Below are 143,000 nucleotides of genomic sequence, written 5' to 3' on the forward strand. Positions count from 1 at the left end.
CGCCCCCTGGTGGCTGGCTCCAGTATAGGTAATAAACCCCGAACACAACATCCATGTTAGAAGACGGGACACGGACCCGGTGTCACATATCAAGTAATTTTTCCTCCCTAAAAATGGTTTCTGCACTTTTGTCACACGTGTTTGAGTGTTTTGTGTTTCTGACTGCCTGTACAATGTCACTGTACAGCGCTCCTTGAAAAATTACCATATCTTGATGACTTATTCAATTCAACAGCGATTGGCTGGTGAATACAGTGGAACAATAAGCATTAAGAATGTAATTGCTCTCAGGTCCTTATCACACTGATATTTGAATGCATTAGGAGGGCAATGAGAACGCCGCATGACATTTAAAGGAAAACCTTCCAAGAGGTGGAAGAAAGCAGCGACTCCGTCTGGTTTGTAATTGTTTTTTTATTAGCAAAATAAGGGAGATGAGTCTACAAAGATTCTCCTTCGGTGGAGAACGTACACATACAATGACAGTTGTGGCAGTTTCTTTATGTGAACAAATCCAGGAGCGCATCTACCGTCACTCTTCTTGGCAAAGTAGCACCGATCTTAAAAAAAAAATAATAATCACAGACCAGTTTCCTCCTTGACCTTCTTTGTCTTGTTTTTCTCTCTCCCCCCGTCACCTTTCATCATCACCTTCTTCACGGTTCCTCGAACAGCAGCTCCACTCGCAAAAATCGACGCCGGATTAAATCCGAGGAACGGCGTCTCGAACCTCGAAAACGCCCTCAACTTGACAACAATCTTTTCTGTGGTTCAGTTCCCCCCCCCCTCCTCCTCCTCCTCTCCTTTACCGCCAAAAACTCCATAAAACTCCTCCGAATACTTTAAAATATACAGTAAAATGTGCCAACTCTGGTCTCTGTACTTTTTGAACACTAGAAGCTTAGGCGCCTTGACTAACCATTTTTTTCCTGAATGGTCGGGAAGAATGGATATTTTATACACAATGTTTAAAAACCCAAGAAACCCCAAGATTTGCGGGGTGAATGTAACAATATACATCTCAGTATTGTACTGTGTGATCGGCCGGCGAAGGCCTTCCATTGTCAGAGCGGGTGGTGGGGGAAGCAAGGCTACATGTTGGTCACCATGGAGACCCATGTACCTTTTTTCGACCAGAGGGAAATCCTCCTCCTCTTGACAGCTCAGTGGTGTGCACATAGAAGATAGCAGGGACACTAACATATGAAAAACAGTTTTTACCTCTTAATGTTCAGAACAATTCAGCAGGCAACAGAACAAGCATTAGGACTACGGCCGCGGTAAAAAGGCATGCGAAGGCACAAGTACCAACAAACTGGACTCAAAGTTGTACCTCTTCTCTTCCCTTTTTGGTTGTGGGCAAGGAAGAAAAGAAGAAAAATTTTCCACCAATAGCAAAAGTTTCCTTTTTCCAGAAGACGGCGGCCACAAAAAATTCAAAACCCAAAAAAAAAACGAGCTGGAAATTTAAAAAAGAGGGAAAAAAAGTGTCAACATGTGATGTGACCCTTTTACAATGACACGAACGTCCTACACACAAATTTCGCGACGCTAGTTCAAAAAATGTTCCGAGACAAGAGAGACATAAATAAAGCTGTTAAAAGTGGCGTATAGTACAGCACTGGTCCGTGACTGGCTCCTCCCGACTCCTCTCATCTTCCCCGCCGAGGATGCACAACAAGCTGGCTCCACCGCCTGAGGACGAGAGGGGAAAACATGAAGGAGGAGGGACGAGTTCTTAAAGAGAAATGACTTTAAAATGAGACATTCTGGCGGAGCTCGACCTTGTCGCTAACATTTCGCAAACATCTCAAACGCTCCCGACTGGGAACTATTCGCAGGCAGTTTGTCAAAAGTTAGATCGGATGCATACGTGTGAGCCGGGCTCCCTCGGTTTCCTTGGCAACTCCCACGCTGCATCCTGATTCTACGGGGGAACGCGCATTTCAGTCATAACCCTGACAATGTGTTCTCTGCCGTGACGCACAGCCACACATGACCACGGCATGAGAGCCGGATCAAAGGGTGAGGGTTGCTGTAGAAAAAAAAAAAAAATGAAGGACAGATGACGATGAGAGTTGCTTACCTAGAAAAAAAAAAGGGGCCGTCGTCTTCATCGCCGCCGTCCCCCTCAGAAGAGACCACAGTCTTTCAGGTTGTTCTTGATGATGACGTCGGTGACGGCGTCGAAGACAAACTGCACATTCTTGGTGTCCGTGGCGCAGGTGAAGTGGGTGTAGATCTCCTTGGTGTCCTTCCGCTTGTTCAGGTCCTCGAACTGACACTGGATGTAGGCCGCCGCCTCCTCGTACGTGTTGGAGCCTGGGAAACGACGATGTCGTCACAAAATCATTTTTAGAATATATGCCTTTTTGTCATTAGCTTATCTTAAATTTCCACCCCCCCGAAGTTGGCCGCTCATCTCACCGGCGTATTCCGGGTAGCAGATGGTGAGCGGACTCTTCTTGATCTTCTCCTCGAACAGGTCCTTCTTGTTGAGGAAGAGGATGATGGAGGTGTCCGTGAACCACTTGTTGTTGCAGATGCTGTCGAACAGCTTCATGCTCTCGTGCATTCGGTTCTGAGGGAAAGAGGGGAAGACGGCGTCGGTCACTGCGCCTCACACTGGAGAGGCGAGTCTTTTGGGGCCGCCCAGCTCGAGCGGGACTCACCATCTCCTCGTCCTCGGCGAGCACCAGGTCGTAGTCGCTGAGGGCCACGCAGAAGATGATGGCCGTCACGCCCTCGAAGCAATGGATCCACTTCTTCCTCTCGGATCGCTGACCGCCAACGTCAAACATTCTGGGGGGAAAGAAGGGAGGAAAGAAAGACAGAACATGTTAGCATGTTGCCCATCATACAAAGTGGCCAAGACAATGCGAGCAGTGTGTGTGGAACCCAAAGGCAAAAACAAATGTCTGGGAGAGTCGCTGTGGCTGCTCTCGTCTCGCTGATAACGACAAGAGATAAATGGGGGGAAAAGACAACGACAATTCTTTGTCTTTGTAATGCAGCAAAATATGAATCAATCCAGTTATTGTCTAAGCAGAGCTGCGCACACAATGACTGTGTAAGGAGAAGGAAAAAGAGATTCGGAAGAGGCCCAGACCTCTCCGCTCTGCCGAGGGGCGCGGATGTGACTTAGCTTTAATCGCCCGTTTCTAAAACGTTCAGCGTTCATTCTGATCTTCTCACACACGTCTCTCACATTCAAGAAGCCTCATTTACAGCGGCATGCAAATGTTTTGGAGACACCTGATCATCGCAAATTCCTGACATGAGGGTATATGTATAAAAGGTATATGTAATATTCATTTTAACATTTGAAGCAAGATTTCAAAGCTCTATAAATAATCTGACGCCTCAGGACCGTGTCCCAACAACCAGCAGACATGTGTGCTCCTGAAAATTTTAATATTTGATGCCAACAAAGTAGGAGAAGGCTGTGAGAAGCTATCAGAGCCTTTTTCATGAAGCCACTTCCCGCAGTTTGTCATGTATTTAAGAAATGGCAGTTCACAGGAAGTGGTGCAGGTCAAGTTGAGTTTCAGGAAGAAAGCCAAGAAAAGGCAAAAAAAAATCAAAAACCACGTCAATTTGGCTGCAGGAGGAGGTTTTAGGTTTGAGCAGACTCTGGAGTGTCGGTGCACTGTTCAGGAAAACCTGCCCGATTACGACCGTCACTGAAGAGTCGTGAGAAGAAACCACAGAATCCAAACGTTTGCAGAGGGACGTCCGAACAAGCCTGAAGATGTTGAGACACAAGTCCTGCGAGCTGGAGACGGAACTTAAATTTCATTCACCCCAAAACAAGAACTTGAAGACTCGTACGGACTTGTCCTCCTTCAAATTGACTCAAAGCAAGCGGATGCTCGCCGGAGTGTTTTTCTTTAGGACTGACCGCGCAGGTCATTTGGAAAAATCAGGTCATCGTCGATCAGCAGAGTGCTTTTTACTTTACAACGACGACTAATACAGGAAGTGGAGTCAGGACGCGACGGCCCGGCCAAGATGCCTGCTGACCACGGGAAATGAAATGAATCACTTAATTAAAAAATGAAATAAAATAAGGAGAAGACCAATATGTAGGTCATTAAGCAGCTCTGAAGAGGAACCGAAATACTGTGATGGATATTAATATTAGAGCCCGGTACGAGCCGTTCATGGTTATTTTACAGAATAAACGATGCAGGAAAGATTTGTTAATTCAATATGAAAAACAACCACAACAAAATTTCAGTGGAATTATCTCTTCTGTTTTTATGAATTTCAATGGAACACAGACTCATCTGCTTAACTTGACGACTACGACGTCATCACTGAGCCGACTGCGCCCACTTTGAGGACCGGGACTGAGTCACGACACCCTCACACGCCGTGTCACCACTTACAGCTGCTGAATGAGTCAGTGGCAGGAAGGAAACATAATTAAAACCATCATGTCAAAACAAAAATCGAGCCGATTGTTAGAGCGGAGGAGTTCTCACTTGAAGTGCAGGTCCTTGAACGTGAAGTGTGTCTCCACAATGCCCGTGGTCTTGACTCGGGTCCTCAGGACATCCTGCTGGGTCGGGATGTAGGTGGCCTGGGATATCCTGTCCAAATCGTTCAAGTAGCTGAGAGGAGAAAGAGGACGCAGAGGAGGGGAAACAAAAAAGAATGGTGCTATTACAACTGCCAAGATAAAACCTTTTGACAAATGGTTCGTTTGTACTATGCAGCTCTGCAACTTTCACCAAAGAACTAGGATCACCAGATGGTCCATCAATCATAAGAAATATTTAAATAACCGAGGCGAATCTTTTTGGCAGTTTCTTTGGGTTACACACACATGCACTTCTTATGCATAACACCAGTGAATTTATGAGAAATTTCAATCAAATACCAGAATAATTTACTGGTTCTGGCTCCTGAAAATAAAATGTTATTTTCGTCTATGATATAAAACTTCAAATCTTAGTGATAGGAACTGATGGTCAAAAGTGTGACAAGACAACAATATGTGGAATTGGGCTTTTTAAATTGTAATGAATATTGGACATTAGTTGGGACCAAATAATCAACAGGTTTGTCAGTAATGAAAATAATTGTGAGTTGAGCTTTTTCAATAGCAGGAAACTTAGAAAACATAAATCACTATCTTAACGGGAGCTGCGAGACGAGTGGAGTCAAATGAATGAAAATTAATTTTGCAGAATGATGGTGGACTTGACATTGTTCCTCACTGAGGTGGGACTAAAGCAAACACTGGACTTTCCGACTCTCAAACGGGGAAAACCCCCCGAAAGTGAAAATGTCAGACTGAACTTAAATCAACAACAGCTCAATCACGTGTTTTTCCTTTCATGATTATTTTTTGCATCTCTGGTATAAGATTCATCTAACACTTGTTTGTTTGTAATTGTATGACGTGGCCATACAGAAAAACCACACACTCTTGATGTATCGCGGCCCCCGAGTTTCACGCCTCAAGGTCACTGCTGATAAAACGGAGAGACGGATTAGAGACCTCTGGTTCCGAACCAGACAAACACGAGTAATCTCTCCTCCGAGCAAAACAAGCCCTCTGTTTGTTTTCGGAGGTATCAAGTGAAGAAAAGTGGGGAATAGTGTTTCCTATTCATGAAAAGCCTCTGGACAGCCGGATTAGAGGGAACCACTTAGAAATTGGCCAACAAGTGCAGTTCCCCTCGGCCCCGGAACGTCAGTCGAGTCGAGTTTTTCTCTCGCTGTATTCTGATTTCCCCTTTCCACTTTTTAAAGCAAATGTTCCGGAGCCGAGGTGGAAGGTCAAAGACTCAGTATTCTTTCCCAGCCACCGCTCTTCGGGGGTTGGCGGAGGTGTGCAAATATTGACAGTCTGAAAGTCCAGACAGCTCCCGGGCCCTTCGCGCAAAGGGGCCGGAAGCTTTCTGCGTATCGTGTGATGTGAAAGACTTTTTCTTTTTGCCCCTTTGAAAGTTCTGGAGGTAAATAAGCAAGTGTGTGTGTGTGTGTGTGTGTGTCAGATTCCTGGTGAACTGTGCGTGTTTTGCGCGTGTACTCACTATGCCGCCGAGTCGTTGAGCTGATATTCGCGCGAGCGGCAGAAGCAGGCCTGGACGCCTCCGTCCTTCCAGAGCCGCTTGATGACGCCGGCGAGCTCCGACGTCATGAAGCCTTCCTCGGCCGAGCCCGCCAGCACAAACAGCTGCCGCGCGTCGTCCTGGCGACGCAACAAGCGAGGGCGGCGTCAGTGTCATAGAATCAACAACTCTGAAGTAAATTACAGCACCGTTGTTGTTGTTGGCATTCAATCTGCTAGCGAGCTGAAATACCAGTCACGGGGCCACGGGGTCATTTTAGAGACGGAACGCTGCTCAAAAGTTTCTTGAAGCATAACAATACATTTCAAATGCCCCCAGAGTTTATGACGACCCCACCCCCCCTCTCTCTGTCACTCACAGCTCTCGCCGCGTCGCCAAAGTCGATCTTGAGGCGGCCCATGGCTCTGATGATGGCGATGATGGACTGGATGGTGTTGCTGTAGACGACGGCCTTATATTGCTTACACTCCTCTTCTGAGTAGCCCGCCTCGTGGATGATCCTGCAGGGAGAGAGGAGGGGGACGACGGGGAAACGGGGTCAGCAGCCGACCCAAATTGTTCCAAATGTCGCCGCCATACACAGAAAAACTAATTTCTCCCCACTGAAAGACGTCTCCTCCTTCTTTTTAACCCTTCTTAGACATTTCACTTACTTTTCTCCTCAGCTCTTACTTAACATCTCTTCTCTTCCAATACTCTATTTTTATCTTTTTACAGTTGGGGGGGGATTGTTGCTCCATGTTTATGCCGGCAGCGGAGGAATTTTCGCAGACCCATATCACCATCCGTGTAACAGGGATAAGTCAGCATGGCGGGGACAGGATGCAGGCGTGTTATCTAATAATTACGGGGGGGCCGTGGGGGTCAGATTTGTTCTGTTCGGTGTATACAAGCAAAAAAGGTCGCCATGGCGAGGAGACTTCTTAGCGGTAATCAACAAGATCTCTGTGTAAAAAGGCTCCAGTGTTCGTCGCTCGAGATACAATCATCAGCTCAATGTACAGGATCTAACATTATTACGTAGGACATTTATTTTGACCTTTTAAAAAAAAAAAAGCGGGTGGATCAATTTTCTAGTGATTAACTGCACGACTGAATTGCTTCCGCATCATCACGGGCCTTTTCTTTCTTTCGGAATTTGGAAACAAAAAGCTGGGGCGCCAGCTTACGACACGTATAAATCCGTTTGCTGCATTATGCCTCAATAAGTATAAACTCCAAAGTAAATGATTCCCAGACTTCTCAGTGCTTCACTTGATTCACGACGGGGAAGAAAATCACATTTGTGCTGCAGGAGCGGCGTTCGTCTCGTTCCTCCGCAGGTGGAGAGAACCACGAGAAAAAGTCATATCGCAGTGGAGCAGCTGCTTATGCATAAAAAATTTTTTTTCAAGTTAATAAATTCCGTGCCTGTGGTGTGTGTGTGTGTGTATCAGCTGATGATCGACGAGCGTCCTCACTCCGTGTAGACGGAGACTGTGCTGGTGTTTTTCTGCGAGGTTGTCGTCATGATCCGCTACGGATGGCACCTGTTATTTCTTCTTCTTCTGTGATTCACACAGCGGATTATTACCCAGAGAGAGACGCTACGATGCGCATGATTGTTGTTTGACATCTTGTTTGTGTTGTGGAACTCTAACGCTCTTTGAAAATAATATCCCATCTGACGAGAGAAGTGGTTAGTGACACGCTGGAAGAAGAAGAAGAAGATGAAATAAGGAAAGCGACTCACTTCATCTGCTTGACGATTGTGCTTTTCCCGGATTCACCAGCACCTGGAAAAGACGGGAGGAGACAAAAAAGATGTTGATGAATATTTAAAGTTAATGCAGTTACCCCTGCAGCAAGCAAAATGTTTTAACCCTCGTGTCGATGACGTGGTGTGGCCAAAATGACACGACGGGGAACCATGACGATGAAGCCATCTAGTGTGTGTGTGTGTGTGTGTGTGTGTGTGTGTGTGTTTAAAGTTTAGTTTGGCCTCTGCTCCAGGGAATTCCTATCCAATATACAGATTAATCAGAGCTCGGTCAGATGACTGTTCTGTGTACATGCTCGCTCTGGTCAAAGTGTGTGCGGATCTATAATTGTGTATGCAAACTGTGAGTGGAATTCTATCAGCTGTCTCAACTTAAAACAGTAAAACAGATTACTATTGACGAGAGCTGTTGAAGTGCCGCAAACAAAACACACAGACATGATGTTGTCACTCCAGGGATGGAGGAGGAGGAGGAGGGTGAGGGGGGTAATCGACTGTGTCATCTGATTAGATTCGACTGCCGTGCTGTCGGCCAATGAGATGACGGACGGAGGAGATGGTGGAGATAGCGGGAGAGACCGTCGACGCGGCTTTTTTTCTTGTTTTCGCGGAAACGTCACACAGTGCCATGGCAACGGCTCTCTGTATATCCATGACATCTCCAGTGTGCGTGGCCACAGTCACCTGAGGAGGCTCTGCGGTTGCGAGCGTGTGCGTGTGTGTGTGTGACGTTCTGACTTCCATCGGGACCACTATACATTATGCATCTGCTGCTCTTTTCCCCTGTACTGTATTTGATGCCCCCCCCCCCATCAAAACCATCTGTTACAAAACACATCCATCTGACTCTGTACTCGTAACGCGCATGGCGACAAACGACCACGACATCTTGGACGCGTGCACTCGACGCCCCTCGCGGCAGCACACAGACTTGAGAGAGAGAGAGAGCGTCGCCTCTGATCCACCGCCGACACTCGGGAAGATTTTTCTAAAGCCACTTGAGAGTTGGTTATTCCCAGAGTAAACACCCCCCCGAGCTCCAGGAACAGAATGAGGGAGGGGATAGGGGGACATTGGAATCACACCATGAAAGCCAACCACTATCTTTTGACCTCGTGATGCCGTCATCAGAGACAGGAAGGTTTGCTCTTGCATAAGGATTCCTCCCACCTTAATCCACTTCCACTTTTTTTTTGCCATGCCACTTGTCGTCGAGCCGACTTCACGCTGGAAGTTACAGCTTCTATTATAAATTTTAACCAAACATTAACGAACGAACAAACAAACAAACAAACAAACAAACAAATAAATAAATATATATATAAATAAATATATATATATATATACATATATACATATATACATATATACACATGCACTTTATCCGTCTGAATTCCTACAAACTCTCCCTCAGCCGTACCCGAATGCCGACGGTGAAGTCCTGGCACTTCACCTTCAGTCTAATTGGATGAGCTTCACCTGAGGACACATTATTTTAATTACGTGTCACCACCCGGGTGCTGGAGCGCCCTGGGAGGAGGAGGAGGGGGGGAGTGTGTGAGAGATTGTACAGTGGCAGCTCCCCCGTGCTCCGAGGCCAAACACTCAGCTGTGTGAATCCCCCCCTCCCCGTGGGACTCGATATGCGCAGACGGCAGCCTCGCTGCTCGACTGGGCACGGCCCGGGCGGCGAGCTGGCACAGACGCTCGGCCCCCCTCGGCCAATTCTCCATGGCCATTTTCACGATGCCGCACTCAGGGGTCGAGTGTGAGCTGACCCGCTGAAATCCAGAGCAACCTCCTCCAAAAGGGATAAAGGAAACTTTCATCTCTCTGCGAGTAATGTGACTTGTTCTGTGGTTTCTGGGGGGTTTCTACTGCGACATTTTTAGATTTTAGCTCATCAAATGTGATCCTGTGCGGCTTTTCTCCATTTCATCTGGTAAACTCAAACGATATCTTTGTTCTTTTGGACGAAACATCTGAATTTGAACCCAAAAAAATGCTTTGAGATCAGCAGGTCACTTATTTTCATCAATCAGACAATAGTTGTTCTACTTCATTAAAGTTATCTCTTAGTTTTTTCTTAGTAAATTTAAGTTAATTCCAGGGACGTTTGCACTGAATCTTAAAAGGAAGTTCCTCATGTGATGATTCACACTTGTGAGAGCTGTTGAGAAACACTTGTGGACACTTTGTGTGGTAAAGGCCAAAGTAAACAGCGATGTGCGATGAATCATGACATTCGGCTTATGATTGCGAAAACAAACTGTGTTGTGGAGAGAGAGAAAGCACCAGTTTATGTAAACTGGACAGATATTAGAGCGTCAATGCCCAATTGCTCATAATGATAATAATAATAATCAATGAGACGTGAGCTACGTGTTTATGTAAGCGGCCTCTCGGCGCCCGGGACATGGTCAGGGTGTGGCTCCTGTCAGAGCCCTCTGGGCCTGAGGAATACAAAACAGGGTCCAATGTAACCCACGGCCCCGACGGCCCCGACGGCCCGGGGCCAGGAAAAGTTTCTGCAGGGCCGAGTCGAGCGGCCACTTGAGAACAAGGGTGGACGACGAGCGATTGTGAGACATCGCTGACGAGCTAATCCCGAAAGGTGAACTGAGGTTTAGGACTTTTGCTCAGACCCAAACTGAGGGCGCCGTCTCGTGCAGCGAGCGAACGCTTATTGTGAGACACTGCGCTGAGGCGCTGGTGGCTAGTGCGAGCAAGAAACGGGCCGTGACGTCACCTCATTGCTTTGTTAGCTGCCGCTTTCGAAGCCTCGGGTTCAGCATTTTGTCCGGAGCCATCTTGGTTTTTTTGAAAACCAGAGGTGAACGTATTTGGAGGAGCGGGGGGGGGCTGCTCACTGCTCAGGTTCAGCTAACGCTAACGTCAAATTTGACTTAAAGCTACAGTGTGTAATATTTAGAAGAACGTGTTCACAGAAATTTAATATATTGTCCATAACTGTGTGTTCATATATGTACGATAACAATGTTTTTTCGTCAACTTTGAATGAGTTAAATGTTGTAACACGAGGAGGACAAAAAATTGAAATTAGCGGCGCGCCACCATAAAGTGTCCCGTCGGGCGCTCAGTTGGTTGCGGGTTTGCAAAGTTACCACCAGGTGGCGGCAGAAAATTACAAAAAATTACACACTGGGGCTTTAAGATGACTGTCTAGCGTCGAGTGCGGTCTGTTTACGGGCTCTTGTTTACCGCACAAATCTCCCGAGCTGGATCTAAATAACTTCATGCTGTTTAGTCCTCTCCAGTTTTGTCCAAAGGACACGTACATCGGTCAAACCGAGCGATGGGGGGGGGGGGACCTCCGTGGACTGTGGCTGGCAACGGATGATGGTGCCGTTGGCCGATTCCTAACACACACACAGAACATATTGTTCCAATACTTGCCAAATCTGCGGTCTGCCTCACTGTGCAGGATATTGTCTGTATCAGGCGAGGACGGTAATGGACTCACTGACAATGTAAATATATTCTTAATATCTTACAGTGTAAGGATAACACAAGAGTTGCAGTATGTGGCCCCCTATGATTATGAAATTATGGGGGGGAAAAGGTAATTTTCTTTTTTTGGGGCTGATGTAACAGTGAAAATAGACAGAGGGCCAGTAAAACTCTGATCTACTGTCCAAGTGGTCCAGTGGGGGGGGGGGGGGGGGGGGATAAAATAACTTTTCCGTTGGACACTGCGGAACACAGCGTCGTCCTGATTCTGACTGGCGCACACACGTAGACCTTTGGGGGTTACATGGAAACACCGGGCCGAACCTATCGCTCTTCATGCAGAGTCATGTTACACGCCCTCCTGCTTTGATACGCCCTGACCCGGACAGCCACACGGTCCAAAACCACTGGAGCAGCTGGTTTCTGTTTCGGGCGGTTCAAACTATTTTAGGAAAAGAATCCCAGCGAAGCGTTGCAGCGAAAATGGAGGTTCATTCTTCTCCCTCTTCCTCCGCTGACTACAGAGCCGTTCCCATTAGGACCCGACCACAAAACGCATCTTCCCTCTGGTTCATCTTTCCTCTCTCGGGGGTTGCGAAGCCGGCGAGGACGAGGAAAAGGTTTTTATAACAACGGCAAAATGAGGTTCTCCCTTTTTCTCTTATTGATTGTACCTCATGTTGGCTTTGGGGTCCAATCATTGGCACCAAGAGGATACATTCGTTTGCCACATTAGCAGCATGACGCCAACACCGCTCAACCCCCCCCATGTCTTTTTTCACTCTCGGTCACATACATACCATCTTCCTCTTTCACATTCACTGCTTTTATGATTTAGTGTTCCTCTTCGCTGGCTATTCCAATTCCACCCCCCCCCCCCCCCCCCCCCCTTTCCTTCCCCATCGTCCTCTAGGGGGATTTAAGTGTGAGTCACTAGAGTCGAGTAGGACTCCAGGATCCACCCGGGCGGTCCCGGTCACACCGGGAGGAAATGACCACGCTAAATCACACGGGTCAATCTGTCAACAAGCAGATCGATAGAAGATTGTTTCACACACACACACACACACACACACACACACACACACACACACAATTACGGCGCTAAAGGAACGCGAGCAATCAAACTGCTTTGATTGTCCCGTGTTTATTGTGAGCAGTAAACAGCGAGGCGGTCACCATGTGGAAAACATTAAAGGGAGAACGACGAACAAAGTCGGAGGGAACGCTAAACTGTTATTATTATTAATAGGATCTTTCCCACTGTTACGCGACAGCTATAGAAAGAGTAATTAGGCTGAAGGAGATTGTAATCTATTTTCGCGTGTAGATATGAATAGTAAGATAATTGGGTCCGGGAGATGGAATGAAAAGGAGAGCCAAATAAAGACGGTGAGCTACATGAGAGATATGTTTCGGGAAAAAAACCCAAAAGACACCCGAGCCAGTCGGCAGGTTGGGACTTGACCTGTGTGCACGAAAACTCGAGGACTCAGAGAGATTCAAAATCATTTTTCGTGCGATTCTAACATTTCTTTGCAAATCGGTAAGACACGCAGGAGACTTTTGTTCGGTCGCTTGCGACATTTTTCTGTGGCCCTCGCCAGCCGTTTGCCATCATGACACGTCTTGTTGACTCTGCGTCTCTGTTGACACGATTGTGTCACAGAGGAAAAGTGGGAACCCAGAATTTCCTGCGAATCCCCGACGACTCTACAAAACAGGATCTGGATTGAACAGCTCAAAGCTGAGGCCTCTCACTTCTCTGCGGTGGAGGGTTCCTTTAAATTTTTAATGCTCCACTCATTTGGGTAGTGTTCTCATCTTACGGGGCCCCTCTTCTCCTTTCTCCTTGCGGCGTCTCGGGCCTGCCCCCGTGCGTGTGTTACTTCAGGCGGTAACCTGAAGAGCGACCACACCGAATGGCATCGCGCGCACAACTGGCAGGATGTCGTGCCAGGGCGGCCACGCGTGGGGTGGTAGGCGGGGGGGGGGGGGGGGGGGGGGGGGGGGGGGGCAACACTGCCTGGCGCAGAGCTTTAACAACAACAATGAAAAACAGCTTTTCAACCAGAAACAGACGGGTGAACTAACTGCTGCGTGGTCCGTGCCAGAGCCACGGCTGATGAAAAACTCATATCCCGCCCTGGAGCAGCATAGCAGGAACTTGACCCAACTTGCCTCGCTTTCAAATCAGCAAGCCCCATCCGGCCTCCGAAGGCACCTGAGGAATGCGGCCTACCTTTGACAAGGGGAAATATGTACATTCGTGTTCAGACAAAAATAATAGCAGCAAAATCTCAGGCCTTTTTTTTTTGTTCTTCCCTCGAACGTCTCTCGAGAGCCTTCTCGTCGGGGCATTTTTTTTTGTTGCCTGCTATTGATACTGGCCTTGGCGTTTACGTGTCCTGAGTGGTAACCCACACACCGCGTTGTGTGTGTGTGCATGTCAACAATTCCCAAAGCCAGGCCAACCCCGAAGGGGGGGCCGGTGGAAAAGTTTCTCACCTATGGTCTCTATTGACAAGGACAACAGTGTGTTTCTCCACATGCAAAGGAGTCGAGAAGTGATGCCGGGAAATTTTACGCGTGGCGCGGAACCGTGCGTCCGTGCGTGCGTGCGAAGGGGTTTCGTCAGAAGTGTTGTGATTACGATGAAGTAACACTTCCTGGACGTGGTTTTTTTTTCTGTGGGATTCCACTCGGACGTGAAGAGGATCTGAAAATAGCACACAAGGCTCTGGCGGAAAGTGGCCAATTTTTTTGCCAAGAGGGGTCACGAGGCAACCGAGCTCCACGGCGGCTGCTCCTGTGGCAGTTTAAGTAGCCTTAGTCTTTTTTTTAACCACTTAATAATTCTTTTTTGTTGTTGTTGTTGTTGCCATATCCATACATGAATCATTTGTTGAATCAAGGAGAGGGGCAGAAAAAAAAAATGCCTTCAGAAAAAAATCTGGGACTGCACCTTTAAATATCCTAAAATGAGTGGACTCCAAAGTTTCTTTTGTTTTTTTTGGCGAGGGCCCCTGAATGAGCCAATGGGAACCGCTTCCACAGGGGCCAGAGCAGACGGGAGGAAGCGCGCCATTGTCCGGAAGACTTAGCCCAAACAAAACGGTCCGCAGAGAGGCTGAATGGTGTCGCGTTTGTCAAAGAATCTCCCCGCAACAAAAAAAGACACACACACACACACACACACACAAAAAAAAAACAGCCAGTTCGGCAAAAACACCTGCGGTTGTGCTGCTCATATTTTTGGAATGCTAACGTCGGGCTAACGGTGTTTAGCTACATTGGGAGTTGCGTGCGGAGTTTTGACAGTTGGCGGTTAGCGAAGGAGCTAGGAAAGGAAGGAAGGAAGGAAGGAAGGAGGCGAGCGATGCGGAATTGAAACTCGTCCACGGACGCCGCCTTGACGTTGGACAGAAATTAAAACACACGAAGAAAAAAGAAAAGAAAAGAGAGAGAGAGAGGACGAAGGCGAAGTTCGTCCCCCTCCCGCCCCTCCTCACCGAGCAGCAGCAGCTTGACCTCCCGCGCCGCCTTCTCGCCGTCGTCCCGCAGGTTCCTGTCGATCATCTTGCTGCGCTCCACCGCCGCCTTGTCCTCCGTGCTCAGCGTGCAGCCCATCGTCGAGCGGCGTCCTCCGCACACACCGGCCGGTGGTGGCGAGTGTTGTTGGAAAAACAAAAACGAGCGCAAGAATCCCCCTTAGAACACCATGTGTGTGTACACACACACACACACACACACACACACACACGCCCTTTTTTTTTAAAGGCAGCCGGTCGATCTCGTCGGGAGGAGACGGAGAGAGAGAGAGAGAGAGAGAGAGAGAAAAGGGGAAGCGATGCGACTTTTGCTCTCAAATGAAATTCAGAAAAGAAAAAGGAAAAAGTCCGACGGCTCCTTCGGGGGACGTCTTCGGGTTTTAAAAACACAAATACAAACGAGAAGGAAATCCTCGTTGGGTCCCGACGCGGAGAGTGAGCTGCTGGCTGCGGCCGATCGCCTCCATTCGCTGCGGCGGCGACTGACTGACTGTGATCGCGCTGCGGCGGCCGCCGCGGTCCACACGCCGCACCGGCGACCGCACTTCCGGGCGCGTCCTTCCAAAATAAAAGAGGTATGTCTTGAAGGGCTTTAGAAAAATGTGTCTGTAAAAGACAAGCTAAGATATACAGTTCCTTTTATTGAGCAGCACGTTTCACCCAGCACACTTTAAAAAAAAAAAAAAAAAATCTACACAAATAAATGTAAAATATTTTCGAATTGCAAAAAGAATAAAGAGAATAAGAATACAAAATTGAAGGGGTTTATGTGAAATATGAACAGGAGCTCGTCGCCAGGGGGATTGTTCCGTTTTAATTTATAAGCGATCGATCAAGGGGCTGCAACTGACGATTATTGTCACCACTGATTAATCTGTCGATTATTTTCTAGAATAATCAATTAGTTGGTTTAGTTTCACTTGGTTTAGTGAAAAATGTCGATCGTGTTTGTTTCCCAAACCCCCAAGATGATGTTTTGTTTTGTTCCACGAAACTCAAGATATTTAGTTTACTGTCACCAAGGAACAAAGAAACCAGAAAATATTCATATTTAAGAAGCTGAAATCATAGAATTTTCATTCATTCATTCATTCATCGTCTACCGCTTTATCCATTTAAGGGTCGCGGGGGGGCGCTGGAGCCAATCCCAGCTAACATTGGGCGAGAGGGGCGGGGTTCACCCTGGACAGGTCGCCAGCCTATCACAGGGCCACATACAGAGACGGACAACCATTCACTCTCACATTCACACCTACGGTCAATTTAGAGTCTTCAATGAACCTAACCCCATTCTGCATGTGTTTGGACTGTGGGAGGAAGCCGGAGAACCCGGAGAGAACCCACGCATACACGGGGAGAACATGCAAACTCCACACAGAAAGGCCCTGGTTGAACCGGGATTCGAACCCAGAACCTTCTTGCTGTGAGGCGAAGGTGCTAACCACTACACCACCATGCAGCCTAAATCATAGGATTTGTACATTTTAATAAAAAAATCTACTTGAACCGATTAATCAATTATCCAAAATAGTTGGCAATTAATTTAGTAGTCGACTACTAATCTATTAATCGATAAACTGTTGCAGCTCTAAATCAATCAATCAATAATTATTTTGTATATAACACAATATATGCGTTTATTTTGAGTTATAAATCGTGAAAGTCTAAGCACGTGCAGCTCTCACAGGTTTTTTTAAAAAAAAGAAAGATGCCACATATTTGTGTAGTTTTGTCACTTTGGTAGACTTTGGTAGACTTTTTTGTCTGACGCCTTTATTTTGAAGGTAGACGCTCAAACCGGAAACGTCTTGTCAGCCGAACTCATTTCAAAACCTGCACACCCACAGCTTGACTCACTAAATAACTGGCCCATGTCATTTTTACATCATGTACGTGTATGTGTCACTTTGATGATTATATACAATAAACATAGTTTTTTTTCTGTACTGTTGGCACCAGTGAAAGGAGTTTAAATAAAAAATACTTGAACAAATATGCTAAAATACCTGATATACTGTATATTTACAGTGATACACACATTAATACTTCCCTAATTGAGTACATTACATGTGGCCTATATACTATAAATGTTCACCCTGCATTATCATGCGTCGTTCCCATGGAAACCAAACCTCTAACCAGTGTCGGTCTCGGCCCCGTCACCCGCACGTTCAGCTCTGCATGACCGTTGTTTGTGGTTTAAATAATTTAGGACAAAGTCAAGTGTGACGCCTCAAAGTCAACAGTCGCTGCTTGTTGCAGGTTGCTCGTTTTCTCTCTCCACGCAGACCCCCACTCACATTATCTCCCACCCTGCCTTGTTTTGTGCAATGTTCATTTCAAATGGGGCCTTTTTTTGGGAGCTCATGCAAATGTGTGACCTTTCCTTTTTATAATCCTGTGTAGGCTGGAGGTTTTCCCTATTCGTCATCGAGGCCCGCTCAAACAAACAAAAACAATAAGCTTATATCCGTTTATGGAACACAGAAAATAGCACAGAAAGTGAATCATTTTCTCTAATGTGCAGTGTTCTCCATTATGAAAGATTTATACATCTGCACGTATTCATTCGTTGTCAGTGTTTTCATCATACTTTAAACCACACAACTCTTCTTGTGACGGCTCGTGTGTGCAGGCGTGAACATCATGCATGAGCTACAGTTAGTCAATGCATATGTGCTGTTATTGTATAGCTTCATCTATTAAAACCAAACAAATGAAAAAAACATGGAAAGCTATACTGCTTATTTCAGATGATTTGGTTTGTAAAACACACATTTCATCAACAGGATTTTGCAAAATGTGACTCTGAAACCTGGATAAAATGGCAATGAAATATATTTTTTAACTTTGAGTTAGTCCTTGGAGAAGCAAAACCATTCATCCCGTGTCCAAAGAATATGGACATATTTGAGTTTATGGTCATTTCTCTGTCACTGGTCCACGAGTGACCTGTCATTGGGAGGCCAGAGACACCCAGTACCACACTTCTTGAGTAGTTTCTTCTTTTTTTCCCCAAATGTTTCTTGCTGAATTGTTGAACTCTTTACAGGAAGTGCAGTGTCTTCACACCATCAATCGCATGCGTATTTCAATTAATCACTTGTGTTTTCAAAACACAGATCTCCAGTGCAGCTGGTGGAGAAAGAGGAAGTCTGCAGGCCAAGCGCACGCACAAAACGAGATAAACAGTGAAGCAATGACGTCATTCAGGTGAGATTCAGACAGTGTGACGGGAATGTTTGTTTCAACTAAACAGACGGACAGGTGTTTGGCACGAAGACTCACTGGGATGAACTGAACCTGAGAGCCAGTTTTCTCTGTAGTGAATTTGAGTGGCGAGGAAGTGGCGGTGCCGCCCTCCAGTGGTAAAAACATGTAACTTCAACAGTGCTGCAGGACTAAATTATACATTATAGTCTGAAAATATTGGATGTTCAACCTCACAGCACAGCACCTCAGAGCACTGTATGGATTCCGAACGCTGATGTTTTTAAGGATCATAAAGTGGCATTTAATTTTTTAAGTTTATTATTTTAAGTTTACACATCACAGGGAGGAAAAATACAACTTTTAAAAACTGCCAGTAACAGGTTCATTTGTGGTCGGAGACAGATAAAATAGTGTGCAAGAAAAAAATAAAGACAGTGACACAATATTATATTGCCCCCCCCCCCTCCCCATTTTTACCATAATAAGGAATCAAGATAAGCAAAGATAAAGAGAAATTTATTTTACTATCCCCATGAAACTACACAACTGCAAACACAGATAAGCCCTTTTTCATTAACGCTGATCATACTGTTTTTTTACTCTTATCTAACAGTCAAAGTGTTTGGATGTCAGATCTGGTGCTGGACCCCTTTTTAAATGAAAAATTGGTTCAATCAATTGGTTGTCCTAGAACTCCAGAGAGACAAATTGGCGTGATGACAGTCCACTCGGTGAGCCGTGGGCCGTGAAAACGCTCTGTTCCGTCACTTGCCATCTGCTAATGCCACTAAGAACCCAGAGGAGTTATAGATTTGGTACCTGAGCAGGCATTTCTAAAGAAAAAAATAAATAAATAAAAAGGAAAAGGCCTGGATGTGTTCCTCGTCTTTCTCTCTCACACTCGTGCACCGAGGCAGAGGATGAGATCATGGAGAGGACACAGCTACAGGAGGATAAATAAGGAGAAAGGTTACAAAAAGACAAAACGTGCTGAACTGGTGTCTCACTCCCCGATAAATCTGGTGAGTGCAGTTGTCTTTGTGTCATACAGAATAATCAAGGCTCTGTATTGTGTGCACCTCCTCTCTGCACGCCAACTCCTCCTTCAACCTTTCTCCTCAGCCCGTTATCACTCCAGTCAGATATGGGTCACTGATAGATGCCGAACGGCGAATGGGACTCTCTCTCTGCCTGCTGAACTTCAAACCTTCCTTTTCATTACATAACCCCCCCCCCCCCGCATAAGACGTGTCCCTTGGCACCTGACACCGGTGGTCTGTACCTTTACCTGGCCTCTGCCGCTCTGTCAGCTCCTTGTGACGGTACAGCCTGCCTGTGACACACACACACACACACACACACACACACACACAGAGACAGGCGGAGAACAGGCTGCCAGGCAGGCAGACAGACGCTCACAGACGGGCGGAGGAAAATTGCACATCACCATGGGCTGCTGTAACAGAGAGCGCGGGCTCATAGCCGGAGCTGTGTTTGGGGCCGTGGTAGCCGTCCTGGGAGGCGTCCTGATCCCCCTGGGGAGGGTCGTCATCGAGGGAACAGTGGAGAAGGTAGGCAGATCAAGGTGAACCGGGTGAAATCGGGGAGGCAGAGAGGCGTGGGGTCTTCCAAAGCTGCCTCCGAACGCCAAGTCTTGTTTTTCATCCGGCGCAAAAAGATCAGCATCTGTGATTTTTCTCTTTCTTCCCCCCCCCCCTACGGAACAGTAGAGGGAGGATTTTTCAAATCAATACCAGAGCATCCTTCTCTTCATGTGTCAGTGGGGAAGCTGGCCTGTGCCGGCAGTCTTGTGGCATGTTAAAAATAGTCTGTCTTGTGCGTCTGCCGGGGGTTTAGGAAGCCGCCATCGAGCCAGGAACGACGGCGTACGACAACTGGGCGGCTACAGGGGCAAGCGTGTACAGGCAGTTCTGGCTCTTTGACGTGCAGAACGCCCAGGAGGTTTTGCAGTCCGGCGCAACTCCAGTGGTACTGGAAAGAGGACCTTACACATACAGGTGACGTTGAATATATGGATATCATCATCTGCTCTCTCCCTGCCTATATTTAACAAACGTAACCCTAACCTGCCCCCGTCCAGGACAAGATATCTCCCCAAAGAGAACATCACGTTCAACCCCAACCAAACCGTCTCCTTCCTGCTGCCTCTGGGCGCCATCTTTGAGCCGTCCATGTCTGTGGGGCCGGAGGAGGACAAAGTCACCTCCCTCAACCTGGCTGTGGCTGTAAGTGAGTGTGTCCCCCCCCCACAGTTTTATCGTTTCCCGAACACGCTCCTGTGGACAAGCTCTGACCAAATCGAGGCCGTGCTACGCCGCCGGCCGGTTGCCTCTTAGTGGCGACCGCCCAAACTGCTTGACCTTTGACCCTTTGGTTCGTGAGCCGTCCGACGTTTAACCGAGGAGGGGTTATTTAGTTTCTCCTAATCACGTCGTGGGGCTGACAGACAGAAAATCAATTGAGAAAAATGTATTTTACAAGAGTGTTATTTCCTTTCTTGGATTCTATCCGGTTAATCATCTTTGCCTCAGATTTATTTGGTGTCCTGACCTCGGATTCAGAGCATAAGAAGACCTGAGGGAACCGATTCTCAAAATTAAAACCAGTCTTCAGTCATAAATTCACAACGGCCGTCCTTGTTCGAGAGCACAGTGCTCAGCTCTTCAAACTTTGATCAGCCTCAAATGTCAATGAGCGCATTATGTTTATATTGTATCCCAGATCATTAAAGGAGGATTATTTTTCCGGCTTATCTCCTGAAGCAACAGCTGCAGTTGTGTGCACAGCAAGTCCCCCCCCCCCCCCCCCCCCCCCCCCCCCCCCCCCCCGTGTTTTGCACGTGTCTCGTTCAGGAATCATACACTGTCGTCCCTTCCATGAATAAATTATGAATTGCTGAGCCTTCACCGGATGCAAAGATAAATGTTGGATTTTTTTTCTCCTTCTCTTCAAGGCAGCTTATTCCATCGCTTCCAAAGATTTTCATCCTGCGCTGGAGTTCCTGATAAAGGCGAGCAACTCCTCCCTGTTCCAGCACCGTACAGTCAAGGAACTGCTGTGGGGTTATAGAGACCCCATGCTCAAAGCAACTCTGGGCCTTTTTGTGCCCGTAAGTAATCAGATCATTTTGCATTTACCTCCGCACGTAATAACCATAAAAGACCTGCCTGCGCAGCGGCGCCTCAAAAGTGACGCAATGTGATCGTATTTTTTTCGCCCAAAGTACAATGGCACCTATGACGGCTACTACAATGTTTACAACGGAAAGGAGGACATCTCAAAAGTGGGAATGATTGACAGGTGGCGAGGAGAGAGGTGAGTCCACTCCTGACTGACAAAGGGTCTGGATTTGAGGCCGGATATAATCGCGTTGTACAGATTTTGACAACTGAATATTGAACATTTCTTTAATGTGATATTTTAGGCTGTTGAATCAAATCAGGTTTGTCAGTTTTGGCACAATTTGACAAGTGAGGATGCTGTTTTTTGTCAAATGTAATTTGTTTGACTGATCTAACTCTGGCCAACAGGAGCCTGTCTTTCTGGAACGACACATATTGTGACATGATCAACGGGACAGGTATGGCTCATGCAGGACCTGTGTTTTGCGACGCCGACGACAAGCTCTGAGTGCAGACGAGTCACCGCATTATCGCTCCTCTCTTTTTTTCTCAGACGCTTCCTCCTTCCCTCCCTTTCTGGACAAGAAGAAGCCACTCTATTTCTTCTCGTCAGACATCTGCAGGTGATGAGGAGGAGTTTTTTCATTTTTTTAACGCGGGAACAAAATCTCCCCTGATCTTGTCTGACTCTGATTTGCTAATGTGAAGCCGGTCAGTAAGTGTCAAGGACGCAACGCTTAACGTGTCATTTGGAGACTTGCAGACGGATTCGCTCCCAGCCGCCACCAGGGGTCAGAGCTTTTCCAGTCACACAACGGCTGTTGTCTTGTCCGCAGATCGGTGTCAGCCAGCTTCGAGGAGAGCATGGACCTGAAAGGGATCGAGGTGTACCGTTACGCCCTCCAGCCCTCCACGCTGGCCTCCCCCGCCGTCAACCCAGACAACAGGTGTTTCTGCGCGGACCCGAAGACCACCAGGAACTGCACCTTGGCCGGCGTGCTGGACATCCGCTCCTGTCAAGGCGGTTCGTTTTGCCCCCGGTTCGCCGAGGGCATCAGGGTTTTGTGAGCCGGAGTGGTTCGGCCATCCCAGAATGTCCCTCCTCACCGTTCTGCTCAACAACATGTGTCACTGTTTTCCTTTTCACCCCGAACAGGAAAGCCCATCTACATCTCCCTGCCCCACTTCCTGCATGGCAGTGAGATTCTGCGCGAGGCCGTGCTGGGGCTCAGTCCCAGCGAGGAGCACCACAAAACCTTCCTGGACGTGGAACCCGTAAGAGCCTCGGACATTTATTTCAATCTGTATATTTTGTTTGACCTCAGCAGCTGAGATGTGACCTTTTCATGCCGTATGTTCTCTTTGTTAACCAGATAACTGGGTTTTCCCTGAGGTTCGCGAAGAGAATCCAGGTCAACATGATGTATGGACCATCGCAGGTCATCACGTAAGTTCTGCTTCCACGTTACAGGGAAATCACCTTTCGGGTTCGCCCTCTTGACGAGAGATAGACGAGACCGGTCTTGATGTCACTAGCTCAGCACGAAAGCACATGCGTGCCTTCCCCAAAATGAAAAGAAATGTTCCTTTAAGAAAGTACGAGACAGAGTCGTGCACTGAATACCAAGTGATGAACTGTCTCCCCGCAGGGTGCTTAAGAAAGTCAAGGATTACACCGTGTTCCCCATTGTTTGGCTGAATGAGGTGAGATGAAGAAAAACAAATGGAAGCCCTGCAGCCATGACGTGTGTTTTTCTCTCAGCTCGGGGTGCACGTTAATCAGTCACCCCCTCTCTCGCTCTCTCTCCCTCCCGCCTCCAGACGGCCGCGTTGGACGACGAAACGGCGGACATGTTCAAGAGGGAGCTCATCTCCCGCATCCAGATGTTGGAGATAGCACAGAAGACGCTGCTGGGCACAGGTTTGGCCGTCTTCTCCCTGTGTCTCGTCTCCTACTGTGTGGTGAGGCGACGTAGCCGCGGCAAAGTCGTGTAAAAAGGCGAATCACGCGCAGGCGAATCTGTGAATTGGGGAGCGCGGTGCAACTCGACGCTGCTCCGGGGGGACACCAGACTGTGCACCTTTCTTTTTTGTAATTTTAGCGTTATTTATGGTGTTGTTTCATTTGACACCAGGAGAGGGGGTAATACTGTGATTTTGTAAAGCCCGAGGGCTGAAATTCCTTTGCCGGGTATTATTTCAAGTGCAAACACTGTAACGTTCACTCAATCAGGGATTTCATCGAGGGACAAAACTGTCAGGTTGATTCTCCCCACAGAGGAGAACCATGTGTACGTTTGGCGTCACAGGACAGAAACGCACATTGATCCATGTTCACAACCTTTGCTGAACGATAGTGTCTTCAAAAATGAATAAAAGCTAAGAAGAAGTGAGTTTTTCATTGGGTGTCCTGTTCCTGTAGTATTGGATTGTTCTTTCCCTGCACCATGATATCTATACAGGTCTATACCCCCCCCCCCCCCCCCCCCACTGCCCAAAATACAATCGAAACTGTCCCGCTACAGTGACAAACCTCCGCATTGTGCACGCTCAGGCAAAAAGAATTATTCAGTTTCCTCTTTACCTCGAGTGGTCAATAAATCAAAAAGGCTCATAAAAAAGGGGTTGGCAGGGCGATTACGCTGTGGTTATGAATGGTGCTTGGTTTTGTTTAGTGAGAAAGCAGTATTCCTGCGCAGCAGGAGACCTCCTTTCAGTTTTATGGGTTTTAAATCACCCTCAGCAGCCTCCTGGGTGTCTTTGATTCCGCTGTGCGGACTCAATCTTACATTTCACACATATAACCCGAGTGTTTCATTGGAATTAGCACAGACTAGTCTCTCTCCCCCTTCGTTTGAATGGGCAGTTTGCAGCCTCGGGGGTATCCCAGGACGGCTACGGCTACTTTGAAATGTGAACTGCATATTATTAAAGCCATTCATTTTCCCGGATATTAAAAAATCCTTGCATATAATAAAAAATAGTTTGACAATATCCAAAATACACTTACTTGTTTTCTTAGTTACATGAGATGTCTGTATGACATAAGCTGCCCACGCAGCCTGTTCACTTAGCTTATAACAGAAACATTGAAATCTGCCACACGAACGCACATTTAAACCAAAACCTGACGTTTTCTCGCATAATGTTATTGAGGCAAATATTGTTCATTTAGGACAGAGCCCCCTTGTTTTCTAGTCTTTGTGCTAAGCTAAACAGCTGCAGGCTGTTGCTTCATATTTACAGTACGGACATGAGAGCCAGATGTATCAATATCTTCTGACTCGCAGTAAGAAAGCAAATGAGTGCATTTGTGCAAAATGTCAAACTGTCCCTTATAAACAATATAATAAGACCGTAATCATACACGAAGCATTAGATGCAACACAACGGTAATTAATAATATTGTAGTAACCCAAAAATATAATTCACATTTTGAGAAATACTACTGACAAAATTGTAGCCTGACAATAAAATGTATTGACTTTCTTTAAAAAGTGAGATTATTCTGAACATATTTATTCAGGCTATCATGACATTCATAAATAGAAACACACATCGCAACACTGACGTTACACTGAGCTGAAGTCGGCGTGATGACGTTGGTTCAACGCGGAGCAGAGATCCGTGCGATAGAAAGTCTTTTTCGCAGAATGAAAAATAATACTGTATTTCCTCCACAATTCGCAGATACAGTCGGAGTTAGTGGGCGAAATGTGTCGAAATTTATGTACACGGTGAAACAACTTTTTTCTCTCGCAAAACTCTGCACATTAAATTAACAGGATGAAACGAACGAAAACAAAACTCTGTACACGAGCAACACATAATCTATATCTACTGTACAGTACATTGACTACGCTTCTAAAATGTGTCATATGGTCGATATCACAGCTATAACCGACAGCAGAATTAAAAGTCCACTCTGCTGTGTAGTCTGTAGAAAAAAATGTGGCTCCGAAGGAGGAAACTGTCATCGTGGACTGTGTTTGCAGGCATTACACTTAATCACAACGCTGAAGGCGACGACTACAATGTGCAAACCCGTTCGTTCGGTTGCTTAAAAATGGAATCCAGGCAAAGATGAAAAGGGATAAAAGTGACATTTTTTCGTAAATACGCTCATGCTTAATTGGCTCCGTCAAATGGTGCACTGAGAGAGAGAATACAGATACAGTATGCAGCTGAATTACATGGAGGCACATTCCTTTGTACGTCTGAGTAATAGATGAATACAGGACGGATATTGTGAGGTGTGCGCAACAACTCACACGTACTCCAGTCGGTGTCGTAGTACTGGCATTTCTGTTTTGGATTCAGATCAGCGCAGAATGTGGAGTTTGGTCTTTGATACATTCACAGAGCCCTGTCGTTTTTTAACTGAATAGAGAATTTTGTTAGTCGAAAAAAGTACAAATTCAAACGTGAGTAGAATCTAGTGAAAAATACTACTGTAATACTTAGCGTACAGGGAGCGAGCACTCGCTGTCAAACATGCATCCGTCCCACCTTTGTCCCTTTTCAATGTCCTCCTATAATATCGAGCCGGTCCAATTTCCCCTCTGATGTTTCACATGTGATAAGGTTCTGCCTCAAGGTGTTTCGTCACAATAAACATATCAGCTCATCAGGGTTCATCAGTGGTTTTCATAGCAGGGGCCACTTCACTTTGTCGTCGTGACGGCGACAACGGTTCGAGTGGCTTGCGCGTGCACGTGTATCGGTGTGTGTCGCAGCCACCCGATCACAGTACTTTCGAGTAACAGACACCGTCGATGAAGATCTCCCCGAGCCCCGCACCTCCTCGTCCTCCTGTACATCCGCAGTGCAGCTCTGCAGTTTTGGAGATGAGAGTGGGGGGGGGGGGGGGGGGGGGGAGAATGAGGAATATTGTGAACCGCCTGGTGGGATACAGGATTAGAGGAAGGCTTCGCATGTCAGTGTGTGGCGCCGCCAGCTCCCTCCCGGAGTCAGACCCCTGGGAGGTGATTGCGCCGGTTGCGGCTCTTCCTGTGATCCAGCAGGGGCTTCAGTTTGGCCAGATCCCCCCTGAGAGGTCCGGGGGGCGGCGGCTGCTGCTGCTGCTGCTGCTGCTGCTGCTGCTGCTGCTGCTGCTGCTGCTGCCTCTGCTGGAGGTTCTGGAGCTCCTTCCTCTCCTTGCAGTATTGCTGCACAGCCAGGCTCTCCGCCGGGCTGAAGGCCGCCAGTAGGGCCTTGGGGTGCAGCGAGCTGGCCCACGCCCACGGGGACTGCTGCTTGTCGGTCAGCACGCTCACCATGGCCTCGCTCAGCACGCTCAGGCGGATCTTGGCGACGGTGCGCTTGAAGCCGTTTTCCGTGGTCAGGCAGTAGTAGAGGCCCTGGTCGGACGGCTGGATGGAGCGGACCAGGAGGCCGTGCGGCGTGGAGACGACGCGGTCGCTCAGCTTCACCTGCCGCCGGGCAGACGGAGACAAAACAACAGCAGATTACTGGACGGACCTCATGAGTGCAGAAACCAATTGAGCAAGTACGGGATCATTTGGAGCAACGCGTTCATAAGTGTTGCCGCCATCATCACATCACTTACTGGAGGAATATCCTTTGGGAGAAGGATTTTATTCATCCCTCCAGTAGATTCTGAGACTTTGAGGCACCTCACTAAAATACTATGTTGTTTTTTCTTCTTCTTGTTGAAATAGTTTTGGGTGGTGGTCAAAACAGAATGACTCAAAGAATGAATACTTGTTGTTGACAGCAATGTCTCAAAATCTGTGATTAATATGAATGAGCCTTTTTTTAATTAGGACATTTTATTTTATGTTTTAAAACACATGCCCTGTATTCTGGATTTGAGTTATAAAATAATTCCTGGTGTCTTACGAGTATCATTTTCCTTCATGACAGAATAAATAAAAAAGTGTTCAGTGTCATCATTCATTCATTGAAGAAACCGATTTTCATGGCATACATTAATCCTGTTTTCATTAACTAGCATTTCACAATAATCACAATACTGAGCCGGTGCTCTCATCCAAAATATCACACGGTTTTATTCCTTCTCCCGCTGACTGAAGTCTGCCAGGCCTTCGTTTTGGAACGGACTCTTAATGATTACACACACCGTAAAACTAAAGTGATTTATTTTTAAAGGCCAGCTTCTATTCTCACGAGGAAATGACCATATGATACGATGTCTTCATCGTGCAGGTCCTCTGTCTGGCCCCGGCTGCGTCGAAATCTCTTCGCTGTCTTTTCAGAAGTGCTCTCGGCCTTTTAAGTGGTGTCAAATATTTGGAAAATGTTTCGTCCACACCGTGTTTGATCCGTAATCACTGCGCATTCTGACGCTCGGCCGCCATTAAGCGCTCCCCCCGCGTCGAGTCCCCGATCGGGCGCGTGAGCACGTTCGATCGCTGTGTCACGTGTCTTTGATGTGATATTTATCACCGTGTGCAGCAGCTCTTATTAGATCAGAATAAAGAACATTTAATCAGTTATCAGCTCCAGCAGGGAGAGGCACCGTGTCCTTGGCTCGGCCGTACGGGCCGCGGTGATGACCTTTGACCTCTCCAAATGTCAAACTGACCTCTTTCCTCCGGTCGTTGTCTCGCTGAATGAGCCACCGAATCGAGGCCTGCGGGGACTTGGGCATGCACTCCAGGAAGGTGGTGTTGTTCTTCACGCCATACTGCGTCATCTCCACTGCGTTTCTGTAGGCTGGAGAACGCACGCACACGCACACACACACACACGCACACACACACACACACACACACACACACACACACACGTGTGTACGCAGACGTCACTTGCTGGCAGACACAAAGCTCCACAGATGGGACAAAAATCTGTCTCGAGTCCCATCAGTGAGAGTCAAATGTTGACACGGAGCTGAGTCTGACGACTGCGGCACAAACCAGACTCTGTCCTCGGCTCCTCCTCCTCCTCCTCCTCCTCCGGACTCACAAAATAACCCTCATTGCGTTGGACTAACTCGGTTTCGTCCCATTTACCGCGTGTCGTTTCTCTTGCAGCTAAATGGTTCATCACTCAGCCGGAGATATGACAGGCCGGTGAGTAATTAGTCATAATGGCCATATGGCTGGTCCCCCCCCCCTCGAGCTCGTGTTGATTTAGAGATGTAAACTGCTTCGTGGAAGCGAAGCGCTCGGGGGAGCGAAACCCCTCCTCTCATTAAGCCGCACCCTGCCAGTCGACAGTGGAATTTAGAAGGACGTTGTTCTCTACCTGGACTCAAACAATGACAAAAACCCCAGTGTAAACAACTATGATTAAATAATTCATTTACAAACCCCCCCCCCCCCCCCCCCCCCAAAAAAAAACCCTTTGCTGTCTGGTGCTGGGCAGAATACACTGGATTTATTTTCCTTTTGGGGTTTTTCTTCTTTTGGGTTGTTTGTCTCTATATAGCTGCTTTCAGACATTGTCCTGACCTCTTCCTGCTCTGGACATTTTCAAGAACTTCTCCAGCCAGAACGGCAAACTCAGGAAAACGTCCAGACCCACTTTTCCGGACATTCTCTGGAGTTAATGTCTGAAAACTTGAACATAGTGTCGGCCCTGCGATACGCTGGCGACCTGTCCAGGGTGAACCCCGCCTCTCGCCCAACGTCAGCTGGGATTGGCTTCAACCACCTGCGGCCCTCTAGGGATATCGGCATAGACCCATTGTTATTATAAAGAAATATTGATTAGCACAATTTTGATTACCTTTCAGATTGAATCCTCGGCACTGAGTGAGTGGATTTCCATGCATAATGTCCTGCCTCCTGCTTCTCCTAAAAAAAAGAAAAAGAAAAAAGCAAGAATATAACATTGAGTATAAATACATCAGGGCTAAATACAGAAAAAGACACAATCATAACAGCCTTCCTCCTCTCATTAAATCTGTGGAAGGAGCCGCCGCTGCCAAAACAATAAGAGGAAAATCTGACTGTGTTGTTCCGCTCCGTGGCGCGCACACGCACACACACACACACACACACACACACACACACACACACACACACTGTGCGACAGCTTGAGGAAAAGAAGCACGTAAACAGCTGACACATTTCAGACACATTTTCCACAGGGGGAAAAAAATAATAATAGGGGGCTGCGCTTTTTTTTTTTGTTCTGTGACCAAACTAAACTTGACCTGCGTCTGACTGGAATGTCAAAGAGACGCGCAGCCGGTCCCCAAAGACACCTGAGAGGTGTCGGCTCAGAGATGAGGTGTCGCTCACGCATCCGTCCGTGCGTCTGTGTTTTGTCTAGACGGAGGGAGGGGGGGGGCGACGAAAGCAGAAATCAGCGACATGGCTGACGCTGAGGTGCTCGCTGAAGGGATTCAAAGTGACAAGTTGTGAGCTGCTCTTCTCACATATTGTTTGCGCTTCAGCTGTTGCACATTCTGTGTGACTGCGCGTGGCACACTGATTGATTTCATATTTGTTGTATAACAGATGGATGCCACTATGGTCGGCTGAGGACAAAAACCTCACCAGATTCTCGGGGCACAATTGGATGCAAGTTGAACACAAACACTTCTGAGTTTACATTCACTCCCCTTCCATGAATAAGCATCCTAATCCCCACCTGTCAGGAATTTATTAAAGGAGACATATTGCGCTCATATACAGGTTCATAATTTTAATTTGGGTTATTACTTGAAAAGGTTTACAGGCTCTAATGTTCAGTAAACGCATCAGTTTCCTAAGACTGTCCATTCCTGCAGCTCCTCTTTTCCAGCCTCTGTCTGAAACGCTTGGGTTTCAGCTCCTGTCTCTTTAAGGCCCCTCCCTCCCGATGAAGCCCAGTCTGCTCTGATTGGCCAGATGCTTAATGCACGTCCTTAATATGGTGGTGTCACAATCTTTCAGAAAAATAATGTGCGGACCACTGACGAGGCGGGGAGAGGGGCTCCCTTTACTGCGGACTTTCTGATTTTATATATTTTAAAAACTTTTAGAACACACTAGAGGAAAAGGGAAAAACAGAGAAAGCACACGTCTCCTTGAAAAATTTTGCTTTGCGACCATAAATTCCTTGCATATTCATTTTTTTCCCCAGGAGAATAATCCTTGGAGGACACTAAATATGTCTTTACAGTGAATTTAAACCTGCTGAATTCTGGCACATCGGTGTACCTTTTGCTGGTGGGATAGAAGCGGGAGCAGCTGAGTCCGTCCCAGGCGCAGTAGGGGTCCCGGGCCAGGCAGCAGTCGGCGCAGGCCGAGCCGTACGCGTGGCAGCGGTGCAGGGAGACCTGCGAGACCCCGAACTCCGAGCTGACGTACAGCTGTTGCTGCAAGGCAAACAGTTCAAATGTCAGGCCGCCCTGTTTGTCTTAATAAGTGCACGGCTCTGACAGGAAAACGAGGCGGAGCGCCGAAACAATTACGGCTTATTATTTCCTCGCCCTCGGGAGGCTTAGGAAACATAGTAGCCTGCACAGATGCTGAATAACACATTTAAGCAATAAAACTGCACTCTGAGTATAAGTAGGTAAGGGATACTTACTTTTTTGGGGGATATTCTCAAGTTTGTAACAGGAGCCTGGTTCTGGAATAAAAAAGCACACAACACAAAGAGCAAGTTCAGATGTTTTGGATGTTTTGTTGGCAATTATTTCTATAGTGTTTCGCATTAGCTTTTTCTTTTTTTGGCAAGAGCAAACAGCCACAGCCTCGATTTTGGAGGAGCAATATCTGCCTGCCAGCGTCTCTACACTCCAACAGCACGCCATTTCTTATTCGTTTCGCCAATGTGAGAACAAAGCATTGCGATGTTTTCCAGCTATTTACTGCAAAGATGAGGGGGGGTGTTGATGTTTTCTTCTAACTCATGGCAGGAATATTTCCCAGATCCGCTTTTTAATGGCCGAGCGAAGCTTATCGGACAGATCTGGAATAAGAAATAGCCACGGCGGCGACGTTAGGTCAGCTCCTCGTCACGCGTCGTTGATCTTCTCAGATAAAAAATTGAGAGTAAATCTTTTCTGATTCAATTCTAGTGATTTCAGCGAAGATCAAAAATGTGCATAGGGTTCGCTCGGTGCAACTTCCAGACTCTTGCAGTGTATTAGTATGTTTCCCATCACCCCCACACCGCAGAACATCCCTCTCCCTGAATATCACCCGGCCCTCGTCTGGCTGCCCCCGGCCTTTGTGCTGTAGCCAAATGTGCCCTCCTTCCTCGCCTCCTTTGATTTCGGTAAAGGGGAAGGGATGAAAGTGAGAGAGAGAGAGAGAGAGAGAGAGGGGAGACAGACAGACAGCCGACCTTAAACACTTCCAGCTCCTCCAGGATCAGATCTTCATGCAGGGAATGGTTGGTTGGCAGGACGATCACCTTCTGTATTGTGCCTCTGTCTGCGGGACGGAATGGAGACATGTCACGAAACACCAAACACACAAAGAAGTCCCAGAGAACTGCGCAGGAGTACAACTGCCGGTGAAAAAAGTAAACTCGAGAGTCTGTGTTTGCTTTTCAATTAGGCCTGATAGCCACGGCTAGTTTAAAAATGGAGGCAGGAGTGGGAATAGAAGTTCTTAGGCCTGCAGGAATGAAAAAAAAAAAAGAAGCAACATGACCGTAATCGATAAGGCTGCTTTTGTCCCGGGGAGTCGGGAGGGGGAAGGAGTTACAGGAACAGCTCCTGGAAATGCCTGATAAGATAAGTAAGAGCGTCTTCCCCGTCCTTCAGACAAAGCAGCGTTTTCTGGCCCAGATATTATTATTACTGCGGCACTGGCCTCGCCTCAAGAATCCGGTCAGAGCGGAGAAGCTGCCTGATAAACACAAGCAGCTGCGCTAAGACAGAGAGAGAGAGAGAGAGAGAGAGAGAGAGAGAGTCCCAGAGCGGCTCGCTGAACGCAAAACATGTGCACACACGTGGACATGCACAGTCGCAAATGCGTGCAAACCATGTACTGTCACACGTGCATATTATTCTGTTTATCCACGGTGTTGTAAGCGCAGACATAAACAGACAGGTGCATATATATATATGTGTATATATATATATTGTGTTCACATACGGTCATGTTGCTTTTTATATATATATATATATACATATATATATATATATATTTGTGTTTCCTGTACTAGCCGAAAAGTCTCCGGAGCAACATTTATTTCCATGTCTGCAAAAGTCTTCGAGGTGAGATGGGGATTTTCCAAAAAACACGTGAGACTATCTTGTGCAGCCAGTATCAAGATTGACTTTTTATTAAAAACAGGCTGCAGATGTGTTTGAAATAATCTCAACCCACTTTGACCTGATTTTATAAAACGAGGCCATGAAGGGTCAAAGTTCTCCTTCAGAGGACCTTGTCTTGTCTCAACTGTCTACGACCTAATTGCGGCGTGATTTGCGCTACATGCTGTCACATCTGTTTTCCATCTCATCTGCTGCGCCCACTCTCTTGTTATCTGAAAAAGCAACTCGGGCGATAGGACGCAACAATCATTTGCTAATGAAACACCTCAGTGACGACACGAGAGAGATGAGATAAGGATTGTTGTTCTGCTGCGTCTTTGTTATTGTTTGCTGTTATCTATCCTGCCCGGTTACAGGATTGCAGTGACTGTGGTGGACTTTTTGCTATTTCACTGTGCTGATGTGAAAATATAATCTTGTTTTTCTTAGAAGAAGCACATTTCACTTGTTTCCCAGTTATCGGTGTATTTCGAGATTTGGATAAATGAAAAATATCTCGATGCCAATGGAAGTTTCAAAATCATATCAAACTGCATGGAGAATTTAAAAACAATGAAACAAAAAAAACAAAAAAAGAGGCCCCAATATGGATCCTTGTGGGACTCCAAATGTAGCCTAAATCCATTTATATTAATATCAGCAAGTAATTTCATTATAATAAGTAAGATGTAGATATCTAGTCTTATCTTATGTACAAACTATTCCACCAAACCTTTTCTGTGGTGAGCGGACTGAGGTTCCCTCGTTCATACCTGTGCCCAGGAAGAGAACTTGGTAATTGCCATCGGAAGCCATGACCTGGTCCACGGCCACCGACGTGTATTTGTAGTTAGCGTTGGTACGGACCACCAGGGGTCTCCTCCCCACCGGGTAGATGGGGTTGAACATAACCGGATGGTTCCGTACGAAGGTCACCACGTCGTCTGGGAACTCCTTGGTTGTCTGGATGTCGGGCGTAAAGGCTCCGCCGGGGCACTGGACCAACAGAGGGGATGTTCGTTTTAAGATTTTTATAAGTTAAAAGCTATTATTTACAAAACACAGAACATTTTTGGTGGAATAGTTTGGACATAAGATAAGATAGTTAAAAAAGTAAGTGCAGTTTGCTGATATTGATATAAAATAATTTAGGCTTAATGTGGAGTCCCACAAGGATCCATATTGGGGCCTTTATTTAAAAAAAAAAGTGTTTTAAATATACAAAGAGTAAAAATTCCTTTCCTTTTCTTTTCGATATTGTGTAACATTTACTGACAGTATTGTAAACTCCTTTACTGGCTTGAAATGTGCGAGAAAGTGAGGTTAAAATGATATCTTTTTGCACTGAGACAAGCAATCCATGAATAAATAAGTCAAAAACGAACTCACGGTTCCAGGCCGTGGGTAAGGGATGCGCCCCTGGAACGCCACCCACTGGAAGTTGGGCCCGTCTCTGTGAGCGAAGGGCCCATTGAAGACGGTGAGGATGTCCGCCATGTTGTACACGCACACCGCCGAGCCCTTAAACACCGAGCTGAGGAAATAAGATAAGACAGTTTTCAACGAAAACACAACAGTGGGAACCTCTGCTCCCAACCTTAGCTGTTTATTACTAAGACAACTGTGTCTGAGGATGTGCGAGTCAGACCGTCCGGGGGTGGAAGTGGTGTAACCAGACCCCAGTGGGGACAGCTCACCTACTTCCCCTTCCAATGATCTGATGTGATTTGACTGAGTCACTTAAAACCGCACTACTTAACACATAAAAGAGGCTTTGATGAAAAGCGGAACACAAGCATATTGTGCTTGGGGAGTAGGAGGAAGAAACGCAGTGTGGAGCGATAAAGGGAAATCAAGGCGCTCACTGTTTGGTTCAGCTTTGATCCCTGAGCAAGGAGACGCCGCCGTCACCTTTCAGCGATCCTGAGGTAACAAGTGGATCGAAGCCCTGTGGTAGTCGTGGGGACCCCGGGGTTAACCAGAAGGGATTCAATTACAACTGAAGGACGCAAACCGAGCAGGGGAATACCCAGAGGCGCACACGGGCTCAGTGAAGGAACTTGATGGACTGATGGATGGAGCAGCAGGCAGGCAGGTAAAGAAAACAGGACACGATTGCAGGAAGCAGACAATCTGCCGAGGAGCTGGTGTGTGTGCTGGGTGGGAACGACGAGGAAACTGGGAACAGGCGAGTGAGGGGGCAGGGGGTGGATGTGGCAGTCAGGTGACAGGGGGACAGGGACAGAAGTTTGGGGACATCTGCTGGGCGGACGGAGAGCAGCAGGAGGCGGAGGCCAAGACAAGCAGAGACAGGAGGAGTACGAGTTGTGACTGCGCTGTCTTAATTCGCTTAATTTCACCCTTACACTTGTCGTTTTAAGAGCATAAGTGCACCCACACACATAAGTGTGGCAACGTACAGTTCACCATGAGTGCATTCATCAGGGCTGAAAGGTTCAGCGTGAAGGGGAGGCACCACACAAGCATACTTTCACACTTTCACAAAAAGGCAGCCGAGGGAGACGGGGCCAAGAAGTCACGTAGAACAGGGGGCACTCGCAAGAAAGTGAAACGTTACCACGGAGGTTTACATGGATTATGGTAAACTTTTCCGTCATTCATTGGAAATATCAAATAAGATCATGTTTCAGTGATGTTCCTCGTCATTTTGACGGTAGAAATCTTAAGAAGTGCTCAAATTGTGATGCTCTCATCAAGTAAATTCCAGAAATGAATAAGTTTGTGACTAATGCTTCAGCTTGCAGTTCAAATTTTTTTGCTTCCCATAAACAATTATATCTCTCAAATTGTCAAATCAGTAGGTTGTTTCCACATGTGCTTCTGTAACTGTTCATCTGTCTGTGTTTTAAGATAAAATGGGAAAAGATGATTCTCTTTGTTTGCCCCCTCCTCTGCCTACTGAGGAATGAGACTCTGGGTTTCATCTTTAGGAAAAAATGAAAGTGTAAAATTCCTTCTGGACTTTGAAGTCCTGGACTGTGGAATCTGAAATCCTGTGGTTTGCTATTATCCAATTGCGTACGTACATAAGAGGTCCTATATCTTTTTTGCGTGGTAGACTGCTGCTGCGTGCGTTAACGTCCAAACCAAGACCATATGCTGCAGGCACCGGGACGCTGCTGTAAAGTGACGGTTCATCATCGCGAGGAAGCCGTTCTGCAACATGACACGTGACGTCTCCGTGTAACAAGCACATCCCCTCCCGTCAGTGGTTAACATAACCGCAGAGGTTATGTTACGGTTGGCCTCGCCGCCGTCCGTCCGTCCGTCCTACCTTGTGGACGTGAAGACTCCGAACACCAGCAGACTCTTGGGCTGATCGGTTTCCAGCAAAAACACATTTTCTGCAAAAGGGGAAAAAACACATAAGTGTACACGCAGACGAGTATGTGCGGAGTGAAGAGCGCGTAATACTTTCGACGAATTCCCTTTAACGCCTCAGCCCCGTGGGTGAGATACAGGGGAATTAATAGGCTGCACACGCTGACAGATGGAGTCTGATTGGAAAAGAAGGTTTAAAGATCTGTGAGCTGATGTTTGCAGTTTTCATAAAAAAAGGACTGGAGTATTACGAGGCAACCAAGAGCAACAGAAACTGTGGTTATTAAAATTGTTAGAGGGCAACGAGCCTAATCCAGACCAAACAGTGGGAGCGCCGGAGATTTCTTTTTTCTCACTGGAAAACGTGGAACATAAATAGTACGATTTGGGGAATTTTGGATGGCCTCTGGTCCTCGTCCACATCTTTTGTTATTTCTTTCAAAACTCCTCTAATGGAAGATGAACTGGAGCTCGGGCGGCGCGCGGCAGCGGGAGGAGAGCGCACGTGACGATCCAAAAGTGCGGCGCCTCACTCACCGAGTTCGTCAAAGTGCGTCTCGGTGCCGTCCTCCTCCAGCACCGAACACACCATCCTGGCTTTGAGGAAGGTCGTCCATTTGTTCACCAGGCTCCGCTGTCCGCCGATGTCACTCTGCGGGACGAAGAAGAAACTCCAACAACCACAAACACATACCGCGCTGATTTATTTTCCCCCCGGCTCGGGCAGCGAGCACTCACGGGACACACTCTGGCCACCATGGTGTGGATGTTCTTAGTGTTCCCGTTGTTATCCGTCAGCCGCTCGCGGAAGAAGAAGTACAATTTGGCGTCGTTGGGGTCCGTCCCGTCTGGTATCAGGTGGGCGTCGATGAAGATTGGCTCTGAATGAGAGACGAAATCATAAATTGAGACTTTTTAAAAAAATTGTTTTTACAACTGTCGTAAATTATTAAAGATGTTATTTGTGTAAAATGTGGCGATGCGCTTGTAAGAGCATATGAGCCATGCGCGCTCACCGCTGAGCCACTTGGAGTTGTGCTGGTCGGTCCGCACTGCGTTCCGCCTGGTCAGGCTCCTGAAGATGGCAGCATCTGTCCCCATGAAGTCAATGTACATGCCTGAGAACAGCTCCTGGTCTAGAGGAACACACACACACACGGACACATACGCACACGCACACGCGCACACACACACACACACACACACACACACACACACACAAAAGAAACCATGAGTATACTGATGCAGCTTCTCAGGCAGTTATGATGATATACAGAGAGAACACAGCATGACATATTATTACACAACTGATAAATAAAGATAAGATTGTACAACATGATGCATGTTTGAGTTTCAGGAGGGGGGGGGGGGTTGTGTCTGCTGCTAATAAAGCTTGAGGCTTTTTTTTTTTTATATTCCCTTTACTTTCACTCCTCACACGGTCCATCTGTTTCCAGACCATGTGTTGTGGGAGGATGTGGGTTACGTTAGGAGAGGATTAGAGGTATGTGGCCCGCGTCCAAACTGGCCTGCTAAGGACGGAGTGTCGACAGCACTCAGACGGCTGCAGAGGGCCTGAAAACACAGGGATGTGTGTGTGTGTGTGTGTGTGAGAAGTGCAGATTATATCGAGCGTTCACACACTGCCTCTGATTGTGCCCTGATCATGGCGTGGGTCACCGCTGCATCACCGCTTCCGCAGATCTAACTCCACCACCTTTAGCGGTGGAGGTCAACCCCCCCCCCTTCATGACTCCCCCCTCCTGGGCATCTCTGAAGTCGCTGGCCGGCTGGCAGGGCCGCTGCTGACGCGGCCAGTGCTCAGGTTCAGGTGTCAGAAAGCGGAGCCGAGGGTGCAGGGCGTCACCTTTAGCCGTGTCAACCCGACACTCCTCCGCCAATCACAGATCGGGGGGGGGGGGGGGGGGGGTTAGGGAAAAGGGGGCGGGAGGTTGAGTCTGACCTCATCTTATATGTTTAGTGTGTAATGAAGATGAGCGGAAATCTGAACTCTCACTCACTTTCCTGTGTGAGGGAAATATAAACACCATAATTAGTTTAAACAGACAACGCGTCACTGCAGCAGGCGTAATAAGTAACATTTCTTCTATTTTGAAGAGAAGGTTTTTAAGTATTTAGGGGGGGGGGGTTTCAAAAGGAAGAGATCATGTGTATAGGAAGCGGGAGGAGCAGGCACCTACTGAGCATGACGGACACCGTATTCACTTGCGGGTTGAAGGAGCACCTCCCTTTTCCGGATTCCGTCCTGGAGTCGATGTGAAATACTTGTTCCTGTCACAGAGAGGGGAAAAACAGAAGAAGAAGAGGAAGTCAGGGGCTGTGAGGACAGTTTCATACGATACGTTAGTCTGTCTAGAATAAAAACCGCATGTTATGAGTCTACCAAATGTCCCCGCTCACATTTCCATCCCTCTTTTTTGCGGCTTCGGGGAAGAACAAAAGCCGCCCCCGGTCCCGTGTACCTTAACTGGCCCATGTGGGACAGTAAAAAAAGAACATTCCTTGTGGGAGGAGAGGAGGAATTTCCATGCTAATGTGTCGGATAGTCATTCCTCCCTCTCAGGTGGAGCGGCTGCCAAGTTTGACCCATCCCCTCCCTCCCTCCCTCCCTCCCTCCCTCCCGGAGGCCGACTGGACGGTCCAAGTGCCTCTTAGAATAAACTGGGTAAACTAATATGAAAGCTTCCATCCCTGCTCAGGTCTGGCCCCGCGAGTGTGTCGCTGCCGCTTCCTCGAGCGACGTGAGCCCAGAGGCATTTTTTTCTCAGGAAAATGTTTGCGGTTTCGCCAAGAGCCTTTCTGGAAATGAACTAACTCCATCTGGCTGGTTCTGTCATCAACCCCCGATGCAGACAGTGTCCATTTCTATTTGGTTTTATATCGTCGCCTATGTGCAGAGTTGACCCCAGAAGGCTGAGGGAAAAACAGTATCAGACAAAGTATACAAATTAAATAATACTTTTCTTTGACTGTTATGTTACGTGAAGCTTCTCTGAAAGCAAGCGGGAATTACAGCAGCCTATATAAATTCAAAAAAGCAACATCACAACAACCAAACAAAAACCCTGACGCATGCAAGTGACGTGTCCGCTGCGGCCACGCGATCAAACTCCACTGACACGGTCGTCTGGGCCACGGACTCTGAGGGGGGGCGGGGGGCAAAGGTGCACACACCGTGAGCTCAGTGTCAACTTTCTCACCGCGGCAGCTTGTTACACTTAACAGACACACTTCTCTTCAGACGCTGACATGTTGGAGCTCAGAAATTGCAAACAGAGCAGTCCGCCTTTCAAACCCCCCCCCCCCCCGATTGACAACAGGCACCGCCGGTACGGAAAGAGTCCAGTTGGGGGGGAGCTCTCCCACTCTTGCTTATTAGCGTTTGGCAGCGGTTCGGCAGTCTGTGGCTAAATGTTGTTCACTCAGTGAGCACTTTTCTTCCCCGCGCCCGCTTTCCAGAGCGAGTGTGGCCGGAGACGAGCGCGCGGCGCCCAGAAATCCGCCCTCCATCCTTGACACGAGAGCTCCATTTTCTCTCCGCCTTTTCTCATCCGAACTGTCTCGTCTGATGTGGCATCGAACTGATGCAGTGAGGCAAACTATGCTCATAGAAAAGTTATGAAGCCTTTCATTTTTTTTCTTTTTCTCATGCAAAAACGGGGACATTTGGAACGAACTCGACGACCGGCCGGTGTGAATACTTACTTTGGTCTTCGTCATTGTTGCTTCAAGAGAATAAATCACTGCTCGTGGATTAATACGTAGTAGTATGGATGTAGCCTGCATCTCAGTCTGAATTATCTATATAATATCCATAAATGATGTATAAGTTCTTACAATTGCGCAATTGAGCTGCTAAATATTCTTATTTTTTTATCTTAGAGTTACAGTTTAGCTGTGGTCTTGACCATCAAGCCACTTATCACGGATGATGCTTCAAGAGTTTGTTTCTTTGAGACAAAGCGTCTCGTGTGCCCACCTCTGGTCTCCGGCCCCTGTTGACGTACACGCAGACGGGACTGTACGCTCCGCTGCCGCACATGAACAGGTGAGTTCTGTTGTACGGTTGCACCACCCGGATGAAGTTCCCGCAGCCGTGCTGGAGCAAAGAGAAACACAACACGGATGAGTGAAGAGACACATTTAAAAGTTCAGTAGATGTGACGTGACGGGATTGTCAGACGCGCTCCCACCGTCACAACAGCTCAGCCTAGACTTACATGATGTCGTCTTTAATGTCATCCCGATATGTGAGTAACAGATGCTCCGGTTCCATTCCTCTGCAGTTGTAAATAAGCGTCATAAAGAAAAACAAGTTTTCGCATAATTTAAATCCCTGCGCACTGAAAGAGAAGTAGCAGGGGATGAAGTCTGTTTCCTGTTATGTGGCCAAGGTGAGCGCCAAAATCCAGAACCTGTTTATGTATCTCGTGCAGTATCCCATTCCCACGTGCTGGTGTGATTCAAACTTCTCCCTTTTGTTATGACGGTCAAACAATCTGCAAGCTGCGCGTTGGAATGACCCCGGAGTTCAGTGGTGCTGCAATCAAGGCCAGCGGAAAACCAGTGTCAGCGGTTGACTGGTACATCTGGATGAGACCGATTGCGGATTCCCCGACGCACATCTCTGCTTCCACCTCCCAAACCCATGGAGCGAGAAGGAGAGCTGGGGCTCAGTGGCTCGTGGAGCCCGCCGGAAAAAAAAACTAGTGGGACAGAGCAAGGGGAAGGAGAACAAGAAGCCGGACGACGTATATCCTGGGAGACGCCAGGAACTTGGCCGCGGCTGCCGCAGCTCACGGCCGGCGCTCGGCTCCACTGAGGGAAAAAAAACAATATCAAGGGGGATCTTAACTGTCTCACACCCATCTGTATCCCCCCCCCCCCCCCCTCTTTATCGCTCTCCAACTGGCCTGTCGTCTCCTCACGTCTGGTGCCCCATTGGTCTGGTCACACCGGGAGTCGCGGGGGCCGTCGGGGTCGCCCATGTGCTGATGTTAGCCCTCGCGTGGGCCACATGCACGGTGCCGTGCTCGCATCCAGCTTTTCCTTTTCCTCTCAGCATCCAGACGCACTGGCCTCGGGCTCAAGTGGCGAACCCCGCTGAGTTTAGAGTGTGGGGCTTTTCGAGCAGGCGTCAAATTCACTCAATCCACCTTTTTTGGGCCCGTGTGTCTCCTGATCTTGACACGATGTGCGGTCACTCTCGGGAGCTCTGCTTTACCGCCGATTTCTATCAGAGGAACTTTAGATGTTCAGAAGGATGGGGGCTCCAATCGAAATGAAGGAAACTCCCGAGAAGGGAGACGGGCGTGAGAGAAAAATGACGAAGAAGAAGTGTCGGAAAGGGTGAAGACAGAAATCGGAAACGATTTTTTCCGACGGGGCTGCCATACGCAAGAGCGGGGGGGATGACAGCGGGGAAAAGGGGGCTCCACACAGAGAGGGATGGCTCGCCCAAATATTTGTGGGAGATCTGTCTGCAGCAGACGGGCCCGTGACTCATGAGCAGCACAAATCACTCACTGGCTGGAAACAGCTTCTCCTCCACCTCTGCTACAGCGCGGCTCTATTACCACAGCTGCTGCCATCGGATGGAGGGATGACGGGGAGCGCGTAGGAGGACGGACCAACGAGCAGCTCCGGTTTTTTTTATGTCAACTGTGAAAAACTCGATTTCAGACACGACCCGTTTGGGAAAAATTGGGTCGGGACATTCTCTCTCTGTGTTTGCCCGGAGGGCGATGTGTTCACAACGGCCTTCTGCAGATCAGCCATCTGCATTATCTGAAATTTTTTCTGAAAGGGGGCTGACAGGAAAGAGTTCCAGAAAAGGCCCTGAGCAACATTCGCGCTCTCACACACAGCTCCTCTGGAAAGGTTTCAGGAAAATGTCCGGACTTCAGCGCGCGTCTGAAAGCAGCTCAAGTGAAAATGTTTCTCCTATGAAAAATTAAAAAAGCCTTATTGACTGCAGTGTCTTTAGGCTGCTGCACTTGTTTACGGAACAAGCCAATTAGTGGAAAACAGAGGAAGCGGAGCTAACAAGTGCCGCTCAGAAATCCGGCTGTATGAAAAAAGGGGGTTATGAAATCTCTGCCGTCGACGAGCCGTGTCCCATTTGCAGAGCTCTGATTCTGGGTTTATTTCTTCTGCTCTCCCACGATTCCTCCCACGCTCACACTGCCGCCCGGACGAACTGCGGTGCCACGAGGACCCTGCTAGTAGACATCTGCTGCCGGCTGCACATGTGGCCGGGCCTGACACAACAACGCTCGCAGATGGGAGAGGGAAATCCCTCTCCCATCACCCGTTCCTCCGAGTGCCCCCCCCCCACTGGGGACCCACTTGGAGGAACGGATCTGGGGAACAGCCGGCGAAACCTTTAGTCCACATGAAGACCGTCGTGGCAAAAAAAACAACAACAACAAAAAAAAACCAGCGAACGGAAGTATGACAAAGTAGAAAAAAACAAAAAAAAAACACTGAGGAGGTGGTGGAAAGTGGTTTATAAAACATACTCAGTTGGACATTTTCAGATTTTAAGGTCAATTATGACTTTATAATCGTATAATTTCTGATAAGGTCCATTTCATATATATTTAGTACAATATTTGCATCTCTAGTTTCTCGTTTTCTTCCCGGTTATCTATTAGTGTTATTATCGTTTGAGTTCTAAAAATGCCCCCGGTGATCCAGTCTAAGGGCGTAATTGGGTCGGCTGTTCTTACCGTAGGGTCCTTGCCGGCCATTTGGCATTCTTCTATCTTGCTGGTCGACGCCGGCCAAGACACCTGGTGGTAAAGAGGGCAAAGCAAACAAGATTCAAACTCGCCGGTGGGGAAAAGAGTCCAGACCTCCACTAAAAGACTGGGGGAGACGTGACGCGTATACAAGCGTGTTTGAGGTTTGATCACATCCCGTATTTCACGGATCACAGGGGAAAAAAACGGGTGGAAAAAACCAAATGTTCTGTGAGTGAGTCTTTTGTTTTCGATAGAAGCTGCAGAGTCGTTTGTGATCGCGGCCGACAGCAGCCGGTGCCGTGGAACCAAAACGTGTGTGCGTTTCATTTTTCAAACCCGGGAGAGGTGCACTAAAAGGTCCAGCTCGATGAATATATCAAGCAATTTACTGCGCAAACATGGATGCGGTGGAGCACTCCCCCGGGGGGCCCTGAACGCTTTTCCCATCTGTTTATGCATTTCACGCCTGTCAATTACACTGAAGATAACTCCTCCGCTGCGTGCGGAATCAGTCCTCAGAGGGCTCGGGGGTTTTTTATCCACGGCTCTTTTGAGTAACCCCGATGGCGGCAAATGTTCGGCGATTTGCATACGACCGCCGCGGCTCAGAATAATACCTGCTGTTGCCGGTTTACGATGTGATAATGTGCCGTCGACTTGAGACGACGCGGACGGCGGCATTGCTCGACAAGGTAATAGGAAGCACGCGCTGACCTTGAGTGTGCCATGGGTGATGTTGTTGATGTCCACCGAGAGCACGTGGTCCTTGCAGCCCACGTACATCCTGTCCTGGTCCTCGTCCATCTGCAGGATCCTGTAGTCCATGGCCTTGTCTGATATGCTGTAGTGTTCAAAGGACTGGGAGGCCTGCAGGTCTGAGACAGACACACACACGGAGAACCCAGTGAGGCTATGATAAAAAAACCCCCAGTAGAAATAAGCCACTACCCACGCTGAGATGGATAGAAGAAGACGAGAGGCTTTTTTCCCTTTGTTTCCACTTAATTAAAAAAAAAGAAGTCATGCACACAAGAGCCACATTAATCTCGCTGGGATCAGAATAAGAGATGGCCAAATTGTGTCCAACGGTTGAGCCCAAGAGATCAGAAAAGAAAAGAAAGCTTTTAGGATTTGGATGTTGTCTCAGTTCTGGGGGGGGGGACTGCTGCAAAAACATATTTTGGTTGTAAAGCTGTCATAGTTTACGAGTTATATTACAGATTATCATCATCATACACAGCATATAATATAATATATAAGCACATCTCTTGGTCAGTTAAACTCAAACAACATTCTTCATCCCTCTCAAGTGTATTAGGAAGACATATTCGAGACAATTCCTGGTATTAAGATAAGGTTCAGACCAGTTATGGGATCACGCCAAGACTGTCTCCAAATGGGGGTCAAGTCCGACTCGAGGTTGATATTTTCCATACTCTTAACTCTGTTCTTAGTTGGAGTCATTGTGATATAACTTGGCGGAATCATTTTGAAACGTGGCAGGCACACGATCTACAAGTGGTGCGGTCGGTCAAGTGAAACTGATTCCTAATCACCCAGACAAACTGGAAACGGAGTCAGGGATAATGGAAGATTGAACATTTTCTCTGTGAATTCCACATTGCAGCTACAGGTGCTTCCGATTTAAGGTTCCTGAAATAATGCTTATTTCTCGCCAGATTAAAAGCAGCCTGGTCAGAACGCGGATGGACTGAGACTCAATGAATGCAGAGCAAATGGCCCAACCTGACATTGATTTCACAGGGATTCATCAGCAAAAGGCACTTGTGCGTTTCACCTCCAGTCAATTCAAAGGAACCTGCGACTAACTTGTGAGGGAAGATGCTTTTTTTATACTGTATAAAAAAAAACCTTTGTTGCAGAGGCTCCTCAACTCATTAAAGTGTTTCTCAGTAAACATTGTCAGACAGTTATTTTCAGCCCATGTGCTCCAGAGGTAGAGAAACTCTCGAGCATGCCATCAAAGGCCTTCACTGTCGAAGCCAAACTCATGCATATTTATCACTTTTTCAATCTGCTCCGAGAGCAGGGGGTGTGTTGAGGGGGGGGGGCACCGTACATCTACACCCTCCATTTCCTCCCCTTCCACTGATCCTCTCTGAGCTTCCTTTGTGTTGCCCTCCTCTAATCAACAAACAGGTTGCCCTGCGCTTTGCTTCAATGCCCCTGAGCTAAAGTCACATTTTCATTATTGTGTGACATATACGCTTTGGAGGCTGGGGCCTATTATCTCGAGGGGGGGGGGGAAGTGGCTTTTTTTTTCTCATCCCGCCGCACCCCTCGCTCCGATCACAGGCCGTTGTCTGGCTTGGAGTGTTTAACTTTTTTAAAAATAAAGGGGAAGTTAAGCGCTTCAGGCACGCGGCGAGTTTTTCCCCACGACTCCCTCGCTGGTCTGTTCACCAACTTTCCGGACGTTCGCCTTGTATGGTGAATGTTTTGAGGTGAGAGAATGAAGGGTAATTTGGAAAAAAAAGCGCATCATCATGGAGCGCCATCTGGCGCCTCACGTTTACCCCGACTCGCCAGAAACAAAATTTAAAAAAGAGTAAAGGTGTCCTTGTCAGGCAGATGTGGGCTTAATAAAAGAGACATTTCTGAAGGGGAGATTGCATCGACCGCGGTGCTTCAAAGCGGAGGAGATGGCATCGCAGAGAGCTCAACGCTGACAAATGGTAAAGACGTTACAGGCCCCGCTCTGCCTAGGGGCCACCGAGGGTGAATTACTGATTCACAGCTAATTAAGAACACGCAGGGCTCCAATTTCTGCAGGGAAAAAATCCAGGGAACCTCTAAATACCACAATAGCGTACCTCATTTTTGCACTTACAACCTACCAGCTGTCATTTAACAATTTAATTGGACGGTCGGGGGCAGACGCAAGTCTCTACCAACCGAACATTTCGGGCCCGTACAGGCAGAGGGAATCTCGAGTGGTCCAGTTGAACCGGAGGGAAGCAATTGGGAGAGACCGCAGGTTTCTAAAGTCGTGTAACGTGAGAGGTGAGCGAAGAAGTAGCCATCGAGCATTTCTTCCAAACAGACATGATTCAAAGCGACTATGCGGGATTTCCCTGGCTGTCGTCAGCTTAGCAGAGTCACAGTTACTAAGGCAAACAGTTTGTAACAAACATGGAGGAAATATTCTAGGGAAATAGTTAATAAACAATATGACTAACAGAGTTCTTAGGTCACGGTGACGTAAACAAACGGGGAAGACAAGTTAACTGTCAAGTTAAGACCACGATTTTATTTTTATAAGCAGCTTTGGCTAACAAAAAGCTAGATATATCTAATTATAAAAGATTGTTTGCTAAAAAAAAAAATGAACTCAAAGACCACTCGCTAGCTATTTAAACTACATTCCACCAACTTTATTGAGGCTTTATTCTCTTGAAGACTGTAAAGATGGCCGCTGTGCTAACGAATCTCAGCGTTTAGCTCAGCTTTGGCTATCTTAGCTAATGAGCTAAATATTAATAGCCTTTATTAATATAGGCCTAGTTATATATAATATTTGTTTGCATCTTTGGAATATCAACAACTCTCAGGATAAAGCGTTCATTGTAATGATCAGGCTTTTTACAAATTCAATTTACAATAGAAAATAAATTTGGCTATTTAGCTAATTTAGCTATGCAGTAAGATGTAATTGCATCTAAAAATGTTAAAGTGGTTTACTGCTTTGTTGTTTGTTTCTTGATCAGATAAAGTAACTTCGAGTGAATCCTCCAATGTTGTGTAGCTCTGTAGAAATTCAAATCCTTACTGATTTCAAATTTTCTGAGCTAAGAGTGCAATTTTACTGGTGCCTGCTTTTTTTTTGCAGTGTATTTCTTTAATGACCAAAGTTTCTTCTGGCCAAGTCAGCGTGTTTATTAGTTTACCACCACCACCACTGTTAACGGACGTAACTGTACACTACTGTATGTTCAGCCCGCTCTCTCTCTCTGATAGCAGTCCGTCCGGAACATTCCACGAGGGGAACAAATTGTCGAGAGGGGTGTGGCGCCGGGTGAAATAACTGTTTAATATTATGGTGAACTTTGTATTGTTTTCTCAGTGTGGGGGAAACGGGAGACTTTCATGTTCCCCCTCGTGAGGATGGAAGGCCGGCTCAGCCCGGCGCAGAGGCGGGCCGCCGCAGCAGGGGTGCGTCACATGGACCCGGGCTCATTCACCAAGAGACGAACCAAAAACACTCCGGAGCCCGCATACCATCGGATAGGGTATCTTCTCAGCGCTCTGCTTTCAATCCCATGCAAACATTTGACTCCGGCCCCGCACTCCCGCGACACTGATATTAAAGTTTACATTTCCAGCGCACCTGCTCTATCACGGAGAGACGGGTCTGCTCGGAACAATCATCGAGGTCATTCAATATATGTATGCCCTCGGACAAAGAGTTTACAGATTCAATGACTCGTTTTTTCCCCAAATTAGATGTCAGGAATGACAATTTATCAAAAATAGAAAAACAAAAGCAGGAGCACAACATTTGTTTTTGCTGTTGTCCTCGCGTCGGTGATGAAGAAATCCACATGTGCTTTGTTAGTCATGCGTTTACATGTGCATTCTTCATCGCTGAGATCGCTCCTCTCCAGAGATGGACATCGCTGCTCTGGCGAGCTCGAGGCCATTGTTGGAGGTTCTGGGATGCAGATTTACAGCATGCATGCTGTTTACGCTGAAGGATGGAATAAAGATAGTAGCGTCATAAAGCTGTCCTCCTCTGTGCAAGGATATAGGGGGGAGTGCAGTTTAAGGGACGACATTTTGTGTAGGAACACGCGTAAGGAGTGCACTCTTGACAGTACGACTGGGAGTGATGAAATGTGCTATTTTGTGTTGTTTTGTTTTCCCTTGCCATTCATTGCAGACAGAGAGGCAGCAGGGTTTTGTGGGGTTGGTGACAGTTGGGTTTTCTATTATGTATGGAGGCAGGTGGGCCCCTTCCGACCTCACAGCAGTCCCCAGTGCCCTGCCTTTGACTTTGAGCTTTGACCCATGGTGCCCTATTGGCTGGATTGCAGACCAGCGGTGATAGAATCCGCCCTGATCCACGCGGTGGACAGTGGCCAAGAAAGGGCAAGGTGGCGTCTGGAGAGCTGAGACTTTCCTCTCGCTTTGATGTAGGGTATTTGCGTGGAGCGGTCAAGCGGAAGCAGCACAAAAGCCTTTTTGTCGGGCCGTGGAATGACAGCAGTCATTCAATATTAACCAGCAGGTTGCGGCCGTTGCTGCAGACAGGCGGAACACATTACTCGCATGTTGGCAGACGGGCTGTGGAGCGAATTAATGGAACAGCGCAAGTAGATCAAAGTCGTGATCAAAACATTTGCTGATTTTATGATCACAAGACAGTGAATGAACGACTGTTCAGACAATTGATTAACTGTTTAAAAGGAGGCGCCTGCGTATTAGTGTTGCACTTGGGAGGGAAAACTGAAGAAGAAGAGGCCAAAATATCCTCCTGCAGGACAAAAGACTGTACACAACATTTTTTTACCGTCTAAATTGACCTTTTCGTGCAAAATCTGTGGAATGCCCCTCGGAGTCAAAGAAGACAAATGTTCAACACTCCTTGTTTTCAGCTCCACGAATTTGCTGCCTCTTCTTTTTTGTCTAAGATAATTATAAATTGAACATCTGTGCTCGTCATCGCCGGTTGTAGCTATTTTTTCGTACTTTCAATAATCTCACATGACCCTTCCTCAGCAGATGGAGATGTTCAAATTTGTAATCTTCATGTTGGCTTAAAAAAAAAGGAAATTTGATTAAAAACAACAAATTCAAGTGTCTTTTTTGTCTCCAATACTTCTTTGACCTTATATCACTAAGTGATTAATCAATGATAGAAAAAAAAAAATAAGCAAAAGTTGCAGGCCTATAGATCACAGTCAAATCTGCAGATGTAGCCGGGTCAATGCCGCAGTTGGCTTGATGAATGCACATTCATCTTCTAACGTGTGCAGTGTGCAATATCAAATGATCCGTGGCTGATATCATTCGGCAGTTGCAAAATTAAATACAGCCTTCGCTTTCATGACAGCAGACCGTACCTCATGTTTGTGCTTTCACGCCAGCCTTGAATGAACGGCATCTGTGGAAACTACGAGCTGTGATCAGGTAACCCAACATCCTGAAAAACCGCGGGAGAACGGATTGGTCATGGACACGGACACTGGGGTTATAATCCTGCGAGGCACCGAGCTATCAAGTCCCACAGAGTTGAATAAGAACATCCTCTTTTATGCGAGTGCGGTGAGAAGTGGAAATAGAAAAGAAATGCAGGCAACAGGAAGGGACCTGTCATTGTGGCGCTGCTTGCATGAGGGCAATTAAAGCGCAGGGGAGTCTGCGGCGCTCTGTTGTAATTATATAGCCAGGAGAGGAAAGGCAACAACCGCAGGGAAGCGTTCCTCAGGTTTTGAAACCCCACAGGACTCTCCGACAGTCTGGACCTCCGAAATTGTTTGCGTGATCAAATAGCACAAGTTTTGCCGTACATCTCCTCGCAGTAAACAACGCTTCCATGGTTCTGGTTTGGGATGTCCGTACAAGGAGAGGTTTGTCGTAGTGCCGCATCAATAAAAAATTAGAGATTCACAGTGGCTGGAAAGAATGCAGGGTCTTTATGAGAAAGGCAACTGTAGTTTTGGATCAGCCTGGCACTGACATTTAGGACGCCTGTGCCAACGGACCGAGCTGGTGTCACTTGAACGGCCTCATTGTCTCCCCTTCCTATTTCTGAAGAGATAGCCAGATGCGTCGGAGCATGAAAGGAAACGATGGATTATTTTGGAGGGAAATGTGTCGGTAGAAAAGTGGTTAACGCTGACAAACACAGCTGTAGCTTGTAAGGTTCCATCCTTCTGTTTGAGGGAGTAAACCTCATGAAAAACTCTGCAGAGGCTTTTCTGTCCACATGCAAAGGTGATAAAAAATCCGCATGCAGCAACAATGCGGGATTCTTTTGTCAGAACAGTAGCTTGGGCACTCTGAAGGGTTTTTTGATTAACACCAGTGTTTGAACACAGGCCAAAAAGGTCCCTGCACCTAATTAACACTTCAGGGTTGGACAGTGGGCCAATTACAAACCAGACCTCAGTGTCAAAACCGGCCCCTCATCAATTGGCTTTCTACCTGAAAGGCCAGCATTGAATAAATTAACTCCATGCTAATGAGTCCTGGTTTCCATTCAGCTCAAGGAGAACCTGTTCTGTGGTTGTCAGGGGCAGCTGGTGGGAGGACCCCAATCCCCCTGTCTTGATAAATATTGAAGCAGGGGCTTATACTGCCCCCCCCTGCAGTTAATCTATCCTCACAAGATGGAGTAGGTTTCGTCGAGGAGGGCCTGACTTCGAACCCGGTGCCAAATGCCAACGCTCTTTGTCCGGACAATGCTGAGAGCTCTTGGGTTCAGTTCTAGGTGGCTGCACTTCCCAAAAGCAGCGCTGGCCCACTCGTACATACTGCGCCAGGAAAAGACTTTATCCTGGCAACTGACGGGCCCCTCTTCAGAAAAAAAATGACTATTGCCCGAGATGGGACGGCCATCCATTTTCCTGGGGGACTCAGGCCAAGGGTATACAGTAACTGACTGATGGCATAAACATATAACAGAAGGGAAGTTAAGGTGTCGTCTCAGTGCGAGCAGACCACCCAGGACGACGCCATGCGCTGCCCGACAGAGTCGTCCGATTGTCTGTCCAGCAGACATACTCCACATTCCCTGGCAGGCTGCACTCAAGACGCAAACAGCATGCTCAAAGGAACTGTACTGCGGCTACTTGTCATGGACAGATACCAGCAATGCTCCAGAGAGGGACGGCTATATATCCTGAGTGTCATTCATTTCCCAATTGTTGCCTATCGCCAATTATCTGCGTGCAGACATTTACAATGGGAATCATATGGCCTTCTTTCACACTGGTCGTCCGGGGCAGTTGACATATCCAAGTATGACATGTGAGCCCGGAGTGTATTTTCCCCCCTTGGCTGCGTGCATGTGTTTGTGCAGAGTGATATCATCCAGCACCAATGTCAACTGCCGGTTTCAGTGCACGGCTGACCTGCTAAGGTGTTGGCTAATGTTCCCTGTAGGAGCTGAAACTCGAGATGACAACCTGTTCATCATGCCGTCCCGGCAGTCAGCTAGTTTGCGTTCCAACTGCCCCAATTAGCACCTGGCCTCCCCCTCACATGTCACCAGCGGCCGGTCGCTCACACGGGATCCACCCGTCCCCGTCAGCCAGTGTCTTTTGGTGTTGACCTCTCAGCCGCCCGCACCGGGAGCCTCCAGTTACTGCCCACCTCCTGCAGACAGTAAATCTGGGGTTTTACTGTCGGTGAGTCTTTCAGAGCGAGGAGAGGTTTGCAGGAGCTCTGGGTCAGAAGGGTCTCGGCAGTTGATGTGTATACTAATGATGGAGGACAGCCAAAGGGGGGGGGGAGTTCAACCAGGTGGGACTCCTCTTCTCAGCCATCTTCAAGGCGGAAATGGTGTCATTTTAAAAAAGAAAAGCAAAACTTTCTCTGTGGCGGGATGCCACCGAGGTCGCGGGGTTGTTTCGTTGGTGTTGAGTGAAAGTCAAGATGTGCTGTGATGGCAACAATGACAAAAAATGCACCTGTTGAAACGTTCAGAGTTGGATGTGGACTCTCCCTGGATATGAGCCCCTGATCCAGGTGCTCAGAGAATATCGATTAATGTCACAAAATATTTCCAATGAAAGGAAAAGGAGTCAATGTCTACTACGCTTTCGTAAGACGACTCCATTGATTTGTCACGATGCCAAACCTCAAACACAGGGATTTTCCAGTCGACCTTGGCTGTCCTCGAGGAGATTCCGTCTCTCTCCGTATTGACGGCCATTGATTCCCTCTCAACGCGTTGCGGTGGAGGAATAATGAAACATTCAACAGGGGGGCAGCAAGGTCAGACACAGGAATGGCCCTAACGCGGCGGCAGGAGGAGCTGTCAAACATCTAATACGCTGTCAGGCCCCCGGGCGGTGCAAGCTGGAGCTCATCGCATTCGCTAACCCCCCCCCCCCCCCCCCTGCAGAAAATCTCCATGCTGCTACACAGGTAATTAGACAATATATCTCTGGGGGCATGAGTCTGGGGGCAAATCATACGCACACAGTATTCAGGCTCAGAACACACACATGCACCACCAACCTATTGCTATCTGCAGCATGTCTCTGTTTGCCCTCGCCGACAGCCTCGACAGGCCCGCGCTTTCGCCCCGGCCGAGAATTCCCCGTAATCACGGGGCGTCACTGATTGTACTTCACAGGCTTTTATTACGTTTACCTCCGGAAAATGGAGACGCTAATGTGCAGGTCTAATGCGAGACAGAGGCAGGAAGCTGTCCCGCATTAGAGAAAGCATTCACCTGAAGGCGCACACAACAGACGACCTCCTCGTCGCCGTCTGCTCATCGCCACGTGTCAGCACCGATCTGCAACTCTCTGACATCTTGTTGACCCTTAAAAGACGACTGCATACCGTAACCCGTCCAAGTCCGTTGCCTGTATCACTGGATGCTTTAAACAGACCCCTTTTGAATTAATGGGAATAAAATCCTTCAAAGGGCTGCGGAAAAGCAATAAGGTTCAGTCAAGACTATAAGGCAAACATTTGAGATTTTAAAGATAGGGCGTCAGCTCACCCAGAGGTCGATGTCATTGCCAGCTGAGACTAACTTGGCTCGACACATCTCTTTAAGGAATTCAAGGTATTTTTCAGATTAATAAGCTCTCACATTCAGGTATTTGAGGTATCTGCAGCACGCGCGGGGACAAATGAGGCGGAGATTCAGTTCCAGAACTGTATATATATTGCTTGCAAAAGTTTAAAAAACCCACACGGTTTTAACAATGATCCGACGGAGACTTTTTCCAGCCGAAATTTAATCAAGTCAAGGAATGCACATTGAGGCACTTAGCACGAGCGACAATACTGACACACACACACTCACTCCTGAAAACCCCTCGCCACCGGGTAAACATCCTTCAAAAGACTGTCGTGCGACCACAAGCGTACGAAGTCCCGCATGACTAATGGCGGCGTGCGAGCGGAGGTACTGTAGAAATGAAGCATGATGAGGGCGGGTGGAGGGGGGGGGGGGCTCCGGTGTATCCGAGCTCCGAAGCCTGGCTCTGTTCAGGCCTGCGACCGAAGCCCATGTGGCTCGTAACACTCTGAGGGATCAGTGTGCTCGTTAAATCTGCAGACATCGTCCCAATCAATCTCTCCCAGGTCCTAACCAGCCCAACATGTGTGTCGCAGAAAAAAAGTCCACAACTAGGCACTTCGAAGACACGCGAAGGGCCCGCTCGCCTTCAAATAAACAACTTTGATGAGTATGACATACACACTGTATATATTTCTAACCCAACGCTGCACTGAGCACTGGAGGTCTGCCAGAACGGGGTGAGAACGCTGATGAGGTTAAATGATCCCGATCGCGAAAACACAGACCGCTGCTCCGGCGGCGGATAAATGAGGCTGAATCGTTGATCCGCAATTCCTGGAATGGAATTTTTGGCAGCGCTCGGGCCAACCTCGGATACAGTAGCAAAACTAATAAGCAGCATATTGAATATGCTGTGCAGGAAGTTATATGGCGCGGCGTTAACGCTGTAATAATAAGGGCGGCAACTTATATGGTTATTTTCAAATAGTTAACAAATCAAAAACTCTGAATGACATAATTTAATGTCTTAACAAAAACAGGATTAAGAATTTCGCCCAAATTTTCACAGTCAAGTTATGATTTTTGATGATTTGTGAGACACATATTTTGTAAAATAAGCAGGTATCAAGTAAAATTTCCAGTCGCTACGGTCCTGAACTATTAATTAATAATAAATAACTTTCAAAATGGAGAGGTAACCAAGAAACCCTATCATGTGTAACGTAATGTGTGGAAGCATTTTCTATTTGTCACTATAGATGGAAAAATCTGGGATGATGTTTTCATACAGAATAATAATGTTTGAATTCGTTAGAATTTGGAAAAAGTTAAGAGACAAATTAATCTAATCAGGTCAACTTTTTGTCCTCGTGGAATTCGGACAAAAAGTTAAAGGGGCCGTTCAATTTTCCAAAACAAGTCAGGCTTGTTTTGGAAAAGTGTTGTGATTCCATAGTAATGAAAGAAAATAACACCCATCAGTTTTAATTTCATCTGGATGGGACCACTTCCATCAGTCACCATGACGTCGGTCTGGGCTTTGACGACTGTTTTCCATAGATGTGTGGATAATTAACTATCAAGGGTTTCTTAAATCCCTGACAAAAATCCATCTTAAAGTTTGTTTCTGAAAGAACACGTGTTGCAATTGGCCCTCGTTTCTTACACAACAAATAAATTAAACATGCCGGTAAACGGGCCAGGATTAATGTGGAGGAGTTATTATCTTTTATCACTCTGCGTATCCCCAAATTGTTTTACTGCGAGGAAGGGGGGGAGGGGGCTGTGTTTATTATCCGAGGCACGGGAGAGAAAGGCTCTTTCCAGAGAGTTTATTATTTAGGGTTAGTTAGCATTTCTAACTGTTTATTATGCGGCTACGGCTGCGTTCGCCCTCGAGAACGCACGAGTAAGCAGAGCGAGGCCGGGAGGAATGTCAGACACAGCAACTTCTTCTCTGCAGGACGGGGAGGGCCGTATGAACCTGCCGTACCCCTGGCTTGGATTTCAGCAGTGACACGGGGAGGGAAAGGCCGAGGTTATCCAAGCGCCCCGATCCATGTACAACGCGGGCGTCTGACCCGCTCCGTTTGTTTTTCTCGGTCTCTCCGTGAGAACGAGCTCGGGGTTTTTTTTTCACATCTGGCAAGCGCGAGACATTCACACTCTGGGGCTCAACTCCCGGCCACCCAGCAGGTGCCAAGACACCTGCGTTCTCTTCCCTCCCATGGGGGACGGAGGACGCCGCCGCTCTTCCAGTCCTCCCTCTCCACTCGTCATTCATCCCTCTGGCGGCGCTGGACGGAGCCCAGACTCCTCTGAATTCTTCCGCTCGGCGAGGAGGCCGGTGTTTATAGGAGAAACGAGCCTCCACCGTAGGCCTCGAGATTCTCCCCACATCTGGTGCTCGCCCAGGCTGAACTGTCCCCTGCAGACAAGGGGGAGTTATGGGGGCATCTAGATCGGGGGTTTGATCCAAGCTGGAACGTTGACTCGTGTTGGCTGTTTATAGCTTTGAATAAACCGTGGACTTTACAAGCCGTTGTCCGCTGGTCTTGGTCGGCCAATTACAGCACAGTGAAGAAAAACATATTTTTCCTCTACACATTACGAATGAAGTCCAGAGTCTGTTAGGGAATTAAGTCAAAACTCTCCTTTTATGGCCCTCCCTGAGGAGATAGGTGCTTACGGCAAGTAACATAAATCATAAATCTAATCCGCACTTAGACAGGGACTTAAGCGATTTAGGATTAGAGGGATGTCAGCATTGCCACCGTCAACCTTTTAAGAAAAGGCTATTGGGAAACTCCGAGGAAACCAAAGACAGTGATGGGTGTTGGGTTTTTCCTTCTATTCAGTCATTGTTATTTCTTTCCTCTTTTTTTTTTTTTCCGCCTGAGCAGCCATTTAATGACTCACGCAGCGCGGAGCAGAAACACACTGGACCTCGAACGCGGCCTGGTCCAGACACTTTTGGAATGAAACAATAATCAAAGAAACCTGACAGAACAAAAGAGAAATAAGAAAAATGAAGAACGACTCCGTGAGGCGTGTAAAGGAAAGAATGACTCCGAACTATGGAAATAACGTGGCACGAGCGAGACGAATTTCACCGCAGCCCGAACACTGGGAAGAAAAAACAAAAGGTACAGCTGCTCCAGAGAACACATTGTCAGAGCGCTCCGACTCGTCTGAGCGCAGGAGCCGCGGTGATGGACAGCCTCAGCTGCGCCGTGTCGAATAATCCAAGGGCGATCAAACGTCTCCGTCTGACCGCTGCAAAAGAAGAGGTTACTCCACTCCCGCTCCCACACACGCAGAGAGAGAGGCTCAACCGCTAAAGTACCCTCTCTCACTTCCAGGGGGGGGGCATCAAAAATTCATAAAAACAATCTATGTCAAAGAAATTAAATAAAACAAGAGAGAATCAAAACCAGAGGCAGCAACAATACCCACAGGCATGCGGGCGCGGGAGCGGCGTGATTAAAGTTTAACCAGGAACAGATTCGGGGCAGGTCTGACGGACGGGACCACCCCCTGCCGAGCGTTGACTCTCTGCTTACATACAAGAGGACAACGGATGGACGAGGGGTTGTCCAGGAACAGAGCTTCAGGGATTGTTTTTTTAACCCAGCATCGTTGAAAAAGATCCGGAGAGTCTACGCCAACTGTATATTACTCCATAATCATGCTGCCCCCGCCCCCCCGCCGGCGAGCCCTTTAATTATGAACCATTTATTGTGCATTAACGCACTGAACGCGCGGCACCAGCGCAAGTCGGGACGACGGCCGAGATGATGGCTTGTATGAATTTTTCGGGGGGGGCGTGCTGTTTTGTTATTCCTTCCTACCTTCGAAGGAGAGGAAGACTCTCGGCAGAGGCTGCGTGAGGCGGCCGGAGACGCCGGCGGAGAGGAGCCAGAGGACCAGGAGGGGGAGCGCCATCGCTGACGCCAGAGGCGGCCTGGCGAACACCTCCGGCCGGCCCGTTGGCTGCGCCGCCGCTCGGGGCGCGAAACGGAACAGGTACGCCGCTGCCTGTTGGGAGGAGAAAAATGAGGGAATCGTGAGCGAAGGTTTGGGAACCACACCGCTGTCAGTCGACTGAAAAAACAACCTGTTGCCTTCAGCCTTCGTGGCAAATCAACGAGATACTTTAAAAGACGATATGACCTCATACCAGTTGAACACGTAGCGGCTTTGATTTTCATTCAATCAGTGCTCAGCGAGCGACAGCAGGTTCGAGTGGACTGAATAATACAGCCGTATGTCTTTGTCAATATTTACTCAAGTTTAATGCAATACCATCCGCTCATGTGAGGGGGATCAGAGGGGAGAATTAACACGCAGACAAACGAGTCGGGTATTAACAGAGCGACAGTAAAGTGAAGCGTGTCCCCTGAATGAAGACACACTCACAAGCACAAACGTGTCAGTGGAATCACATCTCTTCACTTTATCCCTGCAGAATGTGCCTCTCGTTTAAAAAATGGATGAGTCAAATCTGCACAAAAGAGCTGGCGGAGAAACGCTCCCCCCTCAAGCCCTCTCTTGTTCCTCTTCTATGACAGGACAGGAATTGCTCAATTATTGATAGAGGCAGGTATCGCTCGGCCTGCGGGGCGCAAAAAAACTCTCGCAATCCAAAAACTTGGCTGTTTTAACTACCAAAGTTGGCTGTTACTATTGTGTCTGAGTTTTACACACAAAAAAATCACACTAGATATAAAAATGACCTTTCATGCACAAGGATTTTTTTTTTTTTACTTGAGGGTGGATCCCTGCTCTCATGGCTTATAGATGTGCAATGAAAAATTGATGGGCCCGAGATAAGAAAAGCTGCACGATTGCTATGAAAATTTCAGTTTAGGCGGACAAATAGGTTGAGATACGAGCGCTCGTGTGTGTGTGTGTGTGTGGTGACGTGGAGCGTGACTGATTTACAGCAGAGGTGAAATTCTAACTGCTCAGGTGCACGGGGGGGGGGGGAAACATATGGAGGAGACGAGCAAGAGGACAGGAATCTCTTTTACTGCATCCCTGCTCCTGGCTGCATCAAACACACACACACACACACACACACACACACACACACACACACACACACACACACACACACACACACACACACACACACACACACACACACACACACACACACACACACAGACAGACAGACACACACACACACACACACACACACACACAGAGCTTGGACGTCTGCAGCTTTAGCCCCTGTCCCGTTCCGGCATCTCTCCCTCCATTCTTGTTTCACCAAAATTATAAAAGTTTGCAGAACGGGGACATTTTGAGGAACTCCTGCCAATTTTTCAGATTTCTGCCATCAGTGTTTTTCAGGAAAAAGCCTCAAGTCTTCCAAAAAGGGGACCTCATTTATTCCTATTGTATTTTATTTAGCTTAACGGAGCCAAGCCTCACAGCGGTAAGTCTTTCAAAGTTTGACAATGAGCCTCAACTACACAGCTTTTGGGAAAAAGATCGATCTCTCTGCTACGCATTAGTTCCAGTGTAAACTGCTTGTGGTCTGTGGATTATCCAGAAAAAAAGAAAATGACATCAATATTCATTAATTCCATGTGTCGTGAGTTTAACCATCCAAAGCCATAAATCAGTGCCAGTGCAGTAAATATCGTGTAAGTAGCACAAGGCAACAAGAGTCGTCTGGCCGGTCGCCCGTTTGACCATCGCGTACGTCACATTGTTTACTTAATTTAACCACAGTCTTTTTTTGGGGGGATTTTAAGCATTTTTTAACCTTAAATGAATACAATCTGGGGATTTGCAGAATTGCCCCAAATTGACATTCCTGTGCAGTGACGCGGGGGGTCGAGACACCACGAACTGCAGATAAACGGTTTGATTCAAATAATCTAAGTGACTCGACCCGTCGTAAACCACAGGGGGTCCCCCCCCCCCCTCCCCTGCGGGCTGAAGGGAGGTGGGTGATCTCCCGGGGAGAGAGGGAGAAACGTCGGTCCTCTCACTCACAGCTGCTGGACCCATCATCCGGGGGAGTTAGTTAGTTAGTCACCTTCTGAGACGTCCCGCCAGATCAGGTTCAGACACTTATCTCAGTTTCACAAAACACCATTTCTTTGATGATCATCACACCGAGGACACTCTCTCCCTCTTCTCCGTCCCTCGGAGCCCCGCAATGCTCTTCTGGATTAATGGGTTTGCCTCGTCACTGAACAAAAAAAAAAGATTCGTACTTCAATTAACTCACCGAAATCCAGAAATGACATTCACCGACTCGGCCAGGAATCTGTGCAATGGCAATCAAACGGCTCCCCGACGAGCAGGTCAACCTGAGAGTTGCGTTTCCAACGTGGTGCCGTGATAATTATGCTTATTGAGCATTCCTCGGCTGACAGCCAGATGAATTTTCCATCTCACTTTCTCTGTCAGACGCACTGCACAAAAACTAATATTGATGACAGCAGAAAAACTGCAACAAGCAGGCAAATGCTCATTTTCCAAACTGGTTCTGTGATTGCTTGGCCCCCGTCCGCTCCTGTTAATGCTTTGAACACGCAAACACAATTCAGCTGTGGTGAAAAATTGTCTAAATGAAATGTTTTTATAGATTCAATTATTCCATAAAGCTTGTCTCATTCTTCTTATAGACGTGGAAGAACAAGAATTAAAATCAAAACAGGGTGAACAAGTTGCTCCCTGTCCCGTCTCTCTTGACAGGTCGACGTGTGTTCATACCACACCCTGTCATTCAGTTGTCAGTGGTTCTGTTACAGCCACACGTTCCCCTCACCACACACACACACACACACACACACACACACGCACACGCACACACACACACACACTCACACATGCCTACCGGGCATAGCTGAGGGTGTGTGCTGCGAGTATTTAAACTTTTTTGGGACCAGCGTGTGAATCTTGTGATCGTTGGACAATCATCTTTCTCATTATTAAATAATTGCTCTTTGATTAAAAAAAAAACAAAAGGTTGACTGAAGCTTTGAGCAGTGAAAAAAAACAACCACTTTCAAGTTATGAATGCTCAGCAGACCAAAGAACCATGAACCACAAATGTTCCAGCTTTTAACCGTGCCAACTGGCGCAGAGTCATGCCAGTTTTTAGGTGTATTTAACATAAACAGCACATTGGGAAAAAAGCACATGAAAAGCTGACGTATTATTCTTATTAAACAAGATCTTAAAGGCGCAACAAATGAAATTTGTTACACTCTGAAACCCCTCAGATTGAGTTCACCCCAGTTTATCCCTCACCAATTCTCACTGGTGGGACTTTGCACCTGTTCGCCTGAAGTCGACCGCCTCCTCTCTGCATCCTGCCTCAGTTGAGTACAGTACGATACAGTGCAGCAGATAAAACCTGTTCTCATACGTGGGACGGGATTATGATCAGTACAAGGTTCTGTGGACTCACCTCTCAAGGCGGCTGCTCCAGCGTGGGTCCCCGCTACCAAACCAGACGTGGGTCTCGCGTATCCCCCTCTTTAAACACCCTCGTTTCCAGTCTCCTCCAGAGGAAATGCTGCTATTCCATCCAAGTTGCTCAGACAGCAGGCTTGACTGAGGGAGGGAGAGAGACCAGGGGAGAGGAGAGGAGGGGAGAGAGGGAGGAGAGTGAAAAAGACAGAGAGGGCTGGTGTCCTATTACACGCTCTCCACTCAAGTACCCCTCCTCCCTCCCTCCTCTCCTCCCCCCGACCCCTCCTTGACGTGGTCGTCCTCCCTCCCTCTGTCAACTACATGTAGAGGTGGACGACTCGTACCTCACAGAGAGAGAGAGAGAGAGAGAGGGAGAGAGAGAGAGAGAGAGAAAGGTTGGAGCCTGAAGGTTCCAACACTTTCAGGATTCAAGATTTCCCCTTCAAGATATGACGGGAATCAGAACATTTTCAGCCACTAATTAAAGGGGCCGACGGTCAAATTGCATGCCCCCTGGTGGTTCCAGGTGGTACTGTTGTTTGGTAAAGACGTAGCTCTGGCAAGATGGCGGCGAGGACGCAGGTGCTTTTCCTCAGAGCTCCCTGAGGAAGTTGTCAACGCCACGTTGGCGATATACGGAGGGCGAAGAAAGAAGTTTGTACACTGAAGCTGCACTCCCTCTTTTGTCTCGTAGCGTTAACTAGCGGCAGCATTAGCATCATGGCGAACTCAGCGCCAGCAGCCTGGCTACTGTGCAAAGCAATGCAAAAAAAAAAAAGCTACCGTAAAAATCCCCAATTTGAACAAATGACCTCAAGTTATGGGGTTTGCGACTGAATACTGCAAGACAACAAGTTGGAAAATGAAAAGAGGGTTTGATGGTTTGCAGGAGCCAAGGAGCAAAATTGCGTATTAGGACTAAACTCAGGACTATATAGCAGATGGGTATAGGGGATGGGATAGGCTCACAGAATAAAAAACTAAACATTTGACCTAATGATGAAATCAAACAAAGTTATTACACTTCATCCTCGGGATTTGTTGGACATTTTGCTTAAAGTCACATCGCATGGCAGATCTAAAGGGAGTTATACATGGGATGGACCAAATCTTGTGACAAACCATCCAGAGTTTGTCGGGACAACAACAAAGACCCACTGCCATTCCTGCAGCAACACAAATAGCATTGGGTAAAAAAAACAAAAAAACCTGCCGCGCTGTCCCTCATTCTCTTGCATGACATGCATTCCTGTACTTCCCTTACCACAGAGTATATTCAAATCTCCTCCTTGAGTGATCTCGCCACAATGGATATTGACACAAAGTAATAACACTTTCCATCCGGTGTGGTCAGCCATGAAGAAAACAAGAAAGAGGTGAATATCCTTTAGATGAGGGAAGCACAAACCAGGAGAACGCAAACCCATCATGCAGAGATCATGTTCTGCCTTTTTTGAAAAAAAAGAAAAAAAAATCAAAGTTAACAAATGCATTAAATGGGCTCATTGTGGAATCGCTGCTCAGCGCGGAGAGCTTAGAGAGCTATGCTGACCCGAGACAGGGCGCCTGCCAAACCTGCATCAACACAATCACTTCTTCCAGCGCAGATGTAGCCTCCGACTCCAGCCCAAACCAGAGGAGTCAGGAGTCTAGAAAAGACTTGGCTTGGGCGGAGAAATGAATGCAACAGTATGTTTTACCATGGTGGCTTTGATTTAACTGTATTTCCACGCTGAGCTCCAGAGAGGGCAATTATTGCTCCGCTTGCATTTTCATGAATGGGTGCGTTTGTGTTACCCCCTGAGCTTGAGTGTCACATGTCAGTTGGCTGCAGGTACGAGACGGGAAGGATCTTAGACTTAAGCACTTCAGGCTTTAAGGTAAAAGTAGAGCTTTGAAAAAAAAAAAAAAAATCACAGCTCAGGACTGGAAGGAGGGGAAACAGTGTGATCTGACACAGACAGAGAGGGGGTAAAAAAAGAAAGAGGGGATCACTGGTGGTTCACACAGGAGGAAATAATTACCCCTGTCCTTGACAATGGAGCGTGATTTACGCCTCTCCAATTAAAGTGTCAGGACGGCCCACCAGAGCGATGCAGGGGTTTTCACTGGGCCCGACATGCATCCCCATCATCGTTGGTTGGAGAAGAAGAATGGAAAGAGGTGGGTGAGAGCTAAATAGAAACGAGGCGCATCCTTTGCTAGCCCCACGACAGAGCAGTAAATTACCTTAATGAGTGTGTTGAGGCAAAGGGGGTCTAACAAAGAGCAGACAGGTGTAACGTCTGCCGGGACAGATGATTATGGGGGATCACGTCTTTCAGTGAGCGCTTTCATCACCGTTCTTGGGGTGTTTTCCCCCAGCTAATTTCAAAAACTCATGTCGGGCTCAGGTCAGAAACCGTCTGGTCACTTAAAGGAGACGTATCATGCTCCTATTCAGGTTCATCATTTTAATTGGGGTTATTGCTTGAAAAGGTTTACATGCGCTAATGTTCAGTTAACACATCAGTTTCCTCAGACGGTCACATTCCTGCAGCTCCTCTTTTTAGCCTCTTTCTGAAACGCTTGGTTTCAGGTTCCTGTCTCTTTAAGGCCCCTCCCTCCCGATGAAGCCCAGTCTGCTCTGATTGGCCAGCTGGCTCCACTCTGCTGTGATTGGTCAACCGCTTCAAGCGCATGTAGGAAGTGTCGGCCTCCGCTCTCGCTTTACCTGGCTTTGTTTGGGGGTGTGCCAGACTAGTCGCTAGGCCTGTCTTATGCACATTGTGACATCACGATGTTACGAAAGCATCGGCATTCAGGACTGTCAGGAGCAGTGTTTCCTGTCGGACGTAGACTTTGGTCTTTTTAACTTTGCAGACCTATTACATACAGAAAAAACTATGTAACATACAATAGGAAAAGGGAAAAACTGGAAAAGCATTATATGTCTCCTTTAAGATCTGCGCTGCAGTGTCACACACCTTTGAACAACCTGTCCGTCGTTAGCACCGCAGATGTTACGCATTTGTCACACTGATGTTAAACACACAGGCCAAGGTCGGGGGGAGGGGCCCTCCCGCGACGCTGCCAATATCACATGCACATGTATGCACTTTGTAGGACGTCGTTTAGTCACGGGGTTAACTGTAACATACTAATCTGTACACTCACCACTGGTAAAATATTTTACTATGGGTGACTGCTCACATTTCTTTCATGGTTATTGCTCGTTCCTGCGGAGTCTCACTTTGAGAAACACGATCAACCCAAAACACAGGAAATCCATTTATTTCCTACGAGGCCCAACAACCAGGAAAGCTCGGGATTTGTGTTAGCCAAGAGAAGTTGACCATGACCAATGTTTTCTCAAATTCTGTGGTTCGCTTGTTTCCTCACTTTCAAACGGCTAATTTTCTTCTGGTCAACCCCCAAGATATGTGAGGAAATGAATTCAGACATGTTTCAGACTTTGTGATTTTGTTCCTCATCTGCTAATCGGTTGACTGTTGTTCTAATCTACCGGTTCATCGTTCAGTCTTTAAATGTTAGAAAATAGCTAAAAGTATACATTGTGAAATGATATGGGAAAAAGTAAAATTTCCTCCCAGACATGTTTTATGACATAAAAATGCTCATTTTAGAATCCATAAAAAAAAAATCTATCCCATCCCAGATCTATCCCTCCCATATTGTCTGTGAACACAAATATTTCTTGATTTCAAAACTCCTGGATAAGTCCATTCTCCGTGTTGACAGGTTTATTCTGAAACTTAATGGGCTGTCCGACTCTCTCCAAAATCCCTCTGAGAGGTTTCCTTGTACAGTAATAAAGTGTTCCGTTAAATCCATAACCTATTGAACTTGCACGGTGGTACACATTAAGGACCGTGCAATATGACAACACACAACTGAATCACCGCGTTGACGCTTGCTTGATAATAATTATTGAAGTATCAAATCAGTGGTTTGTGTCATGCACAGATTTGCACCACACTAAGAGAATATATTTTCCCATCAGGGCAGCTCTGATTTGACATATGCTCATTCCATCTGTGCAGCCAGTGCATACTTGTGGCCGACACTTGTGTAAGCTTGTGAAAGTGAAGAAAAACAAAAGAGGCCCAGACGTGAATAATGGGATCGCTAATTGGCTGCCAGGCACCAAAGGGCAAATGTGATAAATGCTAAACAGGAATAGGCGGCGGCCTTCGCTTTCGACATCTCAACTCCGAGGAGATTAATCGAGAGGGTTTTTTGCAACCTCTGCAAGGAGAGGTCGAGGAATTCTGCCAAAGTCACGCTCCGTGTCAAAACAGATCGGGAGAAATTTCCCCTGCACCTCTTCCTCGGTAGTCAAGGCATCGGCTGCGGAATCCATACATTACTGTACAAGTACAGTGGCGTGCAAGTGATGGAGTCCGCGCCGCTGAGGTCGTCCCCGCTCCGTAATGTGGACTGACGGCGGCAGGAATGGTGAGACGGAGTGTGTGTGAGAGGGTCAATCCCACAAGAGAAGGCACGGCGGCTGGTGCACAGTCTCACGCCGCAGATGAAGAGGAAGGTTGCACAGGCAGATAAGGTGAGGACGCTGGCGATGAGCTAAGGAAACAGTCAGTGAACTCGTAAGTGTGACTCATTAGTCCACCAACTAACTTTTGTTCCAAAGCGAAGAACGCACCCAGATACACATGTTGTCAGTCAGTTAGGTATGCGTCCAAACCCAGTTGATGCAGCAACAACAGCAACAGTGATTCAGAAATTAAGCTTTTCCCATTTCTCTTGTCTTGCCACGTCACATTGCGCGAAGCCGCAATGAAACAGCAAACCACCACAAGTCAGTAAGCAACATGTCATTTTCCCCTTTTGTCTTTTTTTTTTTTTTTTTAAAAAGTACAACAACTGTGCAACAATGAAAAGAACACATGTGCTGCTACTGAAATCCAGTGCCACGGTTGGAAAGCGGCCCATCTGTCCCTGTTTTACCTGACACAGTATCCTCCCATCACTGCACATCGTTTCCTGTCACTTCCATGTCAGTGGGTGGGGGAAATGACAAATCAAATTAAAAGGGTTTTTTTTCTCCTTCGGGCATTCGCTTCCGCAGAGGGGAGCTCGCGGAATCTGGCTATGATTTATCCCACTTCCTGCTCCTTCGCTTCTCCGCATGGCTGATGTTGCTGCTTGTGATACCGAGCTCCGCGCAGCTTGAACTGAGTCGGTACACCATCCACATCCACATGTTGATCAGTCTGTTTGATGAACAACCTCTGTTGCAGTAGTTGAGCTTCTCAGAGGCAGCTTCGCGAGCTTCAAGTTGGACGTATGTGTTGTCGACTCATCTCTAAGCAATTTTTCCTCAATCTTTCCAAATATCAAAAGCGTTGTGTCAGGACATAGCAATGCTCTGCGCTGACCGTTTCATGATGCGTGCCTCCGATTTCCAGATACTGGGCATTTTAATTGTCTAAATCGCTCTTATCTGTCTTTAGAGATCAGGCAGATTACTTCCAAAAGATTACAAACAACCCCTTGAGTGTAGGTTTAGGGTTTTAACAAAAGCATTTCTTTCCACATCTGATTGTTCAAAGGCTCGATTGAGGCCATTTCGCTGCCCTCCGGTCTGACACATTTGGGCTTTTTGGCGGCTTTTACATCTTGTCTGGAGCTGGACATTTAGGGAAGTTTCTTCTACACCGCGGCAGATCTTCATTATGTCTGATACACTAAGCGGACAACCCTCCCAGGGGCATTGGTTTCATTGCAATTGGGACTGACATCTCTATACTTTAAACACTTTGTTAGAAAGTTGTGATACGTTTTAGAAAGTAAAGACATTTATGTAAAAGATTTATCCAGACTTCAAGACTGTGAGAAGAATTATTTTTCAATGAAGTACAATAAGATGATATTAGATCAAAACCACCGAGGCAGAATCAATTGAAGGATGGAATAACTTCTCAAAGGAGATTGGACGGCACTCACACGATTAACACAGCTGGATGGCAGGGATCTCTTCGGCGACTGAAACATGGTAAGTGCTGGGAGAGTGTTAGTAATGTGGACATTTGGCTCGTAGCGAGGATAGGCTGATAACTTTTGGGGATCTAGACACAATGAGACAATCGGCCCAAGAGACAACTTTTGGAGCGAGCGGTTTGGACTCAGGCGAGTGACAGCTGCTGGAAGGGGAGTCCTGGAAGCAGATCCTGGAATAATGGATTTGCTGGAGGCTTGTAAGAATTGCGAGATGATGATGTCTCGACGGCAGGCAGTGATGACAGTGCAAGAACAGATGCAGTGGCTGGAGAGATTGGGGTTTTGGATGCTACTTCAGGTTGTCGAGTATCTGATGTTTGAAAGCTTCCGAGGCAGTCGATGAGAGCCGTCATGAGAGGGGCTTGGCTGCCGATTGGAGGACCCCCGGGGAGAGCTGCAAGTGGATTTTGAACCAGGGAGTCCAGACAGTTAACTTGAAGAAGCTTGTTCCCCCGACAGGTCTAATCTTTGGAAGACAGACGCTGGGAGATCTCGGGGGAGCCTGATGAGGCAAGAAAAGAGAGAGCAGTGGAGCTATGCAGGGGGGAGCCCCGGTACATCGGGAACATCTGGTCCGTCCAGGATGATGATGAGCGTTGACGTTAGATGAAAATGCCGACCAATGAATATGGTTAGTGGCTGGAATTGAATGCAAGAGCAAATAGGGTAAAGGCAATGCGATTTGTCTGAAAAATAATAGCTAAATATCAACAGCTATCATCAATCAGCATACTAGTTTAACTTCAGCAGGTTTCTCGGCAACGTCTTTCTCTTTCATTTCAAATTTTGTTCTGAAAAACTAGGGAGCCCATTCTTCCTAAACGTCAAATAGCATTACACAAAGGCGTTCAACCAACTGTAAACTAGATTGATTATGAACATGATCCAAGCATTGCATTGTTTAAAGTGTGTGGTTGGCTTTATCTCCGAATCTGTGAACTCCCTAATTCTCTATATGCTTCCACGCTCCCTATGGTGAAAGAGCGCGATTCACTGGGCAAACGCGGCCACTCAGCAGATGTTATCAGCGAAGAATGAGTTATTTTAATGATGAGCGCGCCAGCGGGGACAAAGACAGGCCTGAAGACCCGAGGAAAGAAAAGATTGTGTACGTTATACGTTGGGTCTTTTTGCCACGCAGGCGATACATCCAGCCTCCCCGGCTTTTGCATTCTCGTTCCACGCCATCGTCGCCGAGGCAAATCCAGTTTGGCCTGTCAGCTAAAGCTCATTAACTTGCCGTGGCAGTTCCTCAATCTCGTTACTGTGCCTTCTGCTGCGTTTTATTAAATTTCAACCCTCATTTCCCCGAATTGTCACTGCATCCATCTTTTATTTCCCCGTTCTAGTGAAAATATCATTAAGCCGCGTGTCCCACGACTGGGATATAAAACATGACGGCATCTTGAAGTTGAAAACAAGTGAGCATTGAAGACAGTGCTTTGAAACTTAATAATGGGTAAATCCAATATGTGCTTAACTGTCTGACCAAAAGCAAGTCAGCTGATGCGGAAAGTGGTTTTTATTAGTTGCTCTTGTGCACATGTTGGTTTAACCTCCAGTTAAACTCTCGGATCAGCAGGGTGGCTGATTTGGCCCCGTAAAATCGAACCTCCGATAAGATCTGCAGTGATTACTTTGACAGTAAACACCCTCGGTGATTGATTCTGAGATACCGCATAGCAATTGCAGAAAATCCTCAAAAGGAAAAGAAAGGAGGGGGAAAAAAAGAAGCCTGTTGCGGCAAGCCCATTCCTGTCCAGCGGCCATTCATCATCATTTGAATGACTTACGCAGATAGTCCAGGATGGAGGCGGGGCGGACCTTTGTTGTTTCTTGATCTGAATTCCTGTAATTTTGACTGTCACTGCGGGTAACTTGTGAGAGCTCGGATCTCCATGCCGCTCATCCACCTGAATCTCAGTCAGGTGAACCCGGGGGGAGGGTCTGTGAACAGCTAGGTCACTCAATAGTTGCCAATGTGTTCAACGGGTTGACGGCGACATATATTGTGTGGGCGTTTCTCCGGGCTTGAAGGAGATCCCGTCAGCGTCGATTCCGAATGGTCATGAATGTGCGATTGAGCTTTCATCAAAAGGTCCGGGGTCATCTGTCCGTCATCGACCCGGTGTCAATCACGGGTTGACCTCTGTGACCGAGTCGGAGAAACGGACACGATGCAGATTTTCTTTCCTTTCTGCTGCTGCTGCGAAATCCCCGGACGGGTCAGAACGCGGTTTCACATGTAGTGAGGTATAAGGAAACCTTTTACTGGCTCTCCATCCTGCTTTTGATCTCACATGGTCCTCATCTGGGCTCCAAGTAGCTGGTGGAGTCAAAACTGGTCAGTTTTTTGACCTTGACGCCAAACTGAATAAAGACTTTTAATGACATTTTCTTTACCTGATTTGCCAAACAGTGCCTTAGGAACATTTTGTGTTTCTGTGACCGACGCCGTGAGATTAGAATATGTGGAAGTCTGGCATTACAGAAGAAAAAAAAGTAAGGACTTCAGAGTGTTTAAGCTGAAGGGGGCTAGCATCATCAATCCTAAGACAGCGTAAACACCTCAAGTTCCCTAAAGGCTCCCTCTCACAATCATTCTAAACACCAGCGGACAGCTAAATGGGACACTTTGCAGCAATCGCGGCATTGTTTGAAGTACGGGGATGGATGGATTCCACGAACATCAACGGGCTAGAATAATCCTGCAGACATATTGGCATGTTCAACCATCTCAGTGCATCCAGTCAAGATTTGTCAAAGTTCAAAGGTGAGCGCCGTCTGTCTCTGAGTAGCTGGGACCCAGAGGATATACGGCCTCATTACACTGAGAGCCAGAGTCTCCTTAGGAGCAATGGCTCAACTGCCATCAATTTATAAACATCAGCAAATTGTAGGGATTCATGGACGCGGCAGCCCCCCCCCACACACACACTACCTGCATCATGAACAGATGTGCCAGGAGCCCCTGATCTGGCGATGCGCGACGAATGGCTGAATTTCACCAAAGGCCAAGGGGTCAAGTTGTATCCCTTACCACTAACCATGGCATGGAACACAGATGCATGATGTCAGCTCCCGTGCGCTACAACTGGAGGGTGACTGCAAACCCCTTCGAGGCGCCCAAGACCTCGCCACGGACCGCTCACCATGAACCCTCAGTTCCCAGATACCCTGCTCGAATTATTTCGATCCCAGAGGAGCTGCTCGCTTTCTTGCGTTCACCTTCACCCGCCGTTCACCGCGATCCCACGAGCCCCCAGACAGCTGCCAAAGCCGTTCACCTGTGGCAGGAGGCGCGTAGCACAAGAAGAGGTTCAAATTATGTCGCAGCGTGTAGGTCATGGTTCCAGTGTTGCCCTGACCTTGTAAAAACCCCGGTGCACAGCAGCACCTTTTTGTATTATTTATGGAACACTACACAGGCCCAGCACTCAGCGACTGCACTCCTCAAAGGAGGGCACCGCTGCACTCTTGCACTTCCACTAAACCCCTTTTCAGAAACATCCCCAAAAAAAAACAGCCTTGTTTCAAACGTAACTAATAATAACTCGTGCTGCAGCTCCAGCGATGGACAGAGTGGACTGTTTTGCACGCAGCAGATGTCGAATTTTAACAATGTGTTATCTGCATCATTACAGGATTGCCTACACTGGGAAGTCAATGAGGCTCCACTCTAAACACAAAATGTCGCCAGCTACGCTGTCTTTCAAAAAGATTATGGCTGGATTTCGGCTGCATTAAAATATTTTGGTTTTTCTCTACATTAGTCTCTGCTATTTACATTTTTGAAAATGTGCCTAAAGAAAAATTATTGTTTGTGTGCGTTTCCAACTTGGAAAAAAAGGAAGAGAAAAAACTATTTGTGTAAGCCTTTTTTTTTTTTTTTTTTTACAGATTCAGAGTGGTTCTGTTCTCATTGAATGTTCTCAAGAAGCACACAGACGCTGTATATATGACGTGAATGCATCCACACTGCGTTCAAATTCACGTGAAAAACAAAAGGCCCATTTATCAGATTAGAGTGCCCGGGATGGCAGAAAGCAGGGAGGTATCTATTTTGTCCTGTGTCACACGACACTTATAAATCGGGGCTTGTGTAAACTTCCTGCTGTTTCATGCGCTTCCTGGGGTCAGGAGGCGACCGATGAGCGCGACTAATCTCAAGATGAATCAACGTCTGGGAGCGGGTCCGTCAGCGGCACAGTAGAATTCGATTTTGCTCTAATTCATTGCGAGGGGCCACATTTAGCGCTGTCGTTACTCATCCTGATGGATGACGTTTTTTGTAACGGCGGGGCTTAGATATACACTCGGCTCTGCGGACGCCGCACTAGCCGAAACACATGCCTGGAGTTGCATCACGAACGACGGCAGATCATGCGGCCCTTCGTTCACTTCGTTCGTCTTCGTTTGACTTGATTTGTGATATCTCTTTCTTTTCGTACATGTTCCTTGGTTTTAAACCTGAAGTAAAAGGTCACATGATATGTCTGAGCCTGTTCCACACTTGATTAAAGCAGCTTTTACTTGCCGGATCGTCTTTGTTTCACACCGGGGGGTTTTTAACGCTGCTTTTTCCTGCATTCTCCTCATTTTAGTCTCTGGAGGTTTGGGACTTCTCCTTGCCTTTCGCTTTTTTGGAGTTGTGCCTGTTCCGCGCTGACTTCCTGCGTGTGGACCACCTGTTTTTTGACTAAAGGCGCTGTCTTTTGGAACTTTACGTCCGCCTCCTGTGAGTGTCTCCTGCTGCCCCCGGGTCTCACTTCACTCTTGAATTGTTACACAAAGCCCGGCTGTGTTTAGAGCTCGGCCCCGCAAGGTTGCCAGCGTGGCCGTGGATCTGAGAAGTCGTGCAAGCTCGTTTTAGAACAATCAAAGCGGCTTTTACTTCGTTTTTCTGTAGGACTTTTTTTTTTGTCTAATGAGATTGTGTGATGGAGCGAATTTCAGTGAAGCAACACAGACGGAAGGATGCTCTGCTCTCACCGAACGAAGTCATGCCTCGTCGTGGAGATGCTCCACTAACGCGGCTCAGAGCTTCAGTGGCCGTTATCCATTTGGTGCCTTCCGTTCAGCCCGGAGGCCTCCAGAGACCCCGGCCAATTAAACCTTGAGTGACACGCTGATTGAGGCTCGGACAGTTTAATCAATGCGCTCGGGATTAGCAGTGGGGCAGCGTCACCTGATTAACTGCTACCTTTAATTATTGTTACTGCTTTGCTCGCTGGGAGGCGGTGCTTTTGACAAAAACTGAAAAATCTATCTCGCTCTCCCTCTCGAAAAAGGGAAATATGAGGGCCTCTACTCTTCTGCCGTATCATTTCTAATTTTTTCCCCCTTTCACAGAGCAGACATTGTTCCCCTCACTGCTACTGCCGTGTGAAGATAATGTAGCATTTTTTTAAGCAGCTGAAATCAAATGTTCCACTTGTCGCATCAGTTCGGATTTGAATCACTCACCCTGCTGAATGTAATAATACCTGCAATGGCCCTTTTAGCTTGAAAGTGGAATGGCATGGGGAGAAGATTATGTTGCAGGTGTATAAGCATACGAGTCCAGCGCCGGCCTCGTTTCCGTCGTGAAGGATTTGGGTTATTAGGGCAAACAGTCAGGCCATCACGAGGATTATGAACAAAGGCCAAAATCAAGGTATAATTTGGAACTTGGGAGGATAAAAACAAACACAGCCAGACACAAGTATGTCCACTTTAGTAAAACGCTCCATCAACCCCTACATTTTTTGCAATTTCAGCACCAGTCATTAATGCCGGTGGAAAGGCAAATCATTGGAGTATGGACACGTCGCCTAACTCTGAGCAGACCCTCCCTCGTCTATATCACTTTGAGTTGTTTGTCGTCTTGTCTGCCTCACAACAATTCAATTACACCGGGGTCCTGTGAGCCCTCGCCCCCCATTTTCCTGATTACTTTCTGCAGGTTGACCCCCCCACCCCCCCACCCCCCCACTAACAGAGGTTGAAGCGGGGATGACTTCAGGTCCAGATCAATAATCAAACCCAGAGCACGTCTACTGACCAAAAGGAACTGCTCCGCCCTAACCCCCTAGGGAGTGTTCCAGGTTTAAAGGAAATAAAAGAGGAGGAGGGCAGCAACAGCGGCGGCGGCAGCGAGAGGCCACATAGAGCCGAGATGTTTAATTAGTTCCATCCTGCGAGCGCCATGGGACCATCTCCACCCCGAGTAGATGAATAGCGCTAATTAGGTGAGTGACGGATCAGGAATACTCGCAGGTAATGCCATCCAAGGCTCTGATTGATTAGTCCAGCATTAACCTGAGGACTCACTCTCCCCGGGGGGGGGGGGGAGAAGGACGGACATTTGTCTCAATACCAGATTGGGTTGGACATCTGTCCGGCCCACGAGTGGGACCATCCTAACTGCAGCCGAGAGGGATATTACCAAATTCGGTTCATAATCAACGCTGAATTTCCTCCAGGACACTGTCGTACAGAGGACAAATGCATTGACAGTATCGCAAGCACTGCGGCTACTGCCATCAAAGTTTCGGGGGGAAAATTGTATTTGAAAGCAGCCAATTGGAACTAGCTGCCGCACGGTGCTGGTCTTCACAGAGCTGACAGCTCTCTGCAGCCGATTTTCAAAGAGAACCTGTTGTTTATTAGCAAATGAAATACGATGCCGCTGAATGGTAAATGGGCTGCACTCTAGGGGTTTCAAACTGCACGCCATTCACACACACACACACACACATACACACACACACACACACACACACAAACACACTGATGGTCCAACCATCGCAGGCAATGAAGGGGTTCGGTATCTTTGCCCAAGGACATTGTGAGATGCGAACTGGAGAATCCAGAGATTTCCGACTGTAAATAAATCTTCAAGGGACCTGACCACAATTTCACTCGTTCCAAGTAAGACAACTGCCCGCCTGTCTCTAGGCGAGATGGAATTCATGATATTCATACGAGTTGTCTTTTGGGATTATTGACATCGTTTATTTGAGGATTCTAGTTTCTACAATATCATTTAAAAAATCCTTATTTGTGTGAAGAGAAGAAGCAACATAGCTCCTATATGATGTAAGTCATCATGTGCTCTGTTGTCCTACAGTAGAGGGGGTCATTGAAGTGTTACTGAATCAGGGTACAGTATATTTACCTTGCACAGCTACACTGTCAAATCTTATTGACTTACTTAAAATGGATTGTGGTATTTTTTATTTATGGAGGATGCTTAATTTAGGCAAAGACCTGTACAATTAACCTTCGCACAGTACGAGCTGTATCCTTATGAGCTACAGTATATTGGCAGATCAGTATCGATTGCATACATTTCAAAGCATTGGCCATACTGAGAAAGCCATGCACAGCATTAATGCTCATTGAAAAAATAATGTAAATGAAGTCCATTGAGGTCAACGCTGAAACCCCTCCATCATAAATTTATGCTGATTATTCATACAGCTAATTTCAGTCGGGCTGGTTTTGTTGTTTTTCTGTTTGATTATATGCAAAGACTTTCGTGGCCAGCGAAACGCAGACGAGAATCATGTGTTGGGGCGTAAAAGCCCCTCTGTGACTCAGGATGGACATCAACCAGACGAGGATTTCCTGGGGTGAGGTTGGCTGGCTTTGGTGCGAGAGCAGACTATTACGCCACAGAAATTTGATCATACGTGCGCCTGTGTTTTAAAAAGGAATTCCCACACGAAAAGAATTCCTGAGGTCATTCATCGTCAATTGTTAATTCCTTGTATTTATTATTCCTCATTCTTGTATTGTTTTTGCAGTTGTTGCATTTGTACTTCTTACATTTTGTAAGGTGTGTTGGGAATACATCTACCTGCCTACCCATCCCACATGTTCCCTCCCTGTCACACTGTAGTTAACAGTCCAGTAGATCTAAGTTCCGAAAAGGGTTGAATGAGGAGGAATTCTTAAAAGTGAAGAAACATCACTGTGTGTCTGCTGTGCGCTGAGTGCAGTTTTGCCAATAGCAACCTCCAAACCGAAAGCATCTGCGGAGCCACTTTGTGTCTCTGCACACATCTGTGTTCAAATCGGACTGTAAACCGCAACTCGGGGACAGTAAATCTCGCCTGCCCTTTGTTTTCGTTCATTTCTTCCCCCGCGCGCATGTCTCCTCTCTGCGGAGGAAAAACAAAGCCGCGGGCGGACGACGGACAGGGAGTGGAAGCGAAGACATCTCTCGGCGGCGAACGTCCGGGGCGAGGGCGAGGACCTTTTTTGCCAGCACCGTTTATTGATGCCTCGGGAGCGTAAACGGACGAATCAGATTGCGTGGAGCTTGCGTGTGCGAGTTAACGCCACGGTGTGCGGCTCCCAGGGGCCCTGTGCACTCCTTCACAGTCAGTTTAACCCCAATCACGTGACGGGACAGGCGGGCGGCCTCCAGTGATCTGGTCAGAGCTTAAGTCCTCACACACATAGACAAATACACTGCTTTTACAATTATCCCTTTGCAAAACAAAAACCGCGATTGCGGTTCTGACGCTTTGCTTCCGGAGTCCATGTCCATGGTGTCCATTCGGAGCAGACTAAGATGGCTGCAGTCAAAACAGAAACTGGCAGGCTCAGTGATTCACTGTCCTCCAAACGGGGGAAATTTGCCCGGGACCCCCACGAGCTGCGTCGAGTGGAATTCATTGAATTCGTCGAGTGTGCGAGCCGCAGCCACCCTGCTGCTGATGTATCACTCACCATTGATCTTGGCGCGCGACGGAAGCTAGTCTGAATATCAGCAAACATTCATTTTCCAAGGAGGAAATCAAATGTTTCGCTGTGTTCACACAACCGATCACACCCGCGAGTCTGCCTCCCGCGCCTCGGCCGCTTACTCAAGCGCTCCAACCGGCGGGATCTGGTTCCACGGAGTCCCGCCAGGGTCTATCTTTGGCCCACACTTCAGTTCCGAAATCACTGCACGGTTTGAGTTTGCAAATGTGCAGCGCTATATTAGGGGAGGAATTTCTGGCTGTGGCTTTTCTGCGGCACGCAATTCTGAATATCGGAGCGCCGTGAAACTTTATACGAAAGGTTTGAATCAAAAGCCCAATGGAGCCAACACACGAGGATTCCGTTACAATGAATGAGGAATGAAACGGCTCCGCGGTTGTGCGATGCAGTGTCGAGGGGCCATTAGTCTTTCATTTTCCCTGCGGTCGGGGTCGGACAGACTTTGAACTGAAGTGATTTGGGGTCTCACTCTCTTCCCCCCTCCTGCCGCAACAGTTTCATTAGCTAACTTTGAATGTGAGACATTGAATGTGATATTTGGACAGTTCAAGGGGAACACACACACATTGCACGTCTGAAATGCTGCACAATCACAATCCTGCGATCCTCTGTTTAAGTTGCTTCTGTCAATCCCGTGTGTCTCCGGTAAGGAGCTGCGCGGAGAACATGAGATGGAAAATGCCATCTGTCCCGGGCCGACACTTCTATGAACAGTGACGAGTTAAAATGTGAGCCGCTGGTGTGCTGCTCCTCTGCCAAGTTGGTGCATTCAAAGCTATTTTTGGTCACTTTGGGGGGCAGCGGAACAAAACGGTTGGCACAATATTGTCATATTAGCTCCTTACGATGCTCAGTGTGATCTTCAGAGAGTATAGGTGAGATGGTAAAAATGACATGGCCCCCTACGCAGCAGCAGCATCATCAATCACTCATCACACTGTCGTTCTCAGGATTTCGTGGGCCGTCGGGGTGGGGGATGGGGGGGGTTTCCTGGACTGCACCAGGCGCAATCGAATGAGTGAACCGGGGGGCTTGTGTTGAAGACACGGCGTACAGCTCGACTCCCACGTGAATATCCTGCGCCTCCTCATAGCAACATCCGATAAGCATTCAGGAGGGTACGGGAGCGCTATCACCCCGACCCTTATCAAAAAAACTCCACTATAATCCATTCGGTGGGAAAGCTGGAAAACTTGTTGTGAGAACTTCACTATGTGCTCTGTTGTGAAACACAGTGTTGACGCCTGGAAGCCGCAGAGAGTGGGAGGCTGTTTGTGTAATTGGCTCTCAGACACTCCCCCGCAAATGCATCCCACGTCTACCCATCCATCCATCCATCATCTCTCTCTCTCTCTCCGTCCGTCCAACCCCTGGGCACCATCTCTCTGCCACTATTATTCACGCCACATTAGCCGCATTAGAGCAACAGGGCACTTAGAATGACCATGACATGTTTCAAGAGGTTCCAAATGATGAACTGCTATAATCCCTAAAAGCTGTGCAGCCGTGACCGCGAGATGAAGGGTTTTAAAAAAAAAATCAAATCTGTAGTCCAGACACGGTTGGCGTCGGTTAAGCAATGCAAAAAAAACCTCACCCACTCGTGACACAGTCATGGCTGATGGGTACACGCTGCTCATACATCACCTCCCCGATATGCAGATCTCACATGTGGAGTTCCTAAATAATCTCCATCCGGTGCTTTATTCTTACTTGGAATGACAGATGATAATAAAAGGGCCTGTGTGCATGTGAAAAATTACAATTTCCACATGAACATATTGTGTCAGAGGATCTTCAAAGCAGGAAGTTGGCCATGTATGATATCTTTCTTTAAATTTTTCTTCAGAGGACTGTTTTTAATGGTGTGGCTGCAGGGTTTGATGTATGACATGGAGATCCTGAATTATTTCCTCATAATATCCGGGCGGTGGGGGGCATTTATGAAACCACATGGTCAAAAGTACAGTATTCAGCTGTGTGTTTGTGTGTGTATGTTTGTGATAGCTCACCGGTCCCTGTCTGCTAGAAGAGTGAGATTTGAGGCGTGGAAATATGTCTGACAGCTGTAGGGGGGGGGGCATATGCAGCCGATGAGCTTGAGTTGAAAAGACTGCGTGTTCAGCTGGAGGTGATCACGAAATATTTCCACCAGGAGAGACGCTGACCAGCTTCGGCTCCAATTAAGGGCCAGCCTTAAAAAAAAAACACACCTCCAGAAATAAGAGAAAAGAAAGAAATCAATGACGAAATGCCACATCACTGCACTTCGTGTCTTCTTAGTGTCAGCAAAAATATGTTGCAACGAGCACAATATCTCTTCATGAAGTCTTACAGCATGCATATGTGAAGAGTATTAATACTGAATCACATTGAGCCCCTTCAGGACCCATTAGTCCTCTGCATGTCTGCACAAGAAATGATGAAACTCCTGACTGGTAGCAGGAGCGAGGAGCCAACGTTTGGATTTGCTGCCACCTAGTGCGCATGTTGGGGTGATAGTTGAAAATATATTCACAGAGGTAAAAGAAGTTCGAAATAAAGATGCTAAATTACAAATAAATATAAGAGTCTCCCTGTAGAGTTATGTTATTAAGGTAAAAATGAAGATGAAGCCAATTTTATGTTTTTATGGCTCATTATATAATAATTTAAGAGCGATCAATTTCAGTGTTGTAAAGGAAAGGGAGACTTTACAAGCTTTTGCTTCGAGGTCTTTTATTTGCTAGGTAATATACTGCGATGGTTTTGAAGTTATAGTTTTATTTTTGACACTGTGCATAACAACATCTGCTATAACTATAAATATTACTGGCTCCCACTTTTTTTTATCTATCATGAAATACTTCTGAATGATTCCATATTAATATCATTTGATATTTCATCGCGTGCTGCTGCTGATCCTCTTCAGTGAGAGTCATTTGTTTATCACGCCACATGGTATTATGTCCAAGAATTATTTTAGAAATCTAAAGTTATACAAGCTTCAAAGACATTACTGTGAGTTTCTGATGGAGAGACGGCAGTTCTGTCTGCAGCCACTTGGTGCTGCTCTCACTCTGCCAAGGGTTACACAAGACGTTTAGGGACATTAATGGATAAAATATTAGAAACTCATTTATCATAAAGGACGGGTATAGCCTCATTCGTCTCATTGAATCTGCTCCACGGCGAGTGCAGAGGAGGGAGTGCTAATCAGTGAGACATTTCTGAAAACTTTCTTGAAGACGATTAAGTTCATATCACCGATATTTTGCATATAAATGATAAATATTGCACAATAACACCCAAGGCCTCCCTATTTCGTTGTACAACGCAGCCTGCGAAGACACTCATCTGCGTTGACGTTGATGTGGCAGAGTCAGCATCTCAAATGCATCAGTTAAAAGAAATTAAAATCTGTGGGAATGAAATTTTGGATTCTTTGTGCGTGATATCAGAAGCCCACAAACACAAAACTGCGTGGCTTCACAGACAGAGGCTTTTAACGTGTGGGATCGGGCTTTGACGAAACTCACGGGCTGTCAGACTCCATACCAGCAGCTCCATACAGTTTTACTCCTTCCAATATACCGACTTCTTTTACGCTCCGTCAAGTAGTGGCCAGACACATCCCAGAACTCATCATCGTCATCGTTAGAGCGGCGCACACACTGAAGGCTTATCCCCGGTCCTGGAAGGAAACTCTTGCCTTCACCTCCTCATCAATCAGTCGTCCTGAGTCAGCGCCAGCGGCCCCCGGCGTGTGATGAACACAGACGTGCTGGGAAAGAATGGTAGAAAAATAGCCCTGTGGTCATCATATACAATTTTTCACGAACGAGATGTTTTGGGGAATATGCAGTCGGTGGCTGGAAACGGGCCAAAGCTGCATGTGGGCATAAAAAAGCTGGAATGGAATCAAAAGTACTGAGCAAAATGTGGAAGCAACATAGTCAAGGAACATCACAAGCGGGATATATATATATATATATATATATATATATATATATATATATATATAAATTTTCTATCCACTCCGAGAGGAGTGAACTGCACGAACGCCTATTACGACCAAGTACCAATTTCCCAACATGAGTGTTGTAGCTTTGGAGCAAACATCTAGTTTACCTTGAAATGAGCATTCGGACCTATTGATGTATACACAGACACTTGAGCACGAATCAGTGGGTTTCATTCAAAGGGCTTTTTTACTGGTGAATCAAATGAGCTGAGTTATGTTTTTTTGGGGGGGGGGGGGGGGGCCTGAGCAAAGCATTGAATTCGACGATGTCAACGTGTGCACAGTCAGCGAAAGACGAACGTGAAGTTGGCAAACTGATTTAGTGTTTATAGGTTGATTGTGCATATTTTTTAAGTACATGAATGCCAAATCAGGCTACTGTACTCACAGTCACACAGGTGACTTGTGTAACGTATGTACATTTAATGCCCCGTTATAAGATTAATACAGTGATGACATGAAAACGATCTGAAACCTGCAGATCTACTGTAAATGTAAAAATACTTATTTTGATATGTGATAAAAAGGATTTACCATACATGTATAGTCACATTTATTTTATAAATAAACGAGTTCACCCAAAGCCCAGATGTGCCAGTTTTCCAAGGACACATTTGTGAATCTTTGCGGAAGAGAGTCTCAAAAGTCCACACGCACGTGTGAAATTGATCCGTAGGTACCAGGCGATCCGTGCACACGCATTTACCAATCTCTAAGTGAATACAAAGAATGTCACACATAGTTTTAGACATTGTACCCACAGGAAGCTGTTTGATAGCGAACATTTGAGCTTAACATCTGTGAAGTTGAAGTTCAAAAGTTTGTGATGTGTGGATTTGTTTTACGTGTGCACATTTCGAGACTTTTTCCTCTCTTTAGATGATGGAGGTAAGGAAGGAACTACAAATGGATTTGGCAAAATACCTCAAGGAAATCAGAGTTTTAAAGCTTTGGAAGTTGTGAAGTTTAATCTGCAGTTCCATCTCAGTGTCAAAGGTCGGACACTGCATCATTTCCTGTTAATACAAAAAAGGTAAAGCATATTGTTTTATTAAGCATTAAAATTCTTCCAAATCTTACTCACAAGGATTTACTGAGCTTGTCTGATGTTAATTTCTTATATCCAGTTTACTTAACAAAAATTAATTTGACATCTCCTGATTCCTCCTCACAGGGGTCCGAGGTCTTTCTGGACGGCCCTGAACAGCTGGACCGCGGCGTCCGTCCACGCCTCCCTCTGCTGCCGGCCGCCGGCGCCGGCCAGCGTCTGGGCGGCGTACACCAGGGTCAGCACCGTCCGCTCGAAGTCCTGCCAGCTCAGGGGCCGCCGGCGCCGGGCCAGCTCCGCCGCCAGCCGGCGGACGTCGGACAGCCTCTTGGGCAGCACGTCCTCGCAGATGACGTCCAGCCTCTCCACGCTCCTCAGGGACGCCAGCTCCTCGTCTGGGATCAGCATGGCGTGTCCTTCGCCCTCTATCTGCATCCCGGCCAACAGAATCTGGGAGACGATGACGCGCGACTGTACATTTACACTGCAAGACATCATCTATGTACAGTACGTTCACACTGATGCCAAAGAACTATGCACTTGTCAAGCGAACTGGAGACATCACGAGACAGTGATGAATGTTCCTTCCTTCCGAAGGGTGGACGACTTTGAGCAAACACATATTTCACATGTCTGCTGATGATTAGCAGGAGTACACAATGTTTTCACTCTCAATATGTTTTTGCAACCGCAGGAGCTTTCAGCGGCTGAATGTGGGACCACAAATGTGTGATTTGGACACGTCTCAGCATATTCACAAAATGAGCATTCCAGCAGAGGAAACACGCTGTCGCCAGAACTGACCTCGAACAGCAGGTCCACGTCCGCCGCCGAGCGCTGGAACGTGGGGTCGACCAGCGAGTACGTCCCGCGCTTTATCCTGCGTGCGCCTGGAAACAGAGCTGCGAGGAACACGGTGTGGGGGGGGGAGGAAATCAGATTAGAGCCATTGTGACATGCGTGTGGGTGGGCCAGAGGTCGAGCAAACACAGATTCATTACTGCTCAAATATCATGCGGGCGGGAGAGGACCTGGCTCCAGCTGCGCGGAGGGCAATTGCTCTTGGACTCGACCCGAAGCCGCAATACGCTCCTATATATTTTTATCATGTGGCGGTGGCTGCTCCTTCTAGAGGGGAGACCCCTGCGAAAGAGACACTTAAAAAGTCTAAGTCTATATGTGTAGCAGCCCAGAGGCCTCGTAACGTGAGGCGTCCAGACCGGGCCTGACTGAGACCTTTCTATGTAATCGAGCATCACAATGATCAAATAAATATTGAATAAAACTGTACATATCTTCTCAATAAAACCCATTTGCATTTTTTATTTGATCTGCATTCTGTGTCACTTACTTCTGTCACTTTTTGGCGCCATCCACGCGATGCCTTTAATCTAAGTGCATGATCACTTCTGTATATTGAAATTCTTTATGTCCCGCTGAAAATTCTGCACGTTCATTCATATTTAAAACGAGTCAAGAAAGCAAGAATTTCTTCAGAGAGGAAAACCGGAAAAAGCTCGAACTTATCTTTTGGTTCACCGGGTTTAAAATGCAAAAGTCAGATAAAGGCTGAATTCCCCAAATTCTTAAGGAAATCAGAAGCTGAACTTGCTGAATTGAGTAAACAAGGCGGAAATTTTAAAAAAAGGCAGCCGATGGGTCACAGTCCCACAAAGATGCAGAGTAACTCCATCCCACATTCCCGCCCGTCAACACTGTTTATGAAACGTCTACGTTCGCTGCCCAGGCCCCTCGGATATACATATCGATATTGTGATTCCGCTGTTGTCCCGAGACTCCGGGAGTAAATTTGCAGACGCTGCTTAAGAGAGAAAGTAAATTTGATCAGAGCTGAAAAGGATCATTCACAGCGTTAATGATGTAAGGTAAAACTTCCTCTGAGCTTCTCCAGAGAACTTCGCTCCCATCCCCCCCCACTGCTTCACATATGCTTCTTTTCGTTGCCATCCGATGCTCGGCTTGGCGAGACACACACACACACACACACACACACACACACACGCGTGTGGATTTTTAATGAGGTATATAGTATAAACACCGGGCTTCATCTGAATTCGGATCAAATCCTCCTCCCCCCTCTGTCCTGCAGCGGCGTCTGCGGTGCGCCGCCTCGTCGGTCCTGCAGTAATGATCAGGCCCGCGGCCCACCTCCTTTACAAAAAGGTTTGATTAGTGCATTTCACATTATGTATATGAATTTAACACTTTTCTCATTTTTCTTGGTCTTCATTGCCAAGAGTTATGCGAAAAGAACGATTCCGCTCATGTAGGTCAGCTCAATACGAAGCTGCTGCCGCAGATAACTGGAGTAGCTCAGCTTCGGGGAACATTTACGGCCTCGCTCCAAAAGGAGATTTGATCACGGTTGCCGTCTTTGTCGGTTTCAACCATCCCTGCTGGATTGACCGGTTAAATACGCAAATTGTCGGCCGCGGCGGTGGCGAGTAAAATCCTCCACGCCGAACGGCTTTCCGTGTTAGATGTCAAATCTGGGCACTGTAGGCGGCAGTCAATGTCCGCGGAAAAATCCCCTCCGCAGCTTGGTGTTTTTTCGTGGAAACGCGTAAATATGTGGAATCAGCAATCTAACGTCCGTTTCACAGATCGCTCTAGCCTTAAAGAAAAGGCTCAAACTTGCTCTGACTAGCCCTAGACATTAAAGAGGCGGTGTCTGCATTTTCCAAACATCACTCGCAGACACCTTAACAGATGCTATGACTCAGGGATCTTGGCCCAGTGGTTAGCACGCCAGTCTCGCGTACCTGAGGGTGTTCGCGGCCTCCTGAGTGCAGTGAAGTGCTCAACAACCCCAAAGCGAGAGACCAAATGGCCCACTGCCCCTTTGAGGAACACTACTGTGCACTGCAACTTGTTGGCGGAAAAGATTTACACTCCTCGTTGAGGGGACGAGTCCCAAACGTAACGTCTGTGCACTCATATTAGATCCTGAAGAGAGGAGACACTACAGCTACAGGTGGGGTATATTCTCAACGCAAACAAAAGCGCACCCCCGGGGGGGGGGGGGGGGGGGGCGTGCTCGTTAGAACAAGGATTACGGCGCCTGAAGAATGGAGGCGCTGCGGGGAAGTGACAGCTCGGAGGCCGCGTGTTTTTCCCCCCCGGTGCTGATTTACTTTTGAAATTAATAATCTGCAATTTACATAAGGAGTTTTCCGCACTTCTCCGTTATCGTTTGTCGCGCCACAACAGCCCTTTGGCGCGAAGGAGCGCGCCTCGCTTGTGTTCCCGACAAACGGCGGGCAGCGGTTCGGAAATTGAAAAGATTACTGCTGGTTTAATGCTCGTGCGGTTGGGGCAGGATCGCTGTCGACACAGAAGCTGAAAGCATTTATAATAGTTAGAAATTGAGCAGGCGGGAAAATGACGGAAAGGGGGGAAGGGCGGGTTATAAGAGGCGAAGGAGCCGGCGGAGGGATTGGGAACAGGTGCACAGGAGGGCGTGGAGGTCAGGTGATGGTCAGGGTAGGAAGAGACCGCCACTAGGGGGCAATTTTGGGGTTCAGTGTCTCGCCCGAGGACCAAGGTATCGAAACCACTGGCCTTTCCTCAGTCTTCCCTTCTATTCCCTAAGCCACAGCCGCCCGCTCTCAATCGGCCCTGAGGTCTTTCAGAGCACGAACTAACAGGGAAACAACACACGGCTGCCCGAGAAACGTTGAGCCCGTTCATCCATCTTTCTTCCCCCTCCCTCCTCCTTCAATCCTCCAAACAATCAGTGCAGCCCCCCCCCCCCCCCCCCCCCCCCCCCCCAATGCCATTACGCTAATCTACCGCTAACTGCTCGCAAGGAGATGAGGGAACAACAAAGGTTCATTAATTAGGAGGGGTAACTCCTGGCTGGAGGGACGTCTTCCTCGATGAGTGAGGCAAAGAGAGAGAGTGGAAAAACAAAGAAAAACCCAAACGGATGCCTGGAAGGGGGGGGCGGGGGGGGGGGGGGTGGCGAGGACACAGGACAGAATGGAATCTTCTCCGCAGCGGCTCCGTCTTCTGCTTGGCATTTTCAATTCACCTCCACAACGAATGTTCCAAACCGACAATGATCCCATGAGCAACTCAGATTACAAAAATCTGCTGTTTACAACAGTAAACACCGACTTCAACATCAACACTCTCCCGCCGAGAGCCCAATCTGTGATGGGGTGATAAAAAACAACAACAACAACACAACAACTCAATATTGCCGGGGGAAGAGGAGACGGGATTCGATACTGTGGACATGTGATTGTAACGGGAGACACTTGCTAAACTTTGCAATTTTCCCTGTTGCCAATGAAAAAGCTGCGCTAATCTGTATTTTTTAGTGATGAAACCCAGAGAGAATCATCATTCGACCCTGCAAATCTGTTCTATAAAGCTTTCGAGCTTTCTTCCGGCTTCGACTGTTTTGGTTTCTCGACCCCACAACCACGACTGTGTTGGAGCTTCACCACTCTCAATAATCCCAGGAATTTCCCCGGCAAGCTCTCAGATAACACCTCTTGAAGGGCCGTGCAAACATTTGAAAAATGAACTACAATAAATACCAATATAATTCCAGTCCCCCCTCAGTGTTTCCAAGCAGTGGCCCTGCTCCTGGCGCAGTGCTCCGGCATCATGTGACTTCCATCCGAAGAATTGAAGCTATGCGAGTGTCGGGAAAGGAATTTCCTCCGTGAGCGGCTCCAGCATCAACAGCGCAGTCAATTTTCACTGGAAAACGATCTGTTGATGTCTTCTCGACATCTCCGGGAGATAAAACAAATAAGCTGAGCACAGGCGCGCAGATGGAACCGCCACGATTTGTCTGTTTTCCATTTTCTAATAGTCTTTTAAACGAGGATGCAAAAGACATCGTAATCTTTCAGTCATTGCAAATCTGCCTTTTTGACATCGCGGTCTGTGGAAGAGACAGAGACTTTTGTGATGTTATTCACCGTGGTGCAGATGAGTCCACCTACCTCTCCGCTGGTGCTGAGTGGCTGCCAGGTGGATGGACAGGTAGACGACGGCCAGCAGAGCCCACCGCTGCGTCATGTTGATTATCCTCACGCACGGGTCACAGCTCGACACACACACACACACACACACACATACACACACACACTCTTCCTGTCAAGCTCCGTCTCTGCCTCCCTCTCTCTCTCTCTCTCTCTCTCTCTCAGGGGAAGCAGTCACAGTGGAAGACGAACATCACGGAGGCGGACGAAAAAAGCGGCCTGACTGATGAGTTTCGTCTGTTTCAAGTGGAGGATCGTTCCCCTTCATTCACTGGGTTCACTTGTCGGATCCCTCCTCCCTCTCTCCATCCTCCCTCGCTCTCACTCTTTCTTGTCATTGTTTTTCTTTATGTGTGTGTGTGTGTTCCAGGCAGTCTGGGCTCTCATCTGGAATTCATCAGGATTTGGGGAGTGCCTGCCCTTCTTGGCTTCACCCGGCTACTGGCCGACTTGCTCAGTTTGCTGAGTGACTCTCCGCCCGACTGGATAACTGGGGGGGGGGGGGGGGGGGGTTTCTGCCGACTTGCCGACGGAGCGTAACGGCCTCCCCACACGAGCCAGGACCAGAGCCCAAAGCATGCCCTGGAAGCTGGATTGGTCTCATCTAGCGTGATTAAGCATCCTTACAGTGTGTGCTTCTAGGATTATTCTAGTTGCCATAATTTCCATCACACAACAGCACACTTTGCTTGTCAGTTGATGAGATCTGGGAATGCAGCCACAATCGGTCCAACGAAATCCAACAGAGTCAGATTATCTGACAGTTGCCCCTGAAATGTAATGCTAATAATCCCGGTGCAGGCAGGAACTGGACCTGGAAGTTGGTTGGAGGGTTGCTTTTGGCCAATTAGCAATTAGCAAATAAAAGATGAAGTATTAAGAAATACATAATACTTAAACAATATACATAAACTATTGAAAAAACTGTGCCATGTATTGCCAGAATATTGCAATGGATTACATTCGTCTTGGTTTGCTTTTTAAAACATACTACTTCATACACTGTTTGAGGTGCCGAATGTTAACCACAGCTGCCACGTGGAGACATTTTAGAATTTTGGGGATATGTCTGTTGCAGGAGGGCCTGATGTACTGTAGGTCACAGTCCTCATTGGATTCATGACCTCAGTATTTGTACAATCCTGGCTTCAGCCCTAGATATATATTTACAATAGACAGAAATAAATGAATCCACCAGCTGATGTTATGATTGTCGGACTTCCTTGGCTTCTTTTCAGCAACCGCGTTCGTAGATCAACTAAAAAACAAGATCCAAATTGTAATTACCCCCCCCCCACTCTAATTTGTTCAGTTGAATCAGTAAAGATGGGAATCACATCCCTCGCTCTTCCTCGCACGCAGACCTCGCCCTTTGTGCATCATGACATTGTCCCCGCAGTCCTGCACCTAAACTCGAGGTTAATTAACTGACATCCTGCATCGCAGAGAAAACCAAACAAGTCCCGACTGACTTCAGAGGCTCGCTTGATTTGCAGGCGGCGACGAAGCCCAAGCCCGAACGAGACGCGTGTCGACGAGTCAACGTCAAGAGAACCACGTGAGGGCCACTCAAACTCGCAGCATCTCGACTCGAGGGCTGTGAAGACTCTTCCCTCCCCGTCTTTTATATATGCTCTCCTCCGCCGCCGCCTCCTCTGCTCTTTGTTGTCACAGAAAAATGTGCAACAAACAACTCTCCTCCGGTGCCAAGGCAGTTAATAGAACGTGTAGGTGCGCTGGTTCGTTTCCAGACGCTTCTTTTCTGCTCTCTTGGCTCAGCCTCTAAAGTTGCACCTGCTCAAACGAATTACAGACAATGTTCTGGTGATGGCTTTATGTAAAAGAAGAAAAGAAAACAGAAAAGCCAAACATTAGATTAGAGAGCAACAATTCATGATTCGGAGAGCGGCTTGCCGATATTAAATGTTTACTCTCATAATGTGACGCCGATAAGAGCCCCGCGCCGTTTTCTTATCAGCGCTCAATATGGCGGTCGGAATAAACATTGGCGTCTGGTATGCGGGAGCGATCGTCGTTCCTCCTTTTGAAAAGAGAAGCGACCAAAGTTCCGTCAGCAAAAATAAACCCATCCCCCCCACCCGTTGACAGAAGCCTCGGCATCAGCAGTTCAAGTCACAAACGGCAGCAGCAGACCGCTGCCATATAACACTTGTCAACAGTGCTGCATTCGTGTGCTCCATTTTAATGCTTCAAGATGAGGATGGTCGTAAAAAGAAAGAAAAGGTGAGGAGCAGAAGTTGAGGGGATTTTACGACGGAACAACAACACTTGATTGGGCGTCATTAAAGATATACCAGTTAGTGGTAGTCTGCACAGCGCTGGACGACTTTAATTCTCTTATACCGCTGCCATATGTTCGATTAGATATTCGCTCGTGGCAGATGGCCGCCGCCACCACGAGGTTTGGTGCCTTTCTTTCTTTCTCTCTCTCGTTTTTTTTTTTTTTTTGTAAGTAGCCTGTGTGGAACATAAAACACATTTCACATGGATATGAGGAGGCTGCAGACACTCCCCGGCGGACGAGCTGTAACTCCTGCGACTCACATGAGTAACGCATAAGGTGAAGGCAGATGGCATCTGGAGGGAGGGATTCAGCTACTGTGATTCAAAAAAATAATAATGGCGCCCCAGAGTGTGTGCAGCTTTATCACGCCACCACCTTATATATACATATATATACAGAAATAAATGACACCTTTCCTGCAGTGGCCATGAGGGGGCAGTGTTAAGACGCACATCCCGAGCGATCATCCCCCAACTTGGTCCCAAGATCCGGCAGTGATTGTCCCCCCCCCCCCCCCCCCCCCCCCCCGCTCCCCGACCGACTCTCTCTGGTGATGCTGCATGAATTCGGAAAAAAATATGTATAATTGAATTCTATTCAGATTAAGGGGCCTGGCAAAATTCGAATGCGGCCGCTTAAAAGGGAGATCAAAGGGGGTTTGTGTCTAGGGTTCAAGCCAGATGGGGACCCTCGAGAAGTCCTCTCCGGTTTAATTGCTTCGACGCTGCAAAATCACCTGGAATGCCCCAGAAATAACAAAAAAAAGAAAGTCTGCAGCTGCAGTTTTTTTTATATTACAATGCTTAGTGAGTTGGAATAATGAGTAAACACACCTGACCCCGGTGTGTGTGTGTGTGTGTGTGTGTGCGCGCGCGCGCGTGCAACTGCTGAGATTTGCACCGCTTTGGTTACTGTGCGTCTTTCAAGCCGAGGAGAACTGTGACTCATGGGATTTGAGTTGAAGCCACGGTACAATATGCTGATTATTGTTTCTGACAATTTGCAGGGAAAACCGAAATCCGGGCAGACTTGCACATCTGCCGGGTGTAAAACAACACTTTCTTCCTGGGAGGAAAGCCTCCAGCTATGACCCGTGAGCAGTGATGTACTATACAAGACTGCGGCCCGCTCCTGTCTCACCGTGTTAAAAACAAGCCGAGGCATTTAAAAAGGTTAGGTTGCTAGAATTTGTAATTATTTTTAATCCCTGCACAAAGCCGTTTGCTGAAAAGGCTTTCAAGCTTTCATCCGGTCTTTCATCGAGGCCCCGGTTTGTTTTCTTTGCTTGATCCACAAGGTTGTAAATGAGGCAAAAACAGAACTAACATTTCATGTTAAAGCTACAGTGTGTAATATTTAGAAGAACTTATTTGCAGAAATTGAATATATTGTCCATAACTATAGTGTTCATATGTGTATAATCACCATTTTTCCGTCAATTTTGAATGAGTTAAATATAGTTACATGAGGTGGACCAGACCTTCGTGTGAGTCGCCATGTTTGCTACTACCCTGTAATGGAATCAGCGTTGTGCCGCCATAAAGCGTCCCCTGTCGGTTGCTCGGTCGGTTGCGGTGTGCAACTTTAACACCAGATGCCGCCAGACAATTACAAAAAAAATGACACACTGGTGCTTTGAGGAGTGAGAAAGAGAAGAGGACTTGTGTCCGGCAACTTTGTCTTTCAGAGGGCTGGACCGAGAGAGAGAAATCTGAGAAGAAGTTTGCAGAAAGTTGGAAATTAACTATTTCCGAAGTTTTAACACCAGCATCGGTTGATTGACCGCTGCTAGCAGCAGCATGGCAGCCCTCGGCAACCAGAGAGGCCCCGGCACGAGAAGAGTCTGTCTGCCACATCTCCGCCGATGCTGGCAGGAGGCGCATCACGCATCAAAACAACTCTACGAAGAAAAAGAAATTGAAAAAAAAAAAAAAGCATTGAGTCTGTAAGCGGAGCTGGCGTGTCTCGGACAGCTCGCATTATCTTGATTGGTCCTGACGGTCTCCCAAAAAAAGTGCCTGTCTGCCTGAATATTTATCAGGCAGAAATTGAATAAATATATTTATTTATATATATATTTATATATCTACACTGAAAGAGGAGAAAGTAGCACAGTCTGGACTAAACAGGCCGCCTGTCTCATTACAGAGGCTTCCAGTGTTTATCGCCACACACATGCTGTTGTAATCAGTCATTAATAAATGAAGATTTCGTTGGAAATCCGTTGTTGAAATTAATCGAAACGTCTTTGTGAAACTCGCGCCGCTAATTTCCCGCTTTGTTCCCCTGCTTGTGCTTTTTGACCAGTTCATTTATTTTTGGAGTTGATTCATGGTTCACGCGTCGGCAGCTGATACAGTGTGTGTGTGTGTGTGTGTGTGTGTCGCACAAGAAAATAAAATTTCTTCTGTGCGACAGTATGATCAGTCAACGACAAGAAATAGAGAACGGTGGAATTTTAACGAGTAAAACACGTGCGTTTATATCGAATAAATGGAATAAAATGCTTTTTTTTTTATCTCTTGAAAAGTTACCTTTACTCAAGGTCCCCTGACTTTCTTCTGGTGCTTTCAACCCAATCACTTGGTCTTCATAAGAAGATGAAGTATAGTAGCACTTCAAGGGCTTCTCTTACTGGCTGCTGACAAAAAAAACATCCTAAACAAGGCTGCATTATCATTAACCCTCCTAAATTTAAACTCATGAGCCATTAAATCTAACTTTAATGCCTCTAATTTCATAAATACACCTTAAATCACATGGTCAAACTAGAAGACTTAAAACGTACTTTTTCAAATGGGAACTGATGTTTACCCAGATTTGATGCTTTATTCATGACGTTCCTCCAAATCCATCAAAGGGATACGGAGGGAAAATTAATATTGGTCGATATACACACAGGTGTCTATATATTTTAGTAACAACTAAAATGTAAAAGGCATTCCACCATGGTGTGCAGAGAGTTTTTAAAACTCAAATTCATCCATCATACATATCAGACATGTTATTATTCATACAGCGTATTGCTCACCAGAGGGGTTTGTAGTTTAATTTTTTTTTCTTTCTTCACTGGGTGTTGTCAGACTCAAAGTTTTGTGAGCGACGTATGAAGTCTTGTGCGAATATGCAAGGGGATGCAAAAAAACGAACAGAATCTTGCCCGATCTGATGCAACAAGAGTGAAAGACGCAAAGCGTGCATGCGAGTTGAAAACGTTTCAACTTTGGAACAAAAAAAAATAAAAATTCTCACACCGACCCCTGAAGCTGTGTGCAAAAAAAAAATCTACTTGATGATGATGAGAGGAGAGACCGGATGGAAATGAGAGAAAAGAATGGAAGTTCCTGGTGAGTCCCTGAGTCTTAGCTGTGATGATTACTTAACACTGCAATACAGACTGCAGAGGTAATCTTTTTTATTCAATATCATTTTTTTGGGTTTTGGTTTTTGCCTCAATGTTGTTGTTTTTTAAAGGGGCATAAAAGTTTTTTCCTCCAGGTTCTTTTCAAGGTCTCGGAGCTCCGCATGCATGACAGGAAATTTATAAAACCTGCACTTTATTCCTGCAACGCACTAAACTCGAGACTCTTCGTCTGCATCCTTCTCTGTCCGACATCTGTGCCTCAACCTCAGGGGACAAAAGAAAAAAAAAAACACGTCCCCGCTCCTCCAGGTTCACAGAACAAAGCTGCTGCCCGGCGAGACTTCGTAGAGATTAATGTGGAGGCAGAGGACTCTGGACTGAAACCTGGAGAACGAGGTCGGCTTCGGGGTCTCGGGGGAACAGGGGGTGGACGGCCGGCGTTGTGTGCCATTATTTGCGCGTGTCAAAGTGTGTACACTCACTGACGTGGGCTGGGGTGTCGTGCTCGTGGCCCTGCAACGGAGGGGTGAGCATCACATCAGGGCATCTGCTGCCCTGGACCACAGCTAAGGGCCGGACCCCGACTGGGGCTGTCCGCCGCTGTGCTGTACTTCAGTGGGAGCAGGTAGCTCTTATGCTTGGACGACACTGAATGAACATGATAAAAGAGGGGAAGAAGATTCATTGGTGATTTGTCAGTAAAGAAACGGAGCATTACGACAGTAAATGAATGGTCCTGACGGTACTTTCTGTATGCTACATTAGGACAGGACTTCTGAAGGGATGTAGTTTGTTTTTTTTAGCCTCAAATAACTGTACAGTGACGCCTCCTAAGCGTCGGCAAGTAGCAGCTGCAGCAGCTTTTTACATTACGTTAATTTTGCTGAAGCTTTGTCCACAGCGACTTACGATCGTCGAGGCAGGCAGCATTAAGGGCCCTGCCTAAGGGGCCCACACTGGGATGACCTGGAATTCGAACGGCGACCTTCTGTACCAAAGTCAGCGGCGTAACCCCCTAAGCCATAACAGCTTGAACTTTTACGGTTAAACTGTTGACGGGAGCGGTTTCAGCTGTGTTGGAGATAGATTTTCTGTGACCATGTACCGACCGGGGTCATAATACTAATGGTATGACTGATTTTAAAAGGCGTCAGAAATGAGAAAACTGAGGATAAGAAGGAATGTCGGTATGTGATGCGACTGAGAATCATATAGTCGGAGCGGAATGATTAAACCCCCAATCATCCATGACATGCCCTGACTCGAAATCCTATTTCCACCAAGCGACCTTGACAATAATATTGATAACAGTATCATTAAAAACATAATTGAACAAGGTGGGATTTCTTACACAACCTATCAATGTTACGTTTGTCAATATGCTATCAAGCAACAACAGGGGGCTGAGGGGGGTGGATTCCTGATGCGCCGAACAGCTGGGATCCAGAACACGTTTTTTCATCTCTCGGCTTGTGACTGGATGCGAGCCTCGTCTTTTTCAGCCGGCGTTCCGCGCTCAAGCTCCGGCTGTCTGTATTCCGATTTCAAAACAACATCTGGAGGGAGGGGAGGGGAAGGATGGGGATGGGAGCTCAGCTTGAACCTGCCTTTCTCTCTCCATTGTGTGCGCGTCTTTGCGACTGTCGAGCGGCCACAAAGACGACCAAATCCAAATCTCTCCCTTGTTAAAAAGAAATCGCACACTTGCACCAACCCCCACCCCCCCTGCCCCAATCCCCTCAAAGCCGTCTACCGCCGAGCAACGTGCCTTGTTAGATCGGATCTGTTGCCGGTTCCACCTGCAATATCCCCGGCTCACAAAGTCGGGATTATGCAATTAAACTCTACAATTTTTGCATTTCAAAGCTTTAAGCCCCTCATCAAAGACACAAACGACACACACACACACACACACATTAATAGGTTTCATGAAAACATGTGACAGAACTTAAAACAAGCCTTCGCACTGTACGCAAGACGGAACATGCGTCTCAATCGCAAATGCACACGACTGGTTATTGTACATTTTGTGTTCGTAAGCCGCCCCCCTTTCTTCTCTCCGTTTCCCTCTTTTCAGGTTGTTCACTGTGAAGGCGATTCTACCCCTCGCCTCTCATTAGTCTCATTAGCCGTGCCCACTGTGAAAGTCACCTCTCACAGCTTCCTCCATCAAGGCTCTCTCTCTTTGTTTCCTCCGGAGCAGACTCGCTCCGGTTGCTTCGCTCACTTCCTCCCCTCCCCGGGATCTGCCTCGGCCTGCGCAGCCGAAGCTCGGCCGCGGGGAAAAGGAACGGCTCAGTCGTCATGTTATGGAAGTTGGGGGCTTGATTCCCTTCGTGGCCGAACACTTTCTTCCTTTTTTTGCCGCCTTGTTAAGAGAAAATGGGACCAGTAACGTGTCCACGTGTCACGAACTAATGGTGACATCTTTACTAGACCCACTTTGTTGTGGAAGAATCAATGGTCCCACGACTGTTCGGGGCACGGCATGTTTGCTCCTCGTCCCTCTCGCAGGATTGATCCTCTGCCACATCGACGAACTGATAAGATGAGAAAGGGAAAAATGAGTTGGGATCAGGGGCGTCCTCAGGTGCCCGCTCTGCTTCTCCAAAATCTCGCCGGTCGGACTGCGCGCTGCCTCATCATCTTCCCTTCCGGTCTCCTCCTGGATTTGTGTTCTGCTCATGAGCCGAGCCGATTTGAAAGGGCAATTGTGAGGCATGAGCTTCCTTCCTTCCTTCCTTCCCTCTTTTTTTCGCCTTTCATTCAGCTTCCTCGACAGTGCGGGGGCTTGAGAAGAACAAAATGGCAACGGAACAAAAGGAAGAGACTTTGTACACACCAGAAAATCCACAATTTGTTGAGGGCCACATCTTTTTTTTCTCTATTTCAGGATTATCTTCTGGATTCATTTGAATCTTTCTGTGCACCGACTGTAACTAACCCAGGTTATGAAAGAGCACCGCCCCGGATGTTTCCCTCCTCCCCAGCAGTCCTCTCTGTTATTCATCTCCTCCGGCTCTGTATCTGTCCATCTTGCCTACTCATAACTTATTCGATTATGTCTCTCTGATTCCTTCTCCCAGAGCCCCCCTCCCTCCTGTTTTTCTTTTTTTTGCTGTTGTTGTCTTTTTTTCTCTCTCCATCATCTGTCAGTGTCCCTCTCTCTAATCCTCCCTCTTTGTATTAAGGAATGGGAGATTTCTCGCACGCAGCCTCAAGGTCAGTTTTTCAGTTTTTAGTCACAGACGGCTCCTCGCCACGGCGGCAGTGACCCGGCCTTGAACGCGGCGGCGGCCACGGTCGGCATCAAGCTGCGGTTGCACCACGCAGGTCAGGATGATGTGCCTTCCCCCTTTTCCTTGCAGTTATGTGGTGCTCATTATTCCGTATATGTTTGTTTGTGTGTTTGTTAATCATCATTTGTCCTCTTCTGTCCACAACCACCTCGTTGACCCCCTGATGTTGCGTTCAGGCCCCCCCCCGCCCGCCGGCATTGACTGTTCTGACCCCGGCAACCGGGCTTCAGACACTAAACCCCCAGCTGTGCAAACTCATTCCTCGTCCACGTGTGTGCACGCTCATGCCACAGGCGAGGGCTTTAGCGGGCTCGCAGAGAGTTTTCTATGAATTCATGCGTGCGCGCGTTGGTCTGTGAGCAGAGAGAATGAGGCCACCGGTTGGTGCTGTATGGATTTTTCTCTCTGCAGCGCTCAGAGGAACACTGACCCTGACAGGGTCCGCTGGCGAGCCGGGACTGTCATCGATCACCCCGCACGTTGTAAGAGAAATAAAGAAGAACAAATCTCAAAGCACCACGACGGACTCCAGGCCGCAGACGGGCAAGCGGCGGGCCCCCGTACCCGGCTGAGGTTAGCTTTGAACTGATAACACTTACTACGTACAACGTGTGAAATAAATCAAATGAAATCCAAAGGCTTTATCAGCCTCGGATAAAGCGCTCGCGTGCACACACGGCTTCAGAATCTTAATCGATTTTTATAGGAAAAGATATCAGATTGGAAGTCGAGAAGATAAACTTATTCATTTAAAAAAATAGGTGTCCGGTCCATTAAGTTGATAATGTTATGCACCTGCTGGAGTTGTGTTTACTTTCTCATAGTTTGCAGATTCAAGCTCCGATCTTGGGTTTCGTGCCTTGAACTCATTCGCCTGAACACCTTCCGAATTATTTTTATTTATAGCTCCTGTATCAGGTATGATGAAAACCTCCGCGTCTGAAGAAAATAGCGGTGGAACGACCTGCCCGGCTCCCTCCTGACCACATCACAAGACCTCCCGGCGTCTCCTCGGGGGGCTCCCATTGATTTCATGCCTCCCGCCTATAGCGCTCGGCGAACTCCTCCCCGAAGACGCCGCACTTTGTCCGACGCATAGATATTTAATTGCGCCGAGCACGGAGGCAAGAAAAACGCCAACTTGGACCAGCTCTGTTATTCAGAACACCTCCGCCCATGAGGACGAATTAGCATTAAAGTTTAGTCAAAAGATCGGAGAAGAACCTCGAAACATAAACTCTGCATAATTCAAATAAAGTGTAATTCAGACCTATACTATCAAGATTTCCATCATGGTCTTCTTATTTAGCAATGATATGACAATGTTCTTCGTAAGCTCAATTACTTCCCAGGTTTCCCATTTTCTCTCTTTTGCGTTCGACAACACATTTACGGAAGCCGAGGCCTCGTGTTCAGAGCATGCAGACACCCGACCGGGACGCAGCTCGAGAGAGAGAGAGAGAGAGAGAAGTCAACAGCGGGACACGCTAGTCATTAGACAGGTCAGACGGCTCAGTTACCAGCTGACAGAAATGTCCCTCGGGTGGGGAGGAGCTATTTAGATACACACACGCGCTCGCTCGTCCGCCCGCTCGTCCGCCTCTGAGCTCGAGTGCATGGACGCATGCCCAGAGGGAAAGCGCCTGTCACCTGCGACGTGTGCAAAGTCTAAATAATTGTCTCCCTGCGTCTATTTTTTCTGGTAATATGTGCAAGGCCCCCCTCCCCGACCCCCCTGCGCTTTCGACATAAATCAAAAAAAAACATAATATCTACTTTCAAATGAAGAAAGATGACCAACTCGGCGCACTGCACAGCTTGTTAGACAAACAAAGCTGTCTGGGGTTTTCCCCCCGTTGGCCAACCTTTTTCCAAATGAGCTCCACTCCAGCACATGGAATCAATAATGTGTCGGCGCTCGTTTCAGTGTGAGGTGGCTGCAACTTTTAGCTACTGCACACCATGGTACAGTTACAGATTAATCAGGCGTATCGCTCTTTCTTCGCGGATTGTTTAGTCCCGGGTGGACGCATTAGTGAACATTCAACCCAGTACCAAACCCAGCGAGCAGCAACGTCGACGTTGCCCAACTCCAATTACAAGACTATATACAGTTTGCGTTAAGGTGCTGAAAATCTGAATATTAACTTCTCTTTTCATGTATTTTGTAAAACCTAAAGCAGCATCTATTTATTTATTTGGGAGCCTCAATGTCACACCAGTCCTGCAGGAAACAGTCGGCCCAGAAATAATATAAATGAAATATTTCACCCCCCCTCCCCTCGAGCGCCGGCTCGTGGTGCGGCGAGGAGGAACGTAATAGCATTTTCATTAGTGACTTTATTTGTTTATTCGGCTGGCTTTTCGGGGAGATATGATATTTGTTTAATTATGAAAAAAGCGGAGATCGTGGCAGTTTGGGTTGTAAAACAGCTCATGAAATGAAAAGCAAAGGCGGCGAGGCGTTCAAACCAAAAATGTTCTGCAACATCAAGTCTGCCGCGGTGCTTATTCATCTTTGTGTCAGTTTTCTTCGGGCATGTTAACTGCTTTCTTTGCCTTTTATTTTTAATTTTTTCGTGAGTTCAAAGATGTCACGACGTTTTAAACTCGCACAAAGTCCATGACTTGAAAGTCTTTCTCCTCCTGCACCTACAGCAGAATCTTGTGAATATATATACTCTTTAACAAGTGGGTGACGAAAACCGTTAACCGCAAAAGCAACAGTGAAGAGCTCACGGGTCAGGCGGTGCAACAGTTCGACGCCTGCTGCTGCTTAACGGAGCAGAAAAGTTGGGCAGCGTTCGCTCCGGACCGATGACCTGCTCTGTGGACTGAGAGGTGGACGTGGTGAGCTGAGCGACGTACTAAGGGTGAATTGATAGTAATGAAAAGTCAAATATAGGAACAGGGGCATATTGTGTTTATAAAAACATAAGAGGGCAACTTGTCGATGTTAAATTTGACCTACACTCAATTTCCCCTCGGTTCACAGCTGTTTATACGTGTGAGTTTTGTTTAAAATATTATTTTATTGCGGTGGGAAAAACTCTGAAAACACAAACACACACACACACACACACACACACACCTGGAAGATTCCTTGGGATGCCTGTCTGAGTAGCTGCTTACAGAAACGGGTCCACTGGAGCGTCTGTGGCGTCAGAGCCTGGAGGTAATGAGGGAGGCACATGGTAAATGGACTGTATAATTTACATAGCACTTATCTAGTCTCATCGACCACTCAAAGTGCTTCACACACACACACACACACACACACACACACCGTACACATTCAGCGCTTTTCCTATCGCTCACCATTCATATTCAGTCGTCAGGCTTCAACGTGGATCCGGGGATCGAACCGCTGACCTGCCGGTTAGTGGACGACCCACTCTGCCGCCAAGGTGCAAGCAAGAGCTGAACCAGCAAACATCCAGTGTTCAAACTACTTTTAAAATCCTTATGACTACAACGATAAAAGGTTGTTTAAATACTTACTTAATATGCAAATTTGCATAAACCAAAAGCATTTGAAAAGGAAAATACAATAATAATGATTAATAATTTATGTATCCAACGCCTCTGAAATGAAGACAGAAGCCCCATGTAGTTGGATTAGCTTTACAGGGGGATTAAAACAGTCGCTATGTAATTTGGCTCAGAGAGACGTGAGGCAGATACTGTACACGAAATCAAAATCATTTATGAAATCATTTATGAATTGATATTCTTAAATAACACGTAGCTGATGCTATTGACCCGTCAAACCTTCCGTCGAGCCATTTCAATCATTCAGCCCAAAAATGCCCTCGTTGTTTCGAGGAATAAAAAGCAATTTAAAACAAATGATCGATGGGAGGGTACACCTAATGACTTATTGATTTAGAAATTAAGATATCTGCTCCTGTGATTAATATGTCATTTATTGGAAATAGGCAGGGAGCAGATTGCAGCAGTTTCTACAACATAATAAAGTCACACACTGTGTTATTTTCTCCAAATTGGTGCCACAATTTATTTTACTCCTCTCCGGAGATGCCACTCGTCTCCATTTAGCGATATTGTCTTCTATTTTTAAACAGACGCCTCCTCCTCCTCCTCTTCTTCTTCCTGCTGCTGCCATCTTTTCCTCACTTCCTCGTATTATCTCATCTTAAAGAACAGAGTCTCCCTTTTTCGTAGGGGCCACTGGCCTCTGTTTTTTTTCCCTGTGCGTTTGTGTTTTTGTGAAATGGGGGGCCGGAGAGGTGATGGTGGAACTAAATGGCCTGGTTGTACAGTGATAAATGTGACACTTGTAAGTCAGAGCGTGGGCCGGGGAGGGGTCATCATCATCACATAATAATATACCATGTTCACCGGGGCAATCTGCATGATACTGACATGTTCCCATCAACGTCAATTGCCCACATCACGCCTCATAATGGGGGTCAGCGGTAAAAATAAATAAATGGAGCATATGATATTAAATCAACCTTGGCGTTCTAATTCAAAGTGAGCACGAGCTTTCACAAGCATCCCCATGATAAATACTGGGAAATAAAGACATGCTGAAAAAACAACAACAAAACAAACCTAGTGCACGTCTGACGACAGATGGTGGGACCGACAGGAATTTATGTGAAGTTATTCTTAGAAATTAATAATCTAAAAGGAGGGAGACGGTTCTGCGGCTCGTCCCTTCTGTTGCTGTCACTCAGACATGCAGGTCCGGGACCAGATCCTGAAGTTTTCAAAAAGGGGGCTTTATGTAGGAGCGCAAATGTTACTCCGGACATTTCCCGAAAACCTTTGCCATATTTCTGGAAATTGTCCGAGTGAGCCCATGTGAGAATACAGCAGGAAAATCATACGTGAACATGTCCGGACCCAATTTACCAGACAATTCCTGGAATTCGTGTTTTAAAAGTGCTTCAGTGGAAGTTTAGAATAAACAGTGACGAGGTCCTGAAAGGTCAGCCGCGCGGCTGCGCGGGCTACAGGAGTTGGCGCAATGATAATTCAATTTAAAACCCTTTTGGTTGCTGTAGCTCATCTGCAAATATCAACAGAGAACATCATCTTCTGTCCTCAGAGGTTCAGTTTGTTGAAACGTTTTTCCAAATCTCTGTCACCAGCCTCTGGTCGTCAATCTGAAGCACTTTGATGAAATAAGATGGCGAACTAACTTCTTCTTATTTTAATACTTTGATCCACAGATCCTGTGAGACTGATACACTTTTTAGACATCAGGTCAACATCCTTCTGCAGTGGCGCCTGTCCCCAGGTGATGTAGATGTACCTTTGTCACAACGTGTGATGGCCGAGTCAGGGGACGACCTCAGTCGATGGAAATCTGCGCCCCAGTTGCACGTTGCCTCTGAGTGTCTGTCACGTGTTCACACTTGAAGAGAGAGAGAGAAAAGAATTCTGTTGTTAATCAGAAAAGTCAGCGTGCGTCCTGAAAACGCTCGACGTTTGATTGTGTTGTTGAATAATTGGAGCCACTCGCGGCTGCGCGGCATGAAAACAAATTGTGGAAGGTGGTGGTGAGGAACAAGGATTTGATAAACCCCCCCCCCCCTTAAAAAAACACACAAGATGCTTCTTGAGCACACGTTGGATCATTTCCTGTCAGCACAAAAATTGTGAAGTCCATTGAATATATTATCCAATTAGTGTGAAATTAGGACACAGTGTCACAGGAAATATCAATATCCCAAATGTAGCCTATATTTCATGAAACCAAATTGAAACCAGTCACACAGCTCATTGCTATAAAGGTGTCAGGATTCAATTATTACTTTTATTTTGATAGCATTTGGAGCAATGCTGCAACATGTGACCACCTCACCATTTTTAGCACAACCCCGTCAATGCCTTTGTGCATTTCAAATCCTTTTCACCCCAGTTCTTGTCGGGTGACGCGTTTCCTGCAACTAGAGCTCGTTCAAACAAACTCTCCCTTCAAGTGTCTCTCTCTCGTGCTCGGCAGCGAGGACGATCAAAAAAGCGCCTCATTGTCCGTCACAACGCCGTCACAGGTGACGCACTCTTGCGCCTTGAGCTCGGCGCGTCTGATTAAGGACAAAGTCGTTTCGGGTTTTTGGGGGGTTTGAGAGAAAAAGTCACACGTGGACGTTAATCTCCCTCCAAGTCTTGTCTGAGCAGTGCTTAAAGAGGAGCCAACGAACAAAAACAAAACACATTTCTAATTTGCATATGATTCATTAAAAAGTGATTAGCAGGGTTTTGGTAAGTCACCCGCCTTTCGCTAATAACACTCGTAAGCCTCAGTGAAGATAACAAGAGCCGAACACTACAAAAACAATGTGATTCAAAAAAAGAATTAAACCGCTGCATGCATCGTGCTTTCTGAACTGAGAACAACAAAAAAAGGGGGAAATATTCCCCCCAAAAATATTTGTATTTATTCTTCTGGCACCGCACCAAACCCGAGGCCCCCGTGCGAAGCAGATGTGCCATGAACCGGCGGAATCGTCTCTAATTGCCAAATGAAAACTTTTGAATTCTCGCCCGGCGGACAACCTCTCTCCATTCGGTCGCTCACAACAAACCGAAACCTCGCGCCCATCCCTTGTTCCTGTACGTCCAAACGCCGGGGCAATGATGCGGCATTGATATTCATAAAGTGTACAGTGGGAGAACGAGGTGCTGAAAAGGTTAATAGAGTGCACATAATCTATTCCTCTCAAAAAGATTTCAAATTGAATAACCCCCCCCCACTCCGGGCCACAAGGAAACGCTCAACCCTCGGTTGTAAAAGAACAAAAGAGGAAAATGAAGGTGCACGGGTATATTTGCAACGCTGTCACTTATGTAAATATTTTACGTTCCTCCTTTTAGCTTCCACACACTGTCACTTCAGCCCACTGTTACCGTTCCTGTATTGTGGTTCAAGTCCACCGGAGAGCCAGAGGAAAAGAAGAAGGCAGATGTAAACAAGCATAATCAGTCCCCCTGAGAAGCTTCTCTCTTCTTTCTGATGGGTTAAACAAGTGCCCCCGGCTGCCAGCAGCTATTAGCCACTGCCTGCTGGTGCCGTGCAGACCTGACAGAACGAAGGGGGATGTATAGGATAATTTGACATAAAAAAAAAAAGAGTCCTGTAATTGGCTGCGATCTGTCCGATAGCTTGAGAGGAAGTTCTCCCCCCCCGCGGGGTTCTCTGACGGTATCGATGAATCTTCCTGATTCGAGCCTCAACCCTCTGCACCTTCTGCCGGCAGAGCGGGGTCTGTTTCAGGAAGCGAACGGCCGCTGGCTGGAAGGTGCCTAATCCTTCCACTAGACTTAAAGAAGCCCTGTGTATCGGGGGGGGGGGGGTTATGGACACTAGATACAGGAAGTAAGGGGACCCCTTCTTATTTCTTCTCAGATTTTTCTTACATCCGCCACCATGACGCCTGTAATGGAACAGACAATAACAACAAAAAACTAATAAAAGAAATGTCTTGCCAGCCTCCAGTTTCTGGGAAAAAACAGCTCTGGAAAATTCATAGCGGGCGAGTGGGCGTGTTAATGACGGTGTACGAAAACACACAACATCGGCGGAAATTATTGTCATGTCCTGCCTCCTGCATGCTCTAGACGCCACGGGATGTTCTGGAAATTTCGACTCGGAAAATCTCTAGTTGAGTTTGTTCCATGTGAAAGGCAAACTCTGGAAAATATCCGGAAAATTGGGTGCAGAGTTCATCTCTGAGAACAGCGTACGTTGCGCAAAAAACCCAGACTCACCCACATGGGTCAGCCAAATGCGAGTAATATAATAATAGTAAGCAATCTTCTCCGGGGTGACGGGGTGAATTCTGTCCCTTTTGGAAGTAGTCTACTTCACAGAGATGTCCACAAACCAACATCCATCCAGCTACCGAACCACAAGACCCAGACGTCGGCCAGGGAGAGAGGATATAAACCTCCCCACGAGCGGTAGGCCGAGTCCAGCAGCGACGTCCCCTGTACGAACTCATGGAGGGGTTCTGCGGAGTCAGTGTGTCTCGTGATGTGGTGTCACATCAAGTAAACGGACGTCTCGTGACGCGATAAGCAGAATGGCGACCGCCCAGCGCTCCTCCTCCGCCATTGCTGTGCTCAGACAGCTCGACTGGCCAGCGCGACGGCGCCCAGTGCGATTCTCACCCTCGGCCTCGATATAACAACAGAATAACCATGATGAACAACACTCAACTGACTCTTTAACGACCTGATCAATGCTCTGACATATGGCCGGTCAGAGAGTCCACCGGGACGAAGACTCACAGTACCTTTGGTCGTCTGCATACGACGAGTAAGAAAAAGACGCACATGCTGCATGTGAGCACTGATGGAGGCGGTATTCTTTCACGCTGCAGGGTATAAAGCTTTATGGTATTTTGGTGAGATGACTCCCAATGCATTGTTCCTTTATTGGGTTTGTCAGATGTCCCATTAGACGGGCAAGCCGCCGAGCCGCTGCATGAGGAGTGCATCAGCGTCTGAAGGACATGAATGTGCTTACCGCGCCGCTCTTAATGAGGCAGCACTCCGCCGCCGAGGCCACAATGGTCCTTGATGATTAAGCTCCTCAGTGATTCTCTCCGTCATGTCATCGCATGTCCTCAAGGGTGCTCCCTCTCTTTAATTTGCTCCGAGTATCTCCTTTATTCTGTAGCTAGAGACCACAGACGTCCGGATACTCCCGTTAGGAGCGGCTGACACAGTGTGCGTGTCCTTACTCAGTTCTCGCCGTCTCCCAGAAGACAGAAGTGGGGAGGATGGAGACGCGACGCCACCGAACGCCAGAGAAGAGAGATGATCATATAATGCACGCCGGGGTGGGCAGATGCCGACATTAGTCAAGAGGGGGACGGCATAAGTGGAGACATCAGCCACCGTCGCAATAGACTCGGTCTTTTGCCTCGAGTGCCGCTCGTGCGATTAGTCACCTGGTTGCGTCGATCACTGCCACAGACGAACAGCGCCCTGAGAAAATAAATGAATCAATAGGAAAAACAAAGATCTTTTCAAAGATCTCGCGGCGGCGCCGCCGAGCGACTCTCACCACTCTCGCCCGAGCGCTCGAGGAGTCCTCGTTCATTGTGGCTGACAGACGTCCTTCTTGAGCCTCTGCGGAAAAAAACGGATATGGTTCAGAAAAGTTGGCTTGGGGGAAAAGGACATTTTCTGGAACTTTTCCTGCCAGACCCCCTGGTAATATTTGTACATGTGAGAATACAGCAGGAAAATCTCCGGAAGATTCACAGTGTGAACAATAAACTCTGCTTTCTGACTGGGGACTTCTCTCCCAGCGTTGGTCACGCGAAAAGGCAAACTCCAGAAAATGTCCGGACCCAATTTTCCAGACATTTTTGTTCTAATGTCTCAAAAAAATGGCCCTTGCGAGACGCTGGCGACGAGTCCAGGCTGTTCCCTCTCTGCCAACGTTAGCTGGGATCTACTCCCACTCCTCATTCAATTATAAAGGTTGGGAGTGAGCTATAGACCAAATATTATGATGTGGTTGAGTGAAAAAATCAAACAACACTTGCTCAGAGCAATTCATATTCCCCTACAGTTTGTTTTCCTGTCAACTTTAACCTCGGCGAAAATCAAATAGGTAAAACCGAACATGTCTAACCGCACGTCGCATCCGCCTGTTGATTGGAATTCACGGGACACATTGTCTTCTTGTACTTTTTGAATTGATTACAGAACCTGAGCGGGAAGCAGAGAAGGTTTCAGACGTTCACCGGAATGATGATCAACGCATTCCAACGCGAGGAGATTTTGGAATCAGAGAAAATTACTATTAAGGAGGAAGGCACCGGGAAGATCTATTTTTTTTAACATGTATGTTTACTGTAATGTCAATGAGCTGTGCGGGCATATGTAGAAACCATATGATTGTTTATAACATCACACGGCACGCACTTGGAGCCACAATGGGGCACCTGTTTGTTAAATCTCCATCTGTCTTTGGAGAGAAGTTGAGAAACAAGATTAATATGGACGACAGGAAGTTTTTCCAAAGTCGCCGAAAGTCATCAAGAAGCAGCGTTTGCAGACAAATTCCACGTGCTCTCCCCCGTCACAACAGTAATAATGAATCTGCTTTTATTTCCAATTAAAATGTTTCCTAATGGCATCGTGACCACTCTGCGAATTCGGGTGGGGGAACCTTTGCACCGAGGCATCTAGAAGGGATTTGGATTGGGCTCGTTGCACACCGGCGTACTGGAGTGCAAACAAAAGAGAGGGGGCTTGATAAGTAAATAGACCGTGAGAGAGTCATGCTCATATGCATGTGTACGTGAGCACTTCACAGCACAAGTGCCATCTTTTTTTTTTTAAATGTCTGCCGCTGTTTCTACGGCTGCCAAAGTGGACATCGGAGACGACGATAATGATGCCAATCTCCAGCCCAGCGTGTTCTCCATCTCTCTCTCCGACTCTTTTCTGAGGTACTGAATATTATGTATTTCATATTCTATCAATTGATCCCCCCCTCAATCCAAACTTACAAACTGGACCTTTAAAGCGGTTCGATCCTGCATAAAATTAGCCGGGACTGCTGACGCCCCCTCCCCTACAGCTACACTAATCTGTTCAAAGCAACACAAAAACCAAATTACCTACATTAAAACGTTTAAAATACACATTTGCGCAGTAATTTTCCAATTTTGCGGGGACTCCTTTTGATTTAACGGTCGGCTTGCCCCGCTGGGTCACGTGACCGCTGAACCACGACTACGGAAATAAGTTATGGATTTGTCGGAAAATCAGTCATAAGCTCAACTAATGCAGGAGACGGGGAGTCGATAATAGAATGGGTGGGAGAGAGAGATAGAGAGAGAGAGAGAGGGAGAGCCCCAAATGCAATCAGGAGTCCATATTAATTATGCTAATGATTTGGATTTGCTACTTCATTAACCACCATTTTGAGCCGGTTGATCACAAGGGTAGCTCTGCAAAAAAGTCTCCGTAGCAACCATGTGGAAGAAAAGCAGATGAGACACAGTTGGTGTGCCAGTGTGTGTGTGCGCATACACTCTGTGCATGCATGTATGTGGGCACACGTGCTAATTGCTGCATCTGATAATTACCGCAGAGAAAGTCGGCAATCAATTAGCTCCTAATCCTAAATAGATGTAAGGGGATATAACTGTGAGACATATCATCGTTTCAATTGTAGATTATGTTCCTATAGGTGTCGTTTCATATTTCAATAAATATCAGCGGTTGCATATTAATTATCTGAGGGGGAAAAAAATGCCTCCGATTGAAGGAGATCCATTTTGCCCCCCCCCCCGCAGTTTTCCTGGGAGAACAGCAGGTGGGAGCAGAGTGCAGCTGGAAGTTGCGCATGACTTCTCATCACGCTCTTCTTCTTCTTTACTTGTCTGATGAAGCACAAGTGAACTTGGGAATATTATTATTACGTAAAAGAAAAGACAAAACCTTTTTCTTTTCGGGGGGGGGGGGGGGGGAGAGGACCACTGATCCAGCACAGTACACGACCACTGTGCTGCACACAGCGAATGTAAACATGATACCAGACTAATGATCTCTGAATTGCCGGCTCCCTGAAAGCACCGGGAATCATCCAGGGAGCTTGCTGCACAGCAATGTGTGGAAAAGCAATTCACCGACTAAATCAAAGTGTATCGCGGGCTTTCTTCTGCACACATCAAGATTATTTGCTGGCTCGACAAAGACAAAAGGGTTTAAAAATATATATATATATATATTAAAAGAAGCAGTAGGAGGGTACGGCTGATGGTTGGGGGGGATGGAGGCCCTCAAAACGTGGCCAAGTCATATTTATCTTGATGGTTGCCCCAGCTGCAAATAATTGATTTATGTTTGTTCTTGGGCGCGAGTTATCCAAATGTGGGCTCGTGGCCCGGGGGGGGGGGCATGCGTCTGTCTGATTTAACAAAGCACAGCAGCGCTCACCACTGCAGACCTTTTCCCCCCCAAAGGTGCCTCTCTCAGTCTGCAGCCCCCTCCCCTCTGGACGTGCGCTCATTTGACAGGACCCGGTGCAGCTCGTCTTCACCACACAGACTACAGCTCAGTCGCATTTGCCTCTTTATCGATTTCTCCCACTCCGCTCTCTGCCCCCGTACACTTTTTGGCAGGTCCATCATTACAGACTCGGGTCACGCAGACGAGCGGCGTTGTGCGCCCCGCTGGTGTGCAGACCTCACGCAAGCTTGTTCTGAAATTCTGGCGAAAGATCCCCGAGGTTTTTTTCCAAAGATCCCAGAAGTGTTGGGCTGAACTAAATAAAAAATGTTTTCAGCTTGGATTTTAGATTCTGATTTAACGAAAAGTGCGAAAACAGACTCGATGAAGTGCTGGAAAAAAGTAGATACTGTTAGAAAAACTGACTGTATATAGATGGATGACATGACAGCCAAATCATCTGGAATCGCCCCCTGGTGGCTGGCTGTGGTATAGGTCATAAACCTCTTCTCTTCTATATTAGCAGGTACATTTGGTTTTAATTAGTTATTTGATGTTATACTGACTGTGGATCAAGATGGCAACGACCACATCCGGGATATTTTGGCTTTGTTTTTGTACAGCAGGAGGAAGTGAAGACGCGTCGTCCATCTTTATATACAGTCTATGTTTAGAATTGAATGGCTACAACTACAGAAGACACTTAAAGAGGACATTTTATGTTATTGTGTGATTTGTTTTCAACCTCTGGTTTGATGGTTTTTGATGGTTGGCTTCACCTCATGAGGTGAGTTCAATTTGTGACGCAGCGGGTGAACCAAATGAAAACTGATGAAAATGACTCGGACCTGTGGATTGTGTTGTGTTTCGACTGTTCTATTAAGAATATGGAGCTGATTTGAATCCAGACAAATCTAGTGCGGCGAGTCATAATAAAACAACTCGAGGCTGTAGATTGGTGACACAGATTAGAGGGTTTCTTTGCAAACCACAAAAACTGATTAGATCGCCCACGGCTACGAGTAAACCAAAAGTTGAACAAGAAAATTACCAGGTATTCATCTGATACTATGGTACATGATGTGAATGAATTCAGGCCTCAGTTTACCACCGAATTATGACACAATTTTCAAACGTGGTATGTTAATGGTATGGTGCGAAAGCCCAAATTGAGATGGAAAAGTGTGCGTTACGTTTTTAAAGAAAACTTGCTCAGAATAACAGAACATTTTTAGAGATATTTTTTATTTATTTTTTACAGACTTTTTGTCACAACAAAGCCAGCAAGAGCATCTTTTTTGTTTTGTTTTACCTCGATTACTTAGTAGTAATTCATTTGAAAGCAAAAACCAAGAAGGGGACAGCGAGCATTTCATAGCGTAAGAGCAGAGGCAGTTTTGACATGCAGCGATACAGGCAGGGGTGATTTTTAACCAAATCCAAAGGCAAGGGGAATGCCAACAGCCCCCACCATCCAGTTTCAACTCTACCCCCCCTCCCATTTATCCCTCAACTCAGAGCCCCCCGGAGCCCATCAATTAACAAAACACACAAGAGAAGCTGTAAAGCAAAAAGGAATCGGAAAATCTAGGGGAGACTAAATAAACCGATTTCTAAAAAATTCCTCATCCTAATAATGTGATGTTTACGCCGCGTCGAAAAAAGTGGGAATTCCGTAACATAATTGCAACATTCAAGTCTTTTTCTAGTTAGCCAGCATTTGGTGATTGGTCAAAGAAATACAGAATTATATATTTTTTTTAATGCGTTACTGTGACATAAAAATGTGTCAAAATAAACACACCATTTGATATGTTAAGTGATACTGGGCGAAGTAGAAAAGGAAAAAAAAAACTGACCTCTGGACCTCTCTCTCACCCAAAGTTTCAATGTTAGACTGGAAGGACAGTTTGGTCTATTAAAAAAAAAAAGAGGAGAAGTGAGGGCAGAGGAAGAGGCCGCACATAATGAAAGGTTCATATAATTAGACTTTTAAAACCTTTTGTCTTCGATCCATCCAGTATTTTTTTTACAGTGCAATTACTGTTCATGAGATTAAGTGGTGGCCATACAATACTTATAGTGGAGCTGTAAAAATATGAAACACGCTTCTTGATCTTGTTACTTTACAGATTTAAAAGAGAACTGCGCATGAGTGGTTGTGGATTTTTTAAGTGCTAAGCTTTGCGTTTGCATTAAAGTTGGATATCTAGTCGGTGGTGTTTTTGAGGATCCAGGTGTATTAGAGCGCTCCCCCTGGTGTTTGGTCCCTAAGGGAGACCGTCACTGTCCTTATGTTAAATGGCTACAAACGGAGGTCAAAGGAAGAGAAAATCCTATCCCGAAACACAAAAAAAATTAAAGGAAAGGGAAGGAGAATCACCGGACAGACAACGTGACCCTCCAAAACAAACAGACAAAAGCAGTGTTGAGACAGGAGCTTGATGAGGGTCAAAGGGTCGAGTCCGTCTTCCGTCAAGGGGGAACCACTGCGTCCGTCTGTCTGTCCGTCCGTCCACCCACCTGTCAGGCCACCTCCCCACACACCTTCAGGGTCTCACTTGAGCAGAGCCTTGATGGCGTCGCTCTCGGCGGCTTCAAAGGCACAGATGCCTTCTGGTCCTTTCCGGTCTTTGTCAGCGCCCTGCGGTGGCGGAGAGAGAGAGATGACATGAATATTAAACTATGCTTTCGTAGGTGCATCCGAGACTGTTACTCACATCTGGTCAGGGGGGGTTAAACCGAGGCGCAGAGCCCTTTGTGAATGACCATTTGCAACCAAATAGCTCCGGATATGAAGACGCCACAAAACTTGTGAGCTAAAACTTATTTCTGCACTTCTGTTTTGCCGACATCTGAAGAATCATGGACTTTTCCTACAGCCTTATCCATCTAATGTCTTGAGCTTCCTCAGCCTGTTTTCATCCAGAAAAAAAGGAAAAGACTCAGAGGCACGAATCCATTTGAGCTCTGAGGGATAACAGAACGAATGTGAAAGAGATGGGAGTGGGCCCAATGATTCGGATTACTAAGGACAAAAAAACCAAACAAACGATAAAGAAAAGAAGAGAGGGATGAGACGGGGGCAACGTGTTGAACGTACATGTAGTGACAACAGATTTAATGGGCGACAGAAGGGTGGAGGGGCGTGTCGCGGAGAAGAGGCCCTTTGTAGCAGCCTGCCAACTTTAGCCTCTTAGCGAAGAGGGGCTTACAGAGCCGAAGGCAGAGAGAGTCTATTGTTGCATGGAGGAAGAAACACGGGAATCAGAGACAATGTTGACCCAGTTCGATTGCGAGGGGACGGATGTCTGGGTGCCACAGGAGCAACAGAGCACATCCCCCTCCCTGCATGAGAGGTTCACCAGGGCTGAGCGGGTAAACCTGACACGTCCAATGGGATGAAGGACGAAAGTTCAAGAAAATGTTGTCATTTCAAAACTTGCTTCACATCTCCTGCACCAATCAACGATCGCAGTTATTTCAGTGAGTCCTGATGTGTAACATCTGAACTTCGAAGATGCCGGTGACGGCTGGCAGGAAAAGTTCCAGAAAATATTCAGACCAACAAGTACAGCCCCTCTGGAATAGTTCAGGAAAATGTCCGTACTTCCGTGCAAGTGGGACGGTTTGCTCATGAAGATTTAAATAAATGATCCTCCTCCCTTAATCTGTCAGCAAACACACAGGAGGAGGATTCCTTCTGTGTAATTCGTCTTGTCAGATAGAGGAAAAAGATTACTCTAGAGGAAAAACCTAAACCCTTCCTCTCTGATAATGTTTTAATGTTTCTCTGATATAAAAACTTTGCTACTCTTAAGTAGAGATGGCTGTTACCTATTTTGTTGCGTTGGTTGAACTTTTCCAGTAGCTGCAGGTGAGCGATCATAGTGTTTGTGTGTGGTGGCGTGGGGGGAGCAGGAAGGTAGAAGGAAGCCCCCCTTCCCTCCAGCTCTGGGGAAGTCATTAGTAGCGGGCTCAAGAACATACCTAGTACCTACAGGCCTCATTTAGATGGCAGGAAACAGCGTTCCACCTTGACCCTCGGCCCTTTTGACCATCGATACCCTGACTGCCGGAGAGCCAGCGAGTCATCCATCTGACAAAACTCAATTATGCACCCCAGGTATACAGCCGTTTCTGGGGCAAAACAGTCTCATAATAATCGTTCCCTTTTTGGTCACACACGCACGCACGCACGCACGCACGCACGCACGCACGCACGCACGCACGCACGCACGCACGCACGCACGCACGCACGCACGCACGGACTGCCCTGAAAACGTATCGCAGGGTATCCAATTCTCCCTTTGGGTATTTATGGCGGAGTTCCAATAATAGCTTCGGATGGTACCCCTCCCCGTTGCCGCCTCTCAGAATCCACCGTGATATCCCCCAGTGGCCGTGCAGCTCAGTGGCATCCTCCTGACACCACTTACAGTAATGAGCTCCCCCCCCCCAAGTTGAATAACGACCCATCATGAACACCTCGCTGCCCAAACATTACACAGCCAAAGAGACGCTAGTGGCCAAGTGAGCAGCAGCCTAATGAGTAAGAATAGACTCCCGGGGTGGCTCCGGCCAAACAGAGATGCATCATCGTCCTGGATTATGGAGCCACACAAAGTGGCAGTGGGGTCAGTAATGCAATGCCACTGGACCTGCCAAGTGTCCATTAAGTTTTCATTATGCCACCGCCGATCAATGGAACTGAAAGGTCTCCCGCATGCGAGTCTTTGAAATATAGGGACAGAGCGTTGCTCAAAACCTGTCTGAATTACATCAGATTATCGACCCAGCAGTCAAACATTACCGACCTGCGAGAGGGCAGATTTTACAAGACATCGCAATATGTGTAAAGGAGCGGGCTGCATCATCTCGGGCTCTGGTTGAGGGGGAGGAACGAGGGATCAATCATCTGCACAACGAAGGCATGACTTCTCGGTGTCACATATCAGATGACGGGGAAGGATTTCTGATCAATACAAGCTCAAAGCTTCGTCTTTATAGCTGTGTTAGTTGCAAAGACGTGGTGTGAAATGTGTTTTTCTGACGCAGGTTTTTGTTGACCTAGACCAAAGGTTATGTTATTGTGCAGGGAAAGAAACAAAAAAATAAAACATATCAGGGAATTCGGTCAAGTCGAAGAAAGTCGCTGAAAGTCAAGTTGTCAAACTCCATTGGACTTCTAGGAAAAGAAATAGGCTTATTCCTACATTGTGCCAAGAACAAATAAGGACGAGACCTTACAAGGTCAAGTTTGAAATAAAAGGTGACAAATAGGAACTAACTTGACAAAATAATGCTGCATTTCTTCTGAATATACTGTACAGTTCCTCGTGAAAGACGAGTGTGTGTGTGTGTTCATTGTGTGTATGTCTATTTGTTCCCTTTTTTGTTGACTGGCCGGCCTCCACGGGCTGCAGTCAGCACTCTTGGCCGGGATCTTGCGGCTGGGTCACCTATTGGGGTTAAGGCGCCTTTAATAATTTATCGCCAACAACAGCGTAGCATGCAGTCGGGAGGCAGGGGGGCGACTCCCATGATGCAACGGGGGAGCAGAGCCATTTTTCCGCTGCCAACACAAGAATGCCGGACAGTACAATAGTAACAATTCAGTATTCTCAGTGGGGCTCCTCTTATGCACTGGGTGCTGCCAGACTGAGTGGATGTGCGGGCGGTCACAGTCAATGGTGGGGGCTCTGGGACAATCTATTCATCTAATGTCATGAGCCGTCAGGGGCATGTGTATTGAGAGATGGTCCCTGCGGTGACTAATGACCTTTTGGCTGCATCTGGGTGTTAATCCGCGTTGATGCTTAGCGGAGACGAGTACGCAGCCACGAGAGGAGCAGACCTGTGCTTCAGTTCATATGTCCTCCTGCCACCGTAATCCCTGTTCAGATGAGCTGCGGCTGTCTGCGTCTGGTTTCTTATTATACCACAGACAATTGTGCAGCTGCCTATGTCAGGCGTTGAAGAGCTTCTGGCTTTTCGGGAGGACGAACTGCGGCTGTCGACACGTGATTCATGGAGGAACATGAATCTAATCAACAATAATGTCTTTTTATTTTATTCTATTTTTTTATGCTGACTTTAAACCAGAATGTTATCATTTTGATGTGGGAGTGACATGGTGTGAATGCATCATCTGGCAGACAGCTCAGATCTGCCCGCATTTCCTCATTTTCAGTAAACCTGCCTCCAAAATGAGGTTGAGCAAATCATTCAACATCTTCTGAAAGTAAATACAGCTTATAGACCAGAGCTGACCAGACGTGGCTCTTTCTTAAAGTCACGCTGATGAAAACAAATCTTTCATTAGGATTACTAGTGGAAAGGTCAGAAGGTTATAGGCCGTTTTGTACCAGTAGGTTTTAGTAAGTTAAGTTTTTTAAAAACAGATAGAGTTAGCTCCTGGGCTAACTGTTAGCCACTACAGTAATTAAAACTAGCTCAGTGTTAATAATGAATTCAATTTCAATTCAGGAATCAGCATGGTTATTGAAGAAGTGAATAAAACGTGAATGGTTTTATTCCTACTCAGTCGTAAACTGTTATTTTCTCTCGCTGTTGGCCTTGGCGGCTTCCTTCGGTTTATCTTTGAGCCAACCGACTGAAGTAGCCAGCTGCCGGCCAGCTGCCTGGCCAAATTCAAACTGCTGCCCAATTGAAGCGAGGGCCTGGGACGCGCGCCTGTGTTCGTGAAAAAATGGAGGATTAATGCAGGATGCCAACAGGAATAAGTAAACTGTTGAGTGCCACCTAAGGGTCTCTCTAACCCAGCACCACAACAGTTTCCTACTCATGCACCTTTTTTTTTTTAAACGTCTGCCTGGACGATGCATATGCAATTGTATAATGCATAGAGAAAATAGAAAGGACTTCTCTAATCGGTGGAGTGACCGATCTTCCCTCTTCACGTTGCTTTTGTTGAGCTGAGATTGACAATGGCTCCTTTAGCCTGGCTGCGATTGGACAGCTGCTCGCTCACTCACCACCAGCCGCCCACACGTCCATCTCTCCTTCTCATGTGCACATCTCGGTTTGCAGCAGCGGACTTTGACTTTAAAAGCCCGCAGGCCGTCTGCATGACATCATGCCCTCTTCAATTCGATGGGAAACCTCAAATTGATATTTGACGATTCATAAGGCTATGCCATGATCGTCGTTGTGCTGTTGCCGTGGAGAGACTTGCAGTTGACAGATGTGACCAAAAATAGCTCGTCCTTCGCCCTGAATGTATGGCTGACGTGAGCCAAGCTGCAGATATAAAAAGACTGATAATATTAAAATCTATACAGTAAACACCTGTTTTCATTCTTTTCAGAAACTTCCAGACTGACAGATGAGTGTCAGTCACAATCATACACTGATTGAAGGAGGTGGTGAAAGACAAGTAGCTATTGTGGCCCCCTTGTGTGCGTCATCCATCGTCCACAGTCTGGCTCATTTGGGCGACTGAGAAACAGCACTTCACCGGCCTAGATTAATAGCTCCATCATTTATATGACAGTGGCGGGTGTGCTTGTACTTCTGAGTCAAACTTTCAGGTTAGACATGCAAAGAAGAGACACCGACTTCCCAGACAAAAGCTCCTCCACCCAAAAAGAAAACCCCACAAGCTGTTTGACTGCGATGGAACTGCACAGCTTTTTGTTTTCTAAGGCTGTATGAGCTTGGTTGATGTGGACTTTTATTACGCCACGCTTGTTTTTCAGCCGCATTACAACAGCCAAATGCCAGCTGTGCCTGACACAGTGTTGTTTCTCACAGCGGTGAGTGCACAATGCCGTGTGCATCTCTGACAGAGGCGGCATTTTAAGAAAGCTCCAGAGTCGAACAAGTGAGGGAGGGCTCGAGATGAACGACGGGGCACCCCATGAAAGAAAAGAAAAAAAAAAAACACTGTCATTACACAAGTGAACAGCAGCAAAACTGTGTAGGCGCTCTATGAAAATTCCAGCACAGCCTCCGCGGGGACTGTGTTAAAAGGGCCTTTTGTCCGACGAGTTACCTCATCAGCAACTCATTGCCTCACCGTGGAGGCCTCTCTGACACATGAACATGGACACCGGGGCACGTCTATGTGCAGATGCACGTGTATTGCATACCAACCTTTTCTAGCAGGAACTTGACGCAGGAGATGTGACCCTCGAAACAGGCGGATATCAGTGGAGTTAACCCGTGTTTGTCGGGAGCCTGGGAAAAAGAGAGAGAAAAATTCATATAGCAGCTTGTTATCAGAAATAAATAAGAAGAAAAAAAACATCCTGTGAGAGAGGTTTTACTTTGTCTCTTATCATGGCCAGAAATTCTAAGAAAGCTCTCTGCACTTCGGCACTATATTTATCTCCCATGTTTCAGTAGCTGAGGTGGTTATAAAGAGAAAAGGAGAACTGTACACACATTTTTAAGGCCTGGGAGGCCAAACGAAGACTTGTTTTATTGGTCTGACTTTTTACTCCTCGTGTCAGTGAAGACTGAACCAGTCCGTGCTACGATGACGAGTTGTTGTGTTTAGCCAAACTTAAGATAAGGGGTGAGATGCACCTTGCTGCAAACTGTCAATAGAACTATCTTCGTCTACAAATAACCATTTAGAAAATGTTTCTCCAAATTCAGTTCTATGAGTTACAGGCAAAAAGATCTCAACAAAAAGCTGGAAATTACAAAAAGAGTCCTCTCCAAATGTTAATACTGTCGGACAGATTAGTTCCTAATTGAGTGGATACGGATCAGTCGACTGTTGAGGCTCAGGGGGCAAATCAGGCTAAATGTGAGGTCTGGTGGTCGGGTAAGCCCAGACAACTGTTGAATGAGAGAGTGGACAATGGCTGAAATAGCATTTGACAACTGCCGGCTTTCTTGTTTAAACAAACACAACGCTCATATAACACCAAGCAGCTTTGTGGTCGTTGCAGCCCCTTGACAGCAGGCGCGTAAAATGCAAAAAGGGCCGGTGATGTGAGCTGGATGTTGTGGCTCTTACATTGATGTCTGCTCCCTGCGAAATGAGGAACTCTGCAACTTCCGTCTGGCCAAAGTCCGCGGCGTAGTGCAGAGGCTTCCTCCCGCCCTCCAGGGTCCGGTTCACATCTTCGGCCTGGGAAAAAAGAGAAAAACAACACGTTGACGGGTCTGAAATAAGCTCCGCGCTGTAGCAAAACAACACTGTGAATAACAATGTGCACTAAAAGGGGGATGGGAGGACTCCCTTTTTTCTTTTTTTTAATACCTTGGACAGGAACAATCACTGTTGATACAAGCTCCCACAGAATGTCAGTGTCAAACAATTACATGCACACACCATCCTCTCTGCCCTTCACTTCCCTGTTGTGCTGCTGTTAGATCTCAGACTGTCAACCTGGCAGGCAGGAGAAAAGGCAGACACACAACCACTCTCTTTTTTTTTAAAATTCCCTCACCACAACAACCACACACAGAGCAGTGTGTGTACTAGGCCAGCCCCTCCACTGACAATTCCAAATGGAGGACATATCAATCACCGCTGTGGCTGTGAGCTGCAACTTCTCTCAAAACTGTGTGTGATTAAAGTAGCTTTCTGCATAAAGATGGAGGAAAATGTGGAGAGGGGAAAAAGTCTTGATTGCCTCAGGAAATCATCTCTTTTAGCTAAGGTAAAAAAAGAAAAAGAAAATAGGCCCTGGAAGGTACAAATATATCTTGTTACACGAGACCCTCATATTAAAGCACCTGAGCTGGGGAGCGACCTGAGCGGTCTGGTCCCCCGGGGGCAACGAAGAGCAAAATTAAAATAAAGTTGAGATGTCAATCAAAGTAGAGGAACAGGTAATGGTTGATTTTAGAGATACTGTATGTTAAATAAAATATGGATTTGCAGCTACATCTTGATCTGGAATTCTACTTATGACCATATGACGATAAAGCTTAATATCCTCCTTTCCTGGTCCTGGTTCCAACATTGCAATTGAATGATACACAATTTCTGAACTTATCTACTCTGACACTTTAAAAGCACGTGCATCTTATACTATCAAATATATCTTATGTATATTTACATGTGTAAATCATAAGGCCCTGGTTTTGTGAATGATGGCGTACATGGAGACCTCAATGGAACTGGGCTATTAATAATGCTTTTAAATACAAGTCTAAAGATCTGCTGTGAGAAAGGTTGACTATAATTGTCCAAAAATAGCAAATCCCAATATCTGAAGACAATTCATAAATTCAATGTTCAATCACAAATATTGCATCCTTTGTTCCCTCTTTCCCTTGCTTCTTATTTCAGTTTATCCCTTTCCTGTGGTCAAATAAATGTGATGCACACAGAAGAACCTGTTCGTATCTGTAACTGCCGTCACCTCTACCACTAACTCCACTGAAGGTCAAGTACAACACACTGAAGACAATTCATTATGCTCTCGATCCCACCGACTCCATTAGCAATGATGGATATCGAACCTCGGCCCCCCGTTTCTAATAGGGTTGAAATAATCACTCCAAAGACCTCAGTTCCAAACTGGGCTGATACAACTGAAATTGTTTCATTTTCACAATAGAAGAAGGATCAAGCCCTGCAGTGGTTCATACCCAGAGTTTTGTAGATAATGAAATGGGTATGAGTTAGAAAATAAAACCGTCAGAAATGAGAAAAGACTCCTTGTGAATGGAAAATCCATCCACGATGAAGCCACTGCAATCATGACTTGATTATTTTTGTGTGTAATGGCGGTTCAGAGAAAACACTTCATCACGTCTGCATCAACAATGTCAAGTGTTCATCACATTTCCCCCCCATTCATTCATTCAAACATTTTATTGAAAACAAACGATGAACTATGAAACTATTTAAAAAAACAACAACGACTGAACCTACAGTAACAGTCCAACCAAAAATCTCCAAAAATCTAAGACTGTATTCAGGTAAAAAAAGAAGACATTTTGGATCAGACTGAAGCCCCTTTCACACTGGCCAAAAAAAACTGTTTAAACCCGGCGTTTTCTGCAGTGTGAAAACGTTAAATCGGCATTCAGCCCCGGGTCAAATGACTCTGCAATAGACCCGGGTAATAATCGGCTTCACCTCCGATCGGCATTGATGTGAACGTCACACCCGGGGGAACCCGCTAATATGCGCGATGACGGAGGCAACGAAGGCTCGACTCCTCCGCCGGTAAACCCGGGTCTACACCGTCATTTTGGTGTGAAAGAGGTATACGAATGTGGATGAGGAGAACAGAAGTGGGAGTCCTTTTTATTTTTTTACACTTTATACCCACTAAGAAATCTGGAAACAACTGAAAGTGACTGTGACACAAGTTCAATCTGTCAACGACTACAGCGATCAGAGACTTTGATATTCTACAGATTTGGGGCCTCAGAGAATTTGATCGAGGAGTAAGAAAGGAAAGTAAGCCTGAGAGATTGGTGATCTAATGTAGAAAGATAACTGGTTGCCTTAGTGACCTATCATGATGACAACACTATACATGATGTGTTTACCTTATGGAGCATGACTAAGGCTCCAATATGCAAGTACAACTATACACGTGTTATCTGAGTACAAACCACGTCCTAGTATGTGTCTCCTCTGATATTTACTCTTTTGTGTCCATGTTGTTGTTTTACATTAGGCCATCATGTGTACACTTCATCAATGCAGATGGACATGTGGCGGATGGATACATGTGTCGTGTTGTTTGTGATTGAACAAATCTCACGCTGGGACAGTGACGTTCTACCTCATCTTAAATGAATGTCGGACTGTTTTGTAAAAATCAGAAATGGCCTCCTCCAGCAGACGCAGGGGCAACAAGCTTCAATCTCTGCAGTAAACGTGAGATGCTCGCAGGAGCCCTGTGCTTGAAATCGGTGAGGACGAATATGGAGTTATCTGTTCTACCTGACGCAGGAGTCACCGGCTCGCGTCCCGGTCTCCAGCTGAGACCCCCGCCCACCTACGCTAGCTAGCTAGCTAGCTAGCTTGTCACTGCCCCGGGGCCCATGTCGTCCATCGCGTAGCTCGCTAGCAGTTAGCCGGGACACCTTTGACAGCGCGTTGGCATCAGCAACACACTCTCACTGAGGATGATGATGATGATGATAATAGTCACTGTACAATAACACGACGGGCCGCTGCGGACACAACAATGGGCTTCGGTGCACAGTTGTGTACCGTGCACCGGCTGATGCTATCGTCGGTTAGCTTGCCAACAGGTTGCTATCTACGGCAGGTGGTGATGGGGAAACTCGTTTCATCGTCCGAGCCACCGCGTTTTAAGTCGATGTCTATTGACGGACCCTTGTAAAGAGGCAGGGGTCGAGACAGTTAGCTAAACACCAACCCGCCGCCCCCCTTTTCTTCTCCAGGTGACACTAGCACTTGAACGTCGCTAGCTATGCTAACGATGCTAGCTTAGCGTCTCGACTCTCTTATCTCTCTTTTAGGTCCGCGATGTAACGTGTCAGCAGCCTTGTGGCGTTTCGAGACGAATTCGTGTTCAAGTCAAAGCTCCGCAAACAACAGCTAACCCCAATGACACAGAAGCGCGTCGACGTCACATTGACGAACATTAACCAGCTTTTTAGCTAGCTAGCCTAGCCTAGCCTAGCCTAGCCTAGCCTAGCACCTGGCGTCAGTCGCTCGTCGGAAAACTGTTGCACACAAACTCACTCAGATGACCGGTCGAGTCGCGTCCGTCTTACCGTCACCAGTTTGGCTTTGACCTCGTCCAGGTCTCCGGTCTTCAGTGCCCACGTCAGTTCTTTATCGCCCATCTTTCCGATGCTCTGCTGCGGTGTCGCTTCTTCCCTTGTTGCTGTGCCGCTGCCGCCGCTGCTGCTGCTGCTGCTGGAGGGGCAGTTGTCAAGTTAAATGCTAATGTGTGTTAAAAGTTAGCTAGCTCGAGCCGGGACGCTCTTCCTGTGGTCGCGAGGCGAGGACGCCGCTCGTCGACTGGAAATTAATGTCGTTTGAATTTCAAAATCAATTTTTAAAAAACGTCCTCCACTCCAGTTGGATCTCGGAAGTGGGAACCGTCGAGAAAATAAAAAAAAAATGTTCTGAAATGCAAAGTGGCAGAGAAAGAGAGAGAGGGATCCGCCTTTTTGCAGGCGAGGAGTGTTTCCGATGCCGTTACCCGGAAATTAACGGCTTTATGTTGCGTTTACGTACCCATGCTGACAACTACAGCGGTTCCCGTTTCAACGATTCTCATCTCAAACAGCACACGCTGTAATATCCAATAAATTACTTAGGTACATTCAATGATAGCTTATCTCTTATTATTTCCATTCTTTGAAATGTATCCGGTCAATGGTGGTCACTAAATCCTGACAGCTTACCGCTTACCGATAAAGGCGGAAATTCCTACATTTCCACGGGTCATGAACGCATTACTATATCTAATGCCCCAAAACAAATTCCCCAAAATATTTTATTACCACATAAATCCTTCAGTTCTGCTCTACAGCACACAGTTAACAATTGTATAATTCAACAAAATCAGGGGGAAACACAAATAATGGAAAATAAATACAAATTAAATTATCTAATGAAGTGAAAGAACATTTAACACTATATAAAGACACTACATTACATTGCCTGTAACTGTTTTTTAAGTTTAATTTTCTATTTTATTTCCCTTTCCTTCCTTGTTTTGGTTACGCGATGGGTGACGCTGCTCCTTTCTGCCGTAAATCGAGTTGTCATTTTTCTGCGAAAAACGTGTAACGTGGTGAAATCAAGGCGCATTGGGACAAATATTATAGTGCGAATGGTGTAGTTTTTCTATCGTCATTATACGGTGCAATCGGCTTAATAATGAAAAGCCCCCAAAAATGTCTTTCTGCCTTAAAAGTTTTTAATAATGATTCAATTGTGTGGAATGTTTCCCTTGTGAGTATATTTTTGTTCATTCATTTCCTCAGATGAAATGGGCGTAAACCTCGTGACAGCTCATCCCTCACCGTAACAGTTTTTGAACGTGCACTTTGACCTCCCCAGCAAGAGATCAATGAAGTGCCCATTGCACCTGCATATGTAGTATAAGAGAGCCGGGCGCAGACCTCAGAGAACCAGTGGACCCTTATGAGTGATGACGGTTTTTAGCTGAGTGTGGCTCGTGGGGCATTATTTTTCCGAGGCACTTGGGAAATCAAATTATTCAATGCGGGCACCTGTTAGAAGCAATCTGCACTCTCAGGGCCACGTCCATTGTCATCCAGCATTTGAAGAACTCCTCTATCAGTAATCCCTGGCAAGTAGAGGATCAGCCGCAGGAGGACAACGTGACAGGAAGCGGGGGGGGGGGGGGGAAACAATCACTACTTTACCTTTGTCTGTAAAGGATCAAGGGCAGAACAAACAATCCCAGAGCCAAATAACTGCCTTTTTTCGGCGTAGTGCCGCCACCAGAGGCTCCTACATCCGGCGCCTCCCCTTTATTTTCCCTCCCACTGACCTCGTCCTCCCAGCGACGCCAACCCTCCCGCCTCCCCTCGTGAAATATAGGCGATGACAAAAATGTTGTCGCGCCATCATTACATGAAATCAGCAGCCCCTTGATGAAAACCAATCTGTCCAGAGGATGGAGAGGACAATAAAACACACCATTTCAAGAAAATTCAATATGGCAGTATGAAGCAAAGAATATGAAAAATGCCACTAATGAGATTCAACCGCTCTCCCGTCCTCCTTCTCGTACGCCTCTTCTTTACAACATCCTTACCCCCAGACACCTCTCACCTCTCTCTCGCATATACACTCGCACATATAACAGGCGGAGCAGCTGAAGCGCAGCTCTTAAAGCTCCTTTTATGTAAGCGTAGTAATAAACTGTCCCGCTAGTGTGTGCTGAGGATTTTTACACCCAAATGGTCCGGACACAGGCCCATTACGGCACCGGGTTTTTTTCCCCCCCCTGGTTGTTATGCTAATGTGACACACTGTGTGACCGAAACGACTCCCCGAACGCGTAATCACAAGTTCATATGTGGCTTTAAATCAATCGCAGTCCAATTATTCATGCCTGTAAAAAAGCATGCCTGCATGCTGATGCGCTTCTTATCAATTTCTGCTTTCGGTATTTCATTACATGATCTCAAAACGCGTTTGAACGGAAAATGGTGCAATATTGAATATTGTAGTGAAGGTTTAAAATACCCTTTTTTTCCGGTCCAAATGTATCATTACCGTAGCTGACGATGTGGCAAGAATAAGAAGCTGTTACGTGAGTGAGAAGCACAATGGGATTTCTTTTCGATAAAGAGAAAAGTTGCCTCGCTTGACAGGAAGGTTCGAGTAATTCTGTCCATAGGCATGACAGCATGGCGAAAATCCATCTCTCAGTCTATTAGCGGCGACCAGGCAGCAGAACGACATTATGCCACCGTGTGTCCAGTAAAAAAGTCCGGAAGGGGCTCGACTAAAACAGACTCCCCCCTTTCCCCAGCTATACTCACACATTCCTCAGGATAATACTGAGCTGACAGTGCACTCGTACTTCCCCATTACTCGCAGAACATCCGGCCCTCGCACAGGAAATCATGTAAAATATAAATGAACTGATGTATTTAACTTCAATTTGATATATCTTTTTGAACAGATCCAATAAAAGCTTTTTTTTTATTCGAGACTGTCCATTCTATTCAATGAGACATTGTGAGGTGTAGTGATGGTGCATGAATGAGAACGAGGCACATGATTGAATGTTTTCCAGCAGAGAATAGGCGAGACTTTCTTTTTTATAAGTGCAATTTTAAACCAGCGATACTATAAAAAAATTTTGTGGCTTCTAAATACCAAACTTTTCATCAGCTGCCTATTTGATGGCCGTGATCGTGGAACACGGCGCAGATTAACATCTCGCGCGCAAAAGCACCTAATGAGTTTAATATCGTCAGGCTGTACACACGGGGCCATCAGACCGGCAACACTATTCAAATACTGCTCAGACAAACACAATTTCTGATGCTCAGCTTGAAGGTTGTAGAATTTGTTGTAGACTTAGTTATTGAGTTATTTTATAAAAAGTTGAAAACAACACCCGGCTGCTGCCGCTGGAAATGAGTCAGCCTGAACAATGAAATATGAAGAGGGAAAACAACTTTTTACATGAAACCAAATCAAGTCTGGAGAAAAATGTGCTCGCACATCAATAAATAATACAAAAAAAGGGTTTATGGAACCAAACGGACTCAACGGATACCCAACGTCGACTTGATAATAATATAAAGCCTAATAAGAACTTTTTCCTGCCAGCCCCTTTCCGGAGTTCATGTCTGAAAACAGCTCAAGAGAATAAATGATCTTTTCTCCAAAGACTCATCCAGGGTCCAGTGATAATGAGCGACATCTTTCGCATTATAATCGTATAGAAATATTGATTATTGCAGCCTCAAAGCAAAGAATCAATAACTAAACTAACTAAACCATTTGTAATAGTGCCAAAAAACCCCACAAGAAAACAATAATTTAAAACCGCATGATTAAAACCATTTTCATGTATGTTTGATAATTTCGTGAGAAAACATAACTTTGGCACGTATTTCTTTTTACTCTCAGCGGGTGAAAGCAATTTTTGTATCTACCACACGTCACACGCCACCCCTGATTGATGTAGCGCTGCAGCCTCTCAATCACAGCTGGCCCATTTGCACCCAGATATTACACGTGGAGGAGCAAACGTGGTTTCTAAACTTGGAATGCATTATGATGGGGGCGAGCATCAGCTGGCCTCTTCGACTCCGCGATTACAAAAGTATTGATGAAGGGAGTGCAACCGCGACGCCTGTACCTGATGAATTCATAGAGCTGGAATTTTGCAAAGAGAGTTGTAGTTTGGAAAAAATAATGATAAAAAACTGGGAACTGAAAAGGGCAGAGGAAACATTGGTCGTGGATAACTTTCCGTCCAATGGACCCATAAGCTACGGCGCGCGATCTCGAGAGAAATCACAAACCTCCGATAAAGGAGCTGAGCTTCATGAGACCAGTCGATCATAGATGGCTGACAACATACAGTGAGTCACCCTGGGTCACAAGGTTGCACAGATTGCGTGTGGAAACACCTGCACATTAAAGCAGCACTCTCTCACACACACACACACACACACACACACACACACACACACACTGCTGGCACTGGTTTTACTGAAAAAGGCAGCCGCGGAAATTAAAACACACAAGCTGTGATTGCCGCGACCCTTAAATGGATAAAGCGGTAGACGATGAATGAATGAATGAATGAAAGCTGTGATTGAATGATCTCAAGGGACGACCCGAGGCTTTTAAGGAACTAAAGCCACCCGGGTGTTATCTCCGATGAATGGACACGGCCAACAGCTAATTCTCCAAACACCCCGTCTGGCCGACTCGTGTTTGACGAGGGGCACCCGGACGTGGCCTCTGTGGGCGGGCGAGCTGCTCCGCGTGCTCCACATGCGGCCTCTCCCTCTAGGGGTCAGGCCATGGAGACTGCCTTCCGCAGTGGGTGTGTGTGTGTGTGCATGTGTGTGTGTGGGCGAGAGGAGAGAGGCGCGGGGACAGGACCTGCCTTCCGAGCGGAGGCACTCTGACACGAACCGCATTGGCGTCTTCCTTCTGGCCGCGGCGAGGGCCGGGGGGGGGGGGGGGGCGTGGTGGCGTGGAGGCGTGTCCGTGGTCCTCCGGGAGAGGTGGACGCAGCTCGTAAAAAAAAAAAATTCACTTTGGCTATTATGTGGTCTCTGCGATGAAGTCGCTACCGGGAGAGCAGGGTTATCATTGTAATTCTCGGGACGCTTACAAGCCCCCCTAATAAATCGAAGAAGAGAGCACCTGCAGTGGCCCGACCACTGTTCACCCGCATCACCCTCCATCATCTTGGCCCCTCACTCCCATCAGCCGGCGCTCCCTCCCATCATCCATCACGAAGAGGCGTTGTCTACCACCGGCTGGCCCGATCGCCCCTGACTAGCCCTGACCGGGGGCCCGTGCTTCCCGTGGTAGATGTGAGTCCTGATAGGATGTGACAACTTTATTAGGCACAAATCAGGCGGGCCGGCGGTTTCATTCTCTGCTGGGCGTGTGAGCGATGTGTGCCCCGGGCTGTGGTTTTCATCACGGGTGGGATTATCTCTCTCTCTCTCCCCCTTTTTTTTTTATCTATCTGGGTTTTTTTTCATTCAAAGCCTTTTCCCGGGCATTGTCAGTCCCTCCCCGCTTGACCATCTACCACAGCATTCGCCTTCAGGGGACGCAGCTCGGATTGTTCCGATGCTGTCCTCGACGAATGGCGCCGAGCCCATCGCACAAACGACCACGCGCGTCGCTTCGAAACCACTGTTAGCTCCAAGTCAGGGGCAGTCACGTGACCGAGAGCTCGTCCCTGCGCCCACAGCGCGTGCTCGCACGCATAACGCCAGATGTGGAGGCTCATCGTACGAAAATGCTCTCCGAATAAAATCCTTCCGACTGTCACGGATCGGGAGGAATAAATCTGAAGGCGGCGAAAACATGAGTGGCTTTGATGGTGACAAACGAGGACGAGGATGAATGATGATTTTTTTTTTCCATATCCCCGGTTGAAATTCCATTTACGTCAGGTGATGGTGATTTAGAGGAAGGGAGGGATGCCGTCGCCGGCGTGCCATGGCACCGAGGGGGAATCCTGGGGAGATTGGCGTGAGGCATGCTCCCAAAATGGAAATCATCCAATTTTCGCTGAGAAAAGTTCCAGAGAAAAGAAAGACAGAGAGAAAAATAAATTAAAAGGATTTGGCGCGTCAACATTTTTCTCTGCACTTCCGCAGCATTCACTCTGGCTTTTGTGAACAGTTCTTCCCCCCCCCCCCCGGGGGAGAGTGGGGGGGGGGGGGGGGATCAGAAAAGAAAGAGTTGAGGACAGAAGGCGTCGGACAAATCTCCATAAGTCCCCTCTCCTCCTCCTCCTCCTCCTCGCGTGTACATTCAAGTGAGAGTGTGTGGAAACTGTCATAAAGTGTTCTATTTTAGGATGTCGATGGGAAAAATGTCAGCTTGGCTTGTCCATGTCAGCCAAAGCAGGAAAAGCACGGCGACAACAACGCTGCTCCAAGAGGTAAACTCATTGCCAAATGAACACGCGGTTGAATCTCGTCGGAGAGATTTTACCGCGTGTTTATACGTCCAGGATTTTCTTTTTTTTGTAATGCAAAAAACACATTTCCCTTCCGCCCCTCGTTCTCCGCCGCCCGATTAAAGCGATGGATCTCGCCCTCCGTCACGACATTGTTTCTTTTTGCGCAAAGGACCCGAACACATCAAGAGATCAACGCGCACGTGACATCCTCAGCCTCAGACAGATCTATCAAATATTCCATTTGTTGATCTGCAGAAAGGAGGAGAAAGTTCTGCTTCCTAACCCCTCCCCCCCCCCCCCCCCCCCATGAGAGGATGAGGTAAACAGCAGGCTCCTGCAGCCGCTTACTGACAGCAGATGGTTTTTCCCTCATCCGTCATATTCTTTTTCGGGAACGACCTCTAAAAACGATGAAAAAGAAACCGACGAGCACGCCGTTTGGATTTTGAAAAGGGTGCAATTACGTTCTCCGTCTCGGCCTCCCGCCACTTTTCAAAGTGGCCGCTCCGTTTCGGCATCGTCAGACAAATTCTTTCCCTTTTCTGTTCTGGGTAAAAGAGCAATTTGCGATCAAAAATATTCATCAAACTGCTCCGTTTTATCCTCGCCTCTGATCCCATATCGTAGGATATGGGATCACAAGGTGACCCATGTTGAATTCTCCTCTGCTGATTCGGCGAATGGTGCACAGACGACGGGGGCACAATGGAAGCGACAAGGGATTTGATCGGTAGATACGGTAGAGCGCTACTTTTGAAGACCATGAATAATCATTTGAAAAAAAAAGAATGAAACACCTCTCTCAACGTCTTCCCACTGTTGTATATCTCCGGGTGAGATAACGACGGAACCTCACCAGATTACACTGCGATTCGATGATGAACTGCGAGTGTGGCACTCTCAGAGGATGTTTGCTCTTGTACTTCGGATTTTAAACATCTGTGTGTTGTGTTTGCCGGGGGGGGGGGGGGCGGTGGGGCCTGTAGATGACTATCTGAGTGCGCAAAATCATTGTTCCCCCTCGCGAGGGCGTAAAGTATGACACTGGAGAGAGGGGATGAGACTGAAGAGCTGCGTGCATGTTCCGCACCCAGACATTCGGTCCAATCATTCGTGATTAGACATAAATCAAAATAGACTTGTGCAGTGCCCGTTCAAAGCATGCCCAAATACGCCACATTTGCTGTGTAATCCGACACAACATGGTCGAGCCGCCTGATCGAGCCTCATGCAGATTTAAAACACACTGAATAGATTTAGATTTAGTCCAATCAGGCCAGCTCATCGTTCAGTATCGTCCAGTGATTATGCTCTTGTCCTGAGGACTCTCTACGAAAATGGACAAAGTCAGAACCAGCGCTGCGGCGCCTCCCAATGCGGTTTCGCCTGGTTCCGAAAAAAAAAAGGCAAGATGGCGCTGGCCAAAGGTGACGGTTCACGAACCAGTGGGTGATGTCACGGCGGGCTGCCGCTTGGTCAAACAAGATTCCCCATTGTGGCCTCAGACAGGAGCCAACGCTCCGTCATGGCTCGACCTCCTCGTCCCCTTTTTTCACCACCTAATATTTGCCTTATGTGTGAAACAGCAGTCTATGAATGCGCAAATTGATGGCACGTTTAAATACCCCCCCGTGTGTAAAGACCTTGAGGAGTGCTACGACAGGTGGTGATTCCCAGTGATGAGTGTTCTTGTATTAAACTCCACGCTCAGCGGTGCCAACGCATCGCACCTCGGTGCAAATCACTTCCCTCCCCCGCTAATGAATTAGAAAAGAGCGTCCTCCCTCTCGTCACCTGAGCCTCTCACCAAAGGTTCCAGTCCAAAAAATCTCATCGCCGTCCTCCCGGCCGTTTCCCCCCTCTCCTCCTAATCTCCTGACTCCCCCCGCTCCTCCAATCTCCGGCTGAAGCGATCCGGTGCACCGACTCCGGGAACAAGAGCGAGGAGATTGCCGCCCGTTCAGAGGGCGATTCCCCTTATACATCCATACATCCGACCGTTCCAATTGTGTACCGCGACGAGGCGGTGATTGACCCATGCTCATTGGGCGCATTAGCATCATAATACCCGTGGAACCGGCATTCTGCGTGTATTAAAAAAATGTACAGGTGAACCAGCTTGAGGTTTGGCGTGCGTGGCGTCGCTTTTGTTTCCAGGGGCCTTGCCTGTGTGCCGCAATTTGCATAATTGTAATTACCTGTGCGAGCCGCAGACCGGCTGCTGCCCCCCCCCCCCAGGTAACTATCGGCTGAGCCCCGTCTGCCTCCCAATCTTCCTTGTTCCGCCTGTGAGTCACTTCAAGTGCCCCGGTCTAAACAGCGTGCACAATCTGCTCGGGTCACAACTTTAGAGGGCCCCACTTTCCTTTGACGATGCGTTTAGGCCGAATGCTGCCTGGACCGGGTTTTGGAAGAGGCGGAGAAAATGCATGTTTTTTTTCCTTCTTGCTGACCGAACACTTCTCCTCTGCCTTGATGCATCACTGCCGGTTGCCCTCCGGTCTGCTCCACTGTCCGTCTCCACTGGACATTCTGATCAGTGGCGTGTACCGAGCTGACCTCGTGCCAGGGCCAGTCCAGTTCCAGCCACGGAGGCTCATGAGCAACAACAAGAAATAATCAGAGTCACAAACAATGGCCCTTTTCTGGAATTATTGTGTTTTTGTGCGTGTCACCACACGATGAAAACAACTCGGCAACACGGGGGCACTTTTAACGAGCCTCCCGTTTGTGCCATTCCTCCCGATTAAGCACATTTGAAAGAGAATGATTTACGTCGTTTTCCCTGTGAAATGTGTTGATTGGCGACATCGCGGCGCCGCAGAGGCGGATATTACCGTGTCGCATACTTTGCCGAAAACTGCCAACGCCACTCTTTCCCTCTTTTTTGATGAAAACTATTTCGAAAAGCAGATTCATCATCACGGCTCAAAGTGAAAAATCGGACGAGACCCGGCGGAGACCTCGAGAATGCTAACGGCTCCTTACCTCCAGAATCTGCCCTATAACCCACAAGGAATTAAACCTGATTCATCGGCAGAGAGAGAGAGAGAGAGAGACAGAGAGCTCGAATATTTACTCTGCGGCTGGAGCAGATACCTGGAGATGGAAGAGACGGCGAAAGGACGGGAGACTAATGGACGGACAAATACGCAGGTGAGGCCTCGGCGTTCTCGTGACGACTGCGCCTCGCGGCACCTCCGCTGGGAGGGGGGTCGCCGCCGCGGCCTGTCGCTTCGCCCCCCGGCTAAATTTAGCCACGTGCGGTCACCCCCGCTCCCCGCGGCACACTGCACACGCTGCACTCCTTTCCTTCTGCGGGGATACGGAGCGCTCCGACTGCCGGGCAATCCATGTTGGCTGCAGCTGAAGGGACGAGCCGCGCCAATGGCTCGCGGCGAGACCCGGCCCCTTCCCACCCGCGTTCTATATATAAGACTGAGCCTGGCACGTGATGAAAAACATTACCTGCCACCGGGGCACATAACTCCACCGGCAGCAGATGGGGGAAAAGAATGATCCAATTGCACAAATAGTTTTTTTTCCATTTTTTTTTACATCGGAGAGGATCGTAGAGATAAATCACAGCGGCGCTTTAGTTTGAGATATAATTGACCAGAAATCACTTGACAATGGGAGATAAAGAGGAAAGGGCTGAACCTGGACTCGCCGTCGTGGATTTGGAGTGTGTGTGTGTGTATTTCCCTCAGTGTGTGTCTGTGTGTGTGTGTGTGTGTATTGGTTTAACAACTTGCCTGTGCTGCATGTGCAGGTGTGACGTTGAAGCAGAACCTGCTTCCCTCCTTCAGACGGAGTTAGTCTTCAGATCAGTCACTCTCTGGAGAGTTGCCGTCTCTCTCTCTCTCTCTTCCCCGTGGCGCCGCCTTGTCAGCACGTTACCGACCGGCCCCGGTCGTCTGGTTGGAAAGGTTTTCGAACAAACCCTCCGGTTCAGTCAGACTCCTTCAGACGGAGAAAACCACAAGCTCCCCCGTGACCCCCTCGTTCTCGCGCCGTGGTTGTGCGCAGGCGAGGGACGCACACAAAGAACCGGCGGGGTGTGAAGCGTCGATGCTGCGGACGCTGACGGCGTCTGCCCGGGGATGAGCTGAAGTTAGAGTTGGTCTACAGAAAAGAGGCTTAAAAACTGTGTCAATAACCTTCTCGTCTCATCTCTCATTTAAATGCCCCCCGTTCTTTAAACGAGAATAATGCAAAATGAAACCTGTAGTCTCTCCAACCACCAGCAGGGGGCGACTCCACTCTTCACGTAAGTAGGTCGACGAGCTCTCATCTCATGCACCGGTCTGTTGCTATTCCACTGCCGCTCCACCACGAGAACACTGTGATAATTAATTACGTTACCTTGTTATTGGATTTGAAAGGAAATATGAGACAGAGAATATTTCTTTCATTGTTGTTTTGAGCAGATAAACAAAATAAATGTGAACGTGGCCATCAGTACTGAATGTGGAATCTTTTATGACCAGAGTAGTAATACACACACAAACATATATATATATATATATACATATATATATATGTATATATACAGTATCAATTTCCCGCAAGTCAACCTTGACCCTTGAGGAGTATAAATGTCGTTAGGAAGAATTAAGCACAGAAAATGAAGTAGTCTCTCGATGATTTACGACTTCCTGTGCAGACCCTTGATTTAATATCTAATGGTCATGAATAAAACCAAAATGAACCAGATTGATTCTTTAATCTCTGTGTATTTTATACATGATTCATCACAAACATATACATATATATATATATATTTCCCCCTCTTTTATAAAGGAGGGGGCCGCACTGCATCCGACCACGAGTCACTTAAAAGGGGAAAATTAATTACCGGCATATTACCCTCCGTTAATGGACGATGAGCCTCGTCTAATGGCCACGTCCGCGGCTCTAATGCCGTGGATGCTAATCACGGGACCTTTGACCGCCTAATGCATAAGTAATAAAGCTTTCTCGGCGCGCTGATCAATACAAACTGAATTCATCGGAAGGTACAGTCGACCCCCCCGACTGTACCTTCCGATGAATAGAATTTGTATTGATACAATACATTCTTCATGTTTTCAAGAATATTGAAAATATTCAAGAATATTTTCTTCCACAATATTCTGAGCCATCTCGAACAGATCCCTCTCCCCTTTTAAAGCGCTTGAAGAAGAACGTTTAAGTTGGAGACGTTAGAACGATGGAATGAAGAGCCCCCTCCTCCTCCTCCTCCTCCTCCCCGGGGGCCTTCACTGGATCAGCGTCGCTTTGCCTCTGCGACCGCGCTGCCTCCCTCAGCATGTAGCACGAGCACCCCTCTTTGTTGAGTTATGACCGAGGCTCCGTAATGAGCAGGAACTCAAATCCCGTTGAACACACATCATTCCCCTGCAACGGGGCAGGGGGAGGAGGAGGAGGAGGAGGAGGAGGAGGAGGGGGAGGGGGGCCGTAGAGGGTTAAATACGCTGCAGCGCGGTCCAATCTCGCCAGGCTGCGGAGAGTAATGAAGCAGCGCCACATACGCCGCTATCTCCCTGCCTAATGAACGAATGAGCCGCGCCCAGGTTGAAAAATGAGCTGGCTCAAGCAGCCTCCTTAAAAGGGGGGGGGAAGAAAAGAAAATGGGATTCCTTTCTTCCCCCCCTCGCTCCCCTCCTCCTCCTTCCTCCTCCTCCTCCTCCTCCTCCTCCAAACTCCGATTTCAGTAGGGGATGATTGATTAAAACTCCAAACACCCCCGCCATTCCCCCAATCCTCTTCACCGCTGCATCTCTGACTAATTTGGTTTGTGTGTGTGTGTGTGTGTGTGTGTGTGCGTGTGTGCGCGTGTGCGTGTGCGCGTGTGCTTGTGGCTTTGTGATTTCCGGCCCGGGCGCTTTGTACAACACAGCGGATCAGGACTTCACAAGTTTCACGTCATTAAGGTACGGACGGTCGAAGGTTAATGTCTGGCAGTCGGCTGACTCGGGGAAACATTGAGTCATCAACATGTGCCTTTGAGGTTGTTTGGGATTTGGTTTGATCAACATAATGCCAAAAAAGCCTGAAGGGGAAATATTTGATTGCAGCAAACAGAGAGAGAGAGAGAGAGAGAGAGAGAGAGAGAGAGAGAGAGAGAGAGAGAGAGAGAGAGAGAGAGAGAGAGAGAGAAGGGGGGGAAATACAACCACGGCCCTGAAAGTCAATGACTGCGGCACACGAGTGGCCTCAGCCTCAGGCAGAGCTCGCATGCACATCGCCGGGGCGTTTGGCGCCGCGCCCCCCGCCGCGTCCCGTCGAGGTCCAGCTGGTCAGGTGCACGCGTCCCTCTTAATGCAGAATACTGAGGTGAACTGCCTGTGGGGGGGGGGGGGGGGGGGGGGGGGGGGGGAGTCAACGATTAGCTCTCATCACTCCCCTCCTCTCAGGAAGCATGTCCTTCCTCCGTCATGGGGTCAGTTGCCTCATAAGATGTTCTTCTTCTGCTGGGTGAAGACGCTCATAAGCCAAAGCTTATGTCCCATCGCAAGAGTGTGTCAGTTTTTCACACGAGGGCGATAGGTGTCGTAATACAGTTTAATGCAAATGAAATGTAAATGGGCGTATCTGGGTGAATAATAAGAAGCAGGGTTGGATCATTCAAAATGATGTGAAAAGAGATGGAATAATTTCCTTAATATTCAGACACCCTGGGTCAATTGCTGGAACTTTCTTAATGACCTGTGTCTGCTGAACAAAATGTTTTCTTCAAAATAACGCCTCGTTTCTGACATAGGAGATATTCCGAATCAGATTCTGACCCGTCTGCGTCGAACATGCAGGAGGCAGGACGTGGCGATAGATACACTCATCGACTCGCCCCTTCTCCTCTCACATGGGCTCACCCGGACATTTTGTTTTCCAGAAATGTCAAAAAGCTACATTTGAGTCCTCGGTAAAAAATGTTCTCGCTCTCCGGCCGCTGAGCAGCTCGCGCCCAAGAACATCCGATACAGAAACAGAGAGCACATGAATATAAGATAAAGCCCAGCGAGGACAAAGGGCAAAAACAACATGGATTCGCAAAAAAATGTGTATGATAAAAAATAAATCATGCTTACATTCAAACACAAAGGAGGAATCCACCATGCACATGAAGCCAGTCCCTGACCATCGATTAACACGCATGAACAATTGCAGCTCAGACAGATATAGTACGGATATGTGGATATAGATATATTGTATATATCTTACATAACGTTTCGTGTTAATACCGCATTGACCTTTGCAACCAATGAGATCAGAGACACCTCATTATGACATCGTCATGAAATGGCATTACTACAATATTAAGAAAGTTGGGGTATATATACTGCAACCTTTACATCGTTTACAGCCCCACAGAAGACAAATGGTGGCACGGCACAATCTTCCTCAGAGGCGGAGGAAGAAAAGTTCACTCTCCTGCTTTGAAAGCTCATAACAATTTCGCATGCTCGGGCTGAAGATACCCTTGGGGGGGGAGGACACAGATGTCCAGGATCCAAATATCCAGTCAAAACCTCCAGCTTTACCGTATACGGCTAATGCATTTATACGACAGGCAGATCCTTCATTGTATATACACAGTGCAGGGGCCTACATATGAGGGGTCTTGGACCGCAGCCTCAGCTGGGAGGACGTGTCGCTGACACGCTTATCTGTGCCCCGGCAGCCCCCTTCTCAGCAACACAATCACACTCCAATACGTCCTGAATTACTCTGAACAAAACAACAAGCGGCACTCACCATTCCGGGGGAGATAAGCGAAGGGGGCATGTGTGAAATAAACAAACGCACCAAAGGGAGAGTCGGGGAGGGAGGCAGGCAGGCAGGCGGCGGAGTTAATCTCGGTCCGGGGGCCGTATTGAACATCCATGCTCGGGTTTTCTTGGAGAATAATCGAAGGGGGTCCTGTCCAGGACAAACAAGAGAGGAGAGGAGGGGAGAGGTGGCACTCCTGGCTATGCAAAGTCACGGAGAGTCAATGGAGAGAGAAATAACTAGGAATTAAGCTTTGGCTGCGGTTGAATCCACATTGTCATTTCATGGCCCGTGGGGGCAACTGCGGACTTCTGAAATCATGCTCGGGATGCAATGACGTACATATCCATTTCTATTTCACTCTACTGCTGCCAAAAGGACTATTCTCTAAAAAAAAAAGAGTTCAGATATGATCGAGCCGCCTCGCCAACGCATCTTTACCTCCCGTATCGTGAGAAGCCGTCGGCGCCCGGGGGGCCTTTCGGAGAAGCGCCGTTAGACCCCCCCCCCTGCCGAAATCCCAAAGAAACGTCCAATCAGCGGCTTCGCACTCCGACAGCGCGATCTCCCATTGAAGCCACGGGAGAGGCGCGCTGATTAAGAGCAGGTCGCTGGGAGGAGGAGGAGGAGGATCAGGTCCACCTCTACGGTATATATGGCTGTGATCCGGACAAGCCAGTGGGGCCCCACAGCTTACACCCAAAGAATCTGGGGGCCTTTGACCTCTAGGGGCCGTCGCTGTTGGGGCAAGGATGGATACGGTCGGCGACCCCACCGGTCCAAAGCCTCGGGGCGCCACCAGTTCAATGACCTAACACACGCAGGGAGGCTCTGTCGTTGCGTTGGGGGGGACAATTGTTGGACAAGCGTTATGGTATTTCGGTTATTATTATCTATGCACAGACAGCGCGGGTCTCTGAAGCTGTTTGCCGTTCACGCATGACAAACGGAATCTTTCAAGGCATCATCTTTTGGTTTGCAGATTTCCCCGGTGCACTCTCACGCGGCCTCACGCCGACATTCTTCGGAAGAAAATTTGTTACTTTGGGGGGCCGGCAGGAAAAGTTTCCCGAAACTGCGCAGAGCAACGATTGCGCTCTCACGTACGGATCCCTCCGGGAGAAAGTTCCGGGAAAATTGTTCAGACTTCTGTCCGTGCGTGTCTGAAAGCAGCCGGCAGCTAATCTCAAAGCGGGGCATCTTGGGGAAATGACGCCAGAGGGGAGAAAGAGTACATTCATGTCAATTCGAAATTAGCACGTTCGAAGAGGATTAAGAAAGAAAAAAAAAGAATATTTAAAATCCTCAACGGGATTGCCATCAACTCAGTCAAACGTTGTCTCTTCTTCTTGCACAGACTTTTGTCGGGCGGTCTCTTCATTAAAGCGAACCTGCTCGCTGGAGCAGGTCCCATTGCAGTTAAACGCCCCTCCGCGGGAGAAATGAATCAAGCGGCGGACCGTTCACGCTCACCTCCTGTTTCCCCGTTTTGAGACGGAGGGGGGAAATCTTTTGTGTCTCCGCTGCACTGTCATGAATCGGAAAAAAAACGCGTGCAAGAAAGACGGCGAAGCAGCTGTCGGCCAGCGTCCAGCGTGTGGCAATTAACACAATCATCCCCGTGCTCACACACACACACACACACACACACACACACACACACACACGCCATTCCCCTCGTGCGGACCCGCTCGCTTTCTGACTGGAGCGGAGTCTAATTACAATTATCCGGAACGCGTCGGGCGCAATAAACAGTGATTAATAATGGTGATACGAAGAAACCTCATTCTCGTTGCGCGAGGGGGCCGCGTTCTTTTTTTCTCCGTGCGCGCGTTGGCCAAAATGGGTTTGCAATACGAGATATTGTAAGCCAAGTGACAAAATGTCTCGGATTGATAGAACCTAGCCTGACAATGAACGTGGACGTGTCGTTATTTTGTCTTTCATTGCAGGGCCCCGGCTGAGGGCAAAGGGGAACCGCGTTGACGTCTCAACAACTGCCTACCCGCTAACGATTGTGATTCCGGCTCCCCCGGAGAACTTGGCGCTGCTCACGCCGACTGACCCCCATCTCTCTATACGCTGCGTTTTTTTATTGATGATGTCATCTATCTTGACCTGCGCTGACCTTGGCGGTGATGACAACACCGCTTTTTTCTTCGCGCGTTCTCTAACACCCGTCAGTCTAATTTATGAAGTCTCCGTCGGGCGCCCGCGGCGCCGAGCGACACCTGACGCAGGCCAACCCGCCGCGCTGTAATCAAAACCCTAATGCCACTAATTATGAATATCGTCGGCTAATGAGTGGGATGAAATAAGAGAATTACAGTTCACCCGCTAATGAGTGTGTCTAATTAGGGCGTTCATTAACTCCAGGAGTGGTGCGTTATGGGACGGGGAACTTTGCCGCGCATGCAGTTTAATGATGAGAGACACACTGAGGGGGGGGGGCCTGGGGTCGCACTACAAGGTGAAAACAAAAGACGTCTTCATTAAACAATCCAATCAACCTCAAACGTACCCTAATCCAGCATTTTGACGTCTGCTGAGGGATATCCATCGATATCATACGATCATAATCTGTTCAAGACAGTCGGACACGCAGAAGGGAAATTATTCACGGGACGCCGAGATCCAATCGATTAAATGACACTAACTCGACTGGTTGGCGGCTCGATTCACGTGGACGCCGTTTCCGTGCAACTCCATCGCCTTACTTCCGTAAAAAGAGCTCCCCCCCCCCCCAGACACTTACGGTATAGGAGGCCAGATAATTGTCGAGGGAGCGCGGATCGCCTCAAGGGGTCAACCACTGTTCCACACACCATTACGCTCCCTTTAATTGAATTGCAAGGGAAAGTGCAGTTAATTAAGCGATTAGCGCCGAGAACATGGGGGCTATCAGGGAACAAAGAGACCCCCCCTCCCGGCCTCCTGAGCTGCAGCGACAAAAGCGCCAACAAGCGGTTCACCAGCCGGTTTGGATCACTATTAAAGTTTCCCGCAAGTTGAAAACAAGTTTCTTCTTCTTCTTCTTCTTCTTCACGCCACCGACTGACATGTCTGTGCTATAAACACACTGACAGATTTCTTTACACCTATTTCTAATCACCACCACATCACTCCCACGCCGATCCACGCCGCCGCCGCCGCCGCGTCTCACCAATAACAATTATTTTTGCCAATGTGTTGTCGTCTGACTGCCTCGTACGTGATTCGCTGTCACTTCTGAGTGAGTCGAGGAAAAAGAAAAAAAAAATTGAAATATAGAAATGAATAAGTGCGGCGTATAGTTTGAGTTGAATCAAGAAGATCTTTCTCGCCAAAAACCCTCGGGAACGACGCGCTTTGTCATCAACTCCATCCGACAATTTTGCCCGTCACCAGCTGACTTCCTGGACTTTCGCAGGCGTGTAACCAGAACACACACACACACACACACACACACACACCAGTACACACAGTCTGATCCGCGGGCCGACGCTGAGCAGCTCCACTCGAGTGGGGGTTTGGGGTGAGGGTCTTTCCTCAGTGGCCTTGTAATGAAGGAGGGGTTTCCCGCATCCACATTCATCCTTGCTGTCCAGGGATTGAACCCTCAACCTCGCCGGCCAAGGCCTCCGCTTCTCCAACCTTTGGGATCATCCTGCGTTAAATCATTCATAGGGTTTTTAACCCACCTATAAATTATTCCCGCCGCGGGATCCACACCGGCGCTCTCGCCTCATCGGCGTCTCATTTTGTGCTCCACTTTCTCCGTCTCCTCATGGCTCAACTCCGCCCCCCCCCCCCCGACAGGACACACTTGCACCGTGTTGTTAGTATGACCACACAGCGTGTGTTTGGTTGGTAGCGAGTCCGGCGAGGTTTGGGGTTCATCGGACCTTTCGGGTGGTTCGCCTCTGGGGTGCATCGACCCAGCGAGACTCGGCCTCTCATGGCGATGATTCATTTAAATGGCAGGTGAGCGGGGAGGTCAGCGAGTGAGGCGTGGCGAGGGGGGAAGGAGGGCTGCTGGGAGATCCTAATGAAGTACCCAGAGACGGGCCGTGGTAGCCATTAGACGGACACGCGTGGGGGGGGGGGGGGGGAAATGAAGCAAAGAATCGGTGCACGTGGCGTTTTGCTTGTAAATTAGCAATGGTGATTAATCAATCATCAACGCAGGTGTTTATTAAAGATCCCCCTCCGGCCACGTTCATTCCCTGCGCGGGTCCGATATGGCTAAATAACATTAATTGAATTCCTCTCCTCCCTCATTAAAAAAAGAAAATCCATAATGGATAAACGAGTACATGTTTGTGTATACTGTACTCTGCTTATCGGGTCCTAACTGGCTTCCACAGTGGTTGTGAAGGTCCAAAAATCATAAACACATATTAAAGGCAGCATGGGAACAAAAACAAAACCTAGATTTAATGTGAGAACACAGACACGTTTTCCTCTCCAGCAGCTTGTGACAAACTCTGCTCGTACTTACAGTGAGTGCAAGGTGAATTACTAGAAGGGAAAGAAGACCTATCCTAATCCGTTCGTCCTTTCGGAGCTGTGCCTGCGAGTGTGCCCCGTGCTGACGGGATTGGCAAACAGGAAGTCTTACGGAAGCAGAGATTAAGAAACAGAGTCATCATCTCTGTTCAGGGGAGAGAAAAAAAGGGGAAAATGAGCTTCTTTTCTCGTCTCTGTCAAACAAAAAGAGATTTGATTTGAACAAAGAAACCCCCCCCCCCCCCTCCCCCCGCGCCAGCTTGTCTTTGCAAAACACTTCTGCGACTGTCAAGAAGTTGAAATGTAATTTTAGCGGGAGTCAGTTTGACGCCATCGTGAGAGAAGGAATCCCCATTTTCCCCAGACTCCTTTCCTCCTCCTCCTCCTCCTCCTCCTCCTCCTCCTCCTCTCTCGGCTACGACGATGACTAATACGTCTCGTCCCTGGCTCCGAGTGACGGCCCGTGTCGTTGGGTGGGAAATTCGTTTTTTTTAACGTAAGAGCACGGTCAACATGTACAATTAATCAGGCTCATCTCTCGGACCCGAGGCCCGGCAGGTAGTCGTCAATGGCGGCCACCACGTGTGGGAGACTTGGGGAAATAAATAGGTGGCTTTCAAAGAGCGTCGGGGTCTGTGAAGATAAAAAAGAAATCTAGAAAAAGGCCGGACTGTTATGATGAGGGAGGCTCGCTCTCGACCCAAACGCCGCACTTGACTGGGTTTATTTGCAGCGTGGCCTCTTTGAGCGGGGGCCCTCGCCGTGGCGTCACCTCTCCAGGACACGTGACGGCGGCGCCCGCCTAATTAGAGGAAGGGACACATCCTCTTCATGTCGCGCTCGGGGGCCCCCGGCCTCCCGTGATCCGGGGGGGGGGGGGGGGGGCGCCGCCGCCGCCGCCTCCGCCCCTCTGACTTCATAAGATGAAAGACTGGATGTCTCAGCAAAAAAGAAAAAGGGACCGCTGAGAGCATTAGCTGCTCTCGGGACAGGTCTGCTGACTGATTGGAGGAGTCTCAGGGTCGGCACACGCACACATTAACCTCTCGCCCGTGGCCATGGCCCCGAGATCGGCTTAATGAAGCATCATTTGGCCAAAAAAGCCCAGTTCTGAGCCGGAGCAGGTGGCCGCTCTCACGAGTTCTGAGGGGCGGGGGGGGGGGGAGAAGTCGGCCCGAGCACCGGTTTAACATAAAAAAACATCAAAACACGCTTCCCTCAGCCCGAGGCGGCTCCTGGGTGAGAAAGGATGGATGCGCAGCACGATACGTGCGTGTGGGATTCCATTCAGGTGGTAAGTGTCTACCGTAGAGGCTGAGCACCGCGGACAAATGTTGGACACACAACGTCCTTGCTGCCGACGCGCAGGTAAAGAAGCCCTGAGGGCACCGGAGGGCCACGCAGGCTGCTGGTAGATCAATAAATCCACATACAGCTGTCGCTATTGTACAGAAAAAAATGGAACGATACCAATTATTTAACACAGTTTTTGGCTTTTATCATGTTTATTAGGGTATGAAAGGCCTGTAGCATGGCAAACCTGATCTTTAGTCCAGGTTCTTAAACGCATGGATGAAGCATGAAGGGACAAATGTGGTAGACATGATCGTGGGAGCCTGGTGGACGTGCAGAAGCATCGATGTACAATACTGAGTTTCTTAAATTTCCACACAATGTATTATTCTGAAATGAAGTTAGAAGATGTCCTCCACACAGATGCCAGCACATCAAGTCCATGAGATGTACCTGAGCTATACACGCTGTACTCTCCACATGGATTTCTTCCGCCTTCGTGTTGAGCTGTAAATTAATTTACTTAATTATTAAAAAAAGGACCTTTTTTTCAAGGTTACACTTGCGCTTCTTTCATGAATAAACACACAAGTTATTAAATGGCTGCTGTGCCATAGAAACCCCCACCCCCCACACACCCCCCAGCCTCCTCACAAAGGGATCGTTTGAAGTCACATTGTGATGCTCTCCCATTGTTACTTAATGAACTCGGTTCATAAAAATCCATTTAGATCAGTGATTTTTTTTTCGTCTTTTGTTTTTTTTTTCTCTTTCTCCTTTAAACCAAACTTTGTTGTAAGAGATGAGAGAAAAGTCAATCAGATGATCTAATCTTTCAGATCTAATTCATTACTGGAGGGACTCGACGCGGGCCCCAACCCCCCCCCCCGGCAAAAAACATCCGGTGCCGCTCGTCACCCGCCAATAAACGTTGGTGAGCGTGTTGAAAGAGCTCGCTTCAGATCACAGCTGCCCCCCTGCCTTTGTTGTGTCGGATGGCAAACGCCACTTGGATAAATGCTTGACACACGCGTTGCTGTTTTAACCCAAATGACCCCCCCCCCCCCTCCCGAGCGCCTCAGATCTCTCAATTGCCTAATTACCGGGGGGTAGAGTCCGGGGGCCCCTTTCAAGCTCTGCACTTAAAACAAAAAAGGCCCCGGGGCGAGCGAACGTGGCGACGTCTGTTCTCCACTTGTGCACCTGGAGGGAGAAATCAAACCACCGGCGACAACAAGGAAGGCAAAAAAAGGGGGGGGGGGGGTCGTCGTCAGTGGCGACGCTGCGTCCCCTCGCCTATCTGGAGTTTTGATGAGATGTGAGTGTCGCTGAGGGTCCTTGAAGGGGTCTCAAGGGGGGGGGGGGGGACCAGCAAAGGGAGGAAGACATTTTCTTCATGTATTCGACCAGAGGACAGTGAGCATGATACAGGACCCATAACCATCTCTCCTCCTGAACCTCGTTTGCACCAAAATTAAGTTTCTTCTTTCAAACGCAGGTAAATTGTAAAGAAAAAAACGATTCACTCCTTTTTTTTTAACTGCCAGTAAAGTTTGCCTTTCTGTTTTGTTCCCACCCGGCCTGTTTTCATATTGTATTCCTCCCATACACTAAAATATTGATGTATTTTTCCACTCAAATCATCGATTCAATACTTTTTATTTATCATCGAATTAGTTGAGCAGCTCCATGGACCAACCCGGCAGGGAATCAGGGATTTGGTGATCGGCAAACCTGTGGGACTTTGGCCCTGTTCGCATCTCAATTTTCTCATTTCTTATTCTCGGGCCATGGAAACGGGGAAACCTGCCGGGGCCGGGTGAATTTCCCCTGATGGCCTCATCTCGCTTCGCAGTCTTTTGCCAAGCCGGTGGACGGCGGGGGTTTTTTGTTGTTGTGTCTTTTCGGTTCCACATAACTTGGTTTAGAAGTCAATTTAAAAGTTTGCCTCTTTGTTTGTCGGCGCCGCGACAAACCCGGGTCACCGCCGAGGAACTGATAAGTGAGTTCAAACTGATTTAAGGAAAAAGAGGGAATTTACTCAAAAAAGGGTAAGAAAGAAAGGGAAGCGATAAAAAAGAAAGTTAATATCCAAGCGACCTGTTGTTTTCCAAAAGACAAATGTCTCCTCTTCGCAAACGCGCGACGTGATTAAAATGCAGAATGCAGAATCTGGTGTCGGGCCGGTGAATCGTCGAACGTCACCATGTGATTACCGGTGGTCCGGGGTCTCGTGTGGCTGAGACCCAACCGGGCGGGAGTGATGACAAAGAGGCAACAAAAATGTCACACGGCGACTTCCAGTGATCTCTCTATCTCCTCCCCCTCGTCCGTCTCCGCACGCGGCCAATAAATCCATAAGCACCGTGTTGGAGTGTGCTGCCATTTTCTGCTGTCACTATCATTTTATCCTCCCGTTAATATCCCCCCCCCCCAACCCCCCTCCTCCGGCGGCTTCCTCTCCTCCAGGCCTCGGCCGCTGCCTACGCTCCACCAGCATTAATATCCAGCTGCTCCTGTCACACCGCCTGGCAATTCAGCCCCAACCTGGGCCAGGCAGGCAGGCATACGGTGGGGGGGGGGGGGGGGGGGGCATAATTGAAATTCTGAACAAGGCGCATGCAATTATCGCACATGCAAGAGCTTCTAAAAAACCCGGTATAGCTGCATGGATGTGGATTACCGACTCGGTGAACGCATATACTGCTGTGTTTCTGACCGTGTGACGGATCCATCCCCACCCGGAGATACAGGCACTCCATCCTAATAAGGCCACTGTTGACAAATATATTTATATATATATATATATATATATATATATATATTTATATATGCTTCAGCCGACGTGGGTCACACTGCCGACCCAGTCGGTAATGAGGAGAAAGGAGAGTAAAGGGGGCGAGACGGCTGGGGGAGGACAGGAGTCCGGCTCTTCTTTATTCAGCACAGATGTAAAAAAAAAAGAAAAAAAAAAGGTGTCACTGCAGGATATATTTAGTCCGGTTGAAAAAAAATATTTATGATGTGTTTACAGCAAAAAGGGAAGTAGAAACTGGGGGACGGGGGGGGGGGCAGAGAATGTGGATCTGTGAGGAAAGTCGGAGACAATATTTCAGTAGATTTGGAGTTCCACATATGAAACGAAGAGGAAAACAGGCATTAATATGTAATGCACTGATAAATATTGTGATGTAACCAACCGATTCATGTAAAAAAAGGTCACTTACAGTGACGAGAGAATTATCACATCTGAGCTCCTCATAGCTTTTCTTTCTTTGCATCCAAGGAGCTGAACTCCAACAAAGTTGTTGTGATGAATTAAATAATCATAAACCGCACAACATACAGAAAACCTGGGGCCCTGTAGTTTTATTCCAACCTGGGAATATTGTTTGGTTCCATAAACTGATCGATGAGTGGAACGTCGAAGAGGAAGAGAAGGATGGTGGGGAAGCCAACAGGGGAACAAATATTCCATGAGGCCCCCTCACAGGTTAATCTGTCCTTAAATATGGTCATGATTATGAAAATGGTCATAGTGGTTTCAATCCCACAGGAGTTTCATTTCATGTAATGCAACTAAAATCCACTTCAGGAGAATTAGTCTGGAGACTCACAGGATCCTAACGTTCACTTCAAGAAAAAGCAATTCAAAGTTCAAAGCGTATTATTATTAGTATTATTATATTCAATATTTCACTGTGAAACGTGTCCCTCCTGACTCCAGTCAAACATTTTAAAAAGCTTCTCTTGCCTCTTTGGTTTCTTTTTGTGTGTGCGTGGATGTTTTTATGTTTGAACCAAGCTCTTTTTTTCTACTTTTGATCAATGAAATCAATGAACAATGTTATTACATTCAATGAGAACTAAAGCTAAAAGGAAAAACAGACACAAAAGGAAAAATCCTTGGCACAAACTTTTCTTTGGTTTCTTAAATCTAAGACAATTTTAATGACAGGTTGTACTGATGAAAACGGAATCGGATGATGCAGGATTGGATTTGAGTAAGTGAATTTCCTTGTGAACAGCTTATCCTTCTGGTCAATAACTAACATTATCATGTCGTTATAACATAATGGGCCTCTGTTGCCCGGTCCGTCGGCAGAGGGGGGCGACGCCTTTAAGCTTTAAGCTCCTGTCATGTCGACGAGGAGCTCGTGAGGGCGTTGGAAGTGCGAGTCGTCTTTTTAAGAGCACGGGCACCTGACCCCCGGAACCGTTAATGCACTAATTTGCCTGATAAGTGCTCCCCCCGGGGGGGGGGGGGGCGTTACCATCTCTTCATCCTTATCGGCCCGCGCCCACCTGATTGTTTTCGCAGCGGCCGGCTGCGTTTGTGATCGACGCGAGGAGGAGGGATGAAGACCAAGTCGAAGGTGCTTTAAATAGACGTACGGCCTACACTCCCAGGGGGTGCACCTTCCTCGCCATATCAGGAAAGGAGACTGGTGGTGACCACTTTGCACTTGTTGCTAATTCGAGACCTGAGGTGTGTGTGTGTGTGTGTGTGTGTGTGTGTGGAGCGATTGGCGTGAGCGGAGGGCGGCTATACTGGGAACGCAAAAATTGCTGCGTTATCTGGTTTTGTGTTCCGAGGAGATCTGTGCACGTGGCGTGACTCCTCCGATCGAGCCGAGGAGGAGAAAGGGAAGAGGGACCGCCACCGATGTTGTCCACAGATCATTAGATGGATGGGGGGGGGGGGGGGGGGGTCGACATTAAAGGGCTCCGTTCAACCCCCCAAATGAAAATCTCTCTCGTCCTTGTTCTCCATCCCTGTGGAGGAGTGTTGTTGGTGGTGGGGAGAGGAGTGGGGAGAGGAGTGGGGGGGGGGGGGTTGCTGTTAAAAATAGCTGGTTGTATAGTAGGTCACTGTATCACACACTGCTGCCTTAAATAAT

General features: G+C 47.4%; 5 protein-coding genes across 11 annotated transcripts; 1 reads left to right on the top strand and 4 right to left on the bottom strand.

Moving 5' to 3' along the window:
• Positions 1-396: 396 nt before the first annotated feature.
• On the bottom strand, positions 397-14,960 carry gnai1 (guanine nucleotide binding protein (G protein), alpha inhibiting activity polypeptide 1). Its single transcript, XM_035648664.2, has 9 exons — positions 14,829-14,960; positions 7,819-7,861; positions 6,445-6,586; positions 6,048-6,205; positions 4,488-4,616; positions 2,673-2,802; positions 2,428-2,581; positions 2,087-2,322; positions 397-1,695 (listed from the first exon to the last, which is right to left on the bottom strand). Exons 1-8 carry the CDS (start codon positions 14,944-14,946, stop codon positions 2,132-2,134), a joined length of 1,065 nt encoding a protein of 354 aa, XP_035504557.1. The 5' UTR covers positions 14,947-14,960; the 3' UTR covers positions 397-1,695; positions 2,087-2,131.
• Positions 14,953-23,616, top strand: cd36 (CD36 molecule (thrombospondin receptor)). The gene is made up of 13 exons (XM_035648654.2): positions 14,953-15,079; positions 19,419-19,651; positions 19,938-20,098; positions 20,182-20,326; positions 21,055-21,210; positions 21,325-21,416; positions 21,632-21,681; positions 21,777-21,846; positions 22,060-22,247; positions 22,380-22,498; positions 22,597-22,670; positions 22,873-22,927; positions 23,045-23,616. The coding sequence occupies exons 2-13, from the start codon at positions 19,529-19,531 to the stop codon at positions 23,216-23,218; spliced, it is 1,407 nt and encodes a 468-aa protein (XP_035504547.2). The 5' UTR covers positions 14,953-15,079; positions 19,419-19,528; the 3' UTR covers positions 23,219-23,616.
• A 1,110-nt stretch (positions 23,617-24,726) lies between these two features.
• On the bottom strand, positions 24,727-58,450 carry sema3c (sema domain, immunoglobulin domain (Ig), short basic domain, secreted, (semaphorin) 3C). Of its 2 annotated transcripts, none has more exons than XR_004795792.2 (18): positions 56,099-56,285; positions 43,235-43,395; positions 42,506-42,568; positions 39,754-39,873; positions 37,955-38,045; positions 36,770-36,889; positions 36,492-36,634; positions 36,291-36,405; positions 35,707-35,776; positions 33,801-33,945; positions 33,185-33,407; positions 31,493-31,581; positions 30,731-30,772; positions 30,358-30,515; positions 28,937-29,004; positions 27,792-27,922; positions 25,693-26,655; positions 24,727-25,603 (listed from the first exon to the last, which is right to left on the bottom strand). XR_004795792.2 is itself a non-coding variant. In XM_035648646.2 (18 exons), the coding sequence occupies exons 1-18, from the start codon at positions 58,372-58,374 to the stop codon at positions 26,194-26,196; spliced, it is 2,424 nt and encodes an 807-aa protein (XP_035504539.2). In that variant the 5' UTR covers positions 58,375-58,450; the 3' UTR covers positions 24,727-26,193. The 2 variants fall into 2 exon arrangements, 1 of the variants encoding a protein (XP_035504539.2); XM_035648646.2 differs by adding an exon at positions 58,339-58,450 and having other exon boundaries at positions 24,727-26,655.
• Positions 58,451-59,693: 1,243 nt separating this feature from the next.
• LOC118318745 (protein FAM180A) lies at positions 59,694-102,607 on the bottom strand. Of its 6 annotated transcripts, XM_035648710.2 has the most exons (8): positions 102,552-102,607; positions 98,790-98,891; positions 96,597-96,674; positions 90,689-90,854; positions 80,321-80,418; positions 79,641-79,966; positions 79,393-79,484; positions 79,007-79,178 (listed from the first exon to the last, which is right to left on the bottom strand). In XM_035648710.2, the coding sequence occupies exons 4-7, from the start codon at positions 90,738-90,740 to the stop codon at positions 79,478-79,480; spliced, it is 483 nt and encodes a 160-aa protein (XP_035504603.2). In that variant the 5' UTR covers positions 90,741-90,854; positions 96,597-96,674; positions 98,790-98,891; positions 102,552-102,607; the 3' UTR covers positions 79,007-79,178; positions 79,393-79,477. The 6 variants fall into 6 exon arrangements, with proteins under 6 accessions (XP_035504582.1, XP_035504596.1, XP_035504603.2 ...); XM_047335929.1 differs by lacking the exon at positions 96,597-96,674; XM_035648689.2 differs by lacking the exons at positions 79,007-79,178; positions 90,689-90,854; positions 96,597-96,674; positions 98,790-98,891; positions 102,552-102,607 and adding exons at positions 59,694-59,828; positions 77,984-78,228; positions 84,499-85,023.
• A 4,076-nt stretch (positions 102,608-106,683) lies between these two features.
• Positions 106,684-118,594, bottom strand: mtpn (myotrophin). Its single transcript, XM_035614919.2, has 4 exons — positions 118,151-118,594; positions 114,450-114,563; positions 113,576-113,659; positions 106,684-108,101 (listed from the first exon to the last, which is right to left on the bottom strand). The coding sequence occupies exons 1-4, from the start codon at positions 118,220-118,222 to the stop codon at positions 108,015-108,017; spliced, it is 357 nt and encodes a 118-aa protein (XP_035470812.1). The 5' UTR covers positions 118,223-118,594; the 3' UTR covers positions 106,684-108,014.
• Between the last annotated feature and the right edge of the window lie 24,406 nt (positions 118,595-143,000).

The sequence above is a fragment of the Scophthalmus maximus genome, chromosome 12, assembly GCF_022379125.1.
Source record: "Scophthalmus maximus strain ysfricsl-2021 chromosome 12, ASM2237912v1, whole genome shotgun sequence".
Taxonomy (NCBI): domain Eukaryota; kingdom Metazoa; phylum Chordata; class Actinopteri; order Pleuronectiformes; family Scophthalmidae; genus Scophthalmus; species Scophthalmus maximus.

Bases quoted from the DNA above. Each gene is read 5' to 3' on its own strand.
- gnai1 (XM_035648664.2), bottom strand. From the start codon at position 14,946: ATGGGCTGCACGCTGAGCACGGAGGACAAGGCGGCGGTGGAGCGCAGC. The intron at 4,617-6,047 runs GTGAGTACACGC...TTCTCCTCTCAG, and splicing joins CTCAACGACTCGGCGGCATA to CTACTTGAACGATTTGGACA. The intron at 2,582-2,672 runs GTGAGTCCCGCT...TCTTTCCCTCAG, and splicing joins TCGCCGAGGACGAGGAGATG to AACCGAATGCACGAGAGCAT.
- cd36 (XM_035648654.2), top strand. From the start codon at position 19,529: ATGGGCTGCTGTAACAGAGAGCGCGGGCTCATAGCCGGAGCTGTGTTT. The intron at 21,417-21,631 runs GTGAGTCCACTC...TCTGGCCAACAG, and splicing joins GACAGGTGGCGAGGAGAGAG to GAGCCTGTCTTTCTGGAACG. The intron at 22,671-22,872 runs GTAAGTTCTGCT...GTCTCCCCGCAG, and splicing joins GGACCATCGCAGGTCATCAC to GGTGCTTAAGAAAGTCAAGG.
- sema3c (XM_035648646.2), bottom strand. From the start codon at position 58,374: ATGATCATCAAAGAAATGGTGTTTTGTGAAACTGAG. The intron at 35,777-36,290 runs GTGAGTGAGGCG...CCCCTTTTGCAG, and splicing joins GACGCACTTTGACGAACTCG to AAAATGTGTTTTTGCTGGAA. The intron at 27,923-28,936 runs GTAATCAAAATT...TGCGTTCTCCAG, and splicing joins CCGAGGATTCAATCTGAAAG to CCTACAGAAACGCAGTGGAG.
- LOC118318745 (XM_035648689.2), bottom strand. From the start codon at position 84,574: ATGACGCAGCGGTGGGCTCTGCTGGCCGTCGTCTACCTGTCCATCCAC. The intron at 80,419-84,498 runs GTAGGTGGACTC...TGTTCCTCGCAG, and splicing joins CACTCAGCACCAGCGGAGAG to CTCTGTTTCCAGGCGCACGC. The intron at 79,967-80,320 runs GTCAGTTCTGGC...ATCGTCTCCCAG, and splicing joins ACGTGGACCTGCTGTTCGAG to ATTCTGTTGGCCGGGATGCA.
- mtpn (XM_035614919.2), bottom strand. From the start codon at position 118,222: ATGGGCGATAAAGAACTGACGTGGGCACTGAAGACCGGAGACCTGGAC. The intron at 113,660-114,449 runs GTAAGAGCCACA...TCTTTTTCCCAG, and splicing joins CGCAGGGAGCAGACATCAAT to GCTCCCGACAAACACGGGTT. The intron at 108,102-113,575 runs GTTGGTATGCAA...CCGCCACCGCAG, and splicing joins TCAAGTTCCTGCTAGAAAAG to GGCGCTGACAAAGACCGGAA.